This window comes from Saccoglossus kowalevskii, chromosome 10 (assembly GCF_978046115.1).
Source record: "Saccoglossus kowalevskii chromosome 10, keSacKowa6.1, whole genome shotgun sequence".
In the NCBI taxonomy this organism is placed as follows: Eukaryota; Metazoa; Hemichordata; class Enteropneusta; family Harrimaniidae; genus Saccoglossus; species Saccoglossus kowalevskii.
The window spans coordinates 26741284-26885462 of NC_140650.1; the positions used below are offsets into that span (position 1 = coordinate 26741284).

At 35.8% G+C, this 144179-nt stretch overlaps 6 protein-coding genes across 8 annotated transcripts in view; 3 read left to right on the forward strand and 3 right to left on the reverse strand.

The window, feature by feature from the left end:
- Nucleotides 1-870: 870 nt before the first annotated feature.
- Nucleotides 871-34758, reverse strand: LOC102804364 (nuclear pore complex protein Nup107-like). The gene is made up of 25 exons (XM_006815501.3): nt 34624-34758; nt 34070-34146; nt 33119-33207; nt 32175-32276; nt 31777-31901; nt 30970-31120; nt 30362-30518; nt 29974-30109; nt 29181-29341; nt 28702-28831; nt 28391-28544; nt 27620-27765; nt 26773-26915; nt 26010-26058; nt 10677-10746; nt 8697-8854; nt 8098-8194; nt 7101-7154; nt 6838-6953; nt 6318-6420; nt 5367-5527; nt 4641-4769; nt 4055-4168; nt 2805-2978; nt 871-1308 (listed from the first exon to the last, which is right to left on the reverse strand). Exons 1-25 carry the CDS (start codon nt 34738-34740, stop codon nt 1213-1215), a joined length of 3009 nt encoding a protein of 1002 aa, XP_006815564.3. The 5' UTR covers nt 34741-34758; the 3' UTR covers nt 871-1212.
- A 164-nt stretch (nt 34759-34922) lies between these two features.
- LOC100370602 (DNA polymerase lambda-like) lies at nt 34923-43774 on the forward strand. 2 transcript variants are annotated; one of them, XM_002733967.4, is made up of 9 exons: nt 34923-35793; nt 36232-36309; nt 36914-37021; nt 37176-37355; nt 37621-37749; nt 38659-38827; nt 40821-40912; nt 41804-41917; nt 42469-43774. In XM_002733967.4, the coding sequence occupies exons 1-9, from the start codon at nt 35044-35046 to the stop codon at nt 42622-42624; spliced, it is 1776 nt and encodes a 591-aa protein (XP_002734013.2). In that variant the 5' UTR covers nt 34923-35043; the 3' UTR covers nt 42625-43774. The 2 variants fall into 2 exon arrangements, 1 of the variants encoding a protein (XP_002734013.2); XR_014930725.1 differs by lacking the exon at nt 42469-43774 and having other exon boundaries at nt 38659-38861; nt 41804-41821.
- Nucleotides 43775-45213: 1439 nt separating this feature from the next.
- On the forward strand, nt 45214-47258 carry LOC100370754 (sulfotransferase 1B1). The gene has a single exon (XM_002733968.4). The coding sequence runs from the start codon at nt 45257-45259 to the stop codon at nt 46136-46138; it is 882 nt and encodes a 293-aa protein (XP_002734014.1). The 5' UTR covers nt 45214-45256; the 3' UTR covers nt 46139-47258.
- A 32792-nt stretch (nt 47259-80050) lies between these two features.
- LOC146737996 (uncharacterized) lies at nt 80051-86398 on the reverse strand. Of its 2 annotated transcripts, XM_085504771.1 has the most exons (4): nt 86320-86398; nt 85589-85706; nt 81378-81682; nt 80051-81123 (listed from the first exon to the last, which is right to left on the reverse strand). In XM_085504771.1, exons 3-4 carry the CDS (start codon nt 81418-81420, stop codon nt 80840-80842), a joined length of 327 nt encoding a protein of 108 aa, XP_085360897.1. In that variant the 5' UTR covers nt 81421-81682; nt 85589-85706; nt 86320-86398; the 3' UTR covers nt 80051-80839. The 2 variants fall into 2 exon arrangements, with proteins under 2 accessions (XP_085360897.1, XP_085360898.1); XM_085504772.1 differs by lacking the exon at nt 85589-85706 and having other exon boundaries at nt 86320-86347.
- A 6196-nt stretch (nt 86399-92594) lies between these two features.
- LOC100371205 (adenosine receptor A2a-like) lies at nt 92595-93563 on the reverse strand. The gene has a single exon (XM_002733970.1). The coding sequence runs from the start codon at nt 93561-93563 to the stop codon at nt 92595-92597; it is 969 nt and encodes a 322-aa protein (XP_002734016.1).
- A 50092-nt stretch (nt 93564-143655) lies between these two features.
- The window catches only part of LOC102806663 (prolactin-releasing peptide receptor-like), a 1161-nt gene continuing 637 nt past the window's right edge, over nt 143656-144179 (forward strand). The window contains exon 1 of the mRNA XM_006815512.1: nt 143656-144179. This exon is cut by the window's right edge and continues 637 nt beyond it. Coding sequence (XP_006815575.1) covers nt 143656-144179 — 524 coding nt within the window.

Here is a 144179-nt window from a genome sequence, read left to right on the forward strand (position 1 = left end):
TTTATCTAATCACTGGTACTGAAGGATAAATTTAATAGTATCAAAGTAGTGGGGGTCTGCGAATTAGTATTCAGGGATTTTTTTTTAAACAAGGTAACAGGGGTGCAGCGCCCTCATGCCATGGCCATGCACACCTTACCCTGGGGAGCAGATCCTCTGGCAACTATAAAATTCTGATTGACCAGAGATCACATGTGGCCAGTCTTCAACTGTGACCTGTCTGATAGTAATTTTGCCCCTAAGGAAGCCATGAAATGCTCCATTTTAACTTAGAATTATCAAAAACTCCACACACTGGTAGGGAGAATCCTATGTCCCCCACTTAGTGGCGCCGCTAAATTGCAGTGCTCCATTATTCCAGAAAAAAACCCTGGTATTAGTAGAGAATTTCACCAACAATGACAAAAAAAATTAGAGAATTCAAAATGTCATCGCGAAATGTTCAATTCTAATTGATATCCACCTAAGGTGAAAGTATACCAAGTATTGAAGAAATTGAAATATTTTTTTTTACCAAGTCAGAAATTGTTGACGAATGGGGGATGAACTAACAATGGACAATCACCTACATGATGAACAGGTACACTTGTCATCTAAACTGACACCAAAGCTAAAAATTGCAGGCCAATATTTTCACCAATTACACCACAGCACATTGTCTTATGTTGATGCATTGCTTAAACCTCTAAAACTTGTGTATCAATTATTTTAGCGGGGAAAAAAACTACAGAGGTTTGGGTACTGGCATTTCAAGAAATATCAGTATAAGTATAAGTATAAAATGCCCAAAATGTCAGACTTGTGATTAGAGAAAAAGGCAATGGGTGGGAGTAAATGATTCCTTAAGCAAAATCTATTTCAGACACTTCATAATTTGAAGGAGAGTTTCATATTTATTATGACAATGTGTGTTCTCTTTTTCATAGCATTTTAAAACTTTTACGAGAGTGAGACATTACATTTATACAACAAGTCTGGTACATGTGATTTTCAATACATACACACTGGTATTAAGTGACAATACCGATACAATGATCGAATAGTGATGACGAACATGCTAACAGATATATTGAACTAAGTTTCAATTCGAACAAGTAAAAAAATACTATTGATACAAAAAGTAGTGTCATTGTGATCAAAATAACAAAAGCTTGAAATTTAACCAAATAATTAAATTTGATTTCCATGGTTTACTTTCACAACATTATTTTGTCAGTAACCGAGTGGGTCTTTGTTGTCATCCAATAACTGGAGTGAAGATTCTCGCATCATTTGCAGGAGTCTCTGAAGTTCCTCCTTACGGAACACCTGTAACAACAAATGAACAAACTATTAAAATTGAAAAAATACTCAATAAATATTTATTCGAGTCAAATTCAAATGGTGTACTACTCACCACGATATTGCACACAGATATGCAATGCATTATGGGATATATCCTCATATATAATGGACAACTATTATCACATTCAAATGCACAAAATTAAATGTAAAAATATAAATTTTTTTAGGATTAGGATTCATATCAATAACAAAACATGATTATTTCATTCTGTTTCAACAAGCAACATATTGAGATATGAAAAAATAATTTAACCATAGCAACTAATGCAAAAATAGAAAATTTGAGTATTTTCCATGTTCCTCGAAAAATTGTCCAGAATTTTATTTTCCTTTTCCTGGTTGTACCAAAAAATATGACCAGCAATAATATATTTTTACCAGGGTCTATTGACTGTCGACAGTCGGTCATACCTAATAATAATCTGTTATTATTAATAAATATTGTGTATAAACATAATAGGCGTGAATAAATTGCAAACGCCAGGACAGGAAGTATGGAATGCAGTTAGGTAAGATTTCTTACCAGATATGGGTACTTTCATATGCAAATGTAGTCGCACAGATGACTATCATTTTATCGTGGCCAATCTACTACTAGGCTACTAGGATCGCCCAGGACTAAGGTGAAGTTTCATTTGACTGTACTATACACGATCGCGAAAATTCTTGACTAATGCATTATAAAAGTGTTGGAACGTTTAGACTACCATGATATTTCTTGCAAAGAATACCAGCGAGACACTAACACAAACTACACAGACATTCATCTTGTCAAAAAGAAGTCGTTTCGAAACCCATCTTCAGTTTCAGTTTTCTTGGAGGAAAATGTCTGCGACCTATCCAATAACTCTCTCTTAGTTTGTTGAAATTTCTCCCTGAACTCGATCATATTTTTATGCAGAGTCGACGCTCTCATTCCACATTTTCTACAGGCATACAAACTGGCAAAATTTAGATCGATCGTCTCTGCCACAACAAATACGATTACTTTGTTGATGCCGCGAAACAGTCACCTCTGGTTTGACTGCCTATTTGATTTGCTATTTTGGTTGTAGTGACTGTACTCATTGTGTTCATAACGTGAACAACCAATGCATTTAGGGTGTCATTTAGAATAAATTTGCACACATTATGTTAATATATTTATTTCATGACGTCAGCATCAACTATGAATTATTCATATCAACTAGAAACCTGCAGACGGGGACTGTCTCTCGGGACTAAAGTTCCTCACGTGAAATGGGTCACATTTCCCATCAAACACCTTTGACAATCGAATATCAAGGAAACACAATAATTAGGCCTGAGGACTGTCGACAGTCTACTGAGTCGAGTGCTACATTGTCATAATGTGTGTAAACAAGGTATTCAAAAGCAGTGTAAATGTGGTGCACATACCAAAAAACACAAAGGTTTTTGTTTTCAGATGAATAATAAAAACAATGTATTATTCAATCTACCTTGTATAGTTGGTGTTCTTCACTGGCTATGACATCAGCTAGTTGTATACATCTCGTATACTGTTTGGTATTATGGAGTACAGAATGCAGTAAGGAACACATACTGGGAATACATAGTTGCCGTAGTAACATCATCTGATGTGTCCTGCCACTATCTCCCATATCATCTTCCTCCTGTAAAAACAGCAGCACAATATTAACAAAAGCACCACTGTCCACATGCAGAACAAGCTTGAATTTTTTGAACAAGCACACAGACCAATATATAAAACTATAATTTGAAATGGACGCTATTCAAATACTGTTTTTATACGTGATCTCTCTGACATTTTGCAAGGTTACTCTCAATAAATCATTGGAAAAATTTGAATTTTGTCAACATTAAAAGAAGCTAAGATAAATCATATTTTAATCAATTTTGTCATCTTCCTGATGTACCCTAATGCTCATAAGATAATATGTAGAATCATTTTATTTTTATTCTCACTGTTTTCTACTGATTTACTGTACTGACAGCTGCTCAAAATCTACCAAATAATTGTTGACTTTTAGTAATTTCTTTTTATTTAAAATGACTATCATTCATTCAAACAAGTTGTTATTCTTTTTCATCACTTTCAGTGGGTACGATTCAGGGGTTAATGAAATAAAATTGGCATATGTTAGTTGAATGATATATTTTATAATGTAGAACACAAATGATATATGTGAGGTAGATGCTATACATAGTGATACCAAGTATTTGTTGGTAAATTTGTTATGAAGTGCCGCAATTGAAATAAGCTCAAGCAAAAATAATATATTGAAAAAATATTGTTGTTCATGCCATGAGTACAGAATTTCCTAGGCAGACAAGGAATAATGCAAATTGAGGCAGTTTGACCCCTTTCAAATTTTACTTTACTGAGCTTGTCACTACACCTATATGCATTATAGGAATGAACCTTCCATTTTATATTATGCAAAACACAATAACAATAAACATTTTTGAGATATGAAGAAATAATTCCACCATAAAACCAGTGTAAAAAACGACAATTTTGACCATTGTCCATGATATTTGGGACTCTTGTATCTCGAAAAATTGTCTGGTGACTATAATTCTTGTTTTCTTATTGTCAGTATCTTGATAGTTCAAACTCATAATGATGAAAGTATGGATGAACTTGACAAATAATTTACATGGCAGCTTGAACCTATTTAAGATATCCCACCAATAAATTGTAAAATTTATCATTGTTCATTCTTACCTCTCGTTGATCAACCATCCATCCCCCGTCTGGAAACAATAACACATTGTATATGCATTCCACAACAGTCTTACTTTGTAAAATTAATGAATACTGCCATCTATCGACTTCTTGCTGAGGAAAGTAAGATACAGAAAACATTTTTAATATTAAAAATCAAAATCTTGTGAACAGTTTGTCAAATTTCATTCATTTATTCACTGATTGAGCAATATAAGTTTGACTTTCATTTTTTTAATATTTTCTAATACGAGAAGTAATAAATTTGATACTAGACAAATTTTCACAGTTTTGTGTGATATCGTGGTCGCATGTCACCACACACACAGACACAACTTTGCTATCACACTCTTTTTATAAAGTTCATCACATGTCAATTACACTTGTTCTGACCAATAGCAGATAGATGTTGTTGGTTATCATTGAAATAGCAAATGTGAGAAGATAATTTAAAATAAGGACAAAAATGCGTCTGATTTCTGGAATTCATGGATACTGGTACTATATACTAAATAAAAAATGTCGCTGTGACTACCTGTCTAAAGAACATTGAAAAACTATAAGGAATTCACGTTACTTGGCTTACCTCGTATTGCTTAACTTCATGTTCGTGTTTAACACGTTCTTGGAATGTTGCGGATGGTGCTATTGTTGGCTTTGAGGGTGCAGCATTATGGTAATGTTCGAACCAATCATTGAATGCATCATGGGCATCCTGTAGGAAAAAATAAATAATTATTACCAGTAGTAGAGATGACTGTATGAAATGAAACTGTAGAAAACAATACATTTTAATATCCAAAATTTTTTATAAAATTATCTAAAGGAACATGGATTGATCTCAATATATCCTGTTACACATTTAGTGATATCATGCTTGATTTTAAAGGGCAGTGGTTGCCACACTGCACATGTGCAACATTTGTTTTGACAAACATTGACTTTTCCACAATCCAATGCGTTCTTCTAATGGAAATAACAAGTATGAGGTTTTACCTTGGCACAAATTGCACTAATTACTGCCGGTGACTCCTTTGATACCTTCTAATCAACTAAAAAATGCCTAATTAAAGTACTCCTTGATCTGCTCAACAGTCAAAGTCGGCATCTTTGTTTATATGAGACCCATATATCTTGCGCATGTGTGGCACGACGAATATCGCACTTTAATATTCATCACACAGATTGGGGTGACAATGCTTGATTGTGTTAATCATAAAGCAAACATGAGTGGCACCAATATTGAAAATAATATTTCACTGAAAGAAAAAACATTGCATAATGACAACACATAACATGAGAGTGTACATACCAGATATGCTTTAACACATATGTATTCTCTGATAGCATTATCATCTTCTGGTAGCTGAGGTGCACTGCCAGCCTGTGACTGCCAATTCTTAGTAATCACATCTATAGAATCACTTGGAATCTTATTAAATACTTCACGACATGCCTTGTACTTCCTAGTGGCTGCCAAGGATAAAAAATCAGAGTTGAATGCATATGCGACATATAACAAGTTTAGTATTACAAGAGTCATACACATCCCTTATATCTGGTAAACAGAAACACTGGATGTGTTCCAAATGAGAGTCAATTCAAATACTTTCCTTATATACATGTGTACTTTAACAAATTTTATTTTTGATATTTTCTGTGAAGAGATGCCAGAGTCTGGGGAAATACAAACTATCTAATATACGTTTTTTTCCAAATTTCACATTCATCTCATCAAAACTCAATGAAAATAAATTCCATACAAAACACCAAAAAAGTCTTCAGCGAAAATTAATTCCAGCTAAAATAAAGTATTTTGCAGTAGTGTGGGATGGAAATATAATTCTATCACTGAATGTATATGTCCATGCAGACAAGAATCTGATATTAAATGTTGTTTGCTGGCATTTTTTGGTCATTATCTATCTTTATGTTAAATTATTACTATAAAGAGGTAAAAGATGTACAACAATAAGGTTTTCATGGAAATACAGCAAAATAGGGAGAACAGGACTGCATAAACCTTCCTATACATACATTTCAGTTGATACAAGTGCCATGCAGCTTTCATGCATACTCCGGGGTATTCTTGTAATAATCTCATAACACCAGGAAGAAAAACAAAATGGCTTTATTTTCACTTTGTTATAATCGAAGTAAATCGGAAGGTTTCCAAGTTAATATCTACTTGTGAACATTATGGCCTGCACATATACAACCTCTGCAACGTTGATTCACACACTACTGCATTAGAATGACTTACCTAAGAAGGTTCTCATGACAGCATTGCTTTGTTTTAATGCTTCTGCCCTCTGTGAGGGGTCAAATACCAACCAGTCAATGGCAGCTATCTTTTGTTTATCCTCCTAGTTTGGGAAAGATGAAATATTCAAACTGTTAACATTGATTACAAGCTAGGAAAATAAGGTGTTTTTAGTAAAACATGAGTACTTTGTGACAAATGTTGGTTATATACATGTCAGAAGTGACCTGCTTACTTATATCCCATGAAAAAGACGTAGAACTAACATGCTCTATTGCCTTCTGTTTTTAACCTAGTACTTCAAAAAGAAGTAGAAGTTACAGGGACACTGTTTTCCTTAATCCTTGCCGGAAAAACCAACAATATTTATTAAAATACTATAAATGCTTTTGTTATTCATTTGGTTTTAATTTTTCTGATAAGTGAAATCTGCTAAATTAAATCCTATGTGAAAATGAAAAAAAAGAGTCTCACTGTAAAACTTTTAAATTTAAAATCTATAATTGTTGACTCTATATACCTCTGAGATGGCAGCTTCATTAGCTGATGTTGAATCTGTTTCCATGGTGATATCCCCAGCATCTCTTGTTCTGATGTTTTCCACTACAGTTTTCGTGATAGTTGGAATGTCAAGACCTGAAGTGGGAAAATAAGAAAGTCCTTTTCAATAAATGCAATAAAATCATAGACATTATAGTGAGTCCTACTAAATTGCATATGATTAAGAGGGCATCTATCTTGTTAACCAAAATATAACCACATGAGATGAGAAAGACAACATACCTGCTTCTTCAGCTAGTACAAGACATTGTTGTCTTTCTTCTTTCTCATGAATTCCTAGAATAAACAGAGTAATAATGATGTCACTTGATGCACAAACAATATATTATAACTAGCCCATTGTAATAGCCTATTGTAAAAGTCAATACCATGTGATGATCTGTTTCAATAGTCGCCAACAGTCAAACTTTCTGAACTGTCAATCACAGAACAAACCTGTACATTTTTTTTCTAATAGTTTTTCAAATGTTTTACTCAAGAGTGTAGGCAATAGAAAATGTGTTCATTTGGTATGAAATTAAAGAAATTAGAGAAGGATTTAGTAAATGTTCCACCGAGACATATACCGGTAGGTTGAGTGACATTTTGAGTAAACTCACTAATGACATTGAACCTGATGGTAGTGCATCTTGAGAATTTCAAAATACTGTGTGTCTGTGTGCAGGGCACTCAGTGATGGTTATTTTACGTGTCAAATAAATCATATTAGATCATACTATTTTTTCAGTTGGGTGTAAACTTGTTCTTTATCCAGGGGATATCAATAATAATAATAATAACTTTATTGCATCCTTAAATAATACAATGTTTCTATCAGTTAATAGCAATAAAGATTGGTTGTGATGACTACTACTATCATGCAGCAGTAGTGAATTGCAAATTCCAAGAATGAGCATTAATGATACATACTGCACATCTTGCCACAAGAAATATACTGTAAATTGCTTATTTTTTGCTATTAGAGATTTTTGCAATTTCATGATTTTATGGCATTTGTTAAAATAAAATTTAGTGAAAATAACTCAGTGAAAATAAAATTTTGTGTATCACAAAATTTAAGTGGTTTACAGAACTCCATAACAACATAACATTGGCTGTGTAAAAAGGCCAAATATGTTATATACCCTGCTATCCAAACCAAACCCAATATAAATAAAAATCAGGATACTAAAATAAAAAAACACCACATAAAAATCAGTGTTATTGTTTCCTAACTCACCTTCTAGGAAATGAGCATAGCATGTAACTTGCATCGGTGGTGGCAGTGTAGATGTGTACGTGGCAACTAATAAAGTATTCTTATCCTCAATCAGATCCTATCAAACAAACCAGGATTTGATTACAAGCAAAGATTAAGATAAGGGTATGCAACTAAAAGATCTCAATATGAAGTTACATGTATAGGTGATTTTCCTTTTTATCACGTGATCTCACATATGCGTGAATGTTACATACCAAACTTTTGTGTTGAAAAACAAATGATTTGGACTTTTCTGACTTCATCAAAATTTACTGTAAGAAATAACTCGAAAATACTTTAATTTGCATTTGTCTCACACGATGTTTGATATCACTACAATGCTATGTATTTTTTGTCCTGTTTTTTTTTATGTTCAATTTCACACATAATGTAGGATCTTGCAGTAAACGAAAAATAGAAAGTGAGATGATCACTAAATAATAAGAGTCTGTGAAAGACTTGGTTAGTGTTTATCACAAGTTGCTTTGTTAGTGTCTTTTGGATGATTTTTGATGAAGACAAGTAGAAGTAACCATAGTAACCAGCAGGACTACTTTGATATAGATGACAAAACCTACCCTGACATAGGCTTCCAGAATTGCAGTACATAACTCTTCTTTTGTTTGCAACCCAACGGCTCTAAAGAACAGTACAATATGCGCCATAAACCGAATTAGATGGGTCGATGACCTCAATGTAGGATTATGTAACCAGTCATTCATTTCTTCAATTAAACCTGAAATAAAAAAAAAAATACACAAAATTGTACAAAAATGGATATTTAAAAGACTTCATATATTAAATCCTCTGCACGGGTTACTATCTGTGTTACTATTAAACCATCATCACAGACAATCAATCAAGTTCACTGGCAAGGAAACATTGAATTGTTATTTTACATGTTCATGTGGATTTATTAAATTAGCATATTTTATGTACTGGTGAAAACCAGTGGATAACTAAAGTATTTGCAGTAATTACTTTCATTCCCCAATTAAACAGTTCTATCATGCCATCTTTTTTTAAAGCCTTCCTTTAAGGATTTCCCTCTTGGGCTTCAGCAGTTTTATCATTTCTGTTCTGCTCAAATCCAATTCGTTGTTTCAAGTGAATGTTAAGTTATTCTGTCATTGTTTGTTATTTAAACAAGCAGCCTGTCGGCTGAGATAGCTCCGCTGTTAGCAATGCACATTTCAATTAAAGAACAGAAGATATCAAAAGAAAATGAACAATATGTATAGTATCAAAGCAATGGGACTTGCTGTTTTCAACAAGAATTCAAAAATATCACTTTTCACTAAAAATTACAAAAACAATCATCAAAATTAGATAATTGAAGATATCACCATGAAATTAACAAATCTGAAAGAGGTCCACATGTAGTACCTATACATGTAATATCAAAGCAATTGGACTTGTAGTTTTTAACAAGAAGTCAAAAATATCACTTTTTACTAAAAATGACAAAAATATTCACCAAAATTAGAGATTAAAGGTATCATTACAAAATGAAAAAATCTGAGAGAGATCCACATGTAGTACCTATATATGTAATATCAAAGCAATTGGACTTGCAATTTTTAACAAGAAGTCAAAAATATCACTTTTTACTAAAAATGACAAAAATATTCACCAAAATTAGAGATTAAAGGTATCATTACAAAATGAAAAAATCTGAGAGAGATCCACATGTAGTACCTATATATGTAATATCAAAGCAATTGGACTTGCAATTTTTAACGAGAAGTCAAAAATATCACTTTTTACCAAAAATGACAAAAACATTCACCAAAATTAGATAATTGAAGATATCACCATGAAATTAACAAATCTGAAAGAGGTCCACATGTAGTACCTATACATGTAATATCAAAGCAATTGGACTTGTAGTTTTTAACAAGAAGTCAAAAATATCACTTTTTACTAAAAATGACAAAAATATTCACCAAAATTAGAGATTAAAGGTATCATTACAAAATGAAAAAATCTGAGAGAGATCCACATGTAGTACCTATATATGTAATATCAAAGCAATTGGACTTGCAATTTTTAACAAGAAGTCAAAAATATCACTTTTTACCAAAAATGACAAAAACATTCACCAAAATTAGAGAATTGAAGATATCATCACAAAATGAACAAATCTAAGAGAGGTCCACCCAAGGTACATATACACCAAGTATCAAAGCATTCAGGCTTGTAGTTTTGAAGAAGAAGTCGAAAAGGTAAAACATTGACACAGACGACAGCGGACAATCACTCATATGATAGACTCCGCTCAACAAAGTCGACAGCGGAACTAAAAATGGTTGAATCTGTTCCCATGTATTTTGGTATTCTAGCATGTGTCCTTATGATATTTAGTACAGCCTCTTTTCTATTTTTGGTATCACACATGCTCTGCATTACAATCTGACACTCTGACTGTCTGTCAAATAGTGATGTGCAGATCTCCCCAGTAGCAGTTTTTACAACTTAAACACAAAGTAATTATCGTGTCCTGATTCAGAACCTCAGAATTTCTTCTCAGTTTTCATAAAGAAAGCAAAACTGCCTACCATCTAGGTCATTCAGTATGATATATTTCTGTATAACATGATATGGTAACTTTGACTGGCCTTGAATAACCTGTAAGAAATTTGAATTAACATAGTACAATGGCAGAATTCAATGGCATCACCCTGATGATTGTGGATTTATTTTTATGTGTGACACAGTGCATCATGCAGCTGTATTTTTAATGAGCAAAGCAAATGAAAATACAGCATAGATATAATTATTTTAAATACACAAACTACATGAACACCAAAATAAACAGACAGGATTATGTTGTTTTTTTCAAAGATGCAACAAAGCAAATTGTAGTAAGTACATAATAACATTTGGTACTCAGGCATATCGTCTGGTATCTAGTGTAAGAAATAGACAAGGGATGAAGGCTCCAGCCAGCTCATATTTTTTAAACTGGAAAAAACAGACGAACAGAATGAAAAATAAAATCTAAAAAAAATACCAGGCTGAAGAATATTAGTTGCTCCTTCAAATTACGGTTACGAACCAGTTGAGCAAGGCTAACCGAGTCGTGACCTCGATGTGGGTTCGTAACTAGTCTTGTGATTGGTTGTTGACAAACACTGAACAGGCCACACCTTCAACTGTGCCGTGTGTTCAGGCAAACCGTTAGGAATTCCTAAATGGAGTCAATTTGTGTAGTTTTCTTGATTTATTCTGCAGATATCGGTAAAATGTAGGCAAGGCTTTGGCGAAATTTGAAGGAGCAACTAATATTCTTCAACCTGGTATTTTTTTTAGATTTTATTTTTCATTCTTTTCGTCTGTTTTTTCGAGTTTAAAAAATGTGAGCTGGCTGGAGCCTTCATCCCTTGTCTATTTCTTACACTAGATACCAGCCGATACCCCCCCCCCCCTCATAGAGACTGCGTACTAAAGTTGATTATAGTTCCTGGGCTCCCTGTGACCTGACTATCTTTTTCAATGATTTAAATGCGCCCATGTTTATATTTGCGTAATAATTACGAATGCAACGCATTATCAAGTCGGTAATATTGAAATATTCACAGACCCAATAGCCCGGGTTAGTGTCCCAACAACAATAAAAATAACTTAGTTTGCGTAATTATTATAAAAGCAATACATTGCAAAGTTGAAATATTTAGAGCCCGTGAAATACTGTAAACATATTTGCGTTATTAGAAAAGCAGCACACTAAGTAAACGATGTTTAAATATTCAACGCCAATACAGAGTTGGATACAAGTTGTGTTGTTACAGTACCGCCGGATATAATAACAATTTTACGAGATCGACGCGCGGACCAAGTAAGAAAAAGGTTGCTAAGGTAACGCGCCAGTTCAGTGTGTGACTTGGGGTCAAACTTCAGTCAACACACACTTGATGTCAGCATCACCGCGTAGCAAGTTTCGCAACGTACTTGAAGTTCAATTGTGCCCCAAAATGATGTCGACGATCACTCAATTGTCGCAGCGCATGTTGTACCAAGTCCATGATACACCCTGTTTCGACTTTGGCTTGCTTTTCCTTCTTAGTGCATGTTCTTGTTCACGTAAATGCGACCTCTCACCAATGTACTAAAACGCTTTGAATTTAGTCTACGCGAAACATTAATCTTTCTAAACATTTTCTGAGACCATGCATGATATATATTCATAAAATAATGTGATCATATTTTATATTATGTTGATCTCTACGTCTTTCATGATCGTTTTGTGATTTTATTCCAAGGCTCAGGCAAATAAAATTATGTCAACTATTATAGACTAGTTTCCTAGCTTTTGGCTCAGCCAAATTGGTTTAATTTTTTATTAGAACTTTGTGATCCTTTTAATTTCCCAGTTCTTTGTGTTCATTAATGGTCTTGACAATAAGTGTGAATTGCTGTGCCCACCGTGGATGGTGTCATGGAATCTATGCATAAATTGCGGTCGACCGGCGAGCACCCACCACCACCGCGGTAATGACCGCGGTGCACCGCCCGTTTGATTTCCTACTCTCCCCTTACATGAATTATTCATGATGTAGACAACTCCTTATTATTCATGAATTATTCATGATGTAGACCACTCATTGTCATGAATTATTCATGATGTAGACTACTCATTGTCATGAATTATTCATGATGTAGACCACTCATTGACATAAATTATTCATGATGAGACCACTCATTGACATGAATTATTCATGATGTAGTCCACTCATTGTCATGAATTATTCATGATGTAGTCCACTCATTGTCATGAATTATTCATGATGTAGACAACTCATTGACATGAATTATTCATGATGTACACCACTCATTGACATAAATTATTCATGATGTAGACCACTCATTGTCATGAATTATTCATGATGTAGACCACTCATTGTCATGAATTATTCATGATGTAGACCACTCCTTGACATGAATTATTCATGATGTAGACCACTCCTTGACATGAATTATTCATGATGTAGACCACTCATTGTCATGAATTATTCATGATGTAGACCACTCATTGTCATGAATTATTCATGATGTACACCACTCATTGACATAAATTATTCATGATGTAGACCACTCATTGTCATGAATTATTCATGTTGTAGACCACTCATTGTCATGAATTATTCATGTTGTAGACAACTCCTTGACATTATTCATAGTGTAGACCACTCCTTGACATGAATTATTCATGATGTAGACCACTCATTGTCATGAATTATTCATGATATAGACCACTCATTGTCATGAATTATTCATGATATAGACAACTCCTTGGCATGAATTATTCATGATGTAGACCACTCATTGTTATGAATTATTCATGATGTAGACAACTCATTGTTATGAATTATTCATGATGTAGACAACTCATTGACATGAATTATTCATGATGTAGACAACTCATTGACATGAATTATTCATGATGTAGACCACTCATTATCATGAATTATTCATGATGTCGACCACTCATTGTCATGAATTATTCATGATGTCGACCACTCATTGACATGAATTATTCATGATGTAGACCACTCATTGACATAAATTATTCATGATGTAGACAACTCATTGACATGAATTATTCATGATGTAGACAACTCATTGACATGAATTATTCATGATGTAGACCACTCATTGTCATGAATTATTCATGATGTAGACCACTCATTGTCATGAATTATTCATGATGTAGACCACTCATTGTCATGAATTATTCATGATGTAGACCACTCATTGTCATGAATTATTCATGATGTCGACCACTCATTGACATGAATTATTCATGATGTCGACCACTCATTGACATGAATTATTCATGATGTAGACAACTCATTGACATAAATTATTCATGATGTAGACCACTCATTGTCATGAATTATTCATGATGTAGACCACTCATTGTCATGAATTATTCATGATGTAGACCACTCATTGTCATGAATTATTCATGATGTAGACCACTCATTGTCATGAATTATTCATGATGTAGACAACTCCTTGACATGAATTATTCATGATGTAGACAACTCCTTGACATGAATTATTCATGATGTAGACAACTCATTGTTATGAATTATTCATGATGTAGACAACTCATTGACATGAATTATTCATGATGTAGACAACTCATTGACATGAAATATTCATGATGTAGACAACTCATTGACATGAATTATTCATGATGTAGACCACTCATTAACATGAATTATTCATGATGTCGACCACTCATTGTCATGAATTATTCATGATGTCGACCACTCATTGTCATGAATTATTCATGATGTCGACCACTCATTGACATGAATTATTCATGATGTAGACCACTCATTGACATAAATTATTCATGATGTAGACCACTCATTGACATAAATTATTCATGATGTAGACCACTCATTGACATAAATTATTCATGATGTAGACAACTCATTGACATGAATTATTCATGATGTAGACCACTCATTGTCATGAATTATTCATGATGTAGACCACTCATTGTCATGAATTATTCATGATGTAGACCACTCATTGTCATGAATTATTCATGATGTCGACCACTCATTGACATGAATTATTCATGATGTAGACCACTCATTGACATAAATTATTCATGATGTAGACAACTCATTGACATGAATTATTCATGATGTAGACCACTCATTGTCATGAATTATTCATGATGTAGACCACTCATTGTCATGAATTATTCATGATGTAGACCACTCATTGTCATGAATTATTCATGATGTAGACCACTCATTGTCATGAATTATTCATGATGTAGACAACTTATTGACATGAATTATTCATGATGTAGACAACTCCTTGACATGAATTATTCATGATGTAGACAACTCCTTGACATGAATTATTCATGATGTAGACCACTCATTGTTATGAATTATTCATGATGTAGACAACTCATTGTTATGAATTATTCATGATGTAGACAACTCATTGACATGAATTATTCATGATGTAGACAACTCATTGACATGAAATATTCATGATGTAGACAACTCATTGACATGAATTATTCATGATGTAGACCACTCATTATCATGAATTATTCATGATGTCGACCACTCATTGTCATGAATTATTCATGATGTCGACCACTCATTGTCATGAATTATTCATGATGTCGACCACTCATTGACATGAATTATTCATGATGTAGACCACTCATTGACATAAATTATTCATGATGTAGACCACTCATTGACATAAATTATTCATGATGTAGACAACTCATTGACATGAATTATTCATGATGTAGACCACTCATTGTCATGAATTATTCATGATGTAGACCACTCATTGTCATGAATTATTCATGATGTAGACCACTCATTGTCATGAATTATTCATGATGTAGACCACTCATTGTCATGAATTATTCATGATGTAGACCACTCATTGTCATGAATTATTCATGATGTAGACCACTCATTGTCATGAATTATTCATGATGTCGACCACTCATTGACATGAATTATTCATGATGTAGACCACTCATTGACATAAATTATTCATGATGTAGACCACTCATTGACATAAATTATTCATGATGTAGACCACTCATTGACATAAATTATTCATGATGTAGACAACTCATTGACATGAATTATTCATGATGTAGACCACTCATTGTCATGAATTATTCATGATGTAGACCACTCATTGTCACGAATTATTCATGATGTAGACCACTCATTGTCATGAATTATTCATGATGTAGACCACTCATTGTCATGAATTATTCATGATGTAGACCACTCATTGACATGAATTATTCATGATGAAGACAACTCATTGTCATGAATTATTCATGATGTAGACCACTCATTGTCATGAATTATTCATGATGTAGACCACTCATTGTCATGAATTATTCATGATGTAGACCACTCATTGTCATGAATTATTCATGATATAGACAACTCCTTGACATGAATTATTCATGATGTAGACCACTCATTGACATGAATTATTCATGATGTAGACCACTCATTGTCATGAATTATTCATGATCTAGACCACTCATTGACATGAATTATTCATGATGTAGAAAACTCATTGACATGAATTATTCATGATGTAGACCACTCATTGTCATGAATTATTCATGATGTAGACCACTCATTGTCATGAATTATTCATGATGTAGACCACTCATTGTCATGAATTATTCATGATGTCGACCACTCATTGACATGAATTATTCATGATGTAGACCACTCATTGACATAAATTATTCATGATGTAGACAACTCATTGACATGAATTATTCATGATGTAGACCACTCATTGTCATGAATTATTCATGATGTAGACCACTCATTGTCATGAATTATTCATGATGTAGACCACTCATTGTCATGAATTATTCATGATGTAGACCACTCATTGTCATGAATTATTCATGATGTAGACAACTTATTGACATGAATTATTCATGATGTAGACAACTCCTTGACATGAATTATTCATGATGTAGACAACTCCTTGACATGAATTATTCATGATGTAGAACACTCATTGTTATGAATTATTCATGATGTAGACAACTCATTGTTATGAATTATTCATGATGTAGACAACTCATTGACATGAATTATTCATGATGTAGACAACTCATTGACATGAATTATTCATGTAGACAACTCATTGACATGAATTATTCATGATGTAGACCACTCATTATCATGAATTATTCATGATGTAGACCACTCATTGTTATGAATTATTCATGATGTAGACAACTCATTGTTATGAATTATTCATGATGTAGACAACTCATTGACATGAATTATTCATGATGTAGACAACTCATTGACATGAATTATTCATGATGTAGACCACTCATTATCATGAATTATTCATGATGTCGACCACTCATTGTCATGAATTATTCATGATGTCGACCACTCATTGACATGAATTATTCATGATGTAGACCACTCATTGACATAAATTATTCATGATGTAGACAACTCATTGACATGAATTATTCATGATGTAGACAACTCATTGACATGAATTATTCATGATGTAGACCACTCATTGTCATGAATTATTCATGATGTAGACCACTCATTGTCATGAATTATTCATGATGTAGACCACTCATTGTCATGAATTATTCATGATGTCGACCACTCATTGACATGAATTATTCATGATGTCGACCACTCATTGACATGAATTATTCATGATGTAGACAACTCATTGACATAAATTATTCATGATGTAGACCACTCATTGTCATGAATTATTCATGATGTAGACCACTCATTGTCATGAATTATTCATGATGTAGACCACTCATTGTCATGAATTATTCATGATGTAGACCACTCATTGTCATGAATTATTCATGATGTAGACCACTCATTGTCATGAATTATTCATGATGTAGACAACTCCTTGACATGAATTATTCATGATGTAGACAACTCCTTGACATGAATTATTCATGATGTAGACAACTCATTGTTATGAATTATTCATGATGTAGACAACTCATTGACATGAATTATTCATGATGTAGACAACTCATTGACATGAAATATTCATGATGTAGACAACTCATTGACATGAATTATTCATGATGTAGACCACTCATTAACATGAATTATTCATGATGTCGACCACTCATTGTCATGAATTATTCATGATGTCGACCACTCATTGTCATGAATTATTCATGATGTCGACCACTCATTGACATGAATTATTCATGATGTAGACCACTCATTGACATGAATTATTCATGATGTAGACCACTCATTGACATAAATTATTCATGATGTAGACCACTCATTGACATAAATTATTCATGATGTAGACCACTCATTGACATAAATTATTCATGATGTAGACAACTCATTGACATGAATTATTCATGATGTAGACCACTCATTGTCATGAATTATTCATGATGTAGACCACTCATTGTCATGAATTATTCATGATGTAGACCACTCATTGTCATGAATTATTCATGATGTCGACCACTCATTGACATGAATTATTCATGATGTAGACCACTCATTGACATAAATTATTCATGATGTAGACAACTCATTGACATGAATTATTCATGATGTAGACCACTCATTGTCATGAATTATTCATGATGTAGACCACTCATTGTCATGAATTATTCATGATGTAGACCACTCATTGTCATGAATTATTCATGATGTAGACCACTCATTGTCATGAATTATTCATGATGTAGACAACTTATTGACATGAATTATTCATGATGTAGACAACTCCTTGACATGAATTATTCATGATGTAGACAACTCCTTGACATGAATTATTCATGATGTAGACCACTCATTGTTATGAATTATTCATGATGTAGACAACTCATTGTTATGAATTATTCATGATGTAGACAACTCATTGACATGAATTATTCATGATGTAGACAACTCATTGACATGAAATATTCATGATGTAGACAACTCATTGACATGAATTATTCATGATGTAGACCACTCATTATCATGAATTATTCATGATGTCGACCACTCATTGTCATGAATTATTCATGATGTCGACCACTCATTGTCATGAATTATTCATGATGTCGACCACTCATTGACATGAATTATTCATGATGTAGACCACTCATTGACATAAATTATTCATGATGTAGACCACTCATTGACATAAATTATTCATGATGTAGACAACTCATTGACATGAATTATTCATGATGTAGACCACTCATTGTCATGAATTATTCATGATGTAGACCACTCATTGTCATGAATTATTCATGATGTAGACCACTCATTGTCATGAATTATTCATGATGTAGACCACTCATTGTCATGAATTATTCATGATGTAGACCACTCATTGTCATGAATTATTCATGATGTAGACCACTCATTGTCATGAATTATTCATGATGTCGACCACTCATTGACATGAATTATTCATGATGTAGACCACTCATTGACATAAATTATTCATGATGTAGACCACTCATTGACATAAATTATTCATGATGTAGACCACTCATTGACATAAATTATTCATGATGTAGACAACTCATTGACATGAATTATTCATGATGTAGACCACTCATTGTCATGAATTATTCATGATGTAGACCACTCATTGTCACGAATTATTCATGATGTAGACCACTCATTGTCATGAATTATTCATGATGTAGACCACTCATTGTCATGAATTATTCATGATGCAGACCACTCATTGACATGAATTATTCATGATGAAGACAACTCATTGTCATGAATTATTCATGATGTAGACCACTCATTGTCATGAATTATTCATGATGTAGACCACTCATTGTCATGAATTATTCATGATGTCGACCACTCATTGACATGAATTATTCATGATGTAGACCACTCATTGACATAAATTATTCATGATGTAGACCACTCATTGTCATGAATTATTCATGATCTAGACCACTCATTGACATGAATTATTCATGATGTAGAAAACTCATTGACATGAATTATTCATGATGTAGACCACTCATTGTCATGAATTATTCATGATGTAGACCACTCATTGTCATGAATTATTCATGATGTAGACCACTCATTGTCATGAATTATTCATGATGTCGACCACTCATTGACATGAATTATTCATGATGTAGACCACTCATTGACATAAATTATTCATGATGTAGACAACTCATTGACATGAATTATTCATGATGTAGACCACTCATTGTCATGAATTATTCATGATGTAGACCACTCATTGTCATGAATTATTCATGATGTAGACCACTCATTGTCATGAATTATTCATGATGTAGACCACTCATTGTCATGAATTATTCATGATGTAGACAACTTATTGACATGAATTATTCATGATGTAGACAACTCCTTGACATGAATTATTCATGATGTAGACAACTCCTTGACATGAATTATTCATGATGTAGACCACTCATTGTTATGAATTATTCATGATGTAGACAACTCATTGTTATGAATTATTCATGATGTAGACAACTCATTGACATGAATTATTCATGATGTAGACAACTCATTGACATGAATTATTCATGTAGACAACTCATTGACATGAATTATTCATGATGTAGACCACTCATTATCATGAATTATTCATGATGTCGACCACTCATTGTCATGAATTATTCATGATGTCGACCACTCATTGTCATGAATTATTCATGATGTCGACCACTCATTGACATGAATTATTCATGATGTAGACCACTCATTGACATAAATTATTCATGATGTAGACCACTCATTGACATAAATTATTCATGATGTAGACCACTCATTGTCATGAATTATTCATGATGTAGACAACTCCTTGACATGAATTATTCATGATGTAGACAACTCCTTGACATGAATTATTCATGATGTAGACAACTCATTGTTATGAATTTTTCATGATGTAGACAACTCATTGACATGAATTATTCATGATGTAGACAACTCATTGACATGAAATATTCATGATGTAGACAACTCATTGACATGAATTATTCATGATGTAGACCACTCATTAACATGAATTATTCATGATGTCGACCACTCATTGTCATGAATTATTCATGATGTCGACCACTCATTGTCATGAATTATTCATGATGTCGACCACTCATTGACATGAATTATTCATGATGTAGACCACTCATTGACATAAATTATTCATGATGTAGACCACTCATTGACATAAATTATTCATGATGTAGACCACTCATTGACATAAATTATTCATGATGTAGACCACTCATTGACATAAATTATTCATGATGTAGACAACTCATTGACATGAATTATTCATGATGTAGACCACTCATTGTCATGAATTATTCATGATGTAGACCACTCATTGTCATGAATTATTCATGATGTAGACCACTCATTGTCATGAATTATTCATGATGTAGACCACTCATTGTCATGAATTATTCATGATGTCGACCACTCATTGACATGAATTATTCATGATGTAGACCACTCATTGACATAAATTATTCATGATGTAGACAACTCATTGACATGAATTATTCATGATGTAGACCACTCATTGTCATGAATTATTCATGATGTAGACCACTCATTGTCATGAATTATTCATGATGTAGACCACTCATTGTCATGAATTATTCATGATGTAGACCACTCATTGTCATGAATTATTCATGATGTAGACAACTTATTGACATGAATTATTCATGATGTAGACAACTCCTTGACATGAATTATTCATGATGTAGACAACTCCTTGACATGAATTATTCATGATGTAGACCACTCATTGTTATGAATTATTCATGATGTAGACAACTCATTGTTATGAATTATTCATGATGTAGACAACTCATTGACATGAATTATTCATGATGTAGACAACTCATAGACATGAAATATTCATGATGTAGACAACTCATTGACATGAATTATTCATGATGTAGACCACTCATTATCATGAATTATTCATGATGTCGACCACTCATTGTCATGAATTATTCATGATGTCGACCACTCATTGTCATGAATTATTCATGATGTCGACCACTCATTGACATGAATTATTCATGATGTCGACCACTCATTGACATGAATTATTCATGATGTAGACCACTCATTGACATAAATTATTCATGATGTAGACCACTCATTGACATAAATTATTCATGATGTAGACAACTCATTGACATGAATTATTCATGATGTAGACCACTCATTGTCATGAATTATTCATGATGTAGACCACTCATTGTCATGAATTTTTCATGATGTAGACCACTCATTGTCATGAATTATTCATGATGTAGACCACTCATTGTCATGAATTATTCATGATGTAGACCACTCATTGTCATGAATTATTCATGATGTAGACCACTCATTGTCATGAATTATTCATGATGTCGACCACTCATTGACATGAATTATTCATGATGTAGACCACTCATTGACATAAATTATTCATGATGTAGACCACTCATTGACATAAATTATTCATGATGTAGACCACTCATTGACATAAATTATTCATGATGTAGACAACTCATTGACATGAATTATTCATGATGTAGACCACTCATTGTCATGAATTATTCATGATGTAGACCACTCATTGTCACGAATTATTCATGATGTAGACCACTCATTGTCATGAATTATTCATGATGTAGACCACTCATTGTCATGAATTATTCATGATGTAGACCACTCATTGACATGAATTATTCATGATGAAGACAACTCATTGTCATGAATTATTCATGATGTAGACCACTCATTGTCATGAATTATTCATGATGTAGACCACTCATTGTCATGAATTATTCATGATGTAGACCACTCATTGTCATGAATTATTCATGATATAGACAACTCCTTGACATGAATTATTCATGATGTAGACCACTCATTGACATGAATTATTCATGATGTAGACCACTCATTGTCATGAATTATTCATGATCTAGACCACTCATTGACATGAATTATTCATGATGTAGAAAACTCATTGACATGAATTATTCATGATGTAGACCACTCATTGTCATGAATTATTCATGATGTAGACCACTCATTGTCATGAATTATTCATGATGTAGACCACTCATTGTCATGAATTATTCATGATGTCGACCACTCATTGACATGAATTATTCATGATGTAGACCACTCATTGACATAAATTATTCATGATGTAGACAACTCGTTGACATGAATTATTCATGATGTAGACCACTCATTGTCATGAATTATTCATGATGTAGACCACTCATTGTCATGAATTATTCATGATGTAGACCACTCATTGTCATGAATTATTCATGATGTAGACCACTCATTGTCATGAATTATTCATGATGTAGACAACTTATTGACATGAATTATTCATGATGTAGACAACTCCTTGACATGAATTATTCATGATGTAGACAACTCCTTGACATGAATTATTCATGATGTAGACCACTCATTGTTATGAATTATTCATGATGTAGACAACTCATTGTTATGAATTATTCATGATGTAGACAACTCATTGACATGAATTATTCATGATGTAGACAACTCATTGACATGAATTATTCATGTAGACAACTCATTGACATGAATTATTCATGATGTAGACCACTCATTATCATGAATTATTCATGATGTCGACCACTCATTGTCATGAATTATTCATGATGTCGACCACTCATTGTCATGAATTATTCATGATGTCGACCACTCATTGACATGAATTATTCATGATGTAGACCACTCATTGACATAAATTATTCATGATGTAGACCACTCATTGACATCAATTATTCATGATGTAGACAACTCATTGACATGAATTATTCATGATGTAGACCACTCATTGTCATGAATTATTCATGATGTAGACCACTCATTGTCATGAATTATTCATGATGTAGACCACTCATTGTCATGAATTATTCATGATGTAGACCACTCATTGTCATGAATTATTCATGATGTCGACCACTCATTGACATGAATTATTCATGATGTAGACCACTCATTGACATAAATTATTCATGATGTAGACCACTCATTGACATAAATTATTCATGATGTAGACCACTCATTGACATAAATTATTCATGATGTAGACAACTCATTGACATGAATTATTCATGATGTAGACCACTCATTGTCATGAATTATTCATGATGTAGACCACTCATTGTCATGAATTATTCATGATGTAGACCACTCATTGTCATGAATTATTCATGATGTAGACCACTCATTGTCATGAATTATTCATGATGTAGACCACTCATTGACATGAATTATTCATGATGAAGACAACTCATTGTCATGAATTATTCATGATGTAGACCACTCATTGTCATGAATTATTCATGATATAGACAACTCCTTGACATGAATTATTCATGATGTAGACCACTCATTGACATGAATTATTCATGATGTAGACCACTCATTGTCATGAATTATTCATGATCTAGACCACTCATTGACATGAATTATTCATGATGTAGAAAACTCATTGACATGAATTATTCATGATGTAGACCACTCATTGTCATGAATTATTCATGATGTAGACCACTCATTGTCATGAATTATTCATGATGTAGACCACTCATTGTCATGAATTATTCATGATGTAGACCACTCATTGTCATGAATTATTCATGATATAGACAACTCCTTGACATGAATTATTCATGATGTAGACAACTCATTGACATGAATTATTCATGATGTAGACAACTCATTGACATAAATTATTCATGATGTAGACCACTCATTGTCATGAATTATTCATGATGTAGACCACTCATTGACATAAATTATTCATGATGTACACTACTCATTGTCGTGAATTATTCATGATGTAGACCACTCATTGACATAAATTATTCATGATGTAGACCACTCATTATCATGAATTATTCATGATGTCGACCACTCATTGTCATGAATTATTCATGATGTCGACCACTCATTGACATGAATTATTCATGATGTAGACCACTCATTGACATAAATTATTCATGATGTAGACAACTCATTGACATGAATTATTCATGATGTAGACCACTCATTGTCATGAATTATTCATGATCTAGACCACTCATTGACATGAATTATTCATGATGTAGAAAACTCATTGACATGAATTATTCATGATGTAGACCACTCATTGTCATGAATTATTCATGATGTAGACCACTCATTGTTATGAATTATTCATGTAATAGACAACTCCTTGACATGAATTATTCATGATGTAGACCACTCCTTGACATGAATTATTCATGATGTAGACCACTCATTGTCATGAATTATTCATGATGTAGACCACTCATTGTCATGAATTATTCATGATGTACACCACTCATTGACATAAATTATTCATGTAGACCACTCATTGTCATAAATTATTCGTGTTGTAGACAACTCCTTGACATTATTCATAGTGTATACCACTCATTGTCATGAATTATTCATGATGTAGACCACTCCTTGACATGAATTATTCATGATGTAGACCACTCATTGTCATGAATTATTCATGATGTAGACCACTCCTTGACATGAATTATTCATGATGTAGACAACTGATTGACATGAATTATTCGTGATGTAGACCACTCATTGTCATGAAGTATTCATGATGTAGACCACTCATTGTCATGAATTATTCATGATGTAGACCACTCATTGACATGAATTATTCATGATGTAGACCACTCATTGTCATAAATTATTCATGATGTAGACCACTCCTTGGCATGAATTATTCATGATGTAGACCACTCATTGTCATGAATTATTCATGATCTAGACCACTCATTGTCAAGAAGTATTCATGATGTAGACAACTCCTTGACAAGAATTATTCATGATGTAGACCACTCATTGACATAAATTATTCATGATGTAGACCACTCATTGACATAAATTATTCATGATGTAGACCACTCATTGTCATGAATTATTCATGATATAGACAACTCCTTGACATGAATTATTCATGATGTAGACCACTCATTGTCATGAATTATTCGTGTTGTAGACAACTCCTTGACATTATTCATAGTGTAGACCACTCCTTGACATGAATTATTCATGATCCAGACCACTCATTGACATGAATTATTCACGATCTAGAACACTCCTTGATGTGAATTATTCATGATCTAGACCACTCCTTGACATGAATTATTCATGATCTAGAACACTCCTTGATGTGAATTACTCATGATCTAGAACACTCCTTGATGTGGATTACTCATGATGTAGACCACTCCTTGATGTGGATTACTCAGGATGTTTTTATTTACTGGCTTGGCTTACCTCATTAGGATATGCTTGTAGTTCTTGGAATACAGTTTCTGGTGTTAAACTGAAACAGTAAAGGCAGGCACAGTAAATGTAATACAACTTATTTTTTTGGATGTGCAAAATGTAAACAAAGACTTAAAAAAAAGATTATAACAAACTCACATACAATCTGGACACACACCAAATAATGCATAATATTTATTATACATTAGCTACAGTATATCATATATCACAGATACTTGAATTACTAAGTTCTTATTATTTCAAGTTCAATGCGTAAAACAACTGTAAATTGCACTCATCACAAACAACTTATTTCCACGTTTGAAGCAAGATGGACATGACAGGGTTATGTCACTATTTATCTAATCATAATGGCATCATGGAAATCTAATGCAGTATTTATTGATATTAACCAGGACTTGTTTAAACAGGAGGGTCGTCACCTACACATGTGCAGGAATTGAGTCCAAGTGATGATAACAACAAGCTAAAAACGCAAAGGCTCATGGATAGACACATGTTTGTAAACAATGACACACTATGGCCACCTGATGCATGCGCAGGTGACGACTCCCCCGTTTTAAATTACAACTTCTGAATCTTAAACAAGGTAAAAATGTATCCACCAAACCAAACGTTATACCCTAAAGGCAAATTCAATCATGATGTGGGAAGCTTACTTATTAGACAACACATAATTCATAGTATGATTTGAACATTCAATCACAAGCCTCAAGTAACTGCATCCACTGGGTGATTTAACATTACTTACTTTTTAACCCAATAAGATGATGGTAGCGATTCCATAGATTTATTGTTAAAATACAGTCTTATTTCTTGTTCTACTCTCATGTCTACCATAACTTTATAATAAGCCCAGAGTACATCATCCCACGTACTACACACTGGAAGTAACTAAGAATAACAGTTTAATTAGCTATGAATATACTGTAAAAAGGTTAATTATTCACTGGGTTTTAATTTTGCTTATTTCGCTGACTGGAAAATGCGCTAAATTAAAACCAAGTGAAAATGTAAAACTGAGCATAGAACACATTATCCAAATGATAAAACCGTGAATTTAAAACCCACTGAATATGCCTGAAATGCTAAATCAGTGAAATTTAAACCCAGTGAAAATTAGTCATTTTACAGTAAGCAACCTAATGGTCGTAATAGCTCCGCTGTCCTACAAGAACATTGTGGTAGCCAAGTTGAGCAATCTAAGTTACAAAAATATTTTCCGAAAATAGAGAATAAATGATATCGGCAAGAAATTAACAAATTTGACACTCAATGAGCAAATGAGCTTGTAGTTTTTATGAATAAGTTGAAAATAGCATTTTCCATTAAAATAGAGAATTGAAGATATCGTCATAAAATGTGACAGATATTCATAAACAATAACATGTTTCTATGAATTACTATTAAAATGGAATATATTAATCTACTGCAGTGCAGTATAGCCCTAGAGTGTGGTCACTCAAACAGACAATACGAACACACTCAGACAATACGAACACACCCAATTTTTGAGGGTTTTAAACTAATATCTGACCAAATTAGATCCAAATATAATGTCTGAAATGAATGCAATCATGGAGACTAGGAACTCTCACCTCTTTGAGATTGCCACTGAGCACAGCATAGATGGCTTTTTCATAGGAATGGAATTCATCTTCTTGTGACATTCTCCAACACACTGCCTTCCATATATCTCTGTGTGGGTTGCCTTCGATTGGCTTCAACTCACCACTCGCAGCAACTGAAGCAGAAGTGACATGAAGATTATAAATTAGTAGGGACAAGCAATTTCAAATATTTAATTATAATAACTCAAATCACGCTTCCCACTTAACTAAAATAAAGTTATGCAACTTTGATATTAAATATATGTTGATATGTGATGAAGTTTCATGTTAGTCAGTTTGATTGTGTTTACAGAAATAGACGAGATTATGGCTTTATTCAAAAGTGCATGTAAAACATGCTTTGCAACTAAGCAATTATGAAAAACAGTCTGGGATAAAAACAAACCACTTTTTTCATTTCTTGAAATGCATAATTGTATAATCTTTTAATTCATGCAAGATCTTCATCATATTTGATTTTTGATTTTAATCTTTATTTAGAGAAGGTAGCCTGTAGCTATCTTTATAACTCGTCCAACTGAATGCCATATTCCCAACCCTGAATGTTGCGAGCCTCGGCATGATGTACTCTTTTTTTGTGGGGGGATTGCTGAGTATGCAGCTGACCATCGGAGTCAAACCAGCAATTTCTCGGATGCTGGGCAGATATGCTAACCATTAAGCCACATATCAGGTTGTTACATGGCTGAATAAAGACTTCATTAACTCCTTCTTGGATCAGATATAAATTAAATATACCTTCTTCAATATTAGGATCGTGGTACATTTTCCATCCTTCCAGCGTGGCAGCTCTCCATGCCTGCCCACATTTCCTGCACAGTCTCTGTGCCTCATCCAACTGACCAGCACGGATATATGCAAACATATAACGCAACAGGCGAATTTCATCTTCCTGAATAAAGAAAAAATAAGTAAAATGTTAGAAACAGTTGGTCAAAAAAAAATATACTATTTGACCTATGACACAAGAAGTATGTTTGGTAAATCATCTCCTCCAACATTTACACTGGTGAGAATGTGAAAGATTCAGGAATTGAATTTAAAATTACCTTATCTAAATCAGCTAATGGTTTCTTTTGTCTGATGGGTGCATCTGGATCCATAGAAGATACTATAGCTCTGTCTGGTATGCCTGGAATGCCACGCTGCTGCTGTTGTAGACTATGAAGGGTGTTCTCCCTGTCAATTACAATGCATTATGGGCAAGTGACTTCAACACTGAGATATTGACACACAAACACACACATTTTCAGTAAGACCTTGCCATGCCCAGTACAGTGGCAGGAAGTATTGAAATGTTTTTATACAATTTTTCCTCGGTGATTATCATCTGCCAAATATGCCAATTTTCAATTTTATATCCACTATCGAATACCTTTTAAAACATCAAAATAATTTTCCAGTTTAAAATTTTCAATAACAAAGCAACTAATTGTTTTATACTCATTGTCAAGTGTATAGAAGGGGGGGGTTGAGTTGGGGGGGGGGTTTCAGGTGATCTTACATAAAGACCTTATAGAGGACTTACCATGAAACAGTCTGTGAATAAAATTCTACGTTGTCATAGTAATCCTGTAATTGGTCAGATGCGTTGCGTTCCAACCAATCAATGACTACTTGATTTTGGCGTGTGTAAGAATCTTTAGTGAACAATGAATCCATGATTTGTTTCTCACTAAGGCGCTTACTCTAAAAATCACAAAAATAAAACAAAAACATATAATTATGTATTTTACATTATAAATTACCACCTACTGTATTTGCTCGATTAGAAATGCATTTTTAAGTGAGGCACATGTGATCTCCATACAATTTGGTAACACTTTCAAGCAGCAATTTGGAAAATTCATTACTTTATTTGTTTCATCAGAAGCGCATCGGCAATAGGAAAACATATAAACCAATAATCACATTTATTGCATACTAATATATTATAATATTTATTTGCTCATAGAAACATCTCTGTAAATTTTATAATTATATGAGCTAGTAATTGAGCAAATAAAGGAACAGTTGCATGATTATTCGGTATCAAATTTAACGTCGAAAAACGATGCAGGGCCTATGGAGAGCAACAAAGTAGTGGTGATACAAAGTAATACTGTATCGTCTGATAATGTATGGATATGATGTAATACAATGTCCAAATATGGGCAATTGTATTATTGTGTATTGTAGTGGTGTTTCATCGCTTCCACATTTCTTAATTTTGGGCAAGGCATGTTACTTGAGCAGGAATTCATTCATTCAAATCAATATAAAAATGTCATTCTGTAATAAAAGACTATAAATTAAGTTTGCATAACAGTGTCAAGAATTACCAAGTCATCTGTGATAAGAGTATCATCATCCATGTCATCATCTGTCTGTAATCTGTCTTGATACAGACCACCAAGTAGACGCCATGTATTCCTCTCTTGTGTCAACATATTCTGTACTTCCTGAGTACGGGAAAACCTATAGATAGGACAGATTAAAATTTTTACAGACGAAGTGATATTTAAAAAAAAAAATATCTTCTGTATTTGGTGAAAATTCTATTTTCATTACCTGCATTTGTTCTATTAAAAGCACATCTCTAATAGACACACATACAACCAAAAATTGTATAACCAGAACCATTAAAAAATTACTTAATTTGACCAATACATGTACCTCGGTAATTTAGATAAGCACAAATATGGTAATCTATATTTCTGTGATACTTACTTATTTTGACCAGGTGTTGATTTTCTAATCAGTTTCTCTAACAAAACAATTTGATCTGCACAGATTTTTTCATAATCTGACACAAGATCAAAAACTTCATTAGCAGACGGATGTCCCCGAAAACTGTCTAGAAACTCATGGAAAAGACACGTTGTTGCTAAAACAAAGAATAAAGACAAAAACAAAATCAGTGTGATACGAAATTTAGACACTTTGTGATATTGCCTGGGTGCCGGGGGACCCTAAATCAAAATGAAATTCCCCTAAATAAGTTTTGACAGTTTATTGACTGCTAAGAAGGTCTTCAAGGAAAAAAATCAAAATTTTATGTTACTATGTAGGTGACTTGAAACATGAACAAAAATGTTGTGGCCTCAGATCTCCTACACTTGTACACTCATTTCATATATAAAATGTTTTTCATTATAATATCAATGTATGATTTTTTGTTATTTTAATGACGCGACAGTGAATTAGCATAACACGTGGCATTGCCGAACGTTTCTGTGCATCACTAGCATGTCATATTGGCTTAGAGAGCACACATACAAATAAAATGTTGAACATCACATAGCGAAATGTTACATGCAAAGGTTCAATGCAATTACCTGCAGTCCCAGGATCATCCTCCATGAGTAAACTTGACGTAAGCGTGTTGTCATCAATCTCTTTTCCTGGCGTGTCAGGAATAAGACCAAAGAAGGATTTATGTGGTGTAGAACCCTTAAATGACATAAAACCAGTCTGATCTAATCCAGTCTAGAATAAATAAAATAAAATACTGGTATCGATAGTATGTTTTGCAATCCAAAAGTTCAACTGTGGTTTAAACAATATGAAAGAAGGCTTTTTTTAGTGGATTTCAGCATCATGCATTGTGTTCTAGTATATATGTATATGTACCGAATATGTAATATAGTATAGTATAATATATTTTATTTGGCACGAAATAATGCATTGAATTACATTATCTATGGTCAATAAACATACAAAAAAAAACAACAACAATAAACATCAATAACAAATAAAACAATAAGTAAGCAAAGAAATATAAAATATGTATATGCATCATTAAAAGGTTATCCCATATATATGTATAAATTTAGTATGAATGCAATCAGTCAGACATGTTGGATAAAACTTTGAAACCTTTTAATTGAGACCCAGTTTATTTCCGGACATTTTTACTAATAAAATTGCCACAAATCTGCCATTTTGAATGACTATATTAACATGGTGTATGTGTACTAAAATACATCATGTATGTGTGTAATTTAACCATGAATATTCCAGGCATGTCCGATATGTACGTCTGGATGATATGTATACACAAAGAGTTCAGTCTACATTTGTAAGTCACAACTACCGTAGTTCAGTAGTCTTTAATTCAGCTAATATTTGTTTATTTTACTCACCATAGTAACTGACAGATTAGCAGTAGCTGATCCTGGTGTCCTTAGCAACGATCTGTTACTAGGTGTCATACCAATAGTAGCTGATACATCAAACTGTGAGGATGGAGCCACTGACTTGGGGGTATCTACAAAATAAAAGGTATTTCAAATCTTTCATGGCACATAACGAAACACCAAATGTTTTTCATGACAAACCAACTTGTTGAGCCACTTAGCAGACTGCAAGATAATAACTTGTGAAATATCAAGACTTATTTCGCAATCATTCACTTATAAATCACGACTTGTAATTCTTTTTTTTTGGTGTTATTATTACTTGTAACCAAATCAAAAAATAATTTATTTTTTGGTGACTGGCGAAGGGTTAGCAGGGACGAGATTTTACGTAGATTACTTACATGTACTATGTCTCAGCTGTCTGACTGGTGTCTTAGAAGTCTGCAAGAGACTACTTCCAGACGTGGCATTTCCAGCTGTCGCTTGATTCAACAAACCAAGTGCTAGACATTAACATCAAGGTTTTGTTCAACTATGCATAAGTATAGTACACAACAACAGTTCGGACCAAGTCGGGACATGCTGAAATGTGTATGTGTCGAAAAACAACTTTGTCCCAATATAGAGTCGGGACTGAATTTCAGCATGTGCCAAGATTTGCTGGCTTAACACTTGGTACAAACTGAAATCACTGTGTTGGTGCTGAATTTAACAGATCATATACTGATTCATAATAGTATGACGATGGAAGGAAGTTCCAGCAAATGAATATGATTTCAATAAAATAATTATTATTATCATCAAATGCATTTATATAGTACCAACATCAGCAAAACCTTTATTAAATCTACAATAGTTAGTGACGATGTTAGGGACGACGTCAACAGATCGATGTCGGATAAAAAACTTATTTCCTTTAGTTTGGGGGTGGGGGGTTTTGACCTCAAAAAGTTTCCATCCTACAAAAATGATTTTATTTTTTAATGAAGTCAAAACAATCTTGGAGTATTTGTATTTTTTTTTTCTATCCAATCATGACAGAAATAACTGAAAAAGGAAAAAAAACACAGAAAAATGGTTTAGTTCGAGTGTAAATATGTGCGTCAAATCTTTTTACACACACCCGACAACCAACTGCTATGCCATACTAATGTCCGATTATCAATTTGTATTTAATGGTGAATGTAGTCTGACGCCATGACCAATATTTATCAATTAAGTTTCAGTGGGGGTAGGGGGGTTTGGAAAAAAACTAAAGGAATTAAGTTTTTTATCCGACATCGATCTTTTGACGTCGTCCCTTATCTATCTCAGTTTGAACCAATCACAGCTATTTAAAGGATACTTCTTTGTACATTGACACTTCTCTTCAAAGCTCTGCTTTGCGTTTCTTCCCTTGGTATTGGCGACTCATCAAACACACCATGCATTGGTCTAAATACAATACAAAAATAAATGGTAAAATAAGCACAAATCAAAAAAATCTTTAAAAATGTGTGGTGTTTCAGTTTAACTATACTTCCAAAATGTGGGTCAAAAACAAATCCCTAATCCCTGCAGGAGTATTACATCATACCTAGAGAATAATAAAATCATAACAAATAATCAATTCAGTTTCAGAAACGTTTGTCCTACAACTGACAACTTGTGTCTTCTCAAAACAATCAATACTCATACCACAATGGTACCTGATTCTGTTAGTTCCAAGAAACTTTATGCTTAATTTGTAGATCTGACCCGAAAGATTTACCAAACATATTTGATAAAATTAATTGTAGTTCTCCCACCTTCCAAGAAATTAAAGTTAACTGTCTACTACAGTATATGAGGATGACATTGTAATTATTTCTGAGACAAAACAAGAATAAAAAACAGCCTGGAATGCCTATTTTTTAGCATCATGTCCTTTCTATATAGACCAAAGAAAACTATTATTTGAAAAAGTGATGAAGAGCATTTCCAATTTAGTGACTTATCAACTCAAAATAAAAGTGGAATGATAATAAAGTTATGTGATGATTGATGTCTGATGCAAAATGATAAAACAAGCTCTATAAAGTCATTTTGATCAGCGGATCACACAAATCTTGAATTCTGATCAACTTGTACATGAACATGCTACATGTACATCGTTCTATGATCAGTTCTATTTTTATTAATTCAATAAACTACTCGACTGAGCTTTCTCGCCAGGCATCGCATGCTACATATTAGTTTACATTTTGTGATGATAGGATTTATATGGAACAGGACATGTAAAGTATCCCTACCACAGTCCCTCAAGGTTCAGTGTTACCTTTTTTCTCTATGTCTTTCCATCTCCTTCATTACCCGGGTATTGTATACTTCTTGACGAATATTAGGATTAGTTGGCTACAAGACATAAATAGTTATAAACGTGGTGAAATAATAGTATTCAATACACAAAGTATAACTATCCCACCCCGCTAATCCTAACTATAATCCTATCCCTCCCTATATCGATCACCCCCCATTTTTTACTAGTAACTATTAGGTTATCTTGATAGTTATTCAGAAGGGCACATACAATTGAAGTAGGGGACTGAAAAGTTAGGGATTGAGTTAGGTTAAGGGGTAGAAAGGTAAGTATTTACCTTAATTCTCAGACTAATTAGTAGTCTAAGCTTTATTGGTAATGTACATACTCAGACCAGGGAGCTGTAATGAGAGCTCCCTGCTCAGACAGAGCATGTATCTTTTTTTATCTCCATGGACAGAGTAAATATTATCATGCATGCAGTGAAGTCTTACGGAAATCTCTCATGCAAACCACGAAACTTAAGATGGAATAAAGTGCCATGATGGAATTTAAATGGTGCTCTTGTTTACCTGCCAGAACGAGCTGCGCGCGGAGTCCCCCGGACTGACAAACGCTAGAGATCGTCGGCTTTCTAAAGTTTTTCCTCGAAGTGATTCTTCGCCGATTCCCGCCATGGGCGCCGCCATTTTCTTGTCACCTCGACCCGAAAGATGATATTTGGAATATATATTGAACTATTTAGTAATTGAACATTATCATTGTGTTATTATTATTATTTTATATATACCTATTTCTGTTATTAATTACACATACATGGCTATTAGCCAGCAATAACAATGTCTCAATATCACTGCGTTGTGTTTGAACCGAACGAGGCTAGCGGAACTAGTTCCGGTTCATTTGATCTGCCGTTTTTTGTGTGTTTTTGTTTTCGTTATTTTGTGTTACGGAATAATCCAGCAGCGGATATCAGATTGTGTCACAGTAACATGGATGTAAAAACATCTCGTGTATCGTCAAAGAAACGCGATTCTGTCGAAGATGCGTTCGGACTTCCAGCTTCAAAGAGAAAGAAAACAGCTGACGTTTCGAAATGTAAACAAACAGAAGCCCAGTCGCCGGCAGATAAATTTATGAAAGACGTGAATATCTTTATTCTCCAAGCGGGTCTTGGAAAAATGCGAGCGAACATTCTGTCTAAGCAGTTCACAAAATATGGCGGCACAATACACGAACAGATTCTTGATGAAACCACGCATGTTGTTGTAGACGAAAAAATGGAAATTGATAGATTTTGTCGAATTTTGAAACTGGACACGCCCCCGACTCATCTCAAAATTGTCAAAGGGAACTGGTTGAGTAATTGCTTTGCTGAAGAAAAATTAGTGGACACTTGTGACTTTGAACTTGATGTAAACACTGACGCCAAACTGGAAAAGGATGAAAGGCAATCCAAAGAAAAATTACCTGCAGATGTAACAAGGGGAATAAATGAACAACCTGGAGGACACAGCAAAAGTGATGTTGTTGTTGCTGATGAAATTCATCCATGCTCCAGTAAGACAGATTCATCTTATCACACAGAAGCTAAGTCAAATCAAAGTAAAGGCTATGACAGCGAGGACAGTGCCTATGAACCCAGTGATGATGAGGACTATCTTTCTAGTTTCACTGATGGTCCCACATCAGGTACAAGCTCAGCAACATCAACGCCAAATACATCACCTCAAAAATTACCAGTGAGTATGGAACATTCATAAATGAAAATGATTTTTCTGGAAAAAATACAACTCTTTCATGTACAGTTCATGTACATGCCTACAATGCTAAACCATGGGGTGGGATATAATCATGATATTGAAATTTATTTAATGAAATAAAAAAAGTTACAAAATCCTAGATTAACCCCCCCCCCCCAGTGAAAACTGTGAACTTAAATCAGCGGCATATTTCATAGGTAGGCTTTAAGACTAAAAGCAAAAACTTATTAAGAACTGTTTATTTGTTTCCTTTCATTTGAATAAATATGATTAATTTTGTAACTTTTATGATTAATTCTTATCAGACTGGGATTTCAGCCATTAACACTAATTTAGAGTGTGCACTAAAATTTGTGTAAGGTGAGATTTTGTTTTTGTAAAAGCCTGTAATTCAGATGTCATGTGTTCTTTTCTTAGAAAGGTAATTGGGTATGTGCCAAGCCTGTATCAAATCTGGGAACCAATCACAACAAACATATCACAGATAAACTACAGGTGAGTGATTTTACGATCAGTATATTAGGGTTTTTTCTGGAAAAAAACTGCAAGAGGGAGCACTGCAATTCAGCGGCGCCACCAAGTGGGGGAGATAGTGTGGAGTTTTTGATAATTCTAAGGTAAAATGGAGCATTCTTTGGCTTCCTTGGGGCCAAAATTACTATCAGACAGGTCACAGTTGGAGACTTTGGCCACATGTGATCCCAGGTCATTCAGAATTTTATGGTTGCCAGAAGATCTGCTCCCCAGGGAGCTTGGCCATGGCATGAGGGCGCTGCGCCCCTGTTCCCTTGTTTAAAAAAATTCCTGGTATATAAACCAATAAGTTGAAGCATGAATGTTTTTATAACCATCACATAACAATAATTTATCAAAATTGTACCACTGATGATTGTTTATTTTAGCTGGAATTAATTTTCACTGAAAAGACTTTTTGGTTGTTTTGTATTATTTTCACTGATTTTTGATGAGTTGAATGTAAAATATGGGAAAACCTTTTATTAGTAATTTCCATAAAAAAACATCCAAGCATTTATGAAATTCACTGTACCATTTTGGTGTGTTTTATTATTCATTTTAAATTACCATACAATCTTTACAGATTCTGATGCAAACATACAAGAATACTAAGGATCAATGGAGAGCTTTGGGATATAGTAAAGCCATCAGTGCTCTTAAAAATTACCACAAAGCAATAACAACCTGGGAGGTACTCTGCATTTATTTATTTCATAGTCTATAACTGGTAGCTGTTTATTAATTCATTGTTTTTAAGGATTATGCTGAACTTGATAGAGTAAGTTTTCAGATAAAATTCATCTCAACCATTAAATTTTTCATGCCAACATTATTTATTTTTTCAGGAAGCTAATAGTATTCCTGGTATTGGTAAAAAAATGGCAGATAAAGTTTGGGAAATTATTGAAAGTGGTCATCTAAGAAAGATTGATTATGTGTGTCAAGGAGAAGAAGTTAAAGCCATTAATTTATTTACTAAGATTCATGGTGTGGGCCCAACTATAGCTCAAGAATTGTACCAACAGGTATGTTTGTGCTGCCATAAAATCAACACAGGCAACATGCTAATATGCTACCTAATTTACTCGTACTGTCAAATGTATATGAGAAACTGCAGTTTCTATTAAAATGCTGCAATGCAACAGAGGGGATGTGGCTTCTGTTAAAGCATCTACACATATGAGAAATGGTGAATTTTTGGTTTTCAACTTTTCAAAACAAATGGGTACAGCTTCTATTAGGGATGCGGTTTCTAATATAGATTTTATGGTAATTTTTAATTTTTTCCAGGGTTTTAGAACAATAGATGATGTCAGGGAGAAAGCAAAGTTGAACAGACAACAAAAGATCGGAATTAAACATTTTGATGACTTTCTTGATAGAATGTCACGAGAAGAAGCTGGAGAAATTGAAAAAGTTGTGAGTTTGACTATCTTTAAATGCACATAACATGCTTGCTTCACAGGTTGGAGGTTTTGATCCCCTCAGCTGACTGTTCACTCACCGGTATAATTGCAGTACATTCTGCCTTAATCACCAAACTTGTGGAATTATGTTTGACAGATGGCCTTTTATTGGATGGGGACAATAAAATATGTGGGCCCCATATACTATTCCTGTGCAAGTAAAAATACTGAGCCAGGTTCATCATAATGATTGAGTGATCTCAGTGGGATGATCAGTCTTGGTGAGGAATGAGGTTTCCAGATATGTAATTGGGTTCTTTGGCTGTTGATCAGAGTGATAAATAAATAAACACACAGATGTCATTGTCATGAAATTATATGTTTTCAATTTTTGCATCCGTCATGTCTTATTTAAATTTAATTGTCTGAAAATTCGAAAAATGGTTAGTGTTACTGACTAATGAGTCAAGGTCAAGATCATATCCAAAGTATACTTGAAGACTACATTTTAGATATGGAATGTGTCTAGATAATGTTTGAGGGTTGAAAGTCAAATTTGAATGGTTCTGACCTTACCCAGCTGACCATATCAGATTGTACTGTTGAATCTTACAATAAAAATAATTGTATTTCTTACTGACATGCTATGATTGGTGGGTGATCTATGTTTTATTCCACCTACTTTGAAGGCAGAGTCTAAGATTGTATTGGCCATCACACTTATTTTTGTTTGGCATTTGTATGCATGCACAGTGGCTGGTTGGTAAGAATCTGTCATTCCCAGTTAAAAAAAAATAACATCGTTCGCTGTTGTTACTATTAAACATACAATTGTGTGCTCGTGTTAATAAGACAGCATGTTGGTTAGCAAAGATGAAAACAAATGATGTCACAGTGTAACAGCCTATATTTTTATCTGCAGGTAAAAGACATGGCACTCTCCATCAATCCTGGTCTCATTGCCATGGCATGTGGTTCTTATCGGCGTGGAAAACCAACATGTGGTGATGTCGATGTCATAGTAACACACCCTGATGGTCGATCACATAAAGGAATTTTTCATAAACTTTTAGAAAAATTAAGAGCTACAGGTATGGACAGGTCGTGACTATGTGTGTGTGCTTGGTACGTATCACTACACAGATCTAACTTTATTCATAGATTTTTTTTTTATTAAACAGCTAGTTCTTACAAATTAGTCTCTGCATTGGCACACATGTGAAAAATGTAAACCAGTGTGTCCTCTACATGTTTTAGGATGTAGTAGATGTTTTCAGGAAATAAAATTTACAGAATTTTATCAAACTATATATTTTAAGAAAGCTCATAATTCAATTAAAAATCGATGTTAAGTTAGTTACAATCTTCTTGTTTTCATCTGTGTGCCCCCTAAGCTGATATTGCACACACAAATATTTACTGTAATGCAGCTAGTTGTGCTAATTCACCGACAGGTTTTTGGCGCAACAGAAATCATATATTGATATAGTGATCATTAAAAACTTACTAATGTAATACAATTTGTAATTCATATTGTCTATGTTTTCACCACCAGACTTTCTCTCCCAAATTTGTCTTCACTTATTTTCTTAAATGCTTCAATATATTTTGAAATGAACCCTAATTTTGGAGCCAACAGACAAAATTTGAGTAAATTTTCAGTTTCCACTAAAAAATAGATATTTTTGTCCCAATCTTCTGAAGGAAAGTGCATGCAGACTTTAAATGCGACTATTTTGTGAATTTGTGATGAAAAGAGGGATCTGGTGGTGAAAATGCTAAATATGTGTAGACATGAAGGAAATCAGAGGCCTCAAATTTTTGTTTGTTTGTGACTCGAGATTCCACAATTCTTGAAAAATGTAGAATATAACACTAACATAACAGTCATAGCAATTTTGCATAACTTTTTTCTCTTTTAAATGTCTATTTTTGCATTTTCAGCAGAATGACGTTCATTTTTACATTCAGATAGTGAAATCCTCAGAATGCATAAATTTAACAAAAATTGCTGACAAGGTATTGTTTATATATACCACACACACATTCTCTGAAAAAAAAAAGTGAATGATTCTGATTATTGCTCAGTAATACTCAGTAGTTGATTGGTCATTTTTAGCTCCGCTGTCGACTTTGTCGAGCGGAGCTTATCATATGAGTGATTGTCCATCGTCGTTCGTCCGTCGCCCGTGTCAATGTTTTACTTTTTCGACTTCTTCTTGAAAACTACAAGCCTGAATGCTTTGATACTTGGTGTATATGTACCTTGGGTAGACCTCTCTCAGATTTGTTCATTTCATGATCATATCTTCAATTCTCTAATTTTAGTGAATATTTTTGTCATTTTTGGTAAAAAGTGATATTTTCGACTTGTTGTTAAAAACGACAAGTGCAATTGCTTTGATATTATTACATATATAGGTACTACATGTGGACCTCTCTCAGATTTGTTCATTTTGTAATGATATCTTTAATTATTTAATTTTGGTGAATATTTTTGTCATTTTTGGTAAAAAGTGATATTTTCTTCTTGTTAAAAACCACAATCATTTTATATGGTGAAAAATGATATTTTTGAATTCTTGTTGAAAACAGCAAGTCCCATTGCATTGATTTTTCTAATGATATCTTTAATTCTTTATTTGAAATGTGCATATACACTAATTTGTGTATCGATAAATGAATAGTGGTTTTGCTATATTGTTTGCTATAAATGCTCATAAAATGTTCTGCGACAAATGTTATGACGTCCAGTAAAATGAAGATGACTTGTAATCATCTGGAAATGATCTAAAATTATTTCAGACTTGACTGTAATTTATTAAGTAATCTAAAATATATGCAAATTTAGTCATTAATGCCGGGTTGTTAAAATTGACTATTGTTTTAAGTAAGTTCCATTTAGGATACTGCTCTGAAATTTTCTTAGAATAATCAGATTTACCTATAGATTCTATAATAATAATAACAAGTTTATTTTGATTAACATGTGCTGAAAAACTCTACTACATCCTTGATCTTCTTCCCTGAACATATTGTCACTTAAAAGTATATTTTTCGAATAATGTTTTATTTCCATAAAAGGTTTCATCACAGACGATCTTGTTAGTAATGAAGATGTTGGTGAACAGAAGAAATATCTTGGTGTATGTAAATTACCAGGTGAAGATAGAAAGGTTGGTGGTATAGTTTTGCTAAAACAATATTTTCTTCTAGCATTCCTCCATCTGCAGCTGATAGGTATATGACAATTTTTCTCCCTGATTTGACAATTGGGACATTAGGAAGACAATTATACAATAATTTTACAGTTAATTGTTTGTTTTTTGAATTCCCAGAATTTATTTTTCACATATGCTGAAATTACTGTGGTGTGGTAAAAAAAAATGCTACAGCCCAGCACAACAGTACTGTCTAAGGCAATGTTTATCCTGTTTTCGTTATTGACAAGAATGTTTTGGATGGTGTACAGTCATTTTAGTATTCCACACTTTTCTATACTTTACTTTCAAGATTTGGCATTTGAAAATTGGAATTTGCCTTTCTGATGACATCTGTTGCTGCTGAATTGCGTATTTTATTTGTGTTGGTGTGTCTATTCAGTTCAGAGATGGAATATCAGCCTAGTTTTCTGCATCCTCATTGCCAAGATTTTTCTGTATGTCATAGTAATCAAGTTTTCCAAACCTGCTCATACCATGATTTTTAAAATATAAGGTTATTATAATAATAAGGTTATTACTCAGACTGTTCACGGTCACATCAACCTCCGCTGCGCGTCGGTCGATACTCCTGTTGTACTGTCTTCGTGCATACTTTGAGGTATTCTCGTAATAACCTCATATTCATATACATGTACAGGTATTATATATTAATGGACTGAAAATAATATCAAAATGATCAGAAATTAAACTAAAGTTATACATACCATTCTGAATGTGTCAACAGTAAAAATAATTCAGCACCAGAAGTAGGATTTGATCATTTTGGGTACACTGAGCATGTGCCTTATATCAGAGATCTCTTATATGTAGTCATATGAAATGTAATTTGTTTTTGTATTGCAGCATAGAAGGCTGGATATAATAGTTGTACCTTATCATGAGTATCCATGTGCTATAATGTATTTCACTGGTTCAAGTCATTTTAACAGGTCTATGAGAGCACTGGCTGGAAAAAAGGTTAGTCAAAGATACAAACATTCATTCATGTTTGCTCTGTTAAGAAGTGAATCACTCATACAAGCACTCATCATTAAATGATGTACTTTTATTTTCAATACCATTTGGTGTTGTACGTTTGTGTTACACAAGTATATGGGAGGAACCATAGCTCTTCTGTGTTGATAAAATTTCAATATCTAAAAACAACAAATTTAAAGACATCAAATCAGATATCAAATGAATAAAATACCATCACAAAGACTGAAGACCAACACAAGAAGAGCTATGGTTCCACAGCTGGACCATAACATGCTGCTCATGACCCTTTTACAGTTGAAAGTTCAACTAATTGGGTGTAAAATAAATTTATAAAGGGAAATGAATCAACAATTAAATCAGGATGGTGCAAACACAGTTGTTGGATTCATTCATTTAGTTTTTTATGGTACGCTATATTTTACATCAAGTTACATGTAATATGCAGTGTATTGTGGTTAATTAAGTGTGAATTCAAGATTTTGCTTACTTGTTATATTAATTCCATTTGATGTATATTTTCACACTATCAGGGAATGTCATTGAATGAACATGCTATGAAAAGTGGAGTAATTCGAAAAGGACACGAGAAAATCAGTGAAGGTGTGTCAATACCAGTGAAATCAGAAGAAGATGTCTTTAGAATACTGGGATTAGAATATAGAACTCCTAAGGAGAGAGACTGGTGAAATGATTCTTTACAGACATGTAATACCGAGTGAAATGATTCTCTGCAATCATGTAATACTAAGTAATGTGTGGCAACAAATGAGTGAACACACAGTAATATTCCATGTAACTTGGTATATATTTATGATAATTAATTTGATACTAATTTGTTGGTTGACCAACAATTTATTTTCCAGCTGTCTTAAGGTAGAAGCCTACTATATATAAAATACCCAGAATTTATTCAATTTACAATAAATTGTGCCCCATGGCAATGTTAGGATATTGTCTTGGGGTCAGCACCCTAATTTGTAAGAAAATAATGATTGTATTTTAGTGGGCAAGTTGTTATTTTGGCAGTATTATAATGCTTTAACCATATGTCCCTATGGCAGAGATAATATGCCATATCTCAAATTGTAGCCTGGTGAAATTATATATTGTGTACTTCTTATCCTGAATTTCAAAAAATCTTGGTTTTAAATTTGTTTTTATAACATTGTGTTTATGTAATTGTTCTAAAAATGTCACTGTAACACTCAAAAGAATGCCATGGGATTGTACAAAATAAACGAATGAATATTGCCATGTGATTTATTTTCGCAAGTAGGCTTCTACCTTCATGGATAGGTCTATTTGTTGATTTGGTACTATTTGGTATTTTTGGCATTATGTGGATTAAAATTAGTAAAAAAATAAAAAAATGAACTTAAGCTAGCTACAAAATAAGCAAATTGATCAAGTTAATTATCCATGTATATATAATATATATGTGATTGTAATATTTGTAAATATGTATATAAAACTGGATTTCAAAATGGCATCTGATGATTTGCTTGAAATAGTGTAAAATAAATTTCAAAATTAGTAATCCTTAATAATTTTTTAAATAGAAAATTTGTGTTCAATACCTTGCATTACATGTATATATCTGTAGAGTTATTCTAATAACAGTAGTAATTTAAAGTAGCTTTAATAAATCTATTCTACAGAACTAAAATGGTTGAATATAAATATTGTAATTATACTGTGATAATAAATCAATGGTGAATGGATTTTTGTATGTTTATAATTGAAGTAATAGTTTTAATTAATATTGTGGCTTTTTAAACCTAGATAATGAATTTTCAATTGATTAATTAATAAATAAACATTATTTTCGTATACAAAGAGTGAATGCGTATTTATATTCACACCTTCAAATGACAACAGTGATGGATATAAGACATCGATATTGACAAGACATGACACTTTATGACATATTAGTACTCGCATGTCAATATTGTATCTGACTGACAATTCACACTGTATGACAACTTACAAAATAACTGCCATACCAGATGTGATATACGACACCTGTTGGCTCTACGTGACAAAATATAGGAACAATTAAAATTATGTATAACTGACATGAAATAAATATATTACAGGCAATTAACTAAACATGATATGATATCATGAGATGAGACAATCACCATGGCAGTGTCACACCTATTTAACTGACATCTAGCATGACAAGAATGATATGATAAACTGGCAAATGACAGCTGAGATAATGATAATTGAATGTAATGTAAATGTCATTTTTACGTCATAAAATAACTGACTGAAATGCACAAATTCTAAAAAGTCGAGTAACAACAACCAAAAGTTACCCTCTCATACTAGTTTGGGCGAAACAAAATAAAGCATGATTATACTAGAAAATATTGGAAAAACAAAAGTAAAGTAATTGGTATAAATTAACAAAAAACATAGAAAGAAGCTGAACTATACTATACAATAACCCGCTTAAGTATTCGCTGTTAGGGTGGGCATACATAAGCTGAATATGTAGAAGAGGAATTCCATTTTCATTGTATTGAATAAATACATGTATGAAGATGATTGTGAGCCATAGAATAGATTTATCGCGCTGGTAATTTCAACAAAGAGCAATAAATACTCAGTTAATGAGTAGATACTTCATATTCTATTAGTCAACAGTGTCCAAACCAATTTATATAGGAAATGATACCAATGTTATACTCATTGTACATAAAAGTATGCACATGAATTTTGTGAAATAATTTCAACTCGCTACGGAAACAAACAATTTATACAACAAAATGGCAATGGTTTGGAAAATTTCTTCCCCAAATTAATGCATATTCTTCATGTGCATTAGAGCCTATACATCGTGAATTGTATAAAGTTATTTTTTTAATGACTACAATGTCGGTGATGTTATTAGTGATGCTATAACTGTGTTTTAATATATGTAACCGTTTAGTAATAGTAATAATAATCTTTATGGAATCGAGGAATCTACATTTCAATGGTATGATTGTGACTGTGACTGGAAGTAAAGTATTTGAGAAATCATGGTCACGGCGGTAGACTCATAGAATACAGTTGTCAGAGTTTTGATTGCATGTACCACGGCAGAACTTCTGCATGTTACACTGTACAGCCACGGATATTCCACAGTTGAGTCAAACCATGCATAGAAGGCAGAATTTGTGGGTATAACTATTGCTATAACAATGGACTAGTTTTGTCCTCGTACTATGAAAGCATCATGAATTACAAAGCCAGGCAAAGGTCATTAGCTGAAACGCTGACCTGTCTACGTCTTTATTGTTGTTCGTAAAAACTTGACACCGCTTAACTATGGAAGGCGCTCCATTCACAGTGAAAGGATATTACTTTCTACCGTTTCTCGACCAGTCCAAGATCGAAAACCACGAAGTAGAGAAGTTCGAGTTCCGAAATGGCGATGTTGTGGTTAGTGGATTCCCTAAATCTGGTAACACCTGGCTTGTGGAGGTGTTGAAGCAAATGTACGGCGATTGGGGACTGTGTCATGTGGGCGGTGCCTCAGAAGCTATCATCCTGGAGGAACACACTGTCCATAAATGGTTCCCCGGAATACGACAGAAGGTGGTAGACATAAACGTAGCAGAAGACATCCCATCTCCGAGGTTGCTTAGAACCCACCTCCCATTTCCGTTTTTCCCAATGCAGAAGGCCCTTGAGAACGGCGTGAAGGTCATATACATAACTCGTAACCCGAAGGACGTCTGTGTTTCCCACTACCATTTCTTAAAAGGGTTTGCACAGGGAGCACTTCAGGCGGACTGGGAAGGCACATTGACAAATTTTGTAGAGAATCGCATGTTATCGGCTCCTTGGATTGACCACGTCGATAGCTGGTTAGGTGTAGACAAAAACCTCATGCATGTAAAGTATGAAGATATGAAACGAGACCTTCCAAGCGTTGTGCAGAGGATTGCAGAGTTTCTAGGACGACCTGTTCGCACTGAAGACGTCGAACGTACCATAAGATCCACTACCATCGATGATATGAAAAAACGATTTAAAGAACTCCTCATTTTAGATGAAAACTTATGGGAAGATGGCAAAAGTCCATTTATTCGCAAAGGAGTCACTGGTGATTGGAAGAACCACTTCACAGCAGCGCAGAGTCAGGTGTTTGATGAAAAAATAGGTCAGAGAGTCAAAGAACTGAGTCTGGATGTTGATTATCAGTAGGGAACATTCAACATAGTGTAGCTTAACAATGTCAATGGCAATTAACTGTATGTATTGCTGTAGATTTCCAACCTGCTATCAATATTAACAGTGCATATATATTAATTATCTAAATGAATGAAAAGCAATAACAGGACCAGGGACATTGCCATATGCATATATCTATTCATAGAAGGATGGAATGTATTATTTGACATAAATGACTAGTCTACTGATGAATGAAATACATTTGTTCATATTTATAAATTACTTAAAATAAATCAGTGAATTGTGAGATATAATACCTGCATGAACCAGAGTTAACAAGTTTCTAGTAATTATGTAAATTAACACATTTTCACACAAAATATGAGGTTTTAAACTATTATATAGAGTGCTATTCAGTGTGAAATGAATTTTATCAACATTCTTTTTGTAGGGTGTTGAAATATACCCGGAAAGCTAAAATAATTGTTGATTTTAAACCAAACCATTTCTGTGGATCGTCATATTCCATATATACTAAATTGTAAATGAAAAAAATTTCACACAAAATATGAGGTTTTAAACTATTATATAGAGTGCCTTTCAGTGTGAAATGAATTTTATCAACATTCTTTTTGTAGGATGTTGAAATATACATGGAAAGCTAAAATAATTGTTGAATTTCAACCAAATTGATGAAAAATCATTGGAAAAGAATTCCCACACTTGGGATTTTAAATGAAAATACGTGTCTGTAGAAATGTTACAGCTCCCAGTTATTTCACCTAAATAAATATGTATGGGGATATGCTACATGTTGCAGTGCTCTTGGAAATTAAATGTGAGGCAAAGTATAGCGAGCAGGTAAATAATGCTGAAGCCAAGATGAAACGTGATGATGGATGGATTCTGACTAGATGTTCGGTTCGTACCGCATGGGATAACGGAGCATATATCAATGGTTGGTAACAGTTATGTTGTTATGCTAATTGTCTTTTTATGGCAGTTATCTTTGCTCAAAGTACTGCGCAATAACCAATCATACAAAAGTTTGTTTTCTTTGTATGTTCACAAATTGTGCACTGGCACATGTATTTTTCTCAACTTTTCATTTTTAAGGCAGAAACAAAATAAAGTTTTACCTGTTTGACAAAAATGACACATTTCTTTCTCATTTCAGAATATGACAATTGCATTGCCACTGAAACAAATAAGTTTTGGGCTGAAGGCGTCTGTATACGTACATACGACGTACAAAATTTAATGGTGACGGAATGTTTAATAAATATTAAAACATTGGGTAGTTCAACATTCAGTTGCTTGTTACAATTATACATTATATTTTAATTACTGAAATTGGAAATTATTTTGCTGTTGTGCCAGGCGACAGTTCCGATCATTGTCATTGTTGTCTTTCCTGATTTTTTTGTATGTGCAAGATGCAAGTTCTAGTGGTGACACATAGTGCATTTTTGCCACAGTAGTCATATTCATGTTTGGGACTACATGACAGGGCTGAGCGGCCATTTCTCTATCAAATGGCAATCGTAATACGCTATCCTGGCGTCAACCAGGCTCGATCGAACACAAACACCTGCGGACCTTAACCAAGGTTCCCCCAAATTCGCATGCGTTAGTGAATGATTCTCAGCCAGTGGAATTGGCATTCCCATTGAATCTGTCGCACACTCACCCAGGGTTGGGGTCGACCCTTTCGATGTTCAGCCTAAGGTAGGATCATGAATCTGATGCGACAACCACCATGCTACTATGATGAAATTGTTTTCGCGTATCTGTTAATCAACTTAATTAGTTGATTACTAGCGAATTGCTGTGTTATGTCTGTCATCGTTTAGGCCTATTTGAAGTTTTGGATGGAACTCGACTCAGTGATTTGGAACTAATTACGAGATAACCGTCGCTATTTGGACTACTATTTCTGACAGTTGGTATTCGTAGTTATTAATGTAGTGAACGATTAATCAAAAGATATGACGTATTCAGTACTTAGTGTGATTAGTTGGACGTGTGAAGGCCACGCCTTAGAGTCTTTTTTCTGCTTTGTAATTGGTTAGAGTTTTGAAAATGAATAAAGAGAGTTTGAGTTGGTCTTGGCGAGTACTCCACGACAGAGACAGTCCAGTCCTAGAGAGTCTTGGGGCGAGTCTAAGGCAGTCTTGGACAGAGTCTTGGGTCAGCCTTGCGATAGTCTTAGGGACTTTTCCCCAGGGCGCTGTGTCTTATAGAGTGCTCAAAAGACCGACTAAGACGAGAGTTGAAACGTATTTCGTTGTGTATGTCTATTTGACCGTAAGGCTTAAGTGACTTTCCCGATCCCGTACCTCAAGGGGACGCGATATAGAGACGAGACGATATTCCCCCCTGACACGTGTGGAGAACCTCAGAGGAGAAGAACTTCCCCCCTGATACTACCAGTGAAACATAATGTCAAAAAAAAAACATAATGTCAGTCAGTCTACTGATTCTAAAAAGTAGCAGGCGTAATTGTCTTTGTCAAAATTCATTTCATTTGAAATGTTTAACACTTGAGGGCAGTGTATTGCTGACGTCTTTATCATATAGTGACATAAAGTTAATAATTAACAAATGATGATGTAATGATTTACATCTCATCCATTCATTTGCATAAACAAATATTGCCACAAAACATATTTTGCATTGTTCTGTTTGTCGAGCAAAATGCGTCCGCCAGCAATAGATTACATCAGACAATCGAACTGGATTGCATTTTTCAGAAACTGATCAGCACAACTTTGTGAAATTATTCGCTACAATCATGTTTATTTTGGTTCATGGCAGAATTGTGGATTGTTCTATTGCTCAATTAGTAATGTATAAATTAGTAAAACTGGATCAATTAGTAATTTATCAATTATTATAACTGGATCAATTAGTAATGTATCAACTAGTAAAACTGGCTAAATTAGTAATGTATAAATTAGTAAAACTTGACCAATTAGTATTGTATCAATTAGTATAACTGGATCAATTAGTAATGTATAAATTAGTAAAACTAAATTACCAATTAGTAATTTATCAATTAGTATAACTGGATCAATTAGTAATGTATCAATTAGTAAAACTGGACCAATTAGTAATTTATCAATTAATATAACTGGATCAATTAGTAATGTATCAATTAGTAAAACTGGGTCAATTAGTAATGTATAAATTATTATAACTGGATCAATTAGTAATGTATCAACTAGTATAACTGGATCAATTAGTAATGTATAAATTAGAAAAACTGGACCAATTAGTAATTTATCAATTAGTATAACTGGATCAATTAATAATGTATCAATTAGTAAAACTGGATCAATTAATAATGTATCAATTAGTAAAACTGGATATATTAGTAATGTATCAATTAGTAAAACTGGATCAATTAGTAATGTATATATTAGTAAAACTGGACCAATTAGTAATTTATCAATTATTATAACTGGATTAATTAGTAATGTATACATTAGTAAAACTGGACCAATTAGTAGTTTATCAATTAGTATAACTGGATCAATTAATAATGTATCAATTAGTAAAATTGGACCAATTAGTAATGTATCAATTATTATAACTAGATCAATTAGTAATGTACCAACTAGTAAAACTGGCTCAATTAGTAATGTATAAATTAGTAAAACTGGATCAATTAGTAATTTATCAATTATTATAACTGGATCAATTAGTAATGTATCAACTAGTAAAACTGGCTCAATTAGTAATGTATAAATTAGTAAAACTTGACCAATTAGTAATGTATCAATTAGTATAACTGGACCAATTAGTAATGTATAAATTAGTAAAACTAAATTACCAATTAGTAATTTATCAATTAGTATAACTGGATCAATTAGTAAAACTTGATCAATTAGTAATATATCAATTAGTATAACTGGATCAATTAGTAATGTATAAATTAGTAAAACTGGACCAATTAGTAATTTATCAATTAGTATAACTGGATCAATTAGTAATGTATCAATTAGTAAAACTGGGTCAATTAGTAATGTATCAATTATTATAACTGGATCAATTAGTAATGTATCAACTAGTATAACTTGATCAATTAGTATTGTATAAATTAGTAAAACTGGACCAATTAATAATTTATCAATTAGTATAACTGGATCAATTAATAATGTATCAATTAGTAAAACTGGATCAATTAGTAATGTATAAATTAGTAAAACTGGACCAATTAGTAATTTATCAATTAGTATAACTGGATCAATTAATAATGTATCAATTAGTAAAACTGGATCAATTAATAATGTATCAATTAGTAAAACTGGATCAATTAGTAATGTATCAATTATTATAACTGGATCAATTAGTAATGTATCAACTAGTATAACTGGATCAATTAGTAATGTATAAATTAGTAAAACTGGACCAATTAATAATTTATCAATTAGTATAACTGGATCAATTAATATTGTATCAATTAGTAAAACTGGATCAATTAGTAATGTATAAATTAGTAAAACTGGACCAATTAGTAATTTATCAATTAGTATAACTGGATCAATTAATAATGTATCAATTAGTAAAACTGGATCAATTAATAATGTATCAATTAGTAAAACTGGATCAATTAGTAATGTATCAATTAGTAAAACTGGATCAATTAGTAATGTATATATTAGTAAAACTGGATCAATTAGTAAAACTGGATCAATTAGTAATGTATCAATTAGTAATGTATCAATTAGTATACCTGGATCAATTAGTAATGTATCAATTAGTAAAACTGAATCAATTAGTAATGTATCAATTAGTAAAACTGAATCAATATCACACAAAATATTTTTTTGATATTATTATTGTGAGCACACATACGTGAAATTAACATCTTACATGCCCTTACATGTGTCGAGACTGAGCATTAATTTGAATTGTGAAATGACAAAAATATCTTTTTAAACAACAAATTTTAAAAATCGTATATAAATAAATGAATTGCTGAATCATTTATACGCAATATACAATATACATGTTTTTTGCTAATATTCATAAATGATTCTTATATTTGCAATCATACTTGTTCACCGGACACATTTAACGTGTGGTCAAAGCTACAGCCAGTATTCCTTCTGATTTGCCAATATCAGTTATAGTGAAACCTCATTTACATAACTTTCTTTTCATTTTAATAATGTTTTTTCTGAATATTTGGCGAAAGTCGTGCATAAATAAGTGGCTGCCGAATTAATTAGAATGAAAACATTCGCAATAAAACGTTCAGCAGTTACACACAATGACAGCTCATATCGATTCATGGCTGTCTCAATGAACTGTGGAACCCAACAGATAAATAAAACACCGAGCACTAGGCATGGTGTTATAGCTGCTTTTAATTCACGCTTCATATAATGTTGTTGCTCTATCTTTTCTGAATGTGGATTTATCCGTCTCAAATGATGCCTTGCAGTTGAAAATATTCTCAGGTACATAGTAACCATTGCGATGAATGGAATAGTGAAAGCTGTTGCAGTAATGTAAATTCTTGGCCCACGCATAAGTGGTCTTATTAGTTCGTAACAATTAATATACGTACTATATTTCGAGAACAAAGTTGGCACTAAAGTAACAAAACAATACATCCATAGTATTGCGATTACGACTTTCACTCTGCGCAAAGTGATCCACTGATGGTAATAGAGAGGATACAGAATGGCGATGTATTTGTCTATTCCGATTGCAAGTAGATGCATCATTGACGCGCCTACAGGATTGAAGGCTAGCATGCATACGACAACACATGTCCATTTGTCCCTAACAAAACCCATTCCATGCATCAGAGCATTCAAGGGAGCCGCAGTTACTCCAATCAATAAATCAGCAAATGCTAAACGGACAATGAAATAATTTAGAATTGTTCGTAAATTGAGATTCTGATAAACTGCAAGTATCACCAAAACATTTCCAAACACAACAGGAATACTCAGAAATGCCAAAACAGCAAGCTCCGTGTAGAACAGAATCAGCAAACCATCGCAGTCCAGGGTGCTGGCAAGTTTCTCAATCGTCTGGTTAGATCCATTATGCACGGAAATATGGTGATTCCATAAGTCGGATTTGTCCATTGCAGTCATCTTGGGGTATCTGTGTTGTTATTGGTGATAACGTCCGCAAATAGCAAGTTCAATTATTCGGCCCTTGGCAACAACACTTTGTTACCTGTATATCGACTAGCACGTGTCTTATGTACATCCCATGAGAGACTATTCATATTAAAATATTCAATCAATACGATTAGTAGACTGCTGACAACAGAAATTACATGCCCGGAGGTGACTTAAGTATTAAACGGAAATCATATATACGAGTTGAAACAATTAGATGTCGCGTTAAAAGTGTCATGAATTAGTTTTTGCGTATCTGTTAACCGACTTAATTAGCTGATTATTAGCGAATTGCTGCATTATGTCTGTCATCGTTTAGACCTATTTGAAGTTTTGGACGGAACTTGGCTCAGTGGTTTGGAATTAATTACGAGACAACCGCCGCTATTCTGACAGTTGGTTTCCATAGTTATTAATGTAGTGAACGATTAATCAAAAGATATGACGTATTCAGTACTTAGTGTGATTGGCTTTATGATTGAAGGTTACGCCCTAGAGTCTTTTTACTGCTTTGTAATTGGTTAGAGTTTTGAAAATGAATAAAGAGAGTTTGAGTTGGTCTTGAAGAGTACTCCACGAGAGACGCAGTCCTGGGCAGTCGAGGGCAGTCCTGGAGAGCCTTGGGGCGAATGTTGACGCAGTCTAAAAGAGTCTTGGGTCAGCCTTGCGATAGTCTTGGGGATTTTTTCCCCAGGGCGCTGTGTCTTATAGAGTGCTCGACTGATCGACTAAGACGAGAGCTGAAACGTATTTCGTTGTGTGCGTCTTATTTGATTGTAAAGTATAAGTGACTTTCCCGATCCCATACCTCAAGGGAACGCGATAGAGAGACGAGACGAGATTCCCCCCTGACAAGTGTGGAGAACCCAGAGAGAAGAGAATTACCCCCTGATAAAAGGAATACAAATGCAATTTGTTGTCGTCATTCAATCCATCTCCTACTTTCAATTGTTTCGTGTGTGACAGGTATATATATCTGCTATTTATTATTGATATTGAACACGCACACATCATTTTTAATGGCACTCATATGATGTTTATTATAAAAGAATTGATATATAGAGTTGAATAACAATTCCAATGTATGCGTCACACCCACTGTATCCGAGATACAGTATGGAACTTGCCTCGCAAAACTGCTTACTGATTAGCAAAGATTTCAAGTTTCATGCACTAGAATAGAAACTACTTTTACATCATAGAACGTACCACTTGCATATGATGGCAGCAAATATACAAATTAAGCATTTTTTTGAAAATTGTAAATTAAATACCTTACATGTATCAAGTTTGTCTTTCGTTCATAGGTTTTGTTATGTGACGTTTGAAAAATCGTTTTGTCATGGAAACGCGTTTAATCGTTTGTAATGTGAGGAAAACGTGATTCTGGCTCTGCATCTCTTCAAGCAGTCGTTTGTGAACTACTATATATATACAAATATATTTCATTCATCGGGATGTATGTAATTGTCCGTGACGTCACTAGTTGACGTTTCTGCGTAGAATGTATACGAGATGAATTTGAGTATAACCAGGATTGTATTCCATCAATTTTATATTGGGAAAGTGAATTCTATAAAATAGAGGTTGTGTTATGATTATAACAAAATAAGTGTTTTGAAACGCATTTAAGTGAAAGCACTCCCATGATCAAAAATATTTTGTCTTAAAATGTACTAAATACTAAATCGCTTCGCCGTAGCCGCTGAGTTTGTGCGATTCAGTCGCCGTCTAATTATACAGCATCTTGTTGTATTATTTGGGGTCTTTATATTTTGGAGCTTCTTGACAAACACACACACCCACACACACACACCCAACCCCCCCCCACATATATATATAGAGAGAAACAATTCTCAATATGTTTATGTTTTATATATATATATATATATATATATAAAACATATTGTAAATTGTTTCTATCGAAGAGATCCATATTTTGAGGCTTTCAAGTTGGTGTGGGATTGTTCCAAAAAAGGGATTTACAAAAAATGCATGAATAATAAAGGTTGAAGTCAGGTCTAGTGAAATGTTCTGGGAAAGGAGATTCAATGACAAGGACAGAAAGTGGAAGAAATGTTGTATATAATGGACATCTGAAAACACTATCCACAAATTGTATCATTGTGTCATGATTTATTTTCATGTATTTCGGTGAGGCCGCTTTTTGCAGTAATAGCGACTTCCTATGGTGACCCCTGGATGATTCACACCTGCTCGTAACTTGTCATGATCAGGTTCATTCGTATGTTAGGGAATTAATGATTGGAACAACTGGCTGATATAATTGTCGACTATGAAGTGTTGTTTTAGCCCTTGTGGCGACGATAAGTATGAGAGTTATGTCCTGGTATCCGGGGAAATTAATCTGACATTATGGCGTGTTCAGTACTTTGTGTGATTGGCTATATGTGTGAAGGCCACGCCTTAGAGTCTTTTAACTTCGCTGTAATTGGTTAACAGTTGGAATGTGAATAAAACCGATCTCATTTAGTTGTGGCAAGCTCTCGACAAGGCATTTCTTGAGGCGGCCGTGGGAGAGTTACAACGCGGCTGAGACTAAATGTGACCCGATTCGATTCTCTGTATGTCTTTGTTCGATAGAAAGGTGGAGAATTCCCCGAACTTGGTACCTCTGAAGTGAAGGTTAATAACACTCACGATTTAATCGTTCACAATTGACCAATATGCATCATGTATGTAGCGACGAAGTTGTGCTGTACAGTTTCTGAAAAAAGGAAATCCAGTTTGAATCTCTGGTATATATTGCTGACTGATATGATAATGATGACGTCTGCAATATACTGCCCTCAAGTGTTAAACACTTCAAATGATTTAATGACCGCCTCCATTATTTGTCGATTGATTTGAACGGAAATAACATTGAATAAAACAGTTGATTTTACAGATTATTTTGGTGTATCTGTGGGCACATAACTCTTCACAATACAAGTTGACACAGGCAGAATATCTTTACACCATTGGTATTTAATATGTTAAACTCTCACTAAAGCGAAAACCTCGACAAAAACGTTTTGTTTGATGTTTAGAAAAATGTACAAATAAAAGTCCTTTCATGCATGCAAGATGTAAATAACGGTAAATATCAAGAGGCCAATAGCAAACTACAGATCATGGGGAATTGCATGACATGATTGGCTTACGTGAAACTCACTTCGAAACGTTCCATCCAGATAGGTCGGTGCCCTCTTGTTCCCCCCCCCCCCCGATACTGATAACAGCAAATGACCAATTCCTGGTATTTAGCTGTTCACTTTCCGAGTAACGTTCTACTACAGTAACGCTATTGATCCAGGTAATCATGTCCACGTTTGACCTCAAGGAAATGACTGTCACTGCGGTTTAGCGACCTAAATCCTGAATAAAACAACTTCAAGCAGACCATTTTCGCCGGTGAGTGTTTAATAATCATGCTATCGATTGGTGATAGTTTTGATTGTCGATATGAAGAAATTGTGTACTTTTATCCATTTTTAATTCGCACAAAATACATCTCAAAAACGTAATGTGTACGTGCGTTGGGGTTGTTATTTATTGTCTCATTTTCAAAAAAACAAAAGTTTATTTTTTTACTGTACTAATTAATAATAATTAATATTCGATTTGGTTATGACGCATTTTGTCATACACATGCTAATATTGAAATGAAACAATCTGAATATTCTATTGTATGTGAAAGTTATGTTTCTGGTAGTTATTTTACACCCGCATGTACGTGTGCGTCAACGGGAATAACGACCACTTTTGGGACTGAGGTTCCGTAATAGGTAGAGGCGCCGACTTTCATCCAACCGAAGCTGAATTTCCACATGCTGTAAAATGCATACGTGATACTCTTAGATGAACAGGCACTTATCATCATCGGTCTTTTTGTAATTCACATCAATGGCTGTGTACGATCTCGAGTATTTCTCTTCTACGAGGTTGGTCATTTGAATCATATTTGAAAATCGCCTAGCTCTTTCTCGGCCACATGTCCTTGAGGATTGTCACATGTGTTTACGGAACCAACGGCATGGCAAGGACTTGTACCTCTACAATTGGTGCCTTATTGGACAGGGTTAGGAAATTTACTTCAACGCCCTGCCCCTCAGACAAACCTCCTGCTTTCGTCACACCAGCTGTATGACCAGGAATTGGTTTTGTATGAATATGTTTTTCATTATTATATTGGGGTTTGGCTTTTGACACATAATTTATTTGGAACATTTTTCGGGAATAAATTCTGAATCTTCATACTGATGTCAGAGTGTCTTTGTTCACTGTGACGACTTATTGTATTCATGTTTGAAATGTGAGGGAAATATGTTTATATGTCTGATATGTTTGAAAAATGTTTTAGATATTTTACAAAGATTTTACCAAGAATGTTTCAATCAAGATTCAAATATGTCTCAAACATGCATTAACTGTGTGTTTTTGTAGCAAATGCATTCATGTCCCAAAAGTGTCCGCATCAGTCATCCGAAAGTATACTAGTTTCAAACTAGTAGATAAGTGTAGTTTGAATACAATTCGATGAACAGCAAGGTTTGAAAATTTACTGAGAAAATCTGGGAAGTTTGCAAGACTAGTCTGGAACTAGTTTTGGAATAATTATTTGAGATGAGGTGAGCTGTTATTTGAATAACAAAGGATGTTATGATCTACTGAGTTGACACAACTGCTAGCCAGATCACATTCTGATTGGCTCATGTGGAAACCCAGGTGGTGTCACTGAATCTGGGCCATCCATGCCTATAAATTGGACAGACTGTTGGGGTCCATCATTTCTACGTGTACCCTGTGTATTCCTGCTGCGATATAGTAAGGAAAATGATACAGGCTGCAACCATCATTCTGTGAGACTTTTATGAACTGATCTGCGATCTCCTGCTTTCATCAATGCCCTCCAAAATACCATCGCTCTTTGCAAGCAAGACTCTAGTATTTCTTCGTTGTTGTGTTGCAGAAGCCATTGACTGTCGTCTATTTCCACATCCTGGAACTGTGAGTTATCACCAATGCAAACTTCCCTAAGCAATCTCCTATTTTAGTGACTTTATTCATTGTGTTTTTCTGTGCCATATTTCTTGTAATTATTTTGAGAGGTATTAAAGCCTAGAGCTTTAAGTCGATATTTTGGTGTATGTGTATTTCATTTCCAGTGCTTTTTTCTTGTCTACCCCATACTAGCAGTGAAAGCAGAACCCCCCTGTCCAGTGTGAGTTCTGTGGGTGCCCTCAGTAGGAGTGCACAAATGTCTTATACATGTTTTGAACATGTGTAAAACATTTATCCTCATAGAAACATAAACGAAAAATGTTTCTGACCAATCTGGAACATGTTTTAATGACCACATTTTGGTAAGAGTTGTTACAATTAGTCATTATTGATGCTCATTTGTTTTAGCATGTAATATTTGAATTAGTATAGAGCCAGAACGAGGCTATGACCTGAGGTCATTCTCTGTGCATGTTGTTGTAATCCAAGATGTCTGCCTCCAATGTGATTAAATCACTACTGTTGAAACAATGACTGATCGCACTCTCATTATATGAAAACAACACTCAAAACATGGTGGCAGCGGTGCAGCATGATTTCCAGATGTTTCTGTAAGTCAAGAAAAGCAACCCAAGATCTGCGAAACTGAAATTTTGCAGCTCAACAAGCAAACGGCAGAATATCAACTCGCTTTTTTTCTGCATGCAATGGTCCCGATGCAATATATACTAGTAATTGCTTTGCTTATGCTGAGACTGAAGACAAAACCCTGTTGGCAACTGTGCTTAAGAAATTTGACAACCACTTTATCTGTAAAGTTAATGAGACATATGAGCGATACTTGTTAAACAAACCTATGCAAGAACCTCGTGAAAGCATTGATGTATACATCACAGCACTGAGATCACTAGCGAAGACATGGACTTCTGTCAATGTCTACATGATTCCCTCATTCGAGATCAAATTGTCAATGCAGATAGAAAACGTCTCTTACAAGAACGAAAATTAACTCTAAACCACTGCACCGACACATGTCGTGGAGAAGAAGCCACTGCATCACAATGAAAGCGATGGGAAGTCAACTAGAGGTCAACAAAGTGAGAACAAAGTATTGACTGTAGATACTGTGGATATAAACATGAAGCAGACATACAAAAATGTCCTGCCTGGGGGAAACATGTTCATCATGCAAAGGCAGAAACCACTTTGCCAAAAAATGCAAGAAATCCCATGCTGACGTGCGCACAGGACATAAAACTAACCACTCCAGTGATTCTGATCCTGAATGGATAAATGTTGTAAAAGAGCAGTCATGCTTATTGACAAGCAGATGAACTAACCAATTAACCAACCAATTAACCAAGAAAACTTCAAAGTAGTAAACATTGTTCAGACGAACAGTAAAGTCGACATAATCGATAAATATTCTGACCTTTTCAATAGTAGTGAGCTTGGAAAAATGGATGGCAATGTACACCTCCATGTCAACCCAGATGCCGTTCCCATGTCGTACTGTTCCTGTCTCAGTTAAAAGTAAATTGAAAACTGAGCTTGAGCGTCTAGTGAAACTTGAAGCATTAGCAAAAGTTGATAAACCAACTGAGTTGACCAACCAGTTTGTAATGACAACCAATAAGTCAGGTGAGATCAGAATTAGCATTGATCCTAAATCACTTAATGAAGCCCTAAGTAGAAAATGATATCAATTACCCACCCTTGATGAACTACTGTCAGAACTATCTAACTCCAAAGTGTTTACGAAAGTTGATTTTCATCTATGTTTTGGCACTTAGAACTGGATGAAGAGTCCAGCTTGTTAACAACGTTCATCACCCCATTCGGTAGATATCGATGGTGCCGCCTTCCCCTTGGTTTGAATGTTTCCAGTGAAATATTTCAAAAGGAATCAAACTTATAAAGGAAAAGCTAGATCTATACTATAAAGAGATACCTTTTCATGGGCATCTACTGACTGAGCAAGGATTCAGACACATTATCAAGAGCGTACCTTCCACCAAATGACAGAGTCAATGAAGACACCATATTTGATAGAATCAATAAGGCCAGCTTTCTACCTATATGTGACGAAAGATTAACACAAATTCGCAATGAGAAAGAGCATAACGCATTTCCACAATTCCTCCGAAACGTAATACTGCAAGGATGGCCGGATAGCAAACTGCTAACACAGGTCTCACCATATTTCAATTTCCGTGATGACTTATCCGTCCAAGATGGTCTTATCTTCAGAGGTGAAAGGGTAGTAATTCCACACACACTCAGGAAAGAAATGATGACCAAAATACATTCATCACACATGGGAATTGAAGGATGCTTGCGAAGAGCACATGAATGTATCTACTGGCCTGGGATATCAGTCGATGTAAATAATTACATATCATATGAAACTAGCCAATGTAAAGAAATATATATCTATTTTTATAGAAGAACCTTCCCAAATAAAAGAAATTCTTAAATTTAAAAACATAAGAGGTAGTCACTAAACCATGTACTTTCATACTCAAGCAAGAGAACAGACATGTTGGTGAACTAGCCTTGCACTATAAGTGTTTTATTGTTTGCAGTCTGTAAAATACCAGTTTTTTCACAAATAAAAAAAATAAAAAAAAAAGATCTACAGACCTTACTTCTTTATATTTTTGAGTGGGCCAGCCAAGTTTCCACATACAAAAATACACATAATATTTCTATTTAATTTATTTTATAATATTGTCACTGAATTCTTTAAAATAAATTTACCATTTACAAATTAATGTGTTCGACACTATATAATCTTAATATTTTACAATTTGAATCTGTTTCAAGACATTTGAAAAATTTATTTTAAAAGCATAACAATACAATGACTAGATTTAGTGTCACAGTTTGCTCCCAGTTCATATTGGAATATTGCCAGCAATAATTAATAAAGCTTGTTCAGATTACCATTTATTCCCGACATCATACTCAGTGGCTAGTTCTTAGGATCAACAACAGTAAATAAATAAACAGAAATCATTTTGATGCCATGTTTTAGACGACACCGCCATATCGCAGCGATATTCAACACCGCCATATCGAATTTGGACTCAATGACTCAACAAACAATAAACACATCTTCCACCCACCACACACATTTTAGCCATAATTGAACAATCAAGAAAGCAACAAATATCAGGCTGCATCCTGAAAACAACGAGGTAACACATTACAACCAGTCATTACAAACGTGAAATCCTCCACCCTCCTAGTACACCCTACAGCATTAAGGTATAGATGCATGTTCGTGGGCACTCAGAGTGATTTTTTTTGCTTTTCTTACCCAGACAGTCTTGGCTAGATAGTGTTCGGATAAGTTTCGGAGCATTGTCAATGCTGGAACATGCCCAAAAATGGATTTTAAAATATAGGGAATCGAGGCACGCGTTTGTGATTGAAAATCCCGAAAGTTTGTTTACGTTGCTCTTTGATTGACAAGTCACTGTTGATGTTATATGCAAATGAGTTGCTGGCCTCAACCAACTACCAACTAGTCTTGCAAACTACAAAAAAAAGACAAGACGTAGACGCTTCCAGCATGCAAGCGGAATACAAAAAACATAGTTGTAAATGATAAGTAAACTTTTTCAACATGTCGACAACTTCTAGCCTGGCAGCTTCCAGTGGAGTATCAAGGGGAAATTTCTCTTCTCTGGGGTTCTCCACGCGTGTCAGGGGGGAATATCGTCTCGTCTCTATGTCACGTCCCCTTGAGGTACGGGATCGGGAAAGTCACTCACAGTCAAACAAACGCACACAACAAAATACGTTTCAACTCTCGTCGTAGTCGGTCAGTCGAGCACTCTATAAGACACAGCACCCTGGGGAAAAGTCCCCAAGACTATCGCAAGGCTGGGCCAAGACTACCTCTAGACTGCGTCAAGACTCGCCCTAAGACTCTCCAGGACTGCTTCTCTCCTCGTGTACTCGCCAAGACCAACTAAAACAACTTTATTCATTTTCAAAACCTTAACCAATTACAAAGAAGTATTAAGACTCTAAGGCGTGGCCTTCAATCATACAGCCAATCACACTAAGTACTGAACACGTCTTATCTTTTGATTAATCGTTCACTACATTAATAACTGCGAATACCAACTGTCAGAAATAGTAGTCCGAATAGCGACGGTTATCTCGCAATTAGTTCCAAATCACTGAGCCAAGTTCCATCCAGAACCTCGCATGGGCCGAAACGATGACAGACACCCGGGGGCTACTTCCACATTAAGTGGGTAAGGGTGTGAAGCCTATCTCTCGAAAACCATACTCACTTCTAAACCATTTTTTTCTATTTATATACCCACTTCTAAACACAAGTGTTTTCAGGGGAAAAAAAACCACCCAGCTCACAACTTTCGCAACCAGTGAGCGCATCCGGGCGATGCATTTTATTCAGCCTTTTCTAGTATTTGGCTTTGAATATAAGATCTGTGAAAAAGTAAATAAATGCTACACATTTCTAAACCAAACCACTTCTAAACAAAATAACGTGAAATGACACCCCAGTCGGGCGGCACATACCCGTATTGCAATTCTATGGAAGTAGCCCCCCGGGGGACAGACATAATACAACCATTCGCTAGTAATCAGCTAATTAAGTCGATTAACAGATACGCAAAACAAATTCATCACAGGAATACTGTTAAATAATTTTTTCACGAATTTTTTTCTCCGAAGGCATTATAAAACTGACTAATTTTACATTTGTCGTTTCGCTGTAACGATCACCGTGCTGATAGCATTGCGATGTAGTAGTGGATAAACACCATTCAGACCATTGCTGTGCTGTCATCGATAACTAACTTTTCAGTGGCAAAATACACAAACGTGAAATGCTCGGTTACTTAAAAATAAAAAAATACCCCGAAAATTACAGAAACATCGGCAACGAGATGCTGTTTTTAAAAAACCGCGGAAAAATCACGCACTCTGCGATGCCAAACCCCCTTGTCAGCTAGCATGCATCTGTAGCGATGTCGCCGTGCTCGGCGACCTCTGGTAATATGGCACTCTATGAATGAAATATTTTCTGAGGTCAGGGTTCGTTTTAATTTTTATCGACCCATCGAGTCTGCTCGTAGTTGAATGAAACCTGTTTCGATTTACAATAGTTGTCTTCCATTTCGACTTTTGCTCACCGGCGTTTGAGCGATTGAGTACAAAAACTGTGAATAGCGGCCATTGTGTAGCAAAATATTACGGCCCATTTCAACCTGGCCGTCTAACTTAGCACGATCCATTTCACCGGGGATCGTGAAAAACTGCGTCATACAGAGTATTTGTTAAAGGTTTGAGGAAAGGTAAATTTAGACTCGACCCACCCAATGGAGTTCCCTATGTTTGTATAACTGTATGAATATCTCATCGGCTTTACGTAATCCATTGTGCCCCTCCCTAAGTAGAAAAGATAACACGACGCCATGGCAGTTTTCACGCAAGGTTTTGACTCCGCGGACGATTTTACGTTCGTTTCCCTAGTATTCTAAATATTTTTATTTTATTTTTTTATCTGACGATTGAACATCAGCAAGCGTCGGTGTATGATGGATTTTGGCATGTCGTCGTGATGCAATAGCCATTTGTGTGGACGATTAACGTCACTTTCATAAAACGACCATTATCTTCGTTCGTGTTTTCTGGTTAGTCAGAGAGATTGAAAATTAATTAGCTCCCACAGATTTTGTCAGTTTGTCTTGACATTTTCACACTATTTTGACAACGTCTCTACGAACAAAAAGACGTCTGGGCTTATTTTTAAAGCTTTGCATTCTCGGACAATGCATTCGAAGTGTGAAATTGACTATACGGCACACATCCTGCTTGACAACTTTGTAATATGAAAACAAAACATACTATATAAACGTTGTGTGAAAGTTTTACCCGAAATAAACAAGAATTGTGCGAGCTATTTAGATTTGAACCTCCATGGTAAACTGAAAAACACAAGTGGAGATAATGGCTAATTTGCATAACCATTCACTCAGTAAGAAGTTTGCTAATGCCCATAATTAAAATGGCTGTAACAGTTCCAAATTTAAACCTATTATCGTTTTGTAAAAAGTTAAATATAGTGCATAATATGGAGATCCCGTCATTACTTTTTTTCACCATGTTTCTTTTTGATTATTTATGTACAGCCTTGCTAAATCTTGCTAAGCATTCAAAAGAGAGAATGTTTGTACCAGTTTTCTATATTTTAAAATCGTCTTTTGAGTATGTTCCACTATTCACAATGCTGTGAAATTTTAACAGTCTATAGCCAAGACTGTTTTGATAATAAAAAGCAAAAAAGAAAAGAAAATTCACTCCCAAGTGCCCACGAACCTGCATCTATACCTTAATGGTTCCTTTACTCATTTGCATCTACAATAAGCTTAGCCAATAGATGCACCTGACTCATCAAAATTTTGACCAACCAACCAACCAACCACTCATTCTAATTATTGTTGAGTGAGGGCGCTATTTACTAATGAGAGGAATCTTTTAAAAGAATTAAACAGATATATATAAATGCTATGAATTAAAATGTTGACTAATATGATGAGTGAGTAATGTGTTAAAAACATCATAAAAATATGTGCTTATTAGACCATTCCTATCTGTCACTTCGACTTTTATTTCTTGAACAAATATATTGAAAAAAACCGTGTGCTCGTCTACGTAATTCACGGGGCAGCCATTGTCGACGTATTTGTGTTTCCCGCCCCACTCTCAAGATCACTGCAACGATACGATACGAACGAGTCGCGGCCAATTTTAAATCAATAGTAAAGTAAGGCTAGAAATATAACTAGTCAGAAATAGCCGCCTTATGATAAACGTGAATTATGAGAAAGCGATCTAAATATTTATGGAGATGTGTTTAGATACCTTATTAATTCCTCCAGTTATATTTTGCACTCATTACAACGCTTATTTTCTACACTCTCGTGAATCCGGTCAAATTTGGAGTTTCGTCGAGAAACTGTAAATTTGCTAGAATTTGATCCATTACACGACTTGTGCCAGCCTTTTCGTTATTATAGCTATATATCGCCCTCTACGCCATACGTCGTGCCATACCATAACACACGGTAGGGTATGAATGATATTGGCAGTTACACTACGTATTACTAAACTGCCAAACAGATTTTCCAACAAAAAGATCTTTCAAACTTCAATGACGCACGAGCTTGTTCACATATGATTCCATTGGGGATTTTATGAGCAGCGACACACTGGATCCAAAACGACGAGCACGCATGGTCATTCTATTGGATAAGCAAGGTGGGCACGCATGGTCACTCTATTGGATAAGCTAGGTGGACACGCATGGTCACTCCATTGTAGGCTAGACGCAATGATATTTTGGATCACCAGGTCATTCCTAGACGCGTAATTAGGACTGAGTCGAGAATCAATTTTGGGTGCCAGAAATCATTCAAAGACGTTTATTTGGGTATAATTTGCGCTGTCAAGACAAAGTTCAGGCTAATAAAATAAGATTGACGACGTTTTCCCATGATAAAAAAGTGAATTATTTGTTGAAAAAGGCGGAGAAAAATTGATACGCAGAAATCGTGACGTTGACTCTATGCATGCAATGCAGCGTCATGGAAATTGTCTACAGTACACGTACACGCATCTTTCGATGACGTGATTATTTTGCCAGCCAGCCCAGGACGCCGTACAGACATTGTACTAAGGTAAGAGCCTTTGTCCTTTTCCACAAATTTTAATATATTCTTAACAATTGCTTTACCTCTAAAACTCTGCACACCATGCTATGATCATTCAGTGTTTTGTACTAAACGACTCATCGCTTAGCAAAGCCAATTTTCAGGATTTATTGGCACACGATGTCATGAATCAGAGAAACTAATGACCAAAAATAAATATTGCATCGTATATAAATGATGACAGCGATTTACTAGGTCTATGACCTGTGACCTCATATGATGTATGTGCACTAGTAACAATTACCTAACCTACCGGTCCTTCACGGCCATAGTTGTCGCGATGCATCTCAATAAAATAGCATCTAAAACCAATTAAGGCCGATATGTGTAAATACTTGTACATTAATAGTCTAGTCTATGCAACCAGCAATAATGACATGCAAGAATGGCATTGGCAAAATGATGACCTCGGATGTAGCCATGTCTAGGGGCATGGATATGATTTATAGTCTTTGCCCATTAATGTAATGTTATAATGTATATGAAGTATGTGATCATGATTAATCTTCATGATCATTTGTGACCACACCATTGATTATTCGGCATAGGCTACCACACACTATAATATTGAGCAGAAAGTCATGCAATAAATTGCATTTGATTCACCACATTGGCATGGCTGGCTGTATTCATTCTTACTTTTTCATGATCATTGTTTGGCTCACTACAAGTTTCTTGTGATTTAGGCGAATTTTTGTCACATGCAAGAAACAGCAAGAGCTGCAATGTGTACAACAGGGGGCTTTCATCTTGCTTGTGATGTTGCTATTGTAGGTAAATGGCCACAGCAGGAATGTACATAACTGTCATTTATTAGGCAGAAACTGATAGGGGCCAATTCCTTGTGCTCACTACATACACATGTACATCAGTGACGGTTTTTCTGTTGCCAGCTGCCATATTTGAAATGGTGCCACCGATCAACAGTTCATGCCACTCACCTCAAACTTAAACAATGACATGTGTTGTCATTTGTTATTAATTTTATTTTTATGGAAATGAGTTACCTTTTTCTAAAATAAACAAAATTTGATAGTAATATCATCATGTAAAAAAAAATTGTTTAAAACGATTGTATTTGATATAGACTGAACATGTTGGGGGAAAAATAAATCTAAAATAATAAAATCCCTGCCTAACTACCCAATAGTTTTCACTCTAATACTGGAAACACCAAATTTGTTTTTCATTTGCCTCATAATGGTTTGAGATCTTTTTAACATGATCCACATAAATAATGAGGGATGAACTGGGATTCTGTACAAACAGGTCCATGCATTTACATTCTATGTTTCTGGTTTGATGTTGACTCATTTACAGCCCTGTCATTGGTGATACAAGAAGTTTACTCCTTATAGCATGTGTGTGGGCTGTCTTATGCAACCCAACAATGCTGTTTTTGCACATGGTCAATTCACTCCGGTTATATGTCAGATGACACATTACCATTGCCATGCGATAAATTCATTACTTTTACCGGTTCTATCAGTCTGATGAAATTGATATCATCATTGATAACTCTATGAAGTACAATTACATTCCATATAGTCTCTTTGCACCTACTTTATTTCTTATTCATTCTGAATGGACAGTTGGATGAACATACAATAGCCTAAAAGTAAGGGGGTATATTTGTACAACACCCTGTAACTTTGCATGATATGGGTCTATAATACTGTTAACTACTGGTTTTGTACAGTTTATTGTTGCTGCACATATACTTATTGAAAACAACAAGATATAGTATTTTCAGCAATATGACTACTACCAAATTGGTCGGTGGTGATACCTATCATTTGGTCTTCCGTCGACACTTATCTGCTTTTGCACCATGAGTCGTTGCATGCACATCATACCAGATTTAATCATGACACTCCGTTTACAACACTAATTTACCTCATTATAATGTGCATAACCTGTGTTTTCATTGAGAGGATGCTTGAATGCACGGTAGTGCTTTCAGCATCCTACCACTAGTTATTTACAATTTGCCTCAAGATTTAATTTATGGAAAGTCCAATCATATCCAAAGCATTTCAACAATGTTCTTCCTATGGAACATTCCTCAACTCAACACCTTACTCAAATCATTCATTACAATATATAATCCTTACCACTGTTTTTTTTATTTTCTTCCAGGGATAAAAACTTTATTTTTTCCTTGTTCATTACATACGTTTATTCTATTCACACTATTTTTACATGGTTGTCTTCCAACTAGTCATGCTGAGTGATGTCTAATAGCAATTGGCCAAATTACAATCGAGTGGTGGGTGGGTCACAGTCAAGTACAAATAAGCCAGCAAATCCAGCTCCAGCAAATCATCTGCCCATATTAACTATAGCCTCTTTTGTAATCCCTCTAATACTTCTATTTTGTGTTTTAATTACATAATGTTAGTCCAAAAATGTCAGCTTCTATTATTTGAACACAATCCTATTATCAAGGTCACGTTTGTATTGCGCTGGTCCCGCCAACTCTGTGTGGTATCTGACTGAATGCAACATGTGCTTGACTATGATACGTACATGAATCTGGTTATTGGTCAATTATTCTTTCATACAAAGGGTTACTGGCCGTAGACGGAGGCTAATAATTGTTAACGTCCTGTGTTGATCTCTGCTCTAGTAAATGTCCGCAGTCCCACAGACCTCGAATCTTTTTTCGAACTTCGAACCTAAACAGACAGTTAACCACCGTTAACATTAGGCTAACGACCCGGACTAACGACACATTCGACAGTCTAGTTACAGATGTATAATACGAATGCTTATTATTGATTGTCGGTTATAAACAAGGCATTACACATTTGGGACAGCAGTTCGTGTTTGTAGTACAAAATTCAAAACTTTGTGGCCGCTCAACTTGCTAACCCATCCATCCCAGAAAATAGTAGCCAAATGTAATTTGAATATATTCACAGTCAATGTGTTGGAAAGTGTAGCTGTGTTTGTGCTGAGATTGTCAAAAGTGGTTTGCTCAAAGTAAGGTAACTGCTTTTCTATTTTAATTTTCAGAGTTAATATAACTTTAAAAGAATCGCAAGTATATGTCACATTCCGTACTGAAAAAAAAAACCGAGTGTTTGATTGACAGTTGGGCCATTGATATATGTAGTTGATTTAGAAAGTAAAATTTATGTATATATTACGATCGATGTAATAACATTGTTGTAGTCGAATATGGGCGAATGTTGTCCTAGCGCACCTGGAATATTTGCCCTTCTAAAGTAGGTGAAAAGGGTCCCCAACACTCGGGCGCAAACGCTCATATTTGACCAGTAACATATGCTAATTTATTCGAGATGTACTATTAATAAATAGAGGAGACAATCCGAGCACAACAACCTGGATACGAAATGAAATCCGTAAATGTATTCAAACTTGTATTTGTATATAAATATGAGGTTCTTTGAGCTTGTATTACTTGGTAAGTCGGCAGTTCTTTCAACTTGTCTTGTTATGTAGGTCAGTGGTTCTTTAAGCTTGTATTTTATGTAGGCCATCGGTTCAATCAGCTTGCCTTGCTATGTAGGTCACAGGTCTTTAAGCTTGTATTGCTAAGTAGGTCATCGGTTCAATCAGCTTGCCTTGCTATGTAGGTCACAGGTCTTTAAGCTTGTATTGCTAAGTAGGTCATCGGTTCTATCAGCTTGTCTTGCTATGTAGATTCAATTGTTATGTATATGCTGACACATGATATATGGTAATGTTAATCGTTCAGGCATACATAGCACCGTAAAGGAATAAATTGTGGGTATCTGAGTTACCAAGTTTGGCATCATATGTTGTAGTGTAATTATTTTAGGTTTGTAATAGGGAAGCGTCATGATTTGCTCTGGTAGGAGTTTTCAAACATTTGTAATTTTTAAGTTACATTTGTTTTCCTTTTGTACACGTGATTCTTTTATTTATTACCATGGTCGTATTATTAGTTGTCAACTGGCGCATTAGGCGATGAAAATCTGTTGCATTTTCTGGGCTCCTGTCCTTGAGACAGCAATAATGTAATTGCGAGCAGAGGATAATGTTGTTAAAAGTACGTGTAACACGTGTGACTGTCGTGAGCTTCAAGTTGGGTTGTCCGTTTAGATGTTGACCTGCCTGGTTATATACATATTTGTCATGCAATCTGCAGCAGACATTCGTTCATATAAACACAAAAGACAACAATGTTGGCCTTACACACATGCTGTTATTTTTTAACTTTTGATCTGAAAATGTGGGAGTTGAAACACATAGGAAATATGTGTACGAAGTTTAAAAACCAATTACTCTCTTTTCTTTGTAGTTATAATGTGAACATACACATATACTGTGACCTTTAACTTTTTGACTTTTGACCTGAAAATAGAATAGGTCACAATGGGTCTTGTGGTTTACATGCGCGTAACTTTAAAATGAACTGTATTGTGAACAAATATACGTATGCAATGAGAACCTTGTAACAATAGTCATACGACTAGGTCTCGTGAATCGCTTGGTAATATGTGTGCCAATGTTGTTAAGATTGTTTTGGGAAATGGGTAATTAAAATAAGGATTGATAAGTATTCTGTTGTATATGTTAGACACGGATTCAGCAAACTGTAGATTTATTCCGTTTCAATAGCTAAACTTCTCCTCAAGGTTAGTTTTTCATAGTCTGACAAGTTGGCGAAGGTGGCGCCCTGGACTGCTGCGAACACTGGACTGCTGGGTGTGGTGCGCAGTAGTCCAGGACGCCACCTACGTCAACTGGTCAGGCAAAATTTTCATAGAACAATACAAAACAAAATTTGACTTTTCAACTCTCTATTTTCCCCGCAAGAGGGGCGCCATTTAATAAGATTGTAGGCTTGTGGTTTTATTATATGTGTTTTATTTTATTTTATTATAATCTTACAGTTCCCACATATACATGTATGTACCACTAAATTGTTCGTATGTTTAGTTTCTGTATAATACAATTTTCATAGCATACTAATCGTATCCGGGCTCATACCATTAATTGAATCTCCATAGACGACAATGTTAATATATGACGAGATTGCTATAATGAAAATGATAAACAAACTTAAAAACTTGGATTGCACCAAGATTAGAACATCCAAATACACAAAAAATAAACCCACACAGTCGCTAAGCAGTAAACAAAAGACCACATGTTATTCTCACATTTCACCCAGGTGATCACGCCCTCAAACAGAGAGCACCTGAGAAAAAAAATATTAAAAAAATCATTGGTTCTTGTAAGGCATTTAAATTGTTGATTAGTGTCATGAGACCATGACCTATAAAATATAAGAATATAAATATAATTGCAAAATGTAGGTTCAGCGGTTCCGTATGAAATAAAGTGCCTTTTGGGTATGATAGGCATTCAAATATACAATGTGAATAGACATGCATACAATCTCTTGTTATTTGGTGTGTTTTAAATAGAGTAAAATATAGGAATTTATAAATGACGAAAGCCGGGTTAATGCGTAATAAACAAGAGACTTGTGACCGTGGCAAAGGATCCCTTGGTATGAGCATTTCGATGACATCACAAACTTAATAGGTGGAGCATGCTTACGTATAAGTTTACATTCTTTCAAAATGGCCATGAATAGCGGTGAAGCGACTATTAGCTCACCGACAAAAACAAGCTTCGTAAATGTCACCGAGAACTCAGAAATGTATTTGCATTGTATGTTGGATCAAAGATGGAAAAATCGGATAACCGTAGGAGACTGTTCAAAGCTGGTCAGAAAACAATTGCCTTACCTAGTTTTCTACTAGTCTTGCAATGCCATCGTAACAAATCTCAAAGATTAATGTTAAATGAAGGCTTGCAGAATTTTAGTTTCGGCGCGGCTAAACTATCAAAACGAATCGAACTCTAATTTTGACCTTAACGCTGATTGGTGAAATTTTAATGACCATGAAAATCATTGCATCACGCACTGAACCCAAACCAAATTCCGGAATACATCCAAACCATCAATTATAACACTCTTGGTCATTGTTCTGGCCGTTGGTTTATCCTTGTCTCCATGTCTTCATGCTAATTGTAAACCGACCGCAATTGTATTCATATGTAGAGTATAATTTTTGTCAAATAAGTGTGGCATATTTTATTAACCGTTATTGAAAATCAGACGTTACATCTTGACTAGGAGTGAGCAGGTTTAGTCTGAGTTCAATGTATGGAGTTGACGAGGAGATATGACCAAATAAGGGGTTAGCATGTCATCTCAGGGATGTTGATTCTATTTATTATATTACGTGAGATCGAATAATAAAATACATTATAATTAGCACTATAAAGTAAATAGCATATTTCTAGATCAAACATACATAACAAAATGAAACATTACCAACATAACATTTGAGTAACTATTACTGAATTTCAGTAATAATAATGATAATGTTTGCACACATTGTACGTCAAATTATACAAATTTGTCGAAATAGGAATTCGAATAACCTTTAGTTATGATGGACGTTGTAATGTTATTACAGCATTCTTTATTCAACTTTATATCATCATGCACTTCATCACGTTTTCAAAATCAGTGAAATGCAGATACACAATATCACTTACACGGATTTTTGTTCTTGTAACAGCTGTATCATCCTCTTTTAAATGGCACCCATTGAAAACAAATATATCCAAATCCTTCAGCCAGAAGCGTTGTAAAGTAATTTATGGCAATGTCAATTTCAGGGGATTCCTTCCATATTTACCGCTCCAGTTAGTACCACAAAAATTATGAAATACAATAGGCCCGTGATATTAATGAGGACCTAATATACTTAATCATTGTTCGGAACATTATTGTGACCTTACAGTAACATTTTCATAAGGCTGGTTGTGTACATTTCAGCTGACTCACCTCGGGGATATCTGTTAATATACTGCTTAACTGTATGAGCAAGATGAGTTGAAATAGTAATCAATCAAACCAAACTTAGATTTATGTTGACTCAAACTAAGTATTCCTCTATGGCGCTTTAAATCTTTGATCACTCGAGGATCTAAACATTTAGAAGTTGAGTTAACCATTTCACCTCCAGTTCGTCAAAAATTCACAAAGTCCTGTTTACATTCTGCATTTTCCTTCAGAAGACTGGGACAAAAATAGCACGATTTTGTGAGTAAAAACTAAATACTGACCCGCGTTGTGTCCGTTGGCTCCAAAATCAGGGTTCATATCCACAAAATATTGAAGAATAAAGAAAAAAATACAGAAAAAATTAGGCGAGAAAAACTGGTGGTGAAAAGGAAACCTTCGAATCTCCACAACAAAATACAAGATTTCAGCATTAGGCGGACACGGTTCAGATGATTATGAATGATTGCCAAATTAGATTACTGTAATACAGCCAAGTAACCTTCCCAGTCACCTGAGATACTGATGAGATGGAAACAGTTTTCCAGCTGATCACCTGATTTTTTTTGCTGCTTGATATTTGAAATGAGGTCACACTTCATCATTTTATGTCTTACCTTAATAAATTCAAAATTAGACGCAGTAGCGTGTTTTAATGCTGCAAGTAGCAATGCCAGTTTCATCAATTATTTTATTAATATCATGCAAAGCAACAATTGCAATATGCAGAAAACCTGCAGATTACTGAACGCAGTTTGGTAAAGAACAAGCGTTGTGAGTGTTCTTCTATCCAGAGCAACCACACTAATGCTAAATTTATAATTTTAAGACAGCATTTAAGGGCAATCCAAAATGACATCGTTGTACTTTTTGTTAGCTTCACAGCTTTCAGGCTTTGCTTTTTGCTGTAACAAGCACATTGTCTCTATCGTGGATGTTGTTCCTTTAAGTTTGCTCCTCCAACTGGTATTGACTGGTGATCGTATTGTGTACATCCGTGCTTTCATTGTCTGTACCATTAGTAGTGACCAGGTGTGATTATAGTCACTTGAAATCTGCAAATCTTTCTGGGATGACAAATTGTGGGTTGTCAGACTATTAATCTTCTATCCAATAACTGAATTCAATTACTGGCCATGGAACATGTGCTGTCCAATTGACGGAACATAAGGACTACGAACAAGAGAACATCATTCCAAATTTGTATGTACTAGTATCCGTCGTTCGGGCATACAATACGATATAAAAGCGTATGATATAAAACAACATTCTCTATCCAGCACTGTTTGAAAAATGTCAACGAAACATTATATTTATTTCTGTATTTCAATAATAATTTTCAAGATTGGAAAACAATTTGATTCTATTGTACAATGAAGACACGCTATTTGGTGCTCAACCCTTTCATATGATTGTCATAAATAATGCTTGCATACAATTTAGATCGTAATCGTTTTGAACAAAAATGGAAAATCCCGTCTCTTTATAAAACAACGCGATACCGACAACTCGAACGATCGTCACGTTTTGGAACGTTCCACACTACCAAGGTAATCAGAATTTACTGCGGCCTTTCTTGTTATACCCAAAAAGACCGATGGTGGCGCTTTTCACTAAAATCGCCATGTACAGCATCAAATAGTCATGTTGAATGGGCAAAAAATTACAATAATTACCAACACTTATTTATTCAATGGTACATTAAATATATATTCCTGTCAAGATGTTTCAAATATTATCATACTAAGACATACAATATTCAAGTGACATGTTATTTAAATTTTCACAATGTACATGTGTTAATGTGTTACTATTAATATGCCTTTTCTTATAGATTTCAAAGACCGGAATAGATTGCATCAACTCCCTAAGTACAATGGCAGATACATCAGGTGATTTAACTAAATATCCACAAGAATATCACCAGGCTTTTAGAACTATGATGGACCACGGTTTGAAATCAAGAGAGTTTCGCTACAAGGACGATGCAAGAAAACTGATAGACAAGTTACAACTTTCATCATCCAACGAAATATATATTCTTTCCATTGGAGCTGGCAATGGTATGTTTCCACACTCATGTATCAGATAACTTCAGTACAAAGATTGGCTCTTATAGATTATTTGCAGATACTTAATATATTATATTAATAAAGTAAATCAACAAAACTAAAAATTGGTGAGAAATATTTCGTAAATCGAATATCATGTTTTGTTTTGTTTTGGTTGAGTATTATTTTTATATTGTAATATATTTATGACTCCAGGTGATGTTGATATACACTTCATTAATGCATTGGTGGACAAATATACTACAATACATTACACAGTGGTTGAACCAGCAACTGGTCCAATAGATGAATTTAAGAGCCTAATTGAGTGCCACAAAGATTAGTGGAATGGAGTGAAATTCGATTTCCGCGCACAAGGAATAAATGAGTATCTTGAAAAAGGAGACACATCTGATAAGTATGACGTCATACATGCCTGTCATTCCGTTTATTTTTTCAATGACGCTGAAAATGGATTATGTTGTTTGTATGACATGTTACGACCAGACGGTGTGCTTCTTATTAGGCTGTCGATAGGTTCGTCTAAATATAATTTTACTCATTCAAACAATTCTTCTTTTACTATTTAATCTAACTATTTCTATAATAATGAAGATAAGTTTTGAAAGCTTAAACTGCCAAATTGACTCAATATTCATTTCTTATGTTGGTTGTATGTACTCAGTTATATCAACTAGAGCAAATGTTGGTGCCCGCAATTTAGTGTGTATGGCATTAATTCACGGTCATATGTTCACAGTCGAAACAAATAAAAGGACAATATTTTGAGAGCAGATTGGGAAATCATATTTCAGTCAAACTAACTTTTAGACAAGAAAGGATGATGATGTTGCTGATTAAAAATGAATCATCAGCTACTGTATGTAGTATACAATGAATAATATATTTGCAAAATTATACGTACAGTAAGCTGATATAATATATATTATGCTTAACATGTTAGTGCATCAACTGTTTCTGGAAAATTCTCTATGTGCCTTTCTGTATTAAGTGATGTTTTTATTGGTTGCTAATGCTGTATTAGCAAATGTTATTGTGCTGACCAGTATATTGGTTATTTTGTGAATAAATTGAAAGTAATTTCAGCGATGTTCAGTGTACTGGCCTTTCGCGTTACAGGTAAAATAATTGAAACAATATAAACTATTGAAATACAACAGATTTTTTAACTTAATCTACACACTGGTTTACTTTTACCCATACGAAATTGTAAAATTATTCTCGTTGTTCTATGTAGATGGAGGAATGGTTAAATACTATGAAAACAGGGAACAACTACGTCTGCATATGTATTTTATAACAGGAGAAAGGATCAGACAAATTATAAATCGCCATATCCCTGCTGGCAACATCGACGTGATACGTGGTACAGCTGAAGTTAATGTTACAAAGTGTTTTGATAAAGATTCTGTGGATGGCTGTTTAATGTTGAATTTTATCAACCACACTGTGGATTTCCGTCAATCACGACCACCAGATGAAGTTGAGAAGTGCATGAGATATTTTAGAGATGAGTGTTGTTACGTTAACGGGGATGACATATTTATTGCTGTTATTGAAGAAGACATTATCATTTGGAAGAAATGAAAGATAAACTACTTACCAATCCATAATTATTATTTCCACTGACAAAAATTGCATAGATTTTCGAAATCCCATACTCGATATTTCAACATTAAAATCAATAGTGCAATTCCTTGCAAATATCTAGTCATCATCGTCCGATCCACACGGTTTTCAGGGATAATCCGAAACAACCGTTCTTTGGCTCACCATGGAAATTATATATTAGGCTAAAATAAACACATTCTCGGAAGGATATCTGTGGAAAAGTATAATGTTCTTAACTATAAATATGTCAAGAAATAAAAATGAAGTATAAAGTCTATACTGGTTGTGGAGTCGTTCGTAATGTATACTGGGACTGATTGTATGCAAGGTCCTAAATCAGAAGTTACCCTCCAGCCCTTGTCAATATAGATTTGTTGATATTTCCTTTTATTTGAATAATAACTGGAGATGCAGGGGCAAGAATGCAATCCTTCAAAAAACAATGGTAACGCATGGTACCAGGACATGGACGTTGGTGTGTGCAATACGAAGTACACACAGCTCTTGGTCTGGGGCAAAAAATGTCATGGAAAATCATGCAGGAATAAATAACAGAAAAAATGTTTGCATAGTTGTTTGCATGGAAAAAAATGTTTTCATTGCTCCCAAAGTTTGTAATTGTCCATCCTTAGATATATCACCAGAGGTAGTCACGCAAACTTCTCCGTAGTGAATTCTATTATTTTAGCGAACATCAACGTCATAGTCTTGTTATCAGATATCATACCACGTCTAGACATATAATGTTTCAGAAACCTTAACTCTCATTATATAATTACACAATATATCCATTTTTGAAAAAAATGGTACTTAAATCAGAGCCACTGGTTGGGTTCGAACTCGCAGCCCCAAGCTGAACGGCAAACACCTGCGGTCTACTGTGTTCAGGTTGTCAACTCCAATCACAAAAACCCTGTTCGTTCGGTTGGGTTGCAACGCCAATCACCAATCCCCGTCCCCGCTCAGGTTGCCAACTCCAATCATCAACCCCTTGTTCGCCTGGTCGGGTTACCAACTCCAATTACCACAACCACCATGCTTCTGTCACCGTAACGCCATAAGTTACAGCGTGCCGTAATTTTGTGATATTTTACGAGGTATTTTTATCCTACCATATAAAGAAATGCGAATTTTAAATTTACGCCACAGTACGCCGCCGTATCGGTAGATACCTCATATTATTCGTGTTTACTTAACTGTTATGCATCCTATTAATAGGACAATCGGCTAGTATTGTTCCCAAACTGTTCTCAATGGTGGGGGACAAGGCCGACCTGCAGCCAACGATCGCTGCATAGAACAAACCCAGCTCGTCAAACAGGTGGATGAAGGAGTCTGCTACCTGGCCAATAGAGGGGTGGTATGGATCAATCTCTCTTCCGCTACACCAAGCAGTGTATGCTCGGCACCTAGAAATGTAGGCAGCATTGGTGGACTCGCTATTCGCCCTGGCCAGGACATTGGCAGCCCGCTCAGATAAACCTTTTTCATGTGCGGGTCTACTGAGAGCCTCTATGCGTGTAAGTGAAACGCGCTGGGATTTTTGGTAGTGCGCCGTCCGGTTGGGACAGCAGGTCCTGTAAGTCCCGAAACACTACTGGTTCCAACAGAAGTGGAAACTAGGCCTTGGTTAGCCAATTGTGTGCAACCGATGATAATATGCAGGTTTGCACCTGTTGCAGTTTTCCCAGATGCCAGGTGAACTAGCGGGAAGGGAGGAAAGGCGTACACATCTATGTGTGTCCACGTGGTCAGCAAAGCGACCCTGGCCCAGACTCCTTGAGTCGGCAGGAGTGTTATGTACGTTGGGAGCTTGGCATTCCAAGGTGTGGCAAACAGGTCTATCTTTGGACCGTCCCACAGTCAAAACAGTCTGGAGGCTACCCACTAGGGTATCAGCCACTCTGTGTTCTAGAGACAGAGCCGCCCTGAAAGGGCGTCTGCCTGACTGTATCTCACCTCTGGAAGGTGCTGTTAGCTCCACATTGTATTCCAGGCACCAAAAGAGAATTTGCTCCGGTGGCGGTCCAGAAACTAATGCGGGGCCCATATACCTTGGGCTTGTTCGTCTAATAGATGTGCTCCCCAACCTTGGAGGGAGGCATCTGTTACCAGATTCATAACTGTGGGTTGAAGGGGACCCCTGTTCGAGATTGGCCAGTGACAATCACCAGGACAGGGCTTCCTTCGCTTGGTCCGAGATCAATACCCGCCTATCTAGTTCCCATAGAAGAGCTCAGTGTTGTAGCAACAAGCGTTGTACCGGGTGGCTGCATAATGCTGCCTGGGGAACTACCCTTTAAACCGAGGTCATCATTCCGATGATCCACATTAGTTCTCGGAGGGACACTGAGGAAACGCTGACTAGGCGTTCGACTAGGCAGCTTAGAGCCAAGCAACACGCTTGAAATAGCCTGCCTCTGTGTCTAACTCCATGCCCAGGAACAACTGTTGCGTTGGGTAGGGAGGGACTTGTCGGATTTACTAAAGAGCCCAACTGGTGAAGTAAATCCTGTGTTAGCCTTACTTGCTTGGCTAATAACCCTGTGTTAGAGTTATGTAATAACCAGTCTAGGCGACTCGAAGGAGATGGCAATTCGCTGGGAGCATCGGTATGCGCAGGTAGCCCTGCTTAAATATAGTGGGGCTAGCCAGTCGAAACGGTGGATGGAGAAAAGAACGCTGAATGGCGTCTCCATGTGGAACCGATCGAGGAGCACATACTGATTCAGTCTGCATATATCCAGAACTGGACGTCCGCCACCTGTAGATTTTGTACTACGAACACATTTGAGTAGAAGCCTGGACCTAATGCCGGCTGATCTATCTTGTGTATGGTGCCCTTTTCCAGCAAACTGTGTATTTCTTGTCTAATTGCTTCCGCGGGAGTCCCCTGTCAGTGCTCCCAATGGGGGAGACACTGACGGGGGAGATGGAGATTTCAGCGGTATCCTGTAACTATATGTCACCACCTGGAAAGTCCAGGGATCAGTCACCCGCTGCCTCCAAACCGGACTACACCGGCGCAATCTGTGTGCGACAGGGATATATGACCATGGATTCGGCAGTTGCAAGGTTTGGCTGCTCTCTTCCCAAAATGCCTGTCCCCCCTGGACGCAGAGGTAAGTGTCAAACATGCTTCCCCCGCTGCTCGGGCGGCCGACTACCCAAAGAATATGAGGAGCCACCACCTGGTCATTTCCTTCCTAGGGGCGGGCGGCTACTCTTCCCTTCCGCGGAAGGGTATGAGCGCTTGCCTCCTGGCTGACTCTAGCTAATGCATGTTGCCTTAAAACGTTGTGTTTTCTGTGCTTGGGGCGCCCTCTGTTTATCCTTGGCAGTGGCCAACTGGCTAGAGGATTCGATCTGAACCATCTGAAGCTCCGAGACTGCACCCGCCATCTACCCATCAAAGAGAGTGAAAGATGTCCAGTATGTGTCAGTGAGGTGGGAATGCACCTCTGACTCAGTTTGCCGGCGAAAACACACGCGTCTAAGACGCACAGTAGTCTCGTTGCACAGTAGTAGCCCCGGCCAGGAGAGCCAGGTGACACTGGGGGATGTCGCACATAGATGTGCAGTGGCCTAGCAGTAAATGTGTCACCTGGTCTAGGAGGCTGGTGCGTTCTGCCTCTGAGGTCTCAGAGTCCTGGGCGTGCACAAAAATGCGCTCAAGCAACCCTGCCCTCAGGGCGTGATCGATCGTCTCAGACTGAGCTTGCTAGAACGCTCATGGAATGCGGCCTTGCCCCTTTACCCGGTTTACCAAACTGGAATTCGTAGTACCGGGGTCTGGGGAAGGAGCCTTGGGATCCGGTTGGGGGCGTTTTGGTCTCATGCCACACTTTGGTGTCTGATTCCAAAACCACACCGGGTAGCCATTGGTCCAGCGGAAAGTATTGTATAAGATTTACCCCACCCGGGGGCCTTAAGTGTTATCTCCTCCGCGGCAGACCAACGTCCACCCATCAACACCTACTGTGCACCCCAATCAGCACTCGGCTGGACAGGGGGAAACGTGGATCCCAACGCATGTGATTCCATACGCACTGAAGCAACAATAAGTGGTTGCCTTAGAATCAGGGATGGGGGTATATACATCATATTACTAGGATCGATGCTACTCACCCCAATGGCGTGGCCCACCGAGTTACGAACTCTGAGGGACTTTGAGGGACCGCCCGAGGTATCGGCTGTATCCGATGCGAGCGAACTGTCTCCTTTCAATTTAAATGTGTGAGTGAGACCGTGTTCAACTGTGCGTCTCATGACAGGGTCAGTTCCCTCTGGGGACGCCCATGGGTCGGTAAGCAGGGAGTCAAATCCCACCGCGGAGTCCAACCTTGGGGGTAAAATATATATAGTTTCTCCAACTAAATGTCAAATCCGTCTGTAGAGAAGTTATATTTAAATTATACATGGTAAATAGTTGCAACGGATGGTTGGTAAATTCCACGATTGTGGTCAGACAGGTCTTAAAATAACACATTGCACAATCACTATATATTTTTTTTATTTTAACCCAGATAACAAAATCTTTAATTTATAACTAACAATAAAATAATAACCAGTTCAAAAGATCTATATTTTTGCATCTCTTATAGTAAATGGTCAATTTTTTTTATGTAACAGGTGATTTCGCGTTAGAAGAACACGTTGCACAATCATCATCCTGAATTTTAGCTAAATGTCAATGGTCTTCCTATTTCGCCGGAAACATAAATACACAAAAATAGCAGAAGCAAAATGTTCAAGGAAACAAAATCTCATAATAATAATAATAATATTAATCATTATCACAAGAACAAAAGTCCTACATATTCAAAATTATTGACCTTATTATTTTCAAATTTCTATATTCAAACTCGGTTTAATGCCATTTCTATATGACCCTGAAACATATAAATTGTTAATAACGAAAGACAAACAAAAATGAAAAACATGCGTGGATTAACATTCAATCAACTTGAACCATTGCTTCTAAATTTGACAAAAAAATACATTAACATGTTATTTAAAAATACAAGACAACCATGACAGATTGCCATGGAAAAGTTTGATTAGTAAAGTGTGTATGTCATTATACATAGCAATCGCATTGAGCAGTTTCAGACAAGCTAGAGAAGTAAAATTATATTATCGCATTCAGATTTTTTGTTTGTCTAGTTATTAATCTATTAATAAAATTACGTATTTCGAAAGCAAAACTCGTGTAATCTAAATTACTACTGGGCAGGTTTTTTCTTCCAAATCATGATGTCTTTTTCAGCGTAATCATACATTATTTAATTTGCTTTCACATAACAGCATTCATCCCTGAAATATCTCAAGCAGTCCTCAACCTCGTCTGGTGGTCGTGAATTTCTAAAGTTTAATACAACAGCTAGGAAATCCAACATTCTATTGCCAACCTTCGATTTGTTGTCAAAACACTTAGTGACAGTGACTCCAGCAGTGCCGTGTATTATCTCGATGGGAACATCAGGAAACTGGCGTTTTATTAAACGTTTTGGTTCTTGAAATTGGAGCTTCTTGTTTCTGTAATTATAGAACTTCAACCACCCTCCACCTGTGTATAATAGTATGAGTTACAGTTATAATGGAAGCTTTGAATCTGGGTCTGTAATTCATATAGATGTTTGTTTCTCAAATGACTTCACAACAAAGGTCTGTTGTGTAAGGTTTATGTAACACAATGAACAGGAAAAATGAATCTGAAATCGACAGATATTAATACTTAGACACATAAATGAAACGACATATGAGATTGATAAAGCAATCGATCACACTCCAGGTATACTTGAAACTAGTATGCATGCGTACCTGTAATAGCTCTTATGAGAAGCATCCCTTCCATTGAGAGCATGTTGTATAAATAACGCAGTGTATTTTCAGCATTACATGACAAGCATGTATGACGTCACATTTACCAGATTTACCACCTTCTCCAAGATACTCTTCAACTTCTTGAACATGAAAAATAAAGTTGACCCCATTCCACTTATTTTTGTTGGATTCAATTAACCTGTTAAATTCATCTATTTGAGACTTAGCTGGTTCTACCACGGTGTAATGTATTGCAGTATATTTATCCACCAATGCATTAATGAAGTGGAAATCAACATCACCTGATAAAATGAACACATTTATGCAGTGTTATGTTTAATTGGATTTTTCGGTATCATCAATCATGTTTCAATTTTAATATTTCAGCATGTCATTTTTTTGGGGCGAAAATATAAGATATAATGAATGTATACACAATACATAAGTTACAGTTTACCAGTATTGTAAAAAATCAAAAAAATTGTTTTATATTGTTATGTGCTACAAATAATCGCATGAGAACACTCATGTAACATACCATTGCCAAATCCAGTAGAGAGAACACGTACTTCGTTGCGGGATTCTAGATCTAGCTTATCAATCAAACGACACTCTTGATTTGATTTCAAACCGTTATCCAACAAAGTTTGATACCTTAAATGACATTCATCTAAATAGTTCAACAAATCATTGATGCCATTATACTTCCCAATATTATGTTATACTCGTTTCACAGACTACAGACAACTATATATATATATATATATATATATATATATATATATATATATATATATATATATATATATATATATATATATATATATATATATATATATATATATATATGTGTTTAATTATTTAGAAGACTCATCTTATTAGTAAATAGCTCCCTCACTCAACAATAATTAGAATGAGTGGTTGGTCAAAAGTTTGATGAGTCAGGTGCATCTATTGGCTAAGCTTGTTGTACATAGATGCAAATAAGTACAGGAACAATTAATGCTGTAGGGTGTATTGGGAGGGGTGGAGGATTTCATGTTTTTAATGACTGGTTGTAATGTGCTATCTCGTTGTTTTCATGGTGCAGCCTGGTATTTGTTGCTTTCTTGGTTGTTCAATTGTGCCTGAAATTAGTGTGGTGGGTGGAAGATGTGTTTATTGTTTGTTGAGTCATTGTTTAGACACCCTGCAGCTTGAAATGGTATGATATGGCGTCTAAAAACATGGCATCATTGTTATTATTATTATCTTTTATTTTAGGACAAGCCCATATAAAAAGTAAGAAAACAAATATTAACAAATTACATACACAGTGTGCCTTAAATAGAATCGACCACACCACATTTGCCATATACGTGATTTAAAAAAAATATCACTAGATAATAGATTGATTAAAACAGAGTTCTTACTCGACAAAATACGTTGCGAAAAACTGTAGCACATTTTTCTAAGTTTAACCTGAAAATCATCAACATGTAGTCTGGCGAAAGTCTCTGTTATACTACTATTAAAAGAACGAGAAACATTACATATAATCCTAAGAGCGTTGTTATACGCAACACGAATACGATTAAAATCTGCCACAGTAAAATCCGACCATAGGTAACTACAATACAAATTTGAACAATAACTACGAAATAGCGTACACTTAACAGGAAGAGAACATTTACTAAAACTATGTAGTAAAAAGTTGACTCGAGCAAACAATCCACGTATTTGTTTTCTCATACAAATACTGTCTTTTCCGTCCTGGGTAAAATGATATTCTAAATAACAGTACTGACTAACAAATTGTAGTGGCTTGCCATTAAGATAAACATTGGGAACTCGTTTAATGCCACACTGGGATGGTAAATTATACATACAGACAGATTTCGTAAAATTGAATAAAATATCAAATTCATTGGCATAATTCTCACACTTCTCTACAAGAAAATTCAAACCCTTAATAGAAGGAGAAACCAAAATAAGGTCGTCAGCATAAAACATATGGTTGATGAACATACTGTTAATTTTAAGTCCAACAGAAATATTCCCAAGCTCAATACTCAGATCATCAACATACAAGTTAAAAAGAAAGCGAGATAAAATACCCCCTGTCTAACCCCATTAGAAACTCCAAACGAGTCTGACATAACAGAACCCCATTTAACATAGAATTGCTGAGAATTATACCAATACATCAAAAGTCTTACAATAAATAATGGAACATGACGTTTAATAAGCTTTTTAAAAAGAGACCAATGATTGACACGATCAAAGGCCTTCGACGCATCCATGAAACATAAAAACACAGGACTATTGTGAGATTTATAAAAATCAATAATTTCCTTAACAACATAGATGCACATGTCCGTGGAATGGTTCGACTTGAAACCAAATTGAAAATCAGTAGTAGTTATAAAATCCTCCAACCGTTTCAGAAGTATTAATTCTAACAACTTCGACATAGAGGTAGCAACAGCAATCGGACGATAATTGTCACGGGAAGTGATATCGCCCGAGCGATCTTTTATAATTGGGACAATGATAGTTTCTAACAGTTCATTTGGCAAATAACCATGAACAAGCATGCCTGCCAAGCACAACGACAAGAGTACATATAAACTATCACTGGCGTATTTTAGGTGTTCGGGAGAAATATTGTCAGTCCCAACCGCCTTCCGTCCCGATAATCGCATAATCTATTCCTTTACCTCGGCTACTTGAATAATCATAGATGGGTGAAACATAATATTACCTAAACTGGCCTCAACTGAATCACGAGATTCGCAATTTTTTACAGAATTTGGAATACTAGAGAAATGATCTTTCCACATATCAGCAATATCCACTTCAGTAGACTGACCATCTACACAACAAGAAATGAATTGGTTTACTTTATCAGAGTTTACTTCTTTCCAAAACTTAGACAAATCTTTATTACAATGATGTGTAGCAATTTTATCAGCTTTAATGCGGTCTTCATCCCTACGACATGCACGAAATACACGCTTAAATTGAGCACGGGTCTTGCGCATTAATTCATAGATTGGACCGTAATGGGGCTTACCAAATGACACCCACCGTTTAAAAGCGTCCCTGGATGCATCATAAACTTTCTTTACAGCTTCGTTCCAGCCAGGAACCAGATTAACAGATTTATTTCGTGGAGTATGTTGAATGTTACGAGTGGAAGAATTAAGTGCAGTTATTATATCACAATAAAATGTATGCAAATCGTCACGATGACTAGCAACATGGCAATTAGCATTTTTACAGCTAATACATTCAATGGGTATAGTCACTTCTTTTAATAATCTGTCCGACATTTCACGATAGTCATTAAGTTGACTGGAAGATATCTTATCCCAATTCACAGATACATTGTCAGTATTACAAGCTACACCACACAGTCGACGAGTTTCTATTGTAGGAAGTTTGTCAATATTCAGACGAACAGTCAAAGGAAAGTGATCAGATGAGATGACGTCATGAGAAATATTTATTGACGAAATACCATCATGTGCATTTATTGTTGATACGCAATGATCCAACCACGAAGTAGTGCCATGGGATTCACTGTAATATGTAAATGGTTCTCCATGTGTATGCAAATGCACATAGTCCGACAACACAAGGTTATTTTCGTTGCAGAAATTAATTAATTCACGCCCGAATGGAGAAGTTACATTGGCATTCCAATCACCTATTATTAATGAATTACACGTATTTGAATTGTGTATAATTGATTTAACTTTTGCAAGGTAGTTAAGATATTCCATGAAGTTGTCCGAATTGTCTGTGGGCATGTAAATACAAATAATTAAAATAGATGTATTATTATACTCAATAGAGATGCCAAGAACCCGAGGATCATCGAAACGCTTTATAGACACCACATGATATGATGTCGGGAAATAATGGTATTTTGAACAAGCTTTATTAATTATTACTGGCAATATTCTAATATGAATTGAGAGCAAGGTGTGACACCAAATCTAGTCGTTGTATTGTTATGCTTCTAAAATAATTTTTCAAATGTCTTGAAACAGATTCAAATAGAAGGATATGGACTGTAAAATATTTAGATTATATAGTGGCCAACACATTAATTTGTAAATGGTAAATTTGATTTAAAGTATTCATCGAAAATATTTTAAAATAAAATGAAATTAAATTAAAATATTATGCGTACGTGTATGTGCAAACAATAAAACACTCACAGTGCAAGGCTAGTTCACCAGCATGTCTCTTCTCTTGCTTGAGTGTGAAAGTACATGGTTTAGTGACTACCTCTTATGTTTTTAAATATTAGAATTTCTTCTATTTGGGAAGGTTCTTCTATAAAAATAGAACAGATATATATATATATAAGGATGGATTTATTATGCTGAAGTTCTTACTTACTAGACAATAACTTGCATTAGTTGTCCTAATTGTTATGCAACAAAATATATGCCCTTGAAATTTCATTGCAACTCGGTAAATGTTTTGCCCACTTATACCAGTATTACTGTACAAGTCAAGTCAATTTATTGAAAAATGACGTCGCGTGTTTGTTACATTGTTCCACTCAGGTTAAACACGCTAGGTGTATGTCGCTGGCAGTGAACAGTGGACAATCTGGTACTAGTTACCAGACATAATTGCTCACCAATTTCTGACCACCAAAAGGCAACATACTCCACAATTTAAGTTCAGTAAATCAGTCACTTAACCAAGTTCGAATCTCGTGTATCATGTTTATAAGTACGTACATGTGTCTGTTATTCTGAATGAAAATGTTACGATGCCCTAATTTTGTTGATTAGCCGTTGTACAAAACATGATATACGGTGGATAGCCTACTGTGCAGACATACGGCAAATTCACTTTATCAGTGCAAAATGAACCACAATTGTTTCACTGGTTCCAATAATATACTTAGATTATATTTGAAAATCAATCAACTTACGTTCAACGTGCACGTTTTGCCAATTTTGTTGAGACAGTGAGAGTTGTTCAGAGTACCGGAGTAGCTTTTTAGACATCAAAATACCTGCCTGCAAAATGTCATACTCGATATTTCTGGATCGCCAAAAGATGCGCATGCGTTAAAATGCATTTATATAATATATACATATATTATCCCACGATAATTATTCTTAGCTCGACGTCAGCAGACACCAACGATTGCCACCAGAGTTGTGTCTAAATTACTCTCATATAAAGGGACATTTAACAGAGTCGCAAAGACAAGGGTTCAGTCATGATTGCCAGAAAAAGGAAAGATAAAACATTCCTTGAAAATTTTAGACCAATCTCCCTCATCAATACTAATATTATAATATGCTATCTTGCCAATTATCATTCACCCAGACAAATGTGCGTTTGTGAAGGACAGATTTATAGGTGATGCAATTTGCACAGTTGTTGATGTAATGTGACTAACTAAACTCGCATGGGGTGTCATATGTTTATAAAAGTAGTGGATCGGAAATAATCCAACTATGAAAGGTATTGGCATCTTTAAGTTAGTAATTTATGCAGAGGACATATCCTGTACAATCATGCTCACCTCAATAATGACGCTTTTTAATACAGTTAACAACAAATTTGGAAAATGTTCTGGATTAAATCTAAATCAGGATAAAACTGACACTATTGTTGGGGTATGGTCACAGACCAAAGGAGAAAATAAATATTAAATTGTCGAATGGAATACCAATTTTGGGAATTTGTCTTACCCATGAATCTGAAATGTCTATTGGAGAAAATTTTACAAAAAAAAAAATTAATAGTCAGTATGCTCATTATGGTCTAGAAGAAAACTTCAATAATTGGTAAAATACAGATCCTTAAAACCTTTGGCTTTTCCCAATTCATATACTTAGCATGAATGATTACAGTGGCAAAATCAATTATCAAAAAATCAAAACTATTATTTACAATTTTATTTGGAATGGAAAGGATAAAATTAAAAGAAAACATCAGTATTTCAGATATAGAAAGGGGTGGGTTAAATATGATTGAGGTGGACTCCTTTTTTGTTTACATAAACAGATTATGTGGGGTGAAACAGTTTGTTTCTGATAGCCAAGCCGGACGAAAGGACATATTAAAGGGACTATTGAAAACGTTTGGGGATCATGTGTTTTTTTGCAGCTATGATGAATCCGGATTTGAATATCAAATCCCACCCTTTTACTGTGATATTATCCGGGAATGGTCATCTTTGACATCATACACTCCAAAATCTGAAATTGATAAATAAACAAATATTATGGAACAATAGATTTCTAAAAAATGACTATCGTACAATCTATCTGAAAAGTTTGGCAAGAAAAAAAGTATTAAGAATAATAGACTTAATTCATTTCCATGGAAACTTTCACGACTGGCAATAATGGAAGAAAAAAGGTATCACTTTGTCAGAATACCATACTATACAAGGCCTAATCTCTGCAATACCAGATGACTGGAGAGAGAATATTCATGCTAATACCCATGAATGGTAAAATTATCAAAACAAAGTCAAATGGAATTCTAAATACTTTGCAATACACTGACAAGCAAACAGGTGTATACATCTTTGTGTAAAAACATTATTAAAGAGCCAAATATTGCCAAAGACTTCCAACATTTGTATGGAATAAAACAAAAGTAATTTTAAAACTACCTTTCAAGACAACAATCTCCACAGATCATAGAGCATTTTAATACAAAGTTCTATAAAGAGTTCTAAAAACTAAGGAAAATCTCCCCCTTGTTCTTTCTGTGGAAAAGAAAAAAAAACATTATAACACCTATTAACTTTAATGATGTAAAGAGACTGTGGAGACAGCTGCAAAGTTCGTATTGCTCATTGCTAATATTGTTTGTAATATCAAAAATATAATTATAGATCTATGTGAAATTAAAAATATATTATTAAATCATTTTATTTTATTATTTAATTATTATACCTGCAAGGTTCAAAACGTTCATCTAACGAAATACGCATATACAATTTGGATCAGAGAAAATAGAAATATTGAACTACAAATCACAATAAACAAAAAAAAAGAGCTCATACATTATCAGAAATGGGAACCACTTGATAATTGTCTAGATAGTGGGCAAATGTAGCTGTTATACCAGATCAAATATGTATTTATTTACTTTTCTCTCCTTCTCCTTCTCCTCTTTCTCTTATCTTTTTCCCCCATATACCACTATGTAATGTAATATTTTGTGTTGTATGTTCATATTATTGAAACGAAATAAGAACAATGTTTAAATACAAAAAAAGTAACCAACGTTATAATGATAGCGGCCTGTAACAACGGACTGGTGGAGTTGTACCGAACCAAGCACATCGCTTGTCGAATACCAAGTAATGAAAAGTTGCAACCACTCAAGCCATTTAGACGGTATTTCACCATTGGTCCTCAATGTCGGTGCACGGTCAGTGTGGCCATGTGGATGAAGACAAATTACAACCAATACAATGTATATTAGGGTCAGGGTCACTGACAGTGCATCCACACCCAAGCTGTACACACAAGTAGCTCCCATATGAAGCATCCTCATGTGCAGTAAAAATAAATTAAATTTTTATTGAAATAAGTAAAGGTCACACATTCAATTGTAATTCACTTTTTTGTGATTACCGAATGTAACTTTATGAACCTATGTAGTGTCTATATTCATATTCATAAGCAATGCAAACCCTAATACACATACAGACAAAAAACAAATGCATTATATCGTCAGATTTTAATCAGTGGTTAATTTGCATATCTGTCGGCTATGTATACACGTTGATAGAGGAATATATTGAAACTCTACTGAACTGTTTCGTATTAGGAGCTTTATGTTAACATTATTTTCCAATCGTAACTATTCTATCCACGCATATAAATATATATATATTTATCTTATAGAAAATAGTCAAAATTATATATATATATCTGTTCTATTTTTATAGAAGAACTTTCCTAAATAAAGGAAATTCTAAAATTTAAAAACATAAGAGGTCGTCACTAAACCATGTACTTTTACACTCAAGCAAGAGAATATACATGTTTGTGAACTGGCCTTGCACTGTGATTGTGTAATTGTTTGCAGTCTGTAAAAATACACACAAATAAAAAAATTAAAAAAAAAAAGAACCGCAGACCTCACTTCATCATATTTTTGAGTGGCTAGTTCTCAGGGTCTACAACAGTAAAAAAATAAACAGAAATCATTTTGATGCCATGTTTTTAGACGACACCACCATATCGCACAGATATTAAACACCGCCTTATCGAATTTGAATTTGGACCATACCATTTCAAGCTGCAGGGTGTCTAAACAATGACTGAACTAACAATAAACACCCACCACACACATTTTAGCCATAATTGAACAACCAACAAAGCAACAAATATCAGACTGCATCCTGAAAACAACGGGATAGCACATTACAACCAGTCATTACAAACATGAAATCTTCCACCCCTTCCAGTACACCCTACAGCATTAATGGTTCCTATACTCATTTGCATATACAAAAAGCTCAGCCAATAGATACACCTGACTCATCAAACTTTTGACCAAACAACCACTCATTCTAATCATTGTTGAGTGAGGGTGCTATTTACTAATGACAGGAATCTTTTAAAAGAATGAAAGCTTGAGTCGTTCACATTATATCAATACAATCTTCCACTAAATCATCGAAATGCAAATAAAACGATTTTATGGTGTATACATTGACAAAATTCAACGCTTTACGTCCCCCGTATATATATAATGAATATTGCAAGCGACTCTGAGCGTACTAAAGATGTTATATGGGCATATGGAATCAAATAGAGATGTAAAATACATAGGGTGTCTTTATTCATAAGAAACAAGCAGTCAGTGGTGTGGGCATACAAGATAAAATAAAATGTCAAACAGTAGAAACCACCCTGAAATAACAGAGTGTTACTCACTTACTCACAAGTTCAAAGTATAAACTTGACCTCATACACTACGTCTCTAAGCTCTGGGCGTCTGTAACACACCGTTCACAGAGCCTCACAGATCATTGATTCAGTGGAACAAATGTGTACGGGAAAGATAAATTTTGGGGCTCGGCACAGGAAAGATACATGTGGTTAATCGATATAGTCACCAAGACCGGAAGCAGGGGCAACAAAACCAGGCGGCACACACAGGCACTTTAACTCCACAATCTTTAATGCAATCTACTTCAGTGAAATAAACAAAGGTACAATAATTAGCATGTGCATATAAATATGTGAGATAGGATATCCTGAAAATATATCAAAGAAAGAATGAAAACCTAACCTTAGCTAATTAGAGTTTGAGTTTAAATGTGCTAATCGGTCCCTCAATGAATAATAAAATCAGCTAATTTGTCCCTAACAAAGCCAATGTTATCAACAATAAATGAACAATAACCATCAATCAATCAAAAAACACAAGTGTGCATAAGTAATAAACACATAAATACGTCAACAGTTCAGCGTCGATGTTCACATCAGGTCACAGTTCACTCACAGTCAGCTTCTGTGTGCAGTTTCTGAGACTTGACAAAATCCACCGTTGGGGGCGCTGTACGACGAAATCGGGCGTGGCCTGGGTGTGTCCGGTGATTACCCAGGTATAGCGTAGATGGCGCTGTTCAACAACAACGGGCGTGGCCTGGGTGTGTCCGCAAATTATTCAGGCACAGCGTTGAGGGCACTGTTCAACAACAATGTTATCAAAAGTTCATTCGTAGAAATTCTGAACAATAGTCATAGTCAATCGTCATAATTCAGAAATAGTTCTCTGTACAGTGGGACATAACTTGACTACCAATCCCAACTCACAGTACAAGTGTTATTCAGCAGACAGTTTGAAAGTAGAAAGTTGAGAGGTAGAACTGTACCCTATATTAGCCTAGTTACAGCTGCCATCAGATGTCACCAGTCAGCGGTTCTTTTGATGGATGAGAACTGATGTCACCACAGAGTCACCAAAAGTTCAGGGTGAGATTCACCCACTCCCGTTGCATAGGAAATCTTGAAATACAGCTGGAAACGTTGATTCCGGACCGATTTCCCGAAAACACAGTTCTCTGAGTTCCTCTTCTCATAAGCTCTCTGAATATGAGAACCACATCCCAGCCAACTCCTGGTTTAAGCAGGAATGCAACTGCTCCCCACAGAGCTGTTCCAAAACACTGTCGACACTCTGGGAACTATCTGCTGACTAATTCAAACTTGCAAGCTAAGCTAGTATCTTTATTGGGGGTAACTCCACCCTTGGACGCACCCCATAGGTCAAGGAGTCCATAATCTTATAATGACGGTGTACTTTTCGACAGGTATTAATGATTCTAAAATCCCCCGATCCCTATATGGAGTGAAACACAGCTCAGCCCATTGTTTCTGAAAAAGTGGGAAAATTGCCTGGAATGTGCTTATAACTGAAAATCTGGATAATTGTGCGTGATTATCAATAACAATAAAACTAAAAAATAAAGAAACCTACGTCAATACACTATTATCATATGTCTAATTAGTTAACTTCTTAATTTCGCAACTAATTAATATTAATCACCTCAATTCCTTATTAAGCTATTCTAATTAATTTCTGCCCTAATTAGTACTAAGTAGCCATTAACTTGCTTGTAATAAGTGATTTCATCTTCATCTTCAATTTGGTCTCCATGGTTACCCCCATAGCTACCAAGAAAGCTATGGCACTCTGTAAAGGAAACTTAATTCAAACACAGTAATTCTTGAAGCGATTAAGCAATGCTCAAAAACTCCTAATAAAAATCACAAATTATCTATGATATACTACGGCTAATCTTCAAACATTAAATCTTTGCTAATTATACTCATTACCACATAATTGGCTTTGACCTAATTCTTACTTTCCCTGTAGTTTTAACTGAAGTTCACACACACTAGCCATAGCACTAAATAACTGTCACACCAACTGATAGTGGGTTCTCAAGTATCAATGAACACCAGCTGGTATACATACACTAACATGTACTAGCTATCGTACCCTGGGTCTATTGACTTACAATACATACTCAGTTAGAACCTACTCTTAATCGTATGAAATCATTAAGTTCTAATTATTTCAATCGGTTACAGGTCGATTCTCTTATTCTCTGCCTCCTTTTAATCAACAAAACGTTTTAAATCGTTCATGGTCCGGTTTCATGACAGCAATCCTCCCCAATTTGCCATTATCAGTTATAGAGAGATGATCATTTCATTTACATAACTTTCCTTTCATTTTAAAAATGCTTTTCCTGAAATTTTGACGAAACTCTTTATTAAGTAGTGCATAAATAAGCGGATTAGCTCCTGAATTAATCAGAATGAAAACGTCTGCAATAAACCGTTCTGCGGCTGAGCACAGTTCATATCGGTTCATGGCTGCATCAATAAACTGTGGAATCCAACAGATAAATAAAACACCGAGCACTAGGCATGGTGTTATAGCTGCTTTTAATTCACGCTTCATGTAATGTTGCTGCTGCGTTTCTTCTAAATTTGGATATATTCTCCTAAGATGATGTCTTGCAGTTGAAAATATTCTGAGGTACATGATAACCATTGTGATGAATGGAATAGCGAAACCTAATACAAATACATACATTCCTGGTTCACGCATAAGTGGTCGTATTAGTTCATAACAATTATTATGAGTACTATCATTCAAGATCAAGGTTGGAACAAAGGCAACCAAACAATAAGTCAACAGAATTGCAATGACAACTTTCACTCTGGACATGGTGATCCATTGATGATAATGGAGAGGATGTAGAATTGCGATGTATCTGTCAATTCCAATGGCCATTAGATGAATCAGGGAAGCCCCTATTGGATTGAAAGCAAAAATACATATGACAACACAAGTCCATTTCTCAGTCACTCCACCCAGACCATATAGCAGTGCTTTCATGGGGGTTCCACTCACTCCAACCAGTGTATCAGCAATTGCTAAACTTACAATAAAACAGTTTGGAATCGTTCGTAAATTGTGATTTTGGTAAACTGCAAGTATCACCAGAATATTTCCGAACACAACTGGAATACTCAAAAATACCATAACCCCAAACTGTATGTAGAACAGCAACCCATAACAGTCCAGGGTGTTGGTAAGTTCATCAACCATCTGGCGAGATCCATTATGAATGGCATGATTCCATGAGTAAGATGTTTCCATTGCATTCATCTTCTTGTGCACTGACATCGACGATAACGTCTGCAAGTAGTGCATTCAATGATTTGATCCTCGGTATTAACACTTTGTGAACTATATACTGACTGACATGTATTTTATGTATACCCATTAGAGACAGGAAACTACAATGACAACGGAAATTACGATGCCAGAGGGTACATCAATATTTAACAGAAATCATATATTGGGAATATATGGCGCGTTAAAAGGATTACAATTTCAATTTATTGTTACCGTTCAGTCTATTCATTCACTTATTTGTGTTACAGCTATGTATCTATTGTCACCTATTAATATCGAACGCACTCACGGCATTCCCAGTGGCACTGATACTAACAACTCTAACCTATGTATAACAGCCAGAGCCTGTCAGATTCAGACACAATTATTTGAAATTGACTAAAAAATTGAGCTAAAGAAAGTATGACCGCGGCCAGGATGACATTTTGAACGTAAATACTTTTCTTTCTGCTGTTGCATACATTGATTGTATCAAAACGATATGGATTTGAAGCTACAGTAGAACAGGAGACTGAACAAAACATGCACCTTTATCTCAGTACATGGACAGGATTTCTAGCTGCGATCTATTTCTATAAAAATTTGTTTTCAGGATAACGGTCACAGTGAACGAAGACTTGTGATTGCTTCCATGGCACCCTAGCACCATGGCACTCGCTAGCACCCTAATAGTGCGAGTTCTGGTTCCAGGACGTTTTTAATAGATTGATACGCTGTCTCGGCATAAACATGTTTGCAATCTGTTGTTCAGATCCACTTGTTTAACCGAATGTTCAACCAATTCACCCTGACATTGAAAACAGTTCATGTTTAAATTTATTACCTTTAGCACCCCGATTTATTTTTTACTCATATGAGGCAGATTTACTTCAGTAAGAAAATATAAGACACAAGAAGACGAACTCATTCAATTTCATCTTCAAGTATAGTGATGATGTAATTCTATAAAAAAATCAACAATCAATAATTAACCCACCTGAACCTGAAATAAATAAACCATATAATCAAGTTCTTCTGCCTCATATTTTGATGTTCTACTTGACTCTAAGGGTAACCTTTCCACGAGACTTTAATTTCATCTCATCTTCTGCATATGCTGTATACCAACTTGTTCCATATGCTAGAGCTTATATTGGATACTAAACTTGGTGTTTAACGCCACAAGTCGCAGTGTTGTTCCTACCATCAGCCACAATTTTACACTCGTTGGAAAAATGAAGGTAAGAGATATTCAATATACTCACACTCGTTAGTCATGGGCTTTCAGTTATTATACCATGCATGTAATGTATAGAATTGTAATTTATACAATTTTCCTGGCCAGCATTAAATTTATTATTATGACATTTTACAAATATATCTGTGAAGAGTATTGAATGTTCTCTCCACCCCCTTGTCGTATCGTTACCGACCTTACTGTTGTGTGTAAGGCATGGTGTTGTCGCCGTCACCCCTTACTAATTGTGTATCTACGTTGGTCGGAGGTGGAAGCTCAGTTTAGGACTGAACTATTTTAAGGTTGGACGAAATTGCCGGAGATAAGTAACAATATTGAGCATCATTCTTGTTGTACCTAATAAACTATAGCTTCACATGGTTTATGTGTGGCATCACATATATAAGATAAACCGGTGTGCATTCCTGCCTCTACCTATGCATATAACTGAATGGTACTATATTAGTACCCATCAGCCTAATTATCCATGTGTTACACGAATTGTATAACTTAAAATTGGTTAAGAACCAATACATGAGGTGGTAACAAATTATTGGTTTTTTTGGGTAAATACGTTTGACCCAATCCTGTGACATTGTGACGTATAATACACTGTGTTGTGTTTATTTATAAATCAAAAATTTGAACAATTATTGATTATATGAGAAATAGATACACTGCACCATTATTCATAAATAAATTGAATGTGAAATTCCACGATACATTGATAATTAGTGGGAAAGCTGAGTGTTTATAAATAATCATATCTAATCATTATTATAACATATAATATGATTAAATTATATAAAATATGACATAATAATAAAAAGGCCATAGCCATAAGACCATAATTGGATTAGGAAATACAAAACGACGTGCTGACCATTACTGTTCAATTAATTGAACCCATCAATTAAGCGAATGATATGCGAATATTAATTTTGCAGATGAATGTGACAAGGATGTTTCGAGGTGATCAAATCATAATGAGTTTGCTGTTTACAAAACCTTACAAAACAAATTCTCAACAAAAAATTCTCAACTCGCGAAAAATCGTGTCTTGTGTTGTCGCATACGACTTATTTACCACTGCCGTGTCACTGAGAATCTTCTAGAACCGTACTGTGTCTGGGTGAAATATTCTAGATTTTTTTTAGAAACTGGTTGAATAGAAAACTGTAGGAGGCAATAGTAGGTAATGGAACATTCTAGAAATTTATAGTAAATTCCAGACTCATTATGTATGCTGATGTAATGGTCTATTTATAGACAGTGTGGGTATATATAGGGGAGTTGTTCAGCACTGAGTTCAGATCGGAGATCTCGTTGAATTGTGTTGGAGTTTAAGTATCTAGTTATTGGAGGTTTGGAGTTTTACTGCGTTATTGTACTTGATGTTTGCAGAGTATAATAATAACAGTACCAGTTGAAACCTCATCTGTTGGCTCCGTGTTCGTATGTTATCATCGCCGCCAGGGAAGTCTTTATGTTACTGTTGCCATTTTGGTATTTGAACCATCACACCTGTACTATACCAATTACGGTAATATTACGTTGCGTGTGACATCTGGGGGCTCGTCCGGGAACAGTGAAGACATATAGAAAACAACATGGCCAGCGAGATAAAAGATATGTCGAAACAAGAGTTGATGGAATGGGCGGATGAACTGGGAATGACCGGAGAAGACAAAAGGAAATTTATTTTGGAGCAACTGAGTTCTCAGCGGGCTGACAGACAAGCAGCGAGGGAAGAGACAAAGGCAAAAATGGAAGCAGAACAGCGAGAAAAGGAAAGGGAAGCAGAAGTGAGGAAAATGGAGATTGAGGAAAGAAAGGAAAAGTTACGACTGGAAGCGGAAGCAGAACAGCGAGAAAAGTAAAGGGAAGCAGAGGTGAGGAAAATGGAGATTGAGGAAAGAAAGGAAAGGTTACGGCTGGAAGCGGAAGCAGGCGAAAGAGAATTTGAGTTGAAGAAATTAGAGCTGCAAGCAGCAATGCCGGGGTTCCAACAGACTGATTTTGGCAGTCAACAAAATGTGGTCAGTGATGCACAGTCACCAAAGTTGCCTGCATTTGTTGATGGTAAGGACGAACTTGATAGTTATTTATTGCGGTTTGAGAGGTTTGCAACGAATGCGAGTTGGCATAGAGATGGATGGGCCGCAAAATTGAGTGCGCTGTTGACTGGTAGAGGACTGGAAGTATATTCTAGGATGTCTGACACTGATGCAGTTGACTATGATCGGGTGAAGGTGTCGCTGTTGACAAGATACGATTTCACAGAGGATGGGTACAGGAAGCGATTCCGTGAAATTAAACCTGAAAGTTCCGAGAGTCCTGACCAGTTAATTGTGCGGCTTAAGAATTATTTTGCTAAATGGGTTGAGTTGTCAGGCACTGCAGCAACATATGATGGTGTTACCAACTTGATGGTGAAGGAGCAGTTTATTGGTGCCTGTACAAGAGATCTTGCAGTTTATCTTAAAGAAAGAGCACCCACAGATTTAGATGAGTTGGCAGTAATAGCAAAGCAGTACCTTGTGGCACATGATCGACAGTTATCCACGAAGGACCAGGTGAGGCGTAATGATAAGACTGCCATTAGAAATACTGATGTGGGACAGGGTAGTAGTATCCGGTGTTTTGTATGTCAGGGTGTTGGTCATCGAGCAGCACAATGTCCATCTCGCGTTACTGATGTCAACCATGACAAAGGTAAACAGTGCCTTCAGTGTGGTGACATAGGACATGTGGCTAAGTTCTGCCATAGTGGACAACACAAGGGTCAAGAAAGAAAGAGTGTCAAACCCAGCACTACTACTGGTGCAGCTGCAGTGGTTAAAGAGGAGTCTAATATCAGTGCTAGCTGTGCTGTTCAAATTGACAGTGATGTGCCTAAAATGATTGAGAAGGACCATTTGTTGTTAGCATCGGGGAGCAGTTAAAGGTTGTGAATGGTGCATGTATGGAACGGAGTGGCGTTGTGGAGGACAGGACTTTGCCTGTGGGTCAAGGGAAGGTTGGTGACACAGTTGTGACCATGTTGAGAGACACTGGGTGTAATGGCATTATAGTCAAGAAGAGCTTGGTACCAGATGACCAGTATACAAAAAAGATGGGTCATATATTGATGGTTGATCGTACTGTAAGAAGGGTTCCAGTCGCCATGGTGGAAATTGATACGCCATATTTGAGAGGCACGGTTGAAGCATTATGTGTGCAGGACCCAATCTATGATTTAATTGTTGGGAATGTGCCCAGAGCAAGACCACAAGATGACCCGGATCCAGTGTGGAATGTGAGTGGAGCTGTAACAACCAGAGCGCAAGCGAAGAAATCTGGTAAGGTGAAGCCGCTCAAAGTGTGTGATGTAAAGACTGGAGCACATGTAACAAACGACAAATTAATCGAGATGCAGCAAGCAGACACATCGTTGAAGAAGCATTATAATAAGAGAGAACCAGAAGTGAGAGGGCACCATACAACTGAGTTCCAGGTATATGGAGGCTTGCTATATCGTGTGTATCGGGATCGTTCAGTTCCAGGAGGCAAGACAGTACGTCAAGTGGTTGTGCCGAAACTGTTGAGGACTCGTGTTATGGAGATTGCCCATGATTCAATATTTGGTGGACACATGGGGATAAAGAAGACAGAAGACCGGATTGTGACTAGCTTTTATTGGCCTGGGTTACATCAAGATGTTACCAGTTTTGTAGGTCGTGTGATGTGTGCCAGAAGACTGTTTCAAAGGGATCAGTTGTGAAGGCCCCATTAGGTAAGATGCCTTTAATTGATATACCATTCAAGCGTGTGGCTATAGATTTGGTTGGACCAATTACGCCAGCCAGTGACGGGGGTCATTGATACACCTTAACTATGGTGGACTATGCTACACGGTATCCAGAGGCGGTTCCACTTAAACATATAGATACGGAGACTGTAGCTGAGGCATTGATTGACTTTTATAGCCAATTGGGGGTTCCAGAAGAAGTACTAAGTGACATGGGAACTCAGTTTGTGTCAGAATGCATGCAAGAAGTATCAAGATTGCTCAGCATTAAGAGACTGACGTCTACGCCCTATCACCCCATTTGTAATGAACTGGTGGAAAAGTTTAATGGTACTTTGAAGAAGATGTTAAAGCGGTTGTGTCATGAACAACCAAGGCAATGGCATCGGTGTATTAGTGCTTTACTCTTCGCATATAGAGAGGTACCACAGGAGTCAACTGGTTTTTCCCCATTTGAGCTGTTATATGGTCGAACGGTTAGAGGCCCAATGAAGATCCTTAAAGAGTTACGGACCAAAGAAAGCGATACTCCTGAGATAGTTAATAGTTACCAGTATGTGTTTGAGTTGAGAGATTGGTTAGAACATACTTTAGAGATTGCTCGAGAGGAATTACAGAAGGCACAGAACCGATACAAGTGTTACTATGATCGTAAAACGAAGAAGCGAGTGCTTAAGGAAGGAGATAAGGTGTTAATTTTGCTGCCAACTGACAACAACAAGCTGTTGATGCAGTGGAAGGGTCCTTGTGTGGTGGAGCAGGTAATAGGCGAAAACGATTATCGTGTTGAGGATATTCCTGGACGGGACAATGTGGTAGCGGACTACCTGAGTAGATTGATGGACTGAGGAACTTTTGAACAGTATAGTAGAATGTTATTCGTTTATGACTGTATTTCATATTTTATTATATTCTACTGTATGTGATTTTCGAATTTATGTACTCAGAGCTTTATTCAGTTCGATTTCATATGTTGTATTGTTGTTTTATATTAAATTGTTATCGTATTCGTATTATTGACGTCGTTGCTAGTCATGTAATATTATATGTTATAATATTCTTGAGAGGGGAGGTATGTCGCATACGACTTATTTACCACTTCCATGTCACTGAGAATGTTCTAGAACCGTACTGTGTCTGGGTGAAATATTCTAGATTTTTTTTTAGAAACTGGTTGAATAGGTAATAGAACACTGTAGGAGGCAGTAGAAGGTAATGGAACATTCTAGAAATTTATAGTAAATTCCAGACTCATTATGTATGCTGATGTAATGGTCTATTTATAGACAGTGTGGGTATATATAGGGGAGTTGTTCAGCACTGAGTTCAGATCGGAGATCTCGTTGAATTGTGTTGGAGTTTAAGTATCTAGTTATTGGAGGTTTGGAGTTTTACCGCGTTATTGTACTTGATGTTTGCAGAGTATAATAATAACAGTACCAGTTGAAACCTCATCTGTTGGCTCCGTGTTCGTATGTTATCATCGCCGCCAGGGAAGTCTTTATGTTACTGTTGCCATTTTGGTATTTGAACCATCACACCTGTACTATACCAATTACGGTAATATTACGTTGCGTGTGACATGTGTGTTTTAACCCTACCACAGTGCAGTTTGAATAGAATAATATATTTTACATTCTGTATATTTCGTAATTTAAATTTTCAGTTCAAACTAAGTTTAAATAATAGTTATTAATTATAGAAATACTATTACCACAGCATTTTAAGTGAACATGATTGGTGTAGCAGAGGGGTTAATTTGATACAAATGTATGCATTTATAACTAAAATAGCAGCACCCCCTCGTGGCAAACAATCTTTGTTTTCTGCCATGTCTATAGAGGGCGACATTCATAATCATTGTGTTTGTCATTTGTTCTATTCTGAATGTATTTATTTTTAGTATTACATTTTGAACGTTTTCGCGCATTTTGTTAAATTTGGATCAACACCACTGAATTTCATACTGGCAAAAGGTCTTCCTATTTATTATTATTATTGAAAAAAAGTCTTATAGATTTCTTAAAATAAGTGCTTGAACATCACAATAATAAAAAAAGTGTTGGTACGATGCACGCCACAACATGTTACAATTATCTATTGCCACGGAGACACAGCTGTATCGAGCTCGGGTCACTCCATGCTAGACGTCAGCTAATCCTTTATAAATATTCAAACTCAGATCTCACTCTTAGGTGTTTGTTGTTTAAATTCCACTGAAAGGTTATTTTTACCCCTCATATTACAATGACTGAGATGTATTGACAGTTTTGCAATTGCGATGAACACTTTAATAGGTCAGAGCATTATGAATGGCACAAGTAATTGAAAAGCATAGTTGACATTTCCTACTTTCCTTAAACTTTAATTTGAAACTGTAATGGTCGGAGTCAGAATACAGACATCTCTATATATACTGTAAAAGGTAAAGCCATGATTTTAATGAAATGAACAACACTTTGAATTTGCATGCCTATTGACAGATACAAGGTAGATGCCGTAGTGTAGTTGCGACCTATCCAAATATCAAATGTCTATGAAAGTATGAAATATTGTCCGCTGAGGGAGTAAGATAAGCGAAACGATATTGGGTAATGGATGCTATAATACTGTTAATCATTAAAGTGCGCCCTCTATATGACCTACTTTTCAAGATGTGACCAGTTTAATTGCAATCAGATTAAAATCTGATGGGTTGTACGGCGTGTATTTCATTTTATATATTTATTTTTTCCTTTTTTATAATTATTTTGTATTTGTTTATGATTTTTATTACGTACTTGTGATTCGGTATATTTTTAACTATCGCCACATACATCTGAACCTTGTTGGCTTTCTCAATTACCAAAACCTCGAAAATATTAATAATCAAAATAAAATAAATATACAAAAAACAAGCCAAAACTAGGATCTTATTTTAATCAGATTGATTACCTTCTTTAATCAATTGCACTAGCTCAATCCAGTAGTCGTTAGTGTAAGTCACACTATTCCAAGAATGCACACCAATAAGTTTCAAGTCTTTATTATTCCAGCCAATATTAATGGCGGATCAATGCGCGTGTGTAAGCCGCCTTTTTTTCAAAGTAGGAAGCACGTTTATATAAGTTGAACCAGTATGACACCATATTAAAGTCATGTTTTTTTTGAACAATAAATACGGGCGGCATACGCTCTTAATTTGACATTGCGTCCATTACTGTTTGGTCCTTCAAGGCCTGTGATGTTATATTTACGATTTTGTCTAGAAGGTGTCCAGAGTGCATACTGCTGGCCAGAGAGGTAAGTGATTATGCGTTGTTTGAAATTAATCAGTGCAATAAAACGTTCTCTAAACCAATAACATTCAATGTGGTAGCAGTGGTAATTTCTGTAATTGTCTAGAGAACTAATGGAATTAATAGGTAATTTGCATAGCTAATTGTTTTTGCCAAGTTTTAGTGCATATATATCAGCTAATTGACATGATACTGAACACAGTGTTTGAAATTACCTGTCGCTCGAGTTCATTATTTTTTCTACCGGGCCACATACTTTTGTAACACCGCGTACACGATGAGGTTAACTGTGCTTTACGTTCTTTTTTGAGCATTGTTCTCCGCCAACTTAAATAGTGCAATAGGATGGAATGTTGAATGTAGTCTTTTTGGCATATGTACATGAAAATGAATGTTTTATTTTTCATAGAATATATATCTAATTATTCTATGAAAATGTCAAACTATTGACTCTAGCATAAATTGAACATGCTTAAATAGTGGTCAAAATCAACAACCCGCATTGTTTGCACATTCCCATGTATTAAAAATAATAAATAAATAACACAGTCAAGTATGAAATAGTTTTAGAAGATCTTTAGATCTATAATTCACTGGACGTCAAGATATCATGTACATTTAAAAAAATAAAGCAGTAACTCTGACGTCCAATAAATCAGTAAAATGAGTACTACTCATCAGTCACTCATCATATCTTTCCACTAATGTATATGAACACAACAGTCATAGCTATTCAAATTATGAGCTCGCTTTAAATATGTAGTTTGATATTACTGAAAACAATTCTTGACTTTTCATCAGGACCGCTAACTTTACATACCAAAAAAAGCAAAACTGTTACCGCCTGTCGATCTTTAACGATGTTTATTTAATGCCTTGTATTGTATTTTTGATGTATGACTTTTTGAATCCTTTCCTGAATTTACTGGCAGCATTCATTACACCGTTATTCACTTCATACTTGCCAATTTAGACTCCAGTATTACCCTCGTAGTACTGGTAATTTCCACGTTTACGCTGGTAGACTGTTTAGCGTCTCCTACCTTAAGATCGAGGAAGATATGTTCAATTGGCAATGGTGAAGGATTCTTATTACTGTAAACAAAATACTGCAATTGTCACACGTAGTATTAACGTTGACTAGGTAACTGAGTGTACTATTATGCAGTATTTAAGTGATGTACGAAATGCTGTTTTATTACCGGTTATTAGCCGAGTGTCAATCACTTTTTGGGTTATTATTTATGTGGAAACTGGTTGTCATGGTGTTTGCCCGATGCCATGGTATGTGGCTTATTTTAGACTGTTAGAATTCACCGTGTACAGGAGCGAGACACGGGTTGGGGATGTCTTTCCTAAATTTGGAGTTTTTTATGCTAATTAGAGTGATCGACCTTTTCCTGGAGAGGCGAGTTGTCGGATTGGTTGAAGGAACGCGCTAGAAACAGGACAGGAAAATGACCGGAAAATCTTAACTTAGTTACAGTGAGCGGAGTGAAGATTCATCTAAATCAGGCGAATAACGGCATTGATTCCTGACTGAACACTTGTGACAGAGAAGGGGAATCATCCGAGTCGCCGCTGGAGTCAGCTGTGAGACTGAGAGAGTCTTGGATCCTGTGATACGAACTTCCCATGATTGAAAGACGTTGCGCTCCTACAAACCACGAGGCTGACGCTGTAACCCCGATTGCCTGCTGTTGTGCGGTAGACTTGGGACATCGACGAGTGATCAAGACGGCGTGGGATTTGCTGGTAAGCGAGTAAATCGAAAGAGGACTCTGAGGTAAACCGTCTGATTCATGTGTGATAGGCCGACTTCGCCATAACCGAGTATTACATTTGTCACGATAATAAACTGTAGTGATACTCAGGTCGACGACGAGTTGGATGTGATGTAATGACCGTTTATTAGCGAACTCGAAATCACTCTCTCCCTGGGTTATTTCCCCACCGCTCCTGTTTCGGTTTCTCTGGGTTAATTATTGTTTGAGTGCAAGCATAACATTTTTGATTTGTGGTTTGTTTGCCGCCAAAAGTTGTATTCGCCGGCAGCGCGCGAATTCTGGACACTTGCTGAAGTTGAAAGGAAAATATGTCAACAACATGGTTGCTGGTTTCCACTGATTTACACACATTTATTGACTTTTTGTTAAACTTGTGATATGTTATTTTTCTGTTTTGTTGCGTGTTATTGCGATTAGTACATATTGTGACGTCATTAAGACTATTGCCATATAAGGAGTTGCACGCACTTGGTAGCTGATCGAGACTGTACTGGTGCAGAGCATGGTACTGGCTGATAGTTTGTACAGTGACATTTGTAAAGAGACATTCGATTACTTGTCTTCACTGAACTGTAGGGATACTTGTTATGCATGTTTCAGTCACAACTGTGTAGTAGTAGCTGTGATTTATGATTAATGTTACTGCTGATGTATTGCAGTTTACTGATCTTGCATTGCATGACTGCTAGTTGTTTGATAATATACCGTTTATTGTTTGGAATTATTAAGGTCTCATTATTTGTGCTAGCGTGTTTGTGGGTACGGTTAGAGCTGGTTCGACACAATACTTATCCATTGCCCTTGATTTAGATTGAGAGGACCGTTCTCTGGGGACTGTGTGTGCTGGTCCCCTTTTATACAGTGAGGAAAAATTTATGCTCCCCCTTCGTCCACTTCGGATCCGAAATATTGGTCCGATAGCCTGTTTGTGTTTGGTTGCCTGGCGACAAGTGGATGAGGGCGGGACATTGGCGCCCTACAACGTGCAGATTTTGTGTTTATAGAACACTTTTTGGTGTACCAGCTGTACCCTTTGATGAGACCAGTAATAACCAGTGACATTTTTCCCCTTTTTTTGGAAATTTCATACGTTTTGGATTTTTTGCCCGTTAGAGATTCTTTCTCTTGTTGTCTGATGTTGTATTTGTCCAGTGTTGCATGCTTTGTGTGTGAGTTGAATTTTGTATTATTGTCTGGCAATTGTGGTCACAGTATTGAAGTTTGCCAGTATTTGAGTCATTGTCGAGACGTATCTGTGGTACATGTGCAGGAGTATTAACGTAATTGAATGTGAGTACATTCTTATACACAGTAAGATATGGAAATGCGTACAGGGGCTGCTGTTTCCGGTGAGACTGGCGATTCACCCAGTGTGGCAAATACTGGGACACCCACCCGTGGTGCCCTGGATCTCAGTCAAGGTAGGGGAGCAGCAGCGAGGGGTCGCATTTTTCCTGCGTCAGCGCCAGTAGGGCAACGCCAGATGTTGGGTAGAGGTCGTGGCGTTTTGCCATTGGATTTCGGTCGGGACTCCCTTCCCAGTGGCCGTGGTGAGCACCGACATGCTCGAGGCCCTATGGAGAATCGAACTGTGAATCTAAACAATGAAAGCATGTACCGACAGCAAGGTGGTGTACCTGTAGAATTAAGTGATCAAGGTGAGTGTGGACAGAACGTTGATTTGGAATTTAGTTCCCCTGAAGGACGTTCTCGCTTGGGTATGTTACACACACTGCGCATGCCTACATATCTTTCAGCACGACCGAAACTGTCCACAATTTCGGGAGACAGTTCGCGGGCTAAATCGGATGCCGACTTTGAAACATGGTCGCAGGAAGTGCTTGCATACAGTGATTCTGGAATCGAACCGCCGTCGGTCGTTATCCAGACTGTTAGATCCATGTTGAGGGGCACTGCAAATAAACTTGTGATAAGAATGAGGCCGGACGCTTCAGTTGATGATATATTAGAGATGTTAAGAATCCGCTTCAGAGAAGTGGAATCTGGTCGCGTTTTGCTCAACAGATTTTTCGCTGACTGTGGGCAGCGAGAAAACGAGACTGTTGGCGAGTTTGCCACGCGTATCGAGCTAGCGTTAGAAGCTGTAAGACGTCGTGGTGGTATACGCCCAGAGGAAATGGACGAGCTTCTAGCCAATCGTTTCTGGGATGGATTGAACGATGATAGAGTACGTGAAATAGCGCGCCACCAGCGTTGGGATAGCATGCCGTTTGATCAGCAGCTGTCAGTCGTACGCAATGCGGAGCAGGAAGTCCATGATCGGGCTGCCTGCAGGGACAAATTCAGGGTTAACTCAGAGACAAAGAAGACACCAGCTGCACGTGCTCATGTGACTGTAGTGTCTGATCAGGAGAGTAATTGTAATGAAGCGTTGGCTGCACCGGTACATGTGCAGAAGCAATGGACACCAGAAGATCTTTTGCCTACCTTGCAGAAGGCAATAACGCAGACAATGAAGCTCCAGCTAGATTCTGTTGCTGATCGCATGGACAGACTAGAGTCTAGACCTGATAAGTCTGAGAAGGCTCCCGTGCAGCCAAGTGCAACACCAGCGCCCTCAGTATCCTTGGCTACTGGTAAGCCTCGTGGATGTTTCAATTGTGGTGATGAAGGGCATAGGTCCTGTAGATGTCCACTGCGTCGTGAACGAGACACTAGTAGAATGATCTGTTATCGGTGTGACAAACCAGGACACCCAGCCAGAGAGTGTCCAGACAGAAAAATGGTCAACCAAGACACGACTGGAAAGAGTAATCAGGACACACAGTCGCAGCGGCATGTAGGGTACACTCGTAAATCTGGGAGAAAGAAGCAGTTATCTCCGAGAAGAGGTGATGGTAACCATGGTAACCACGTTCTCATGATGCAGTCACCTGTGCTGGACCGAGTGGTAGGATCAGCATGCGAGGCTACTGTGATGGTGAATAGAATTAAAGCAAGATGTCTATTTGATACAGGATCTCAGATAACTACAGTCAGTGAATGGTATTATAGAGAGCACCTGAGTGAGATTCCTATTGAACCCCTTGAGGAAGACCTCTCAATTCGAGGAGCAGGTGGCCAAGTCGTACCGTTTTTGGGGTACCTAGTAGTCAGCATCACATTGCCTGCTGATCTATTTGGTGAGAAGGAAGAGTATGATGTGCATGTATTGGTTGTCCCTGATACACGCTATAGTTCTGTGGTGCCAGTCACGATTGGTACGAACCTACTGGACATGTCTGCAAATGTGAAGCAGAGCTTGTTGACCAGAAAATGTGTGCAGAGCAGCCGCATGTCTGCAACCAGTAGACGTGTGATTAAGAATTTGAGTTTATTGGTACTACTGGTCACTTGGGCATGGTCAAGACAGTAATTGACAGACCTCTTGCCATCCGACCAGAGCAGGATGCCATCATTATGGGTGACCTACCAAAGGGCCCTGATGGTGACAAGTATGTAGTGATGGTGGAGCTGATAATCAATATGAGAATGCAAGCGATTGCTGTGCCATCATTCACAGTGTTGGAGTGTAATGCGTCTAATTCAAGACTGCCAGTTCATGTGTTTAACACTACCAACAAGAATGTGTATATCAGACCTGGTAGCGCTGTTGGAGAAGTGACTGCTGTGACCCGTGTGCAGAGTGCTTCAATGGTCAAGGAAGAGACTGAGAGAGATGAGCACAGTGACAGAGATCCTAGTGTTGTCATCAAGGGTGTGAAGTTCAATCTTTTGGAATCTCCCATTGGTGGATCACAGATCAAAACGGTGCATCATTCCTTTCAGCGTAACATTGATGTCTTCTCCTTGCATGATAATGATCTTGGGTGTTGTGACCTTATGCAGCATCGTATAAGACTTAATGATGAAACACCAAGCCGTGAGCACCACCGCAGAGTAACTCCTGCCAAATATGGAGAGTTATGAGAGATCATCAAGGGCATGTTGGATAGTGGTGTAGTACGCGAGTCTGACAGCCCATGGGCTGCACCAGTGGTCATGGTCACAAAGCGCGATGGAACCACAAGGCTGTGTATTGATTACAGACGATTGAATGCCAAGACTGTCCGTGATGCTTATGCCATTCCTCGCATCGAAGAGAGTCTGGAGGCGTTGAAGGATGCAGAGTGGTTTAGCACAATTGACCTCTAGAGTGGATATTGGTAGGTGGCCATGTGTGAACAGGATGTTTCGAAGACAGCATTTGTAACGCCTGTCGGCCATTTTGAGTGTCCCCGTCTCCCAATGGGGCTTTGCAACAGTGCAAGCTCATTTCAAAGAGCCATGGAGAAATGCCTGGGCGAATTGGTCAATCAGTCATGCATTGTTTACCAGGATGATGTGATCGTGTACTCCAAGACATTCAACGACCATATCAGACACCTGGGTGAGATGTTTAGGCGACTAAAGAGTGCAAACTTGAAGGTTAAAGCCAAGAAGTGTGAATTTTTCTGGGTCATATCGTGTCAAAGGAAGGAGTGCGCACAGACCCAGTGAAGACTGAGGCGCTGCGTAACTGCCCCATACCTCGCAATGGGAAGGAGGTGAAGACATTCCTGGGGATGGCAAGCTATTATCGTCATTATGTGGAGGCGTTCTCGAAAATTGCGAAGCCGCTGAATGATCTTACCGTGGGATTGTATCAACATGTTCATGGCAAGAAGAGAAAACGACAGAACCCTCCTGAGTTTGCATGGACACAGAAGTGCCAACATGCTTTTGACTTACTGATTGAGAAGCTGACCAGCCAACCAGTGCTGGCCTACCCGGATTATGACCTTGAGTTTGAATTGCATACTGATGCAAGCCTTATTGGACTTGGGGCTGCCCTTTATCAAGACCAAGGCAGTGGTAACCATGTGGTGGCATATGCAAGTAGAGGCTTGTCTAAGAGCAAGAGGAATTATCCTGCCTTCAAGCTTGAGTTCCTCGAATTGAAGTGGGCAATTGTTGACAAGTTCGGAGATATGCTATTGGGCAGAATGTTCAAGGTGGTTACTGACTGCAACCCATTACGGTATGTGATCAGCACACCAAAATTGGACGCAACAGGACATAGATGGCTATCAAAGCTAGCTGACTATAATTTCAGTATAGACCAGAGTATAGAGTAGAGTATAGACCAGGAAAGTAAAACGGGGATGCAGATGCACTTTCTCGTAAGCCTATCCAAGGGTACAGTACAGATTGTGGTGGTTCGCCTCAATGGTTGAAATGGTTGCCTCCAGGGGAACAAGAGCGAGTCAAGATGAACAAGCCAGTGCAAGCACTGTGCCAGTACCACCTGGCACCATTGGTTCCTGGACTGGAGATGGTGGATGCGATGACGAGCACAGCCCTTATTCCTGATGTGCGTTCAGTGGCACCAACGTCGTTGACATCTATATCACGTGAGGATTGGAGGCGCTTACAACAGGAAGATTGGACTGTTGGGAAAGTGTTGGACTACTTTGAGAGAGGCAGTTTACCTGACAAGGCAGAATGTAAAACACTGCCAGCAGAGGTAAAGGTTGCCTTAAGGGAATGGAAAAAGTTTCAGTTGTGTCGTGGAGTCAGCGCGTGAGAGGGTGTTGCTGCTGTTCCTCCCCAAGAAATTCAGAGTAACAGCCATGGAGGCCTTGCACGATGATGTCGGCCATCTTGGACAGGATAGAAGCTTGGACTTGATGAGATCACGCTTCTATTGGCCTGGCATGACTGAGATGGTAGTTGAGTGGATTAAATCATGTGAACGCTGTACATGCAGAAAGATGACAGCTGAAGGTAGAGCCCCAGTTCCATTGGTGAGTATCAAGTCGACAAGACTACTGGAATTGGTCTGCATGGACTATTTATCAATTGAACCATCAAAGAGAGGATGTAGGGATGTGCTTGTGATAACAGACCATTTCACAAAGTACGCCATAGCTGTTTCTACTCGTAACCAGATTGCTAAAGTAACTGCAGACGCATTGATGGAGCAGTTTGTGCGGCACATTGGTTTCCCTGAGCGCCTGCATTCGGATCAGGGTCGAAACTTCGAGAGTGCTGTGATCAGGCACCTGTGTGATGCCATGGGAGTTGTGAAATGTCGGAGCACCCCATACCATGCCCTGGGCTGTGGGATCACAGAGCGATTTAATCAGATGTTACTTGGTATGTTGGAAACGCTGTCCAACTCTGACAAGCAGAACTGGAAACAGCATGTTAGTGCAGTGACTCATGCGTATAATTGCACGAAGCATGATGTGACTGGTTACACCCCGTATTTCCTCACGCATGGGCACCATCCTCGTTTGCCTGTGGACATATACTTGGGTTTGGTCACTGAGGATGAACAGACAGAAGACATGGATGAGTATGTGAGAAATTGGCAGCGCAGTCTTGATGAGGCTTACCAAATTGTGTCACTTCGTATGGACAAAAAGAGCCTCATCAGCAAGTCGTACTATGATAGGAAGGCCAGGCAGTCTGAACTCTCGCCTGGAGACCGTGTATTAATGCGCAATGTCAAGGTGCGTGGCAAGCACAAGCTCGCTGACCAATGGGAGAAGGATCCATATGTCATTGTCAGGCAAGATGATCGTGGTATACCTTTTTATGTAGTTAAGCCTGAGAAAGGGTGGTAAGGTACAGAACCTGCATCGCAACTTGTTGTTACCGTTTCATGCACTGCAAAGGCCCAGAGAAGCACATCCAATGAGAAGGGAACTTGTCGAGCCAGTCAAAAGAACAAGGAAGCCAAGGACCAGAGCGTTGCACCGAACTACACAGGCATCATCTGAAGCTGACTGTGACACTGAAGACACGGATGCAGACTCTGACCGTGGGTACATTATTACTTACCTGCATGAACAATGTGCTGAGGAGAATCTACCTCGTGATGTTGCTGCTGATGCAACCCCTGAACCAATGTCGGTGGGAAGTGATGGTCCTGAGTTAAGAACCAGTGAGGAGGGCCCAGAAATGCCATTACATGGAGATCCTGATATCACTGTATCCCCAGAGGTGGAAATGGATCGTGAGTTAGAGGTGAATGCAGAAGTGGTGCCGGACGACACAGGAGATGTCATAGAGACGGCAGCAGAGCCTGGTGATGGAACGATTGTCACGTCTGAGACTGATTATGTTGTCAAAGCAAGTAGGTCAGACTCTTATGGTCGTCGCTACCCTTTGAGAGACAGGAAGCCATGCTTGCGATATGGATTTGACTGTTCGCACACTCTGGTTAGGTCCGACATTGATCCTAGTGCGCCAGCTTTTGTGCCTGTTGGATGGAACAATGCAATCATTGGAGCAGGAGGTGAATGTTCACAATCCTGCTGTTAGACGTTTATGGAACCTTTTGTCGTCGGTTACCTGCACACCCATTGTAGTCTGTGTTGTGGTGTGAGGAATGGTACTCCTCTTCTGAGGGTGGCAGTTGAGCACCCTTGTGAACGTACTGTTTAAAATGAGCTTCGTCACTGCCCTGGTTGGGTCGCTACCACCCAGGATCCCTTTTTCTTGTACTCTGTTCTATATGGCGTACCTCATTCGGTTAGATGTCTGCTGTGCATAGAGGATTGAGCAGTCCCTTCCTGTGGCATAGCACAGAACATGAGTATTGTAGACTTTTGGGGTGTTATGGTTAACTGGCAGGTAGGTTGTCAGAGTTTGGTGTCATGTTGACTGTTATTGAGAGGTGAGATGTCTGTAGGATGGAGTGTTGTTTGCCTGACTTTGTGTGAGTGTGCGTGACGAATACACTTTTATTTGTGTAGTATCCTCTTCTTCCGTAGTTCTCTACTACATGACAGGGAGAAGGCGTTTTTTTGTCTATTTACCCTTGTAAATTATCCTGGGTCCTGCCCCTGTATTGCATGTTTTATTATCTCTGCTTTAGGAATCTACAACTGCAGTAGGGAATGGAAGACTCTTTGTTCTTGCCACACAAGCAAGAAGTGTCTGTAGAGAAGCAACTGGAGTTGAGCACAGACCTTGAGTCAGGAGTGCATGAACAATCATATGACAAGATTATTGGCAGACATGATAGTTGATTGATTACCGGTCACTTGGAAGGCAGGACAGTGGTTTTGGCTGTTGTCTTGCATTCCGGGGATGTGAATGCGTTTGGGGCCGGGGTGTGTCACATGTAGTATTAGTGTTGACTAGGTAACTGAGTGTACTATTATGCAGTATTTAAGTGATGTACGAAATGCTGTTTTATTACCGGTTTATTAGCCGAGTGTGGATCATATTTTGGGTTAGTATTTATGTGGAAACTGGTTGCCATGGTGTTTGCCCGATGCCATGGTATGTGGCTTATTTCAGACTGTTAGAATTCACCGTGTACAGGAGCGAGACACAGGTTGGGGATGTCTTTCCTAAATTTTTTTATGCTAATTGAGAGTGATCGACTTTTGACCTGGAGAGGCGAGTTGTCGGATTGGTTGAAGGAACGTGCTATAAACAGGACAGGAAAATGGCCGGAAAATCTGAACTTAGTTACAGTGAGCGGAGTGAAGATTCATCTAAATCAGGCGAATAACGGCATTGATTCCTGACTGAACACTTGTGACAGAGAAGGGGAATCATCCGAGTCGCCGCTGGAGTCAGCTGTGAGACTGAGGGAATCTTGGATCCTGTGATACGAACTTTCCATGATTGAAAGACGTTGCGCTCCTACAAACCACGAGGCTGACGCTGTAACCCCGATTGCCTGCTGTTGTGCGGTAGACTTGGGACATCGACGAGTGATCAAGACGACGTGGGATTTGCTGGTAAGCGAGTAAATCGAAAGAGGACTCTGAGGTAAACTGTCTGATTCATGTGTGATAGGCCGACTTCGCCATAACCGAGTATTACATTTGTCACGATAATAAACTGTAGTGATACTCAGGTCGACGACAAGTTGGATGTGATGTAATGACCGTTTATTAGCAAGCTCGAAATCACTCTCTCCCTGGGTTATTTCCCCACCGCTCCTGTTTCGGTTTCCCTGGGTTAATTATTGTTTCAATGTTGTTGTGCTGAGATATTGTCCGTGTCGGATCTTGAGTGCAAGCATAACATTTTTGATTTGTGGTTTGTTTGCCGCCAAAAGTTGTATTCGCCGGCAGCGCGCGAATTCTGGACACTTGCTGAAGTTGAAAGGAAAATATGTCAACAACATGGTTGCTGGTTTCCACTGATTTACACACATTTATTAACTTTTTGTTAAACTTGTGATATGTTATTTTTCTGTTTCGTTGCGTGTTATTGCGATTAGTACATATTGTGACGTCATTAAGACTATTGCCATATAAGGAGTTGCACGCACTTGGTAGCTGATCGAGACTGTACTGGTGCAGAGCATGGTACTGGCTGATAGTTTGTACAGTGACATTTGTAAAGAGACATTTGATTACTTGTCTTCACTGAACTGCAGAGATATTTTGTATGCATTGAGTGCTGTTTCAGCCACAACTGTGTAGTAGTAGCTGTGATTTATGATTAATGTTGCTGCTGATGTATTGCAGTTTACTTATCTTGCATTGCATGACTGCTAGTTGTTTGATAATATACCGTTTATTGTTTGGAATTATTAAGGTCTCATTATTTGTGCTAGCATGTTTGTGGGTACGGTTAGAGCTGGTTCGACACAATACTTATCCATTGCCCTTGATTTGGATTGAGAGGACCGTTCTCTGGGGACTGTGTGTGCTGCCCCCTTTTATACAGTGAGGAAAAATTTATGCTCCCCCTTCGTATCCGAAATATTGGTTCGATAGCCTGTTTGTGTTTGGTTGCCTGGCGACAAGTGGATGAGGGCGGGACACAATGCTGTTTGATCGTAGTCGACCTCGGATGTACAACAGCTGAAAAGAAGACTGACATTCAGTGTGAAATGCACCTACTCTTATACATAATTGTCCGCTGGTGTTTGTTTAAATAGATAAAAATAGCTAATTGCAGCAAAACGTAGCTAGTCTGAATGGCGTCTTAGCTAACGCTATTGGGTTTCTTGTCATGGCCTGTCACTCACAATAGCTTACAGAATAAATAGCACAAACAACACGGAAGCTGACACAATGCGAGTTATACGCACTAAAGTACATTGTCAGCGTTTTCAAATGAACGAATGAACGCCACTAAATTTTCCCCAAAAAATTGAATGCACGAATGTTTAGCATCGCAAAATATCGTGAAGATTTATGCTCAACACGTTCCTATCTGTAAACTAGTATACATTTGTACGTGCGCTTCTTTTATGATACTGCAAACATCCCTGACTCAGATATATTGGTATAAATATATAATATTATATATATATATATATATTTTCTATGCATCCTGACTGCTTTTGAAAATTTACGACATGTCTGAGAATATCCGTCGGTTACAAAATATCTTGATCTGAAGGTCAACATCCAAGGAAATCTCTTAAATCGTCGCAAAGATGGTTATAAAATTACTTCCTTTCCTTGTATCACGAAATATAAAATTGCCGTCTAGGCATTCAAAAGACAGTCAATGATAATATTAAGCAAACAATTAATGAAACAAGTAACCTGTAGAATGCTGTGTGGGTAATATTTTTAGATATATTTTTGTTGCATTTGCAGCAAATAGTTACCAAACAATGAGAAATCTATAGGATTGAATATACCTCTCAGCTGGCTTCACATGCATAGTTCAAGTCTGCCTAACCGGTGCTTATACAAGGATTTTATTACAGCACCTAGACGGTCTGTGGTTACAGCTTCATGTTCAGTGTAATCGCAAGAAATTAACATTACAATAGACAATCATGAAAGACTGGCAGTCCCATGCCATTAACAGCAACTGAAATTCCCGGGATTGAAACATGTATTTTGAAGTCACTGATGTAGGCAATGAATAACTTCAAGTTGGCATAAAAACGAGGTAGTTTATTTAATCAGTGTTGAACTAGAGGCTAAAATTATAATTAAGTTCGTTGTCATGTAATTTGTTTATTTCAATTTCTTCTGAAGTCAAATAAAATACACTGGTGAAACACGGTTGTAACCATGAGTGAAAGGATGTTTTGGGGGTGTAGTTTACATTGTGTATAGAGTGGTAAGGTTTGGTGTCACATAATTTGTTCATTTCCAACTCTTATGAAGTTACATAGAATTTCACTTCGCTGGAACGTTTTCAAGCATTACGTGTGAATCAAATTTTCACTGTGCTGTGTCTCAATAGAGTATGAGGGAAATGGCATTTTCACTGGAATTTATTTCAGTGAAAAAATGTTTTCAGTGAAAATGAAGTATACCACATTATTACATATGTACTGCAGTTTATTTTGATTCGTCTCTGAAATCAAAATCGGTATTTCCATACCCCATATGCAAACAAAGTTTCAAGAGTAGCGTTTTCGAAACATAGCAGAAATAAACAATATTTAGAAGTAAGATATTTTACCATTGGGGTACATGAATATACTTGCCGAGTGAAATGAAACAACAGTATTGACTAAAACTAATGTGCATATCGCCCATGCAATAATGTTTTCGGTATTTTCACGGTCAATATGAAAATAAACATGGTATAGGTGATCCGCTCCACGAGGATTGCCCTTAAAATCATTTTTCTGTGTGATTTTCAGTGTTTTCACGTATTAGTTCGTCTGTGATTTTTTTGGTTTGGCCGATTTCGCTTAAACATGGCAGACAGTTAATTAGGAAAAAGCTGTAAAAAATGCTGGCCCTCCGTTCCCATAGCAACAGTAAAAAAAATGATTTTTGATTTTTGGATAGCTTCAAGCTAAATGTATCTCCTACAAATTTAGGATACAACACCTCAGACATAGCTCACTGTACTCTGCTTGAGTGTGGGCACAAAGTTACTTTTTGAATTGTTGATATCTTTTTTCGTCAATGAGAAAGTTGACCCCAAATTTAGAGTAACTGTTCACAAGGAATGGCTTTTTAGCTCTTCTGTGATTTTTTTGGCTTGGCTGATTTTGTTCATACTTGACAGGCAGGTCGTACCACCACTAATTGGAAAAACAATTCTGACCCACCGCTACCATGGCGACAGCCAAAATCTGTTTTTTTGAATACGTTTGCCCCAAATTTTTTACCTCCTACCAGTCTTGTAATAGCAGTGTTCAAATGATCATGCCTTTTATTCTAGCTACGTTGCACACTGGTAAGAGATCACCGCCGCCAACATTGTTACACTGTATCAACATAATCCCAATGCAACTTTGAATGAACTGTAAATGCTGTCTCCAATCTAGAAAATACTATGCAAAACGGTTGGAAATAATACATTTAACAGCAGAATATGTCCAAGCAATAAAAAAAGTGACTTCTATAAAGACTGAATGTTATTTTGCGAACTTCGTATAAGGTGCCCAGGTTTAGTTATAAACCGACTTTAGCTTCACGTTCGTGCCCTACCATGGTAACAGCCGAAAACATATTGCTTGTTTTATTTGGCAACCAAAGTATTTTTATTTTGTAAACAAATTTTCGTCTGCTATTTTTATCCAGTTCAAATAGTTCAGCAACAGTTTTGGCATATTAGGTGTACATCACATGGAATACCACGATTGAGAGAACTTGATGTATGTTGAATGAGCTTTATCATAGACCAACAACATCAAGGAGGTTTATGCTGGCGACGTTGCGGCATTACCCAGTTTCAGATTAACAACGCCAAATGAGCGACATTTTAACCGGAAATCAAGATTTATTCAATCCACGGCTAACAAGCAACATACAAGCGAAGTTGTAGCGTGCAGCTCAACGACGACCACTGTCGACGAAAGTCATTCCGTCAGTAGAATACCGCAGTTGTGACGGCATGTTTGCCAATGCACTATTCTGTGGAGGAACTTTTAACTTAATTTAAACTACGTATGACTTATTCGGAACGTTCCATCATCGAGATCGGACGGCTCCCTATCGTGCCATCCCTTCACCATTGTATTCAAACGAATCACGTGGTGCGCTGTTACAATCTCCTTCAAACCCGGGATTCAACCATAGGGCCGTTTTAATGAAATAAAAACAAACATCGCAGATCATGCAAATTTAACATTTTTAAACCAGTATACTAAAACAGAAATGCTCAGCGATGCAAAAAAAGGATAGATATTACTTTTCAGTATACACATCTCTGTTTATACAATTCTTCACATATTCTACTCCCAATAATTCCTGCGTAAAATGGAATAGCCTCTTTCCATGTTGACATTCTGAGTAAAATCACGTGCTAGGCTGTTACAATTGGCTGTTACATACTCTTTCGCCGGTCTGGAAAATGTGTTTAATTAGCTCTCATTCAAGCGACAATGCATATTTCCCAGTGGGAGTGAACCTAGTTCGAATCTGCCATTAAAAAATAGGTGTTTTCAGCAAAAAAACGAATAACCCTTGAGTGCACACAATACACCGAATTTCAGAACAAATCTTGCATTAGTTACAGCAGCAGAATACCACAGAAATGTCAGACGAAACATGAAAACACTATATATCGTATTACGGCCTGAACCCTCTCTATTGCAATTCCAGTAATTACCCCCATATGTGCATCCATTTTCCACCTTGACGCAATGATCCCGGGACCCGCCGTAGGCGGCAGTATTTTCATGCGAGGTCAATTTTGGATCACCAGGTCATTCCTAAACGCGTAATTAGGACTGAGACGAGAATCAATTTTGGGTGCCAGAAATCAACCAAAGACGCTTATTTGGGTATAATTTGCGCTGTCAAGGCAAAGTTCAGGTTAATAAAATAAGATTGACGACGTTTTCCCAGGAGAAAAATATGAACTATTTGTTGAAATAAGCGGAGAAAAATTGATACGCAAAAATCGTGACGTCGACTCTACGCATGCAATGTAACGTCATGGAAATTGTATACAGTACACGTACACGCATCTTTTGATGACGTAGAATATTTTGCAAGTCAGCCCAGAACGCCGTACTGTCTGTACAGACATTGTACTATTAATAGAAGGTAAGAGCTCTTGCCCTTTTCCACAAATTTTAAAATATTCTTAACAATTGCTTTATCTATAAAACTCTGCACACCATGCTATGATCATTCAGTGTTTTGAACTAAACGACTCATCGCTTAGCAAAGCCGATTTTCAGGATTTATTGGCACCTGATGTCATGAATCAGGGAATCTAATGGCCAAAAATAAATCGCCAACTATTGCATCGTACATAAATGATGACAGCGATTTACTAGGCCTATGGCCTGTGAACTCGTATGATTTGTGTGTTGTGCACATGCACGGTGCGACTAGTAAAAATTACCTAACCTACCGGTCCTTCATGGCCACAGTTGTCACGATGCATCTCAATAAAATAGCATCTAAAACCAAAATAATGCCGATATGTGTAAATACTTGTACATTAATAGTCTGGTCTATGCAGCCAGCAATAATGAAATTGCAAGAATGGCATTGGCAAAATGATGACCTCGGATGTAGCCATGTCTAGGATTGGATATGATTTATAGTCTTCGCCCATTAATGTAATGTTATAGTGTCTATGAAGTATGTCATCATGATTAATCATGTGTGACCACGCCATAGATTATTCGGCATAGGCTACACACTGTATAATATTGAGCAAAAAGTCATGCAAAAAATTGTATTTCATTCACCACATTGGCATGGCTGGCTGTACCAATTCTTACTTTTTCACGACCATTGTTTGGCACACTACAATTTTCTTGTGATTTAGGCGTATTTTTGTCACATGCAAGAAACAGAGCTGCAATGTGTACATCAAAAATGCTCTTATCATGCTTGAGATGTTGCTATTGTAGGTAAATGACCACAGCAGAAATGTACATATTTATTAGGCAGGAACTGATAGGGGCCAATTCCTTGTGCTGATGTCCACATACACATGTACATCAGTGAAAGTTTTGCTGTCACCAGCCGCCATTCTTGAAATGGTGCCATCGAACAACAGTTCATGCCACTCACCTCAACCTTAAACAATGACATGTGTTGTCATTTGTTAATAAGGCCAAATTTTATTTTTATGGAAATGAGTTACCTTTTTCTAAAATGAACACAATTTGATATTATTATCAGCATGTAAAAAAACAATTGTTTAAAATGATTGTATTTGATGTAGACCAAACATGTTGGGGGAAAATAAATCTAAAATAATAAAATCCCTGCCTAATTACCCAATATTTTTTACCTTTATACTGGAAACACCAAATTTGTTTTTCATTGGCCTCATAATGGTTTGAGATCTTTTCAATATGGTCCACATAAATAATGAGGGATAAACTGGTATTCTGTACAAACAGGTCCATGCATTTACATTCTGTGTTTCTGGTTTGATGCTGACTCATTTACAGCCCTGTCATTGGTGATACCAAGATTTTACTCCTTATAGCATGTGTGTGGGCTGTCTTATGAAAACCAACAATGCTGTCTTTGCACATGGTCAATTCACTCCAGTTATATGTCAGATGGCACATTGCCATTGCCATGCAATAAATTCATTATTTTTACGAGTTCTATCAGTCTGATGGGATTGATATCATCAATGATATTCCTATGAAGTACAATTACATTTCATATAGTCTCTTTGCACCTACTTTATTTCCGATTCATTCTGAATGGACAGTTGGATGAACATACAATAGCCTACAAGTAAGGGGGTATATTTGTACGACACCCTGTAACTTTGCATGATATGGGTCTATAATACTGTCTTGTACAATGTTGTAAACTACTGGTTTTGTACAGTTTATTGTTGTTGCATATATACAGACAACAATATATAGTATTTTCGGCAATATGACTACTACCAAATTGGTTGTTGGTGGTGATACCTATCATTTGGGTCTTCCGTCAACACTTATGTGCTTTGGCACCATAAGTCGTTTCATGCACATCACACCAGATTTAATCATGACACTCTGTTGACAACACTAATTTACCTCATTATAATGTAAATGTGCATAACCTGTGTTTATTTTTAATGAGATGATGCTTGAATGCACGGTAGTGCTTTCAGCTTCCTCTCGCCAGTTATTTACAATGTGCCTCAAGATTTAATTATGAAAAGTCCAATCATTTCCAAAGCATTATCTATTTCAATAATGTTCTTTCTATTGAACATTACTCTACTCAACACCTTACTCAAATCATTCATTACCTTTATATAATCCTCACCACTTACTTGTTTTTTTATTTCCTTCCAGGGGAGATAATTCAACCACCACCTGTACCTCCTACTGGTTAAACTTGACAATTATTTTTACTTTATTCTTACTCGAATGTTTTTTGTAAACTTGTTGTTTATTGTTGGTTAAAATAAAAAATAAAAACTTTATTATTTCCTTTCCTTACAGACGATTATTTTATTCACACTATTTTTACCTGGTTGTCTTCCAACTGGTCTGCTAGTGATGTCTAATAGCAACTGGCCAAATTACAATCGAGTGGTGGGTGAGTCACAGTCAAGTACAAATAAGCCATTCACTGCCAAAGAACAAATATAATCATTCTTCCCGATCAAGTACTTTAACCTCACCCTCTTGATTCACATGACATAACCAAAAGACTTAAAACATCACCTACTTCGTATAACACACAACACCATATTCATATAATTGCATACATGTATGCATTGTCACAGCAAAATCAATTCCATAAATTTACCAATGGCTCAAGCAAATCATTTGCCCATATTAACTATAGCCTCTTCTGTAAGCCATCTAATGCTTGTGGCTTGTGTTTCAATTACATAACGTTAGTCCAAAAATGTCAGCTTCTATTTATTTGAACACTCGGGAAAAACACAATTCCATTATCAATGTCACGTTTATATTGCGCTGGTCCCGCTAACTCTGGGTATCACCCAACCCTGAAAACAAACTTAATACCACGCTGAAGCGTTTGGTAAAATGGTTATATGACCACTCACAAATGTAATTACTTTATTTTTTCTACGCTTTTTTGCAGAAACATCATATACATGAATCGAGAGTAACTTAAGTAGTGTATTAAGTACAATATAATAAATTTGAGAAATGGTTAACTTACGCGGTTTTAATTATTAAATTGTCGATTTATGTCACGTGGTCATAAACACAAATCAACTATGCAAAGACACATGTGGCATGTTCGTAGCTCAAAAGGAAAGTTATTTTAGAGCAAACGTCAGCAGTAAAATCAACAAATATTGCACTATGGAGCAGATGTTTGTATTGTTCACTGTCGGGTACACTATCAGTTGAATGAAATGTCAGTGTATGCAACACAAAAAACCTTACGATTGATATACTGCATGCATCTATGCATATCAATGATATTACCCTCAAAATAAACTCAAATCGAGGATATTAAACGTATGCGCAAGCTTTTGAAATATTTTCCCCTGACCCTTATAAATTATCTTACACAGAACATGGACAAATTAACAACATTTACTACTTGTACATTTAATCGTGTCATAATTATTTTTCATGAAAGGATATCATGAAATCGGTATTAGATTTAATTGTTACAAATCAACACTTCCAATGAATAACATACGTATTAACAGCCAATTAGCAATGGAAGCAGGATATGATACAGTAAAAATAATAACGCTATTGTACTATGCTTATTAGTACATTGCAACCAATTATATCAATTTCCATAATTCCTAAAAAAATAAACACCAATAAATATTTTAACTTGTGTGGTCATTAATTTTGTTATAATTTTGATTCCTTTCCCAATGTAAACTGATGAGATATATACTACTAGCCACATTCTTGACATGTTGCTCATTGAAAAACGGTTAATTTAATATAGTCTACAAAATAATCCTTCTCAGTAAAGAGTATATTTGCATATAGAATGGCATGCATTGGATCATACCAGCGGTTATACTGTGGGGATGAACAGATCAGCGTAACAGTGACTTGTAATCAGCAGTACTACAGTAGAAGGCTTAACAATCAGTGATTGACTGTTTCATTGTGTATTGCACACTGTGCAATTCATCTTAAATGATCATTGCATGAGTCAATCGCCTATACTGTATCGATATCATTGTCATCGTCCTGGAAACCCCAAGACTTTAGTACAAATAATAATACGCCTAAGGTTATATCTCTTTCCAGTGAATTGCGATTTTTGAATTATTGTCATTCCAAGATGTTATCAATACCAGTACCAAATTGTACATTGATCTTATGATTTAATCACAGTTATAAAATAAACGGTATTTCCCCGATGCCTTTCCATATATAGATGTACAATCATACGTGGAATACAAAGTACCATTTATAAACAAATCAGTCAAGTTTCGGACGTTCACTAGAACCTCAACCAACATATAGACTATTAACTACCATTAGCGTTTTTGTTGCTATACTTTGTTGCTATATCAGTAAACCAACGCTTTTAGTACACCACGCAAAAAATAATTCAGTAATTGGTAGCATTGCCAACACTCAATGTATGTTGATTTACATAAATACACTAGTATATACGCTTTGTAATTCGCTCATGAATAATTCAATAACATTTGACCGCGATATGACCTTGCTAATTCCTCCTGCCCAGAAACCTGCATCTCGATTCCAATTAAACTTCCATGAATTTATTTTATAATTAATGAGTTCACGTGATTGTCGTTAGGGTAGTTTTAATGGACTGTAACATTAGAGAAGAATGCAGTTCGCTGCATGTATTTATCTAGTTTGCATATCAAGATATGGTTTTCAGAATATATAATGACCCATGTGGTTATATATTTAAATGAGGACACATGATCATTTCTGGTCGGTTCTTATGTTAATCACACCACAATGCATTTCAAATTTTAATAGCACTATCTGCATACCCACGTAACCTTGCCATGTGATATATGCAGGACAAAATGCATCTCCAGAGTCAATTGCACATACACTCAATAACAAATTTAGTTTTTTAGATTCAGCCATTTTTTAAAACGACTTGACGATACAAATTACAGCGTAAAGAAGGAAAAAGATGAATACAAAATTCACACAATAATAACCCTTAATGAGTAAATCTGCACATTCAGAGAGTTTAGAGTGAAATAGCGTTGTATGTCATGAGCAATTCAAACTAGTCTCTGAAATCTAAATTTGAGGTACCCCAACCGACTACTTACTTATAATAAACGCCTCTAGGACCCTAGTGAACATTATCATCTAAATTAATGGTGTTATTATTGTTATTGATTTTTTTTGCAAAATGGAAAGATAGAAGATCAATGAGGCATGAGAAACTGTCTATACTTGTAGACCATGTGAATTTCACGTTTTGGGAAATCAAATATAGTTTCCGCGTATTTGACGAGTGAGTATTCTGGGGAGGAGCAGTCATATTTTATATTTTCCACGTTATATGCAAATTAGCCATTTAATATTCTGCTTACGTATTCCTATTTGGGTGATAACATGGCAAAGTGGTATAGTAAATGTATAATGTTAATTAAAATAGATGTAAATTTCAAATTTGTGAAATAACTACAAATAAAAATTATATATATTGGATTGATTCCAAATTTTATTTGTGGGAAATATGAAATACTATGGAAACAACCCCCTAACTTGTTGATAAATAAATCCAAGAAAGATCCTCAAAAAATTCGGGTTCATTTTTCAAAATACTAGTAATTTGAGAACAAAACTTATCCGACTATTATTTTAGCAAACATGTTTTCTGGTCCAATGTTTTCCTACTAGTAAAAGAATTTCGCATTTCCCAATAAGAAGCAATTATAGTTTATGTGTATCTTTATCATTTGACCATTTCTGTATTTCTGTGGCCAAAATATAAATATTTTGTTCTTGTGTTAGTCCAATCACGAGAATTAATTTGACTGATTTAAGGCGGGATGTCCCTGTTGCTTTAATATAACATTTAAATTTGCATTTATTTCATTATTTATGTGAAAGGAAAATTCATTGAAATCATTGTAGCTCGAAAACTAACTTTCCTATGCGTTTATTTTAAATATATGTTTACTAGAAAATATATAAATTAAAATCCATTAATCAAGCTAGAGAATAGCATGAATTCGCACCATCTTCTCTTGGCATATGTTCAACGCACATGAGAAGTCTATACGTAATGATTGCGTATTCAATTACTTGCGTTTACTAATTGGCAACTACGTCAAAATTGCTGTTTTGCAGCTATATTTTGTGAATGTTATCAATAGACATGTTATGAAGTAAGATGTTGATTTAATATGACTTCATCCTTACTTGGAGTTATAATAGTACACGTGTCCCCTGGTACCGCAGACAGTTGAATCATTTCCCAGACGATCCTATGTTATTGCCATATTACCGATGATTTTTCTCTTTTTATATATCATTTATCAATCTTTGACTATCATAATGCGGTCAACAGAAATTACAATACTCGTACATGGTTTAGCGAAATGCTATGCATTAGTGACATATTATTCAATATATCATATGAATGTACCGTTATCTGTGTATATTGTTTACTGTTATTGTATTTGAATGCCATTGAAACTATATATATATATGAGATATCAAAGACATTAGAAAGTAATAATTATAATTACAATAATAGTATGAGACAAATGTATATTTAAATGTGTATTTGGTTTTAAGTATAATTTAAATACCCATGTTGATAAAGATTATGTATTTCGAACAGTCAGATTTGTTACAGCTAAACATCTGCTCATCTGGCAGAATATAACCTTTATCTCATAGCGAGAGTCATTTTTTCTTTTCCGTCTTGAATTGCGCGTAATACATTATTGGATAATATATTACAAAACTACAAATATTAAAAACAGTTCGTCTCATAAAATTTCGTATTATACCTTTTGTATTTGGCTTAATATAAATGTCTTATAACATTTGAATTGCTGCTGTGAATTTAGTAACATATACTCTGTAGTACCTGTGTATTGTGTGAAATCAGTGGGGTGATTGAAATCATCCATTTAATTATTGTTATATATTTACGACAGCCCTTTCAATATATATAGCATATTAAGATAAGTATAACCATGTTGGGAACATTGTACTTTTATCTATTCATATCTTAACAATTTACGGTTGTGAATACAAATCTTATTGACTGGTTAATTTCAATGCGTATAATATGACAGTAATGAAGAGATTTGCTCTGCTGAACCGGCTTATGTTTTGCATGAGTAATCTCTACCTTATAATACATATATACGTAAAAGTACAAGTGTATGTGTGAATGCATAGACGATGGAATAAAACTAATAATGTATATATCACAGTAAAGTGCCTGACAATGTGTCAATCAGTGTCAGCAGTGCGTAATACTGCTGATATAACCCCAGTATGCAATTACCCAAATTGATGAACGTATTGGTCGGACATTAACGTGCCATTAGTGTCATTATGTTCAATTTACACACGTTTAATATCGAAGTCATCAGAACTTGTTCTAAGTGTGTTGTTAATAGCGCCAGCCAAGAATGCGTTTGAGTTGCGTTTTCTTCAAACATTGTTGATGCAATGCTGGTGATATATTCATGGGTTGGAATAAACACTAGGTTAATCAAATAAATAATACAATAACATTAACTTAGAAGGGCGCAGCATTTTGCTGTTTTTTGCAAAGGTCGTAGGCAAACAAAATGACTTGTTTCTTCAAATGAAGTTTTAGAAGTGTAGCGACAGACCAAACCAAAGCAGCGAGTGGAATCAGATTTGCGACAACAGACACAAATTGAAACTTTATGTCAACTACATGCAGAAATTAAACACAAATCATTGTTAAATTTGGAACATCAATTCCAGGTTGAAATGGATTGTCAACGTTGTATCCAACATAATGCAATAAGGAATGAACCGACCTAAATTTAAACCGAAACTATACCTGTTTTAAATGCCCAACTTGTAATCATAGATGCAATGTTTTTTGAGGATCATGGGTAATTCAATATAGCCGCAATTAATTAAATTGTGAACTGCATTCTTCCGTGAAGAATGAAAATGATCATGAGTTCCGACTGGAATATATCTGTGAGGCACAAATACACTGAAAATAGATGTCAGACAGAGATGAAATTGTCTTCTTATTGCATTAAAGAAACAATTCGATGTAATTTTTACGAGACACTATGATATACTGACACAAATCAGTAAGACCTATGGTATTCATATCCGGTTGCGAGGCTGTTTTGCTGATCATCTAAAAGACTGGGTTGGATTTTCCAATGTATGCTTTAAATGATTACGCGTGACAGTCATATGTTGCAGACTCTCGATATTCCCGTGAATTAGCGATATAAGCAGAGATAGTTTGAGGTGCGTTATTTAGTAACAATTTATCAGATGTCACGATCATTATATTCTGAACTAGCTTTGCAATTAACCTAGATGAAATTCATCAAGAAATTACCCTGTCACAAAGTTAATAATGAATTTTAATATAGTAACTTGTAGCAAATACCACATGGCTGTTAATTTAATATAGAAATACGTGGTGTGGCTATGGTAACAAGTGTAACGTGTTGCTTCATGACCCCAACAGACTTTTCACGAACAAGCGATCCTTTTTAATTATTATCATAGAAACATTTCAATGAAATAGTTTAGTAGCCCTCATGGCCAAGTTCATTATTTATTGTGTTGAGTGATGGTAAAGGAATATTTTTCTGATAATTTCATTTTTTTTATATCTGAGTATAACAAGTGCGAGCCACCAACACGGTAATATTACTGTATTTTTTGTAATTCCAGCAGCCGGGCCAAAAATTACATGTGTCATTTTGTATCTATACACTAAAATAAACACAGTTAACATTAAAAATGAAAATAACATAGACAAATGCGAATCTTCACACAAAAGTCGTACAGGAAAATGCACTTGTACTTTTATAATATTTGTTAATAAAAAGAAATGTACTTGTCCAAAAGCACAAAACATTTGACGGACAATCTAACGTAACTATATCATCATCAAGAAACAGTTATATGTAAGCGGAGATCGGTAAATGGACACATTATTTTAGTATGAATGTATTTGTAAGAATGAAATAGTTTTGATAAAACACCTTGCCAAGTAGACAGTTACTTTCATAAAATATTAGAAATAAATGGTTGTATATTGTTTAACGACATGACATCCTGAACTTGAGTGGAGTGGAATTTTTTCATAACACCCGTGTTATGTTAGGTATGTCATATATAGACAGCTCATTGTGGGAATATCTAATGGACTTTGAAAGCAAAATGTTGTAATATCTAATCATATGAGTGCATAATTCCTGTTAAAGTGACAAAACAAAATGCACGTGCCCGGAATTCTAAACATAGCTTGCATTGTAGCCATCATTAAAAATGTCTAGAACGGAAAGATGACTTCTCCTTGTACTGTAAGGTTTTAACATTTTCTCAGTTTGCATATTCTTGTTAAATTCTCATACAATTGTCGTCAATATGATTGTTTACAATGTAATTGTAATTAAATATGAAAGAAAATTGACATTCATATGAGATTCATATTATGTATTTTTTGCAAACCACAAAATCAACATCATATACTGTTTTTGCATGACGTTTTTATATTGCTACTCTCTAGCATTGAATGCCCGGCTGTTTCTGATAGTATGTGGTTGTCACGAGAATACCGTGTGATTTCAAAAATCAAGAACATACCGTGCATTGGTACTAAACTGAAACTAATTAGTATTCGTAGCAACAACGATGGTCATAAAATTCTGGCTGTTAACGTAATGTGTATTCAGGTGGTATTTATATCCTAATTCTAAAGAGGATATTGACATTTAATAACCGAACAAATTTGTACTGTTATCGCAATAGTAGCGAATAGCATGGGTTATAAGTATCGCCCAATAGAGTTGATATTCTAAACACGGGCATGCAGACAGACATGTTGTTATATACGATACGTAATTCCCATGTATAAGATGATTGCGATAAGATACCTGATCAAAATTTAATATCCGTTACCTTCAAGCAATACACATTTCATGTTATTTGTCGAGGACTGTGTGATCCACAAATGACATACCGTGACTTTTTGTCTGAACTTCTTCTTCTATCTCCTTAAATTCAGATTTGCTTTTGCATAGTGACCACATTATATATGTTATTCATTGAAATGTTATTGTATGCTATTATTGCATACCAATGGAACTCACCTTACAGGTATAATAATCTGCGAACTGCCAGTATTTAGAAATAATGCGTTTTGAGAATGAAAACGTTTATCTGTATACATTCCTCTGTTGAGCTGCGTAGACACTGACACTGCTGCACTTTTAAAGTAGTACCTACAATTATTGTTTATACAAATTGATCCGTATCGAATTAGCCGTCTCTATTAATTAGATAAATAAACAACTGCAACATGTTCAGTATTATCGAATTTCTATTAGTATAGTCCCACCAGCATTCGGACTGTTTCAAGTGTGACATCCCGTCTTATGGTCTTATACCGACTTATATTACAACAATGAACAAACTACTTCGCCACATGGCTGTCAGTGTAATATATTATTTGAATAAACACATCCCAGCTTGGCTAACGTGTTTAATAGTTGGGAAAGAACTCTAAATGTACTAATTTGAATATGCATGAACCAACATGTGACGATTACTTTCTGCATACAACAAGCAAACTAAGGCGATTATTTGGTGTTAATTCATAAGGATTTTCCACTGTATTTGAGATTTTTTTAAAGGCACTTTTCACTTATTCTAACTATCAATTGCAAACATTTAATGATCCGGGACTGTTTCAACGATTATTGCTGGTAGATAATGACGTGTAACATGTAATGTAATCTAGAATTTTCCTACCGACAGTGTCTGAGGTTTTCATTTTCCCTCGAGAAGATAACCATAACTGAACAGTCCCATGTCGACGCCAGAAAGCAGAACATTGTCCAGAAGTCTTAACGTGATTTCGGGACCACCACACGCATATCGTATTAATTCATGAAGACTAATAAATTCATTACTGCAATACTATTCGTTCATCAAAGCATTTATGCGATTGCATCTTTCTAAACGCTGGTCATATATGTAACTTCAACTTACAACTATCCAGGGAAACAAGAGCGTCCTTGGAATCGATGTAGTGAAGGGTGACTCAAATAGTAAACTGGAAAGAATGTGAACTGTAGGCCCGTACTTGCTGTTGAATTGTCATGTAATATACTACACATTGGAAATATGGGGATTGTAAATGACACGCCATCAATTATTTTTTATATTTTATATAGATTGCTACGAATTATTGTTACTCCATGATGATACTGATCTGATGATTTTGATACACTGGTGTGTCAAGGTTCAACTCCAACCGGTTATATCATTGCAAGTATCTGGTGATATAGAAACACATAGTCGTGTAAGCTAATCCACGTAATTACATCTCAGCTATTGCTATTTCGACTCACTTTCTTCGGAGACCTCGAGACAAACTAACATGAAATACTTTATTTAAATATTTCAAAAGCATCCACGTAAGTGTGACGATTATTGTAATCGCCCTCGCATGAACGTGTTAAAAGGTTTTAATGGATGTATTTTGTGATATATATATGAATTTGCTACGGGTACATCAGTATTTTTGAATTAATGCTATACACTGCTTTTATCATGATTGTACAAAATGTTCTCTTTTATTGTGAACTGTAAGATGAACTTTAAGATTTTATCCTGCCGGATAGATTTGTTTATGTCTTAGATACTATTTTCTTAATTATTACTCTATTCCGATAAGCTTTTTGTGGGGATAGTGCGTAACGGTAAATGCGTGTAACCGTGTATCCTGCTTGTTACGTGTTGATACGTCTGTAATGTGCCGGTAATTTGCATTTGCTATATTGGCGAAACTGCATGGAAATAATTATTAATCAATAAAATTCACCTAGGTGAATCAACATGGGTTTCGTTCACATTTTACACATACAAGTATTCTTAAGTAATTGCATTTTATTGAGTAATTGATTTAGATGTCAACGTAAATACAACCAATGTACATAGTTATAACGGCATTGTTGCTGTCTCCCTAAGTTCGCGTCACTAGAACCCAGCTAAATATATATATATATTCATGCACTGAATCTACATAGAAAGGCAATATTGACCACTGTTGGCCCTAAACTACATTATTAATAGGTAAGTTGTCGTTTTCTGCGATATCTCGCGTACTGGGAATATGTATAGCACATTACCTCCAAAATACTTTCGCGTTTATCGAATCGCTCGATTTCACGCATAACGCGGGATCTCGCGAACGGAAAATGGTCTATTCAAGTGTCCTATTTATGGTGTCAGTTGTGTGAAATAACATATCATATATTCTACTAGACAACCATAAATGTACTATTGAATTTAGCCTTCTAAGTAAACTATAGCAAGCGAATCATATGAGCTGCATTGTCTTTATATATTTGAGATGTTATGGTTTCCCCACTGGATGTATACATGCCAAATGATATATATCTTGGTATTAGTTTACCTGACACTCAATTATAATACCAATGCATCACTGCATATTTTGCTTACCAGATTTCACGACAATTTAATTTACCACTTTATTAAACAACAGTAAGGGATGAGCAATTGCTATGCAGAAATGGAAAACATTGTCATAGTAACAACATGTAGTAACAATAATTTGCAAAATGTTTTATTTATTTATTTATTTATTTATTTATTTATTTATTTATTTATTTATTTATTTATTTATTTATTTATTTATTTATTTATTTATTTGTTTAGCTAATATTAGCTAATGTTATTAATATTGAACGATGACATTTCAAATAATCATGGACAGTACATCAATAAAACATATGCATGGAAATGCAATACTGGCAACATATGGCCCATATGTACAATAAAATAACCTAATACTGTAGATTTGGTTTGAAAGTAATAATTTTTGGGGGGGTTGTAAATACCCATTTGGTCTCATTATGTGCGTAATTTCAATGAATAACATGTTACAGCTTACTTAACTGAATACTATAAAACAAATGCAGTCAGTCACTCGTAAAACAAGCCTATTGTTTACATCTCCAATTCTAACATACCATCAGTGCAAATTTATTTATTTATTTATTTATTTATTTATTTATTTATTTATTTATTTATTTATTTATTTAGTATGCTCAAAGTATGTTAAATTCCGATGAAAGCGATACATTTGATTTCAGATTCTAGGTCCCATATGGCAGACTTATGCCCGAGCAATATTTATGCAGGGTTGATTACATCCTGTCGAATAGTAAAGATACGCTGACTGAAATGATTCATGTCTATTTTGAGAACAATTTCTTGCAATAGAATGGAGTGAATTGTTATTCACCTGTTATTCACCTTAGGCATAGATTTAAAACAAATATTTGTGTAGTTCCATGTTCGTGTCAATACTGTTTTTTACAGCAAATGAACACTGTTTTTTACAGTCATGATACTACAGGGCAACACATTCTGGTCAAATTTTTATGAAACTGTTAGGGGTTGCCCTTGAGACAAAAACGAATTGATTAGATTTTGCTAGAAATGTGGATCAGGTTGCCATGGAAACCAATATTTTGGAAACAATTGTCTATTTATAATTCACAACGTTATATTCCACAAAAACAGGAATTTCGAAAAAATTATTCTTCATGGATAATTAAAAACATTTACGAAAAAATCAGGTCATTATTAGCAGGGGTTGTCATTGAAACAAGGGACAATCGGTTCGAGTTTGGAAGACATCTGTATGTTATGGAAACTATGCATACTGTAAATTTTATCATTTGCAATTTGCACTGATGGTATGTTAGAATTAGAGATATAAACAGTTTACTCGTTTTACGTGCGACTGACTGCATTCATTTTATTCAGTTATGTAAGCTGCAACATGTTGGTTATTGAAATGACGCACATAACTGAGACCAAATAAGTATTTACAAACCCACCAAAAATGATTGCTTCCAAACCTAATCTACAGTATCAAGTTATTTTATTGAACATATGTGTATGCGCCATATGTCACCAGTATAGCGTTTCCATGCATGTTTGATTGATGTACCGTCCATGAGTATTTAAAATGTCATCGTTCAATAATAATAATATTAGCAACATAAGCAAATAATAACGTGTCGGCGCCATTGATAACGCCTATATTACCCAAATCGGTTGTATATGCACTGGCGTCATTGTTACTTCTTCTATTGCCCTAATCGGTTGCATATACATGATTTTATAATATAAGCGATGCAATCAAGCTACATGTGACTTACATTAACCCCACTGTCAATACCACCTGAATACATCACATAGCTGATGGAATGTAATTATTGGGGAATAATGTAACTTTTTCACCTTTTCATATGTATATATTGATATCCCAACATTCAATTTCATCTCGTAGGTCTATATGCATGACAAAAATAATTTAAAAAACAATTCCGGGAATATTGAATGGGTTAGGACTAAAAACGTAATATATTACTATTTTGTTATAACCTATGTTCCTATTCAGAGAAGGCATATCGAAGTATATTTGTGCTTGCTGCTTCTGTGATTTAAGATGAAAACAATTTGTTTTTGTCTGGCATTCATCTTGAACGCTAAGTAGAGCAGCTGGTTGTATCGGACACATTTACGCAATTCCATACATTTAGTTGTTCTATTTAAAGATATAATGAAACAGTCACAACTCATTGACGTGTTTTGGATATCTTTCCCATCATTCTATATTATAGTAGTACAACTGTATTGATCCATGTAATGTATAAATGGAAGGTTTCAAGGTTATACCCATTCATACATTTGACAACTGAAAACAAATCGCATGTTATGTCAATACGTTGACTCTTTCCCTGCGATTCTATAATTTACTCCTTAATGGGATTTAAAACTATAGTCTTTCCAAGTGATAAATTAGCTAATCCTGCTTGAACAAACTGTGTCATGTACTACTGTGAATAAGTTTACACTGCACATTTATAAAACAAGTCATCCTTATATCAAACTGAACCAATAACGACTTGCTATCTATATAATTTGATGACGGCATTCGGGAGAGATTTTCACATTTACAAACAAGGTTCCCGATGAATGGATGAGACTGAGTTATAAGTAAAACACGTACAAACTCAAACATTGCCCCTAATGTATGGATAATATTAAATATTGTTAATTAAACTTGTTAATGGATGAATAATAAATTACCAAATTTTGTTTGAAAAAATATTAACTTCAGAGTCTACATATAAAAGCTCGTTTATGGTCGGGTTAATCATTTACATGAAATACATTACTGATAAATATATAATAAATAATATAATTGCTTTTCAACTAAGCAGAAGAATGGAATAAGAATATATTTCCAAAATATCAGTTTCTCACAGGCACAATTTTTGTTTTTGCGAAAATGATAATTTCCAAGTCTCAATTAGACCTATCAATCTTTTTTGATAATCATAGTAGCCAGACGGAGAAATGTTAAAAATTCAATTATGATCGCATAATACGTAGAATCTAAAAAATCAGTTTGTAGTGCTGTGTGTGCATAAACTGAAATGAAATTATATGTACTTGAAACGCTTCTTTAATTAGTGATTCTTAATAACATAATGTAACACGTTTTACAATGTTGCCACGTGTTTTGGCAACATACGTTTTAAATAACTTTAAAGCTGGTAACCACAATTTGATAGCAATTTGTGTATGTTTTGAAAGTGGTAATTTGATACATAGTGATTACGCAAACGCAGAACACGAAGTGAACCATTCATTCTCAGTATTCTGAAACAGTAGTTAGTTGCTTATGTGTAGTATACGATCTCATTACACGACATATCGCAATTTTACAGCTGAATTTTTCATGGTCTTTCAGATTTCGTCAAACTTATATATATATGTAAATTGCTGTTCTGGCAAAATATTATGCGACTGTATCGTTTGAAAGTAGTCGTGATGAATCAATTTTGTTTGGATTGGTTGGTAATGGTTCTTTTTAACAATTTAAATGACTGCGTTTCATTCCTCACTGCGGTTGATTCAATGAGAATGCTTCTCGTTTCTTAATCCTCACTGTCAGAAATGGTGACGCAATACTCTCAATTCCCTTCAGTGAGAATATTTCAGTGGGGTATTATGATCATACAATATATAAATTGTATTCTCATCCCAAATACAATAAAGTTTTGTTGGCGAGGATTCCACAACATGCTGCATTAATTTAGTTTGTTTGTTTTTTTGCTAGGAAAATGAGGTTCAGTTCTCACTAACAACTGTTAGAATGCGGCTGTGTTCTCGTGAACTGTTGAAAAGTGACGAACTACCGGCTGTAGGCGTTAGTGCTTTATTGCCTAGTAAGAGACTGTTTCAGTATCCGCGACACCGATATCGTGATAACCTTCGAAACAATTTCCTTATTACTCACATTGCACAACTGTATAAACTGTGCATTAAAACAGCGAAAACTGATATAATTTTAAATCTCTAGTGCTAACAATACCAGCCATCTTTTTTGTACCAATTTATTTTATCCAAACATTGCAAATATTATTAAAACTTGTATTCTCAACAGTGGCCATTGAGGAGAGCGGACATCAAAAATATAAACACAACATACGATCTTGAGTGCGGCACCAACGATGGACGGGTGTTCAAACGTGTTATGGATATCAACGAACACAGCTTTTACAATGAGGTTAACGGGTAACACACCATTCCTCATTTCAGAGTACATCACGTTATTGGCAGCTTCTCAACGGACACGGCTTCCTTCAACGAGGTCAACGGGTCAGACATCCTGCCTCATCCCTTAGTTTATCACGTCATTGCCAGCTCTCTGAAGAATCCTCGCTCTCACTTTCAAATAAGTTTAAGTAATTTATCACTGGATTTGCATTATTGATCATTATTAATATTAATACAAACTTTCATAGTGTATTACTCTGCCAATATGTGACGTCTACTAGTGTCTGCCTGCTATAGTCGGCGACCATGGAAGTACAGCCAGACGAGATACGACATTTCTTCCCCATACCTTCTCGATGATTTGAGTCAACTGCACGTATACGATCAACACGATTATTCAAACGTCATGTTTTAATATTTGTACAATATTTGTGTGTTATATAAACTAAATAATTGTATAGTTTGCTAATATAAAATAGCATACATAAACTTTCCCAAATTGTTGACGTTGTTTTGATTAGAAGACCACCGAATGTTATTGTTATTATTTTCACACTCAATTAGCGCATGGAATTCATTACCAACATATGGATTAAAAAATATCGTAAATACTCTTTTCTCTGTTATCTCAATTATTCAAATGGTGATGTATGTGCTGCGATCTGATGTTTCCAAATTGTTTCAACATTATTCATCTGCTTTAAATGTATTTAACAAACTACCATCTCTAGGTGTGAGTTCTTTCTGAATGGAAATATTTGAAATTTCATTTTGTTTTGAAAAAATAATAAAACCGCTTTTATAACCGCTTTTTTACCGATCAGGTTTTTGAAAAGTTAAAATAACATATCCAACCATAAATCTGGACGGTGTTCGTCGCGTTGCGCATGTGCGACGTTTGTGTTGATAAACATTTATTTCCCCACAATCCAATGCGCTCTTCTAACGGAAATCACAAGTTTGATGTTTGACCTTGACGCCACTGATTACCGCCGGTGACTCCTTTGATACCTTTCAAAAACATTAAAAAAATACCCAATTAAACCTTAGTAACGTCTCAGTTTGTACTCGCTAATCTGCGCAACAGTCAAAGTCGTCATCTTTGTTTTTATAGACCCATATGTCTCGCGCACGCGTGGAACGACGACTTCGCGGATTCGCGTTGGGAAATTCACAAGTCAGAAAAATAAAACAAATCACTGTCAGCGTCTGACAAAACAATTCATAAGAACAACACACACTGACCAACGTAGATAAGTCAAGAAGACATATTTATATGGATGTATAATGAATATATAAATATTTATAAATGTTAATAGCAGTTGAATCGAGCCAGCTAGTCAACGAGCACAGTACGAAAATATGTAGATTGTAACACTTCCAGTGTTATGCCATTTGCCAAAGAAACAGTGAAATTTAAAAATCAAGGGAATGGGATTGATGTGTCGGTTGTATATACAATTTACTTCATACGAAACAAACATTAAGGATATCGCATCAGGTTTACGCACGCTACTCGAGGTACATATGTGATGCGTAATATCATTGCAATATCAATCAGTTCAATACATTGTTCTGATACTGGTGAGTGAAATATTGCAATATATTGCCTTTGAAAAGTTCTTAAATTAATTTTAGTACATTTATTTTGTGAGTATTTAAATAACATTACTAAATGTTACACTGGTCGTATGGAAACTTCGGACCATGGCGCCACCAACAAATCGTGATATTGTTCTTACAAGCAAGTATTATGTAAATATTTATGCCAACTAAGAGTAATTCAGCGTGAACGAATCGTTGTATGAGCAAGCAAAGAATTTTACCAAGAACATCAGTGTATATCAATACACCACTCAGAGCAAGAGTCAGACATTTACTGACGCTGTATGAGAACTTTCCTTGTGATATGTGCAGACTTAGAGTATTTGTCGGCAGACACCACAACTGTCAACTGATGCCTGGAAATTCTAAACTATTAGCAAGATTTAAAGGTCTCTCTTCGGGGATTTTATAATAATCCCCAATCAATGATCCTACTATGAACTAGAGGCAATAACTATCATATTTCCAACACAATAATAACTAGCGCAGATGGTGACGTCTGCACATCTGTTCCAATAGAGAAAAAGGAACGCATATAAATGCATTCATTGTCGATTTAAAATAAAATGTCTCAGAAACTTCACTTTGTCAAAACCATTTTAAATTAGATACCCTTGGGTTTTTGAAAATATTACAAAAATTTCATAGGCTCAAGGGTGTATAAATATTCACCTTTGGGCGTACGGAAACTATTTAAAACCCTTGGGTTGATAGAAAGTATTTAGACATCCTTGGTATATAGAAACCATTTAAACACCCTTGGGTCAATGGACAATTAGGAGGTCATAGTAAAGTTCTTCATAAATACACTTAAAATGCGCGCTTCGACGTTTCAAAGAAGAATAACTGCTTTTTCCTGAAGACTGTTATGGCAGAATTAAAAATGTTATGACTCTCTTGGTTAGATTATCGAATGTTCCTTGTCTGAGCACGTCCGTCTTAGGACTATGGCGTCGCGTTTCTCTTCAATCCGTAAACTTGTTTAAATAATCGATAAACGGGTTTACTTTCTACACTATTTATTTTTTGAGAATGGTGGGTTAATATAAATGAGTAACAACAAGGCAAAATGGAAGGATTTATTGGCCATGGAATAGAGCTTGCGGACTGAGTTTATTAACTATTTGGATGAAACGGGATTATTTTTTTTTTCAGTGCAATTCAGATTAGCACCCAAGACAAAAATTCACAAAGCAGTCTAAAAATCACATGAATGGCTCAGTACAAACTGAAAGACAAACCGTTGACAAGAAATGCTTTATATCATTTAAACACTATTATTTGATAATAGTTCCGATTATTGAGTGCAATACCCGGTGCATTGTACGGCTTTTGAATCATACTACATTTCAAGTATCTAAAAACAAGCTTTTTATTATAAAACCAAATTTAGCCAATGAACGATTTCGAAAAATAATTAGATCTTTCGTTGCAAAATACAATACAAGCAAAACGTTGTCTTGATGCTTGAGCTAAAAGCAACAAACTGATTTGAGGTTTTGCGCATGCTCGTTACAACTTGACTTTTCTGAGACGATAGTGAGTGATAAGAGTCATGTGACTACTGTATTACGGATATAGTGCTATGGTAATGAAACATTAGGTAACACAATTAATTCCGTTGGAAACAAAAGACGTCAAGTAGGAATAATGTAGCTGTAACTCCTTCTGCGTTACACCCCCATGATGTATCACACTAGTACATGTGAAAGCAGTTTGTGATAGAAAGCTAATACATAGTACATTTATTTTTCGATAACAACAATACATTACCAGATGGTTGTACACGTCTTTACATAATATCACATTTAGTTCAAAAGTTACGCGCACACACACTCCAATTCCATGTTCATTAAAATATGAACGGTAGTTGTGAAAAGAATTGAAAGCTAATTATAACATAGCAGTAAAAACAACTATGATTATTCCATATCTTACTTTAACATTCTAAGTAGTGAATTTTACGTCAACAAAAATAGACTTTAATGCCTTTTCTTCACACGCAGTAGATTGTACGACTAATCGATGCACGGAGTGTTTTCCTTCACATTATCCTACTTATGCTCTAATGAAAGCCAGAGTTGAACGAAGAGTGTAGGTTCTTTTTGTTTTTTAAACCACTAATAATTGTGCGTGTTGTCTAAGAAGCTTAATCTAATATCAAGTATGTGTTAAGTCTAAATAGCAATATTCTTCAAATGCATATCAACAAAAGTTTAATTTGCTTGGAAGAGATTCATCGTATACCGTCAGTCACGTCCGCACTTCGATTCTCAACGAGACTGGAAGGCTTAGTGAAATATATAAATACATTTGCGCGGAATATCTTGAATATATTTCTATTTTGTTTCACAAAATTTACACCGAGTGAGAATTGGTATCATTTGACAGTAACACTCATTCCCGCCATGCGACGATAATGAGCCACACAAATTGAATTAACCATTTAACCGCAAATGTCATATCAATTCAAACAGTTCAGCATTTCCTTTTTATCAAATAATACACAATTTAACATCGTGATAAACTAGTTTTTAAAGTTGGTGATGCATACAAGTTTCAAACTATTATTTTACTCTTCCCTTAAAACAATACATGTCAACAACCACATTGGAAAACTGAAACGTAATGATTTCGTCAACGATCGCAAGCATAGCATTACGGTAGGTAGGTGTTCTAGGTTATTGTCAGTATCGACCCTATAAGACACACTTGCCGAGAATATCAATATCATCCGGTCGATTTCAATTACGGCTGTAGAATTTCTCTTTCCACAATTCGATGAGGACAACTCACAGAGAAGACTATATTTCCTGATATATAATGTTTGCGCTATTGTACTGTCTGAAATGCAAATACAGTGCATGTATATCCGTTACCATGTCAAGTGATTTACTAAATATTAAACAGATGCGTTTGTCATGATGCACTGTAAGTTAAATCTACCCTTTGCGTCAACGTAGTCCGATTGAATAGAAACACATTACCCAATGCCCTCGATGTAACAATACAAAACTCTTTCATTTCAGTAGTTACGTCACCACAAAGTATAAGCACAATAGAGGCGCATAATTTCTCTCACAAACGCTTGGTTATACAACTTACATGATTAAGTTAATCCATAAAACCACGTTGAGATCTGCGCTAAGGCATAAATTACTTCTATGTTGATCATTAACTTTCATTTTGTGCTCTACTTGCACGTCCCGTGCATTGTGACTGTCCTACTCGATGTTTCCAGTCATAAAATACGGTAATAAATTAAACTTAAATTATATAAAAGGACACAAACCGTTGAACACATACTCAGACAGAAAATCGATTACCGAGTCTGATTTTGAAAGTAATTTCTGTTTAATTTAGAATGTACGTGATTAAACAATATACATTATATGTAGATATAAAGTTAACTATAAATTCGAAGTCTATGTCGAGAGTCAATTTACGATAACTAATGTTATGAATAAATACAAATATCCTCACTTGTAAGGATTGATTGATTGAAATAACTTGTCCGGAGACGAGATTAATTATGAGGCATTAAGAGCTTCCTATGTTTCCTATGTTTCTCTAAATGTCTTTTCACTGCATTGACACGAAGATGTTATTTGTCCATGTACGTTTTACCTCTGCATAAAAAACAGATGGCCATAGCGTGTCATTGTTTTCAAACAAGCGTCTACCCACGAGCCTTTGCTTTTTTGCGTGTGTTGTTATCGTCGCTTGGGACTCAATTCCCGAGCGTGCGCAGGTGACGACCCTCCCGTTTTAAAAACTCGCCAATATATATATATATATATATTTTATCACACTATCCTATTTTCGCCTAATGTTAGCCAAAGACCCAAATGATTTGCTTAATAATACAGCAGATTATTACTATTTTTGTAAAATTGTTGAAACTGAATACACAAATGTCGTTCAGATATTGAAGTTTATCGGAACCCTTCGAGGCATTAAATTGACCTGTGTACACAAGCTGTCAGATCAGCCAAAGAACTACAGATTAGATTACCTATTGTAGGGGTCCTCACCGAAATATATTTTTCTGGCATTTTATTCTGATTTGATAGAAAACCACAAACTAATTTATATCGTAATAATGTTCGTAGTCCACTTGAACCTGGACCGGAATGATACAAAATTTATAAACAGATTTATAGAGTCAAATCGTTCACAATAACAACACGATCAGCTTACACCAATGTTTATTCTATACAAACAGCCACGTGACTCTGATAACTCTTGCTGTGGATTATTCCTGCTTGAGGTGATCCAATTACCCAGTATAGGCACGAGTTCGGGATTGCGAGTATGAATTATTTTATAGTCAGTGTATCTTAGCCATAATTGGCGATGAGCTGATGTCACTAGACTCCAATCTTATCCCTCTGAGTCGATGAATATTTTTTTTATAGTAGACTGACAGTCAATGATCAAATTCATATGGGACTGTGGTTGAGATGGCCATGGTCTATTATTTCCCTTTTGGACAGATATTGCCTGTTGATTTATTCAATTTAATATCATTTATATTTAGAGTGAATGCAAAATTTGTTTCGTAGGGAGCTATATAATATTGGGTAATATTTTCATATAGTCTAAATATAGAAACCAACTTCATAGAATACTGTACACTCATCTTCAGTATAACACGGTATAATAATTGGCAATCTGTGTTGCCAGTATTCAAAGAAAATCGCTATATTATCTGTTTGGCAGAATTGTATATATGAACTGAAGGTTAATCATAACTCCTATCTTCGACAATTACAACTTTTAAACACATAATTTCAAAGCAAATAGAAAAGTAACAAACTAGGACTACAAATAATTCAGAGTCTTGTAAACCCCATGGCGACGGAGACTAGTACAAACATATAAAATGTTGAAATTGTTTCTAGAAAATGAAATAATGGCGGACACTAGTTATATTGAAAAAGCAATTTTGATCATTCGCTATCTTGATTTCATACAAAAGCTTTATAAATACATGACATTGGAACAAGATTGCGGTCAGATTGTTTTTCCCCTACTAAGGCTGAACATGAGTTGTATATTCCTATCTCTCAGTACAACTGATCGACTAATTACACTACCAGATTGTTTTAAATTTTTGTGACGAATGAATACACTAATTTAATAAGATTTTAAAGAATGTGGTTTCTACTAAATTGTTTTAAATGTGTTTTAAATACGCACTGCAATTTGTACTCAATTACAATGGCTGTTTAGAATCATTCATAAACAAATTCGACACATTAAAATAAAACATTTCAACAGTTTTGGTAATTAAAATGTATATGATGAATACAGTTTTGTTCACAGCACATTTTGTAAAGCACGTGGAAAGGTGTTCGCAATTTTCAATTTACTCAAATTTCAATACAGAAACACTCTCTTCTACTTCGTTCATCTCCATCAATACAGACATATGCCGACACACCCACCACCTTCATTTATCCATAACCCACCATAAGTCTGTTGATTTGCTTTATTGTAATCACTACCCTCACTTTCAAAACAAATTGTGTTTCTTGAAATTGTATTCACTTACAGCATTTCGGGTTAGAAAAAACAGAAATAAATCGATTATACATGCCTGAAAAAAACCGGACTCAGTGACCTAGCATTGCAGTGCTATGAGCTGTACAGATTACTGAAGTAGCTTGGCAAACGAGAACTGCCAAAACCGAACAAAGCAATGACGGACTTTGATAATGATATTATTGAACAGAGTGACGACGATAATTGATCAACAGTGATCTCCTGTGTACGCTTATGACAATTGTGTTTTATATAAGAGTTCTTGTTAATTGCCAGTGTTAGTGACATTATTAATGAATTGTTATTTCAAGCTTGTATTTCAAGTCGTTACCATGACATGCCACATTATGTATATAATGAAACAAATGATACGTCAATTCAGAACCACATAGGGGTGTTTTGGAAGGTCCATTCTAACATTTTATTTGCTCAAACTTAAATATAGTGCCAGTGGCACGATCACCAAATTTCCAGGTTCGTGCTCTGTACTAATTAGACAGAGGCCACAGCAGTGAAATGACAAGTCTCATTGGGTTATGGGATTATCTGGGAGGAGCGACAACGACAAGAACACTAGTTGGCCACAGACGGTAAGTAGTGAAATAGTCTTAGTGAATGTTAGGGCTATAACACTGCCAAACGTGGCAAAATACTGAGGTCTATTTTATCGGGATCAGCATCATGAGAAACAAAATGTGTCTGTTATTTACAAAATCATCGTTTGAAAAAACCCAAGTACTTTGTTATGCCGTTGACTTACGCACAGTACAACTCTGCATTTGGAATCGCAGTGCTACGTGACTAAAAACACTAATCATCAACATAGACGGATACTATGTAAAGGCGATTGTATTCGAGTAGAAATCTTCGAACAATATTTGTAATGGCTATTTTGTTGTTTGTTCATGATAAACGTGAATTCGTCATCCATACCTCAAAAAGCATTCTTTCCGTTCATTTTGTTTTTGTGGTAGTTTAGTGATAATACCGCGACAAAGGCCAAATTTAAACAAACTCAAGGTCGAACACCTTGTCACAAAATACATACTTTTGATATACACATATGTACATATAAAAGCCATAAATTATCCTGTCTTGTATTTTTAACATTTTAAAGAGTGGAAGATAATGGAACGTTTAACCGTGTTGTCACATTAGATTGTACAACCTTAAACAATTATTATCTAATAGATAGAAGGCAAACTTTAGAGATACATTTTACTCGAATGATATATGTTAGTAAAACAAACATTTCTGTATGTTTGTAATACTATACACTAGAGAATATAGCCCCACAACGTACGTGTGTCCAAGTCGTGCAAGTCATAGAACTCCAAATTACCAGATTACAACTTCTCCATCATTAAAAACATTGGACATCGGTTTCTTAAAAACGCGTTATTTGTACTACTATGTATATATAGACCAATAATATTATTTTATACTTATACAAATTATAAAAATCTTATGTCAAACCCTGTCATATACTTTCCCAAGCTTCATGAAACATGTATGAATGGAGTATGGTGGAGTTCTTTTTGCATTTGTTTTTCTATGGCATTATAAATATATTCATATATACATTGTCTTTTGTAAAAAAAGGTTGTCTGTTGTCCACAATACTGTTCTATTTTATATATATATATATATATATATATATATATATATATATATATATATTTCAAATTTATAGATTGATAAGTTTATTATACCCGCTGCATGGAATAATTAGGAAACAATTCCGCTGGCACATGCATGACCAAATCACTGGTTGCCATGGCGCTGTTTTTGCAATAGGTCGCTGAGCCTCTCATCAGTCGATTAGACGGATTGCACTCCCTTCATTCTTTCACACCGACGTGTGCAGAACACTTCAACGCTTGTGACGTAGCCGTGTTCGTACTGGAGTACGTTTTACTGCGAGAACGATATCTCCTTGTTGACTATCAGCGGTACACTAGGAATCATCTAACATCGGAGTATTCGCTATTCATACGAACGTTGAATCCGAGCTTCATTGCGTGGACAGTCAGGTTTGTCGGGTATGTAAGGTAAGGCCCACAGTTACCTACGTAGTGTGTTTCAATGCACTCACGTTTTTTTCGCTGGTATTATAAATACATTATCGTGATTGCGTTAACTTAAAGTGAACGAGAACAGACACTGTCCACGTATAAGTTCACTGACATTAATCTACACTGGGTTAACATGACGGAATCCGAAGTGGATGCGAATGAACAAATATTCTGGATGTACACGGCGTTTAATGTGTCCAATATCACGGAGACTTATTCCAACCCGTTTGATGAATTACGGGCAGGAAAGGATCTTGTGCGCCAACTGGCTTGGCTGATCGGTGTACTATACGCCGCTGTGTTTATGGTCGGTACTTTGGGAAACGCTCTGATAGTCATCACCGTAGCATGCAACAAATCCATGCAGAACGTTACGAATTATTTCATCGCCAACCTGGCAGCCTCTGATTTCATAATGTGTATTTTCTGTATACCTTGGACGGTAGTTAACAGTTTAATGGACAACTGGATATTCGGAGACGTTATGTGTCGCCTTGTACCCACCATACAAGCAATTTCGGTGTTTGTGTCAATTACATCTCACGTTGTTATAGCGAGCGATCGATACTGCATGATAACGTACCCGTTGAAACCACGGCTGACCAGGGCTATTTGTTTTGTTATCATCGCTCTATCGTGGACCTCTGCTACAGCACT

Bases quoted from the DNA above. Each gene is read 5' to 3' on its own strand.
- LOC146737996 (XM_085504771.1), bottom strand. From the start codon at position 81,420: ATGCTCTCAATGGAAGGGATGCTTCTCATAAGAGCTATTACAG. The intron at 81,124-81,377 runs GTACGCATGCAT...TATTATACACAG, and splicing joins TCTCATAAGAGCTATTACAG to GTGGAGGGTGGTTGAAGTTC.
- LOC100371205 (XM_002733970.1), bottom strand. From the start codon at position 93,563: ATGAATGCAATGGAAACATCTTACTCATGGAATCATGCCATTCATAAT.
- LOC100370754 (XM_002733968.4), top strand. From the start codon at position 45,257: ATGGAAGGCGCTCCATTCACAGTGAAAGGATATTACTTTCTACCGTTT.
- LOC100370602 (XM_002733967.4), top strand. From the start codon at position 35,044: ATGGATGTAAAAACATCTCGTGTATCGTCAAAGAAACGCGATTCTGTC. The intron at 35,794-36,231 runs GTGAGTATGGAA...TTCTTTTCTTAG, and splicing joins CATCACCTCAAAAATTACCA to AAAGGTAATTGGGTATGTGC. The intron at 38,828-40,820 runs GTATGGACAGGT...TTTCCATAAAAG, and splicing joins AGAAAAATTAAGAGCTACAG to GTTTCATCACAGACGATCTT.
- LOC102804364 (XM_006815501.3), bottom strand. From the start codon at position 34,740: ATGGCGGCGCCCATGGCGGGAATCGGCGAAGAATCACTTCGAGGAAAA. The intron at 32,277-33,118 runs GTATCCTTTAAA...GTTAATGTCTAG, and splicing joins AAGTGTCAATGTACAAAGAA to CACTTGGTTTGTTGAATCAA. The intron at 26,059-26,772 runs GTAAGTAATGTT...TTACTGTTTCAG, and splicing joins TCATCTTATTGGGTTAAAAA to TTTAACACCAGAAACTGTAT.